The sequence below is a fragment of the Scyliorhinus torazame genome, chromosome 5 (genome assembly GCF_047496885.1).
Source record: "Scyliorhinus torazame isolate Kashiwa2021f chromosome 5, sScyTor2.1, whole genome shotgun sequence".
NCBI lineage: Eukaryota > Metazoa > Chordata > Chondrichthyes > Carcharhiniformes > Scyliorhinidae > Scyliorhinus > Scyliorhinus torazame.
In genome coordinates, this window is record NC_092711.1 from 210575449 (window position 1) to 210719627 (window position 144179).

The 144179-nt window shown below is 48.4% G+C and overlaps 1 protein-coding gene across 1 annotated transcript; it reads right to left on the reverse strand.

Annotated features, from left to right (window-relative positions):
• Nucleotides 1-25061: 25061 nt before the first annotated feature.
• On the reverse strand, nucleotides 25062-107732 carry LOC140418108 (sodium- and chloride-dependent neutral and basic amino acid transporter B(0+)-like). Its single transcript, XM_072501526.1, has 14 exons — nucleotides 107592-107732; nucleotides 101664-101817; nucleotides 100690-100821; nucleotides 78899-79066; nucleotides 66835-66973; nucleotides 65353-65485; nucleotides 61517-61657; nucleotides 52197-52425; nucleotides 48911-49036; nucleotides 38525-38643; nucleotides 35162-35261; nucleotides 32183-32292; nucleotides 30831-31001; nucleotides 25062-26758 (listed from the first exon to the last, which is right to left on the reverse strand). Exons 1-14 carry the CDS (start codon nucleotides 107730-107732, stop codon nucleotides 26666-26668), a joined length of 1956 nt encoding a protein of 651 aa, XP_072357627.1. The 3' UTR covers nucleotides 25062-26665.
• Nucleotides 107733-144179: the final 36447 nt, after the last annotated feature.

Sequence of the window (144179 nt, forward strand, 5' to 3'; positions counted from 1 at the left end):
CCAACACAGTCACTGGGGCAATATCAACACAGCCACTAGGGCAATGTCAACACAGCCACTGGGGCAATGTCAACACAGCCACTGGGGCAATGCCAACACAGCCACTGGGGCAATGTCAACACAGCCACTGGGGCAATGCCAACACAGCCCATGGAACATTGCCAACACAGCCATTGGGGCAATGTCAACACAGCCCATGGGACATTGCTAACACAGCTCATGGAACATTGCCAACACAGCCATTGGGGCAATGCCAACACAGCCCATGGAACATTGCCAACACAGCCATTGGTGCAATGTCAACACAGCTCATGGGACATTGCTAACACAGCTCATGGAACATAGCCAACACAGCCATTGGGGCAATGTCAACACAGCCACTGGGACATTGGCAACACAGCCACTGGGGCAATGTCAACACAGCCACTAGGGCAATGTCAACACTGCTCATGGAACAATGTCATCACAGCTCATGGAACATTGCCAGCACAGCCATTGGGGCAATGTCAACACAGCCCATGGAACATTGTCAACACAGCCACTGGGGCAATGTCAACACAGCCCATGGGACATTGCTAACACAGCTCATGGAACATTGCCAACACAGCCACTGGGGCAATGTCAACACAGCCACTGGGACATTAGCAACACAGACACTAGGGCAATGTCTACACAGCCACTAGGGCAATGTCAACACAGCTCATGGAACATTGCCAACACAGCCACTGGGGCAATGTCAACACAGCCCATGGGATATTGCTAACACAGCTCATGGAACATTGCCAACACAGCCATTGGGGCAATGTCAACACATTCACTGGGGCAATGTCAACACAGTCACTGGGGCAATGCCAACACAGCCCATGGGACATTGGCAACACAGCCACTGGGGCAATGTCAACACAGCCACTGGGGCAATGTCAACACAGCCACTGGGGCAATGTCAACACAGCCACTGGGGCAATGTCAATACAGCCACTGGGGCAATGTCAACACAGTGACTGGGACATTGGCAACACAGCCACTGTGGCAATGTCAACACAGTCACAGGGGCAATGTCAACACAGCCACTAGGGCAATGCCAACACAGTCACTGGGGCAATACCAACACAGCCCATGGGACATTGCCAACACAGCCACTGGGGCAATGTCAACGCAGCCACTGGGGCAATGTCAACACAGTCACTGGGGCAATGCCAACACAGCCCATGGAACATTGCCAACACAGCCACTGGGGCAATGTCAACACAGCCCATGGGCCATTTCTAGCACAGTCACTGGGGCAATGTCAACACAGCCCATGGGCCATTTTTGGCACAGTCACTGTGGCAATGTCAACACAGCCCATGGGCCATTGCTAGCACAGTCACTGGGGCAATGCCAACACAGCCACTGGAGCAATGTCAACACAGTCACTGGGACATAAGCAGCACAGCCACTAGGGCGTGCCAACACAGTCACTGTGGCAATGTCAACACAGCCCATGGGCCATTGCTAGCACAGTCACTGGGGCAATGTCAACACAGCCACTGGGGCAATGCCAACACAGCCCATGGAACATTGCCAACACAGCCATTGGGGCAATGTCAACACAGCCCATGGGACATTGCTAACACAGCTCATGGAACATTGCCAACACAGCCATTGGGGCTATGCCAACACAGCCCATGCAACATTGCCAACACAGCCATTGGTGCAATGTCAACACAGCCCATTGGACATTGCTAACACAGCTCATGGAACATAGCCAACACAGCCATTGGGGCAATGTCAACACAGCCACTGGGACATTGGCAACACAGCCACTGGGGCAATGTCAACACAGCCACTAGGGCAATGTCAACACTGCTCATGGAACAATGTCATCACCAGCTCATGGAACATTGCCAGCACAGCCATTGGGGCAATGTCAACACAGCCCATGGAACATTGTCAACACAGCCACTGGGGCAATGTCAACTCAGCCCATGGGACATTGCTAACACAGCCACTGGAGCAATGTCAACACAGCCCATGGGACATTGCTAACACAGCTCATGGAACATTGCCAACACAGCCACTGGGGCAATGTCAACACAGCCACTGGGACATTAGCAACACAGACACTAGGGCAATGTCAACACAGCCACTAGGGCAATGTCAACACAGCTCATGGAACATTGCCAACACAGACACTAGGGCAATGTCAACACAGCCACTAGGGCAATGTCAACACAGCTCATGGAACATTGCCAACACAGCCACTGGGGCAATGTCAACACAGCCCATGGGACATTGCTAACACAGCTCATGGAACATTGCCAACACAGCCATTGGGGCAATGTCAACACATTCACTGGGGCAGTGTCAACACAGTCACTGGGGCAATGCCAACACAGCCCATGGGACATTGGCAACACAGCCACTGGGGCAATGTCAACACAGCCACTGGGGCAATGTCAACACAGCCACTGGGGCAATGTCAACACAGCCACTGGGGCAATGTCAATACAGCCACTGGGGCAATGTCAACACAGTGACTGGGACATTGGCAACACAGCCACTGTGGCAATGTCAACACAGTCACAGGGGCAATGTCAACACAGCCACTAGGGCAATGCCAACACAGTCACTGGGGCAATACCAACACAGCCCATGGGACATTGCCAACACAGCCACTGGGGCAATGTCAACGCAGCCACTGGGGCAATGTCAACACAGTCACTGGGGCAATGCCAACACAGCCCATGCAACATTGCCAACACAGCCATTGGTGCAATGTCAACACAGCCCATTGGACATTGCTAACACAGCTCATGGAACATAGCCAACACAGCCATTGGGGCAATGTCAACACAGCCACTGGGACATTGGCAACACAGCCACTGGGGCAATGTCAACACAGCCACTAGGGCAATGTCAACACTGCTCATGGAACAATGTCATCACCAGCTCATGGAACATTGCCAGCACAGCCATTGGGGCAATGTCAACACAGCCCATGGAACATTGTCAACACAGCCACTGGGGCAATGTCAACTCAGCCCATGGGACATTGCTAACACAGCCACTGGAGCAATGTCAACACAGCCCATGGGACATTGCTAACACAGCTCATGGAACATTGCCAACACAGCCACTGGGGCAATGTCAACACAGCCACTGGGACATTAGCAACACAGACACTAGGGCAATGTCAACACAGCCACTAGGGCAATGTCAACACAGCTCATGGAACATTGCCAACACAGACACTGGGGCAATGTCAACACAGCCACTAGGGCAATGTCAACACAGCTCATGGAACATTGCCAACACAGCCACTGGGGCAATGTCAACACAGCCCATGGGACATTGCTAACACAGCTCATGGAACATTGCCAACAGAGCCATTGGGGCAATGTCAACACATTCACTGGGGCAGTGTCAACACAGTCACTGGGGCAATGCCAACACAGCCCATGGGACATTGGCAACACAGCCACTGGGGCAATGTCAACACAGCCACTGGGGCAATGTCAACACAGCCACTGGGGCAATGTCAACACAGCCACTGGGGCAATGTCAATACAGCCACTGGGGCAATGTCAACACAGTGACTGGGACATTGGCAACACAGCCACTGTGGCAATGTCAACACAGTCACAGGGGCAATGTCAACACAGCCACTAGGGCAATGCCAACACAGTCACTGGGGCAATACCAACACAGCCCATGGGACATTGCCAACACAGCCACTGGGGCAATGTCAACGCAGCCACTGGGGCAATGTCAACACAGCCACTGGGGCAATGCCAACACAGCCCATGGAACATTGCCAACACAGCCACTGGGGCAATGTCAACACAGCCCATGGGCCATTTCTAGCACAGTCACTGGGGCAATGTCAACACAGCCCATGGGCCATTTCTAGCACAGTCACTGTGGCAATGTCAACACAGCCCATGGGCCATTGCTAGCACAGTCACTGGGGCAATGCCAACACAGCCACTGGAGCAATGTCAACACAGTCACTGGGACATAAGCAACACAGCCACTAGGGCGTGCCAACACAGTCACTGGGGCAATGTCAGCATAGCCACTGGGGTAATGTCAACACAGCCCATGGGACATTGCCAACACAGCCACTGGGGCAATGCCAACACAGTCACTGGGGCAATGCCAACACAGCCACTGGGGCAATGTCAACATAGCCACTGGGGTAATGTCAACACAGCCCATGGGACATTGCCAACATAGTCACTGGGGCAATGTCAACACAGTCACTGGCGCAATGCCATCACAGTGCCTGGGCAATATTAATATAGTCCCTGTGACAATGTTAACACAGCCATTGGGGCAAAGTGCAGTCACTGGGGCAGTGCTATGAGACATTGTCAACACAGTCACTGGGGCAGTGCCAACACAGTCCTTGGGGCAGGGCCAACACAGTCCCTGGGGCAGTGCCAACACAATCACTGGTGCAGTGTCAACACAGTTACCGGGGCAGTACCAGAGCACTCCGTGGAGCATTGTCAACACAGTCCCTGGGGCGGCGTCAACACAAGGCAAACAGTATGTGGGTTAATGGCTGAGTCACAAGGAAACTTGCAGGGTATAAATAAGGTTAGGGAGATGAATGAATGGCACAGGCAGTGTGGGAGAAATGGATTTTAATTCCTGGGGCACTGGCACCAGTACTGGGGAAAACGAGAGATGTGCCGTTGGGATTGCCTGCACCTAACTGTGCTGGGACCAGTGTTCTGGTGAATCGTATAATTGGGGCAGTGATAGGTTATTAATTTATTGATTCATTGGTTTATTGTTGTCTTCAGGTACTGCAGAAGGGACTTTAGTTTGCGGATTAGTTGCGTTAATACCCTGTATTCATTTTTAACCAGCTGCTTGACTATATTTCATGGAAATGGGCACTTGGCAAAGCATGATGGATATTTGGCCTTATATCTGTCAAGAATTTTGTACGTAATAGTCAGAAGGTCATACAATGTAATCAAGCGTTCAGCTGCACATTGTTTTGCTGACAGCATGATTTTTATTTTTCTTCTGCAAGGAACCCAAGGTTTTGTTATCAAAACCGAACTCCGGCCTGCTCGGTTTTCTGTCTGTTGCTAATCTAAAGAAATGCTTTCTGTCCCAGGTATTGCTTTCTGTATCATATAAATAGTCTGCTTTTACCTCTGTAACACAGGGCATTTGGAATGACTGCTGTCTGTCCAGCCCTCCACGAACTTTGTGTTTAATTAAAAGACCATTATCGAAAACTCGAAGTGCTGACTTATAATTCCTTCGACAGGTACTGATTGAGTGCATAGCTAGAGAATGGAATTGTTCAAAAGGCCGTGGGCTGGATTCTCCGTTCCTGCGGCTAAGTGCTGATGCTAACGGAGGATCCATGGAGTTCCATGACAGAAATATCGGTGCCACACCCGCACCGATTCCAGTAGCCGGTGAGCGGCTGGCACCATCACTGTGTGAAATCCCAACGGAACACGCGAGAAATGGTGGGAGAATCACCGGGAATGTATTGGGCATGCGCAGGGCTGACAAGATACTGTAGATACACCTACACCCCCTACACACACACCGATCGCATCGGAAAAGATTGTGCCGGTTGTGCTGCACCGTGTACCTGACCCCCCCAACTTCACAGCTCACCTCCCGGCTTCCCCCCACTGCTCCTCACAGCCCTGGCAGAAGCCCCCCCAGCCAGCAGCATGACTGCTGCCGACGTATGGTGGTGCAGGACACTGCCCATACATCCTCTCTCTCCACGGCCACCACGCCAGGCTCACGACTGTTGAGACCACATGTGACCCGCGCCATTGGGAACTCAGCCCATCGGAGGCGGAGCATCGTGGGTGGGCCCAACAATGAGATACAAACGTAGTCGCATCTGCGCGCGGCATGCTGCGCGGTAACATCAATTTGGAGGTGGCAGAGCATCACGATTCGGCGCCAAACCAGCACCTGCCGCAATTTTGGCATCGGGAGCTATTCTCCGTCCGATCGCCATTCCCGATTTTGACGTCATGCAAAGGTTAATCCCGCCCCAGGACCGTGGACAGATAGCCATTGTTTCAGATAATGTGTGATATGGTACGAATAAAGTAATAGCATGATGGGAAAACTGGTCAATGGGAAGACTGGTCAAAATATTTGATACAATGTAAGAAATGCTGCCCTAACCATTTCAGACACCTGTAAGTCTAATAAGGCCGACTCTGCATAACTTGAAGTATGAATAAGATCAGAGAATGTCAAGCCATTCCAAAATACCGGACTTCGGCAACTCCTGAGAAGACTAACTCGTCATAACCCAGGGCCGTAGGAATAAGACACGATAAGGTCAGGAAGAAATAAGTCTCCTCCGACCTCTCAATGTTCCCTCCAAGGATAAGATAATGGTATGGGTGATGCGACAAAGAGCCCAATAAGGTCAGCAGGCATTGCTTCCGTTTCTACTTCCGATCGAATTCCTGACTAAGCTGACGCAATCTTGATAATGATAATGTATAAATACTGAACTGATTTTCTGTAAAAGCGCGGACTTGAGAAGGAACCAGCAGTTTCACTAGCTGCTCTCTGACCTCAAGTTTCAGCCATTACTGCATGCAGTCTCTTCGTAAATAAAGCCTTGTTATTTTGTCTCACTGAGCGTTGTTGAATCTTTCTACTACAGAAGCAGGAAAATATTGACTACAACAAATGAATATACTATTGAACTTTCGAGTCATAGCTGCAGAAATTCAAATGTTTGTTTCAACAAATGTTTCATATGATGCATAGACCATTGTTTTCTAGTGCATGCAGTGATAAGAATGTATCAATTAAGTAGTTACAGCAAGGTTGATGGCTAGCCGTGGCGTGAGAATCCCTTTCTCGTAAGGCAGCGCATATCGACACTTTATTATTCCTGACTGTATCAGTCAGTCTTAAGTAATGGCCAATGTTTATTTAATAAATTGCCCTCTAACTGACAGACATTTATTTGAACCTGAGGAGGTCTCAGCTGATAATTAGAAACCAATAAGAGTAAATGAGGGACTCGATCATAGATAAGGGCCGGGATGCTATGTCCCCCACGCCCACCACAAAATGGGTACAAATCACTCCGGACTTTTTTCTAAAAGGTCTGGAGTGATTCTCCATTTTTAAGGGGGTTGCTGGGCCCGGGTGTGCGCTGTGCTGCTCCTGCTGCCGATACAGGGCCCATTCACTTCCAGCCTGCGGCGCCAGCCCAACGAAACATGACGGACCCACACAGCGGGCCGGCGCAGAAGAGGATAGGCCTCCCCAGATCGTGCGCAGGCCTGGCAGTCGTGGAAGCCCACCCGGGAGACTGATTCCCCCCGTCCCCCACCAGGACGGCCACCGCAGCGGCAACTCCGAGCTTCTGTCGGGACAAACCATACGAGAACCATGGCGGCGAGAACTGGTCGACCGTGGAGAATCGCCAGGGGGCCTCTTCAACGGCCCACGACTGGTGTCGCGTCGATCACGCCGCACGGCTGGCAGCGATTCTCAGGGCACGATTGTGGCGTGGGGTCTCGGAGAATCCCAGCCAAGGATTCCCTTAAGAGTACGACTTTGCGGTCAAGTTTCGTCCCTGAGTTCACATTTTCCCGAGTTCTTGAATGATTCCATTCATTTATTTATTCGTAAATTCTTTATTTTTTTCATCAATTAACTCTGCCATGTACCTGATAGTTTGTTTCTAAGTTTTGATTTGGTTCTTATGTAAGTGTGTTAAAGTGAATCAATAAACCGGACAATCGACTCTTATTAAAAGATAGAATAAGAGATCCCGCTGGCAGTCACAAGAGCTTTAATCTAAATAGTGGGAGATCATGTGAAAGGAATTATAAAAAATGTAAAGGGAAATAATAAACTAACTGAGCAGGGCAGCAATTTGGGTAATGATTACCAGAGTGTGACAGGAAGGGAAAGTACACACAAGCCTAAGTGTGTACCAGCAGAAAAGGCCAGAGATGGAAAAAAATTATAAAATATAAACAGAGTTTGAAACCCTGGACGAATTCTCCACCGGAATCGGGAAAGCAATTGGGCGGAGAATCAGGCATGAGGCAGAAATCGGGGCCGGCGCCGGGCGCCCGATGGAATGCCATGCTCCGGTGCCTCGCCATTGGCGTCAATGCGTTCTACTCTGCATGTACAGTAAATTACGCCCGCATATCATTATGGGGCCTGGTCAGGTATTCTCCAGTGTCTCCGCGATGCTCCACCTCCGCAAGAGGAATTACCGATGGCAAGTTTCATTTGTGGTTTCAAAAAGCGAGAAACAGGTGCTGTGGCAGATGAAGGAGAGAGAGGAGCTAGGACATGCAGTGGCCTGACCACTGGCAGGGCTGGCCTGCAGGGGGGGGGACTGTGGGGGTTGACCGGGGGATGGGTCGTAGGGTTGGGATCACCCCCCCATGGGACCGAAGCGTCCCGGCACGGAATGCCATTTCCACGGGCTTCAAGGAAGCCATCTTGCTGCGCATCCCACTGACTGCCCACCAGGGCCCGTGGTTAGGCCGAGTGACACCGGCCTTTTGCGTGCACAGACCGTTGCACCCCAGCAGCCCCACAACCCTACACAGCAGCACCTAATCTTAACCCCATCAACCCGGAACACGCCACCCCCCAACCCACCAACCGCACCCCCTCCCGCAACCAGCTGCCACCTGCCGGCAGGACAGCAAGCAACCCACCCAAGGACACCGACGGAGGCCATGGCACTTCCCGCTGGCACGGGTAGCACCAGCCAGCGGTACCCATGGCAACAAGGATGGGCACCAGGGCGAGAGGCCCCCACAGTGCTGGGTGCCAATGGGGCCAAGGGTGCAGAGGGCAGACGCCGGGGGAACAGCTGGGTTTTGGTGTGGGAATGGGATGAGGATGGGGACATGTGGGGGCAGGCCAGGGCCACTGTGTAGCCCGGTGGACCTGGTTGAGCACTGGGATTATGTCTGTCTTTCAATCCCTGCAGATAAAGGCTATTGGAATCCAACCAGAAATAGTGGCTTTCATCCTAGCCGCAGCATCCCTGGGGGATGCAGTGAAGCTGTACAAGCAGAACCTGCTTGAATGGGACCGTGCAGAGGTGGAGCATGCACAAGATGAACAGGAGGCAGCAGTGAGGATGGAGTGCCTGCCACCCAACAGGGTGAGGAGGAGCTGGGACGGAGGCACCACATCAGGCCTCATGTGTACTGGCGCCGCTTGTCATTCGAGGACCTGCTGGACTGGGCATACTGTCAAAGACTCCGGCTGAGCAGGGGAACAGTGCGACATATCTGCCAGATCATGCTGCATCTGGCACCACGGGGGGAATGGGGGAGGACATTCGCTCCCGGTGGCTGTCAAGATGAAGTTCGCCCTGAACGTTAAGCCAGGGGTTACTTCCAGGCGCTGAGTGGGGACCTTTCCTGAATCTCAGACACACACGGTGCACAGATGTATCTGCGCCATCACAGAGAACCTATAAATCCGCTAGGCACAATATATCAACTTCAATGTGGACCGAGCCAACCAGCGGGGTTCGCTGCCATCGCTGAGAAATCCCGGGTGCAGGGGGTGATCGACGGATGCATGTCGCCCTACACGCACTGACCTGTAATGGGCCAGTCTTCACAAACCATAATGGAGTCCACGCGATGGAACGTGCAGCTAGTGTGTGACCATGGAATGCGCATCATGCATGTCTGCACCCGATATCCGGGCAGTGTGCCTTCAATGGGGGGAAGGCAGTGTCGCCCCCTGTTTGGTGCTCTGGGGTGTCTCGGGCTGGGGTTTGAGGGCTCTAGTCATTGTCCGTTTCCTCTTCCTCGCTTCTGTCCGCTTGGGGGCGGGGGACACCAGAAGGGCCCGCCAGAAATGGGTGGTGACATAAGTGTCATGGGGAACCCTAATTCAGTGGGATCTCATTTTCCCGTCCGCCGCCAACCTCTGTCTTGGCAACTGCCCTCTCTCCGGGCTGAGGTGGAGTGCCCGCGGCTCCGCTGCAGTGAGCGGCCACAAGTCTGGCGGTCCCCCTCCAGTCTTTTCCATCTCCTGGCGGTTTTGGGCAGCCTTCTCCTGAAAGCGCACAGTGTTTGGCAGTCGGACACATGTAGCACAGGGGGTGGGTAGCTTGTGGAATTCGTGGTGAGGGCACCTGGCCATGGTGGGGGGGTACGGGCGTTGGAATGTGGTGCAGGGTGGGGAGCGTGCACACTGCCAGTGGGTGGGGTCCGGCCTTCCTCCAGGTGGGCGTGCAGGGTTATGAGTGTGTGGGAAGGGGGTTGGTGCCAGGGGCACAGTGCTGCCTACTCACCCTGTCCACCCTGAGGAGGTAATGCAGTTTTTTACGGCACTGCTGTCCGGTCATGGCGGTGGGCCCACGGCACTCATGACGTCGGCAACCAGCGCCCAGACCCGGTTTATGGCGGCGGATGGCAGCCTCCTTCCCAAACCCGGGAACAGGATGACCCACCTCTCTCCACCATGTCCAGCAATGTCTCCAGCTCCACATTTGCAAACCGGGGTGCCATTATCATGGTGGCTGGGATGAGTGTGTGTGTGGGGACTGCAGGGGCTGTTTAGCACAGGGTTAAATTGCTGGCTTTGAAAGCAGACCAAGGCAGGCCAGCAGCATGGTTCAATTCCCGTAACAGCCTCCCCGAACAGGCGCCGGAATGTGGCGACTAGGGGCTTTTCACAGTAACTTCATTGAAGCCTACTTGTGACAATAAGCGATTTTCATTTCATTTCATTAATATGTTACTGCACCTTATCAGCCTCTCGATTGTCAATCCCAATCTCAGCGAATCCAACACCGTTTTGCATTGGAATCTATCGTATTCCACGTGACGACGGTTCTAGTCCATTAACGGTTGTTGAATTGCTCCGGGAGCAGCGCCATTTTTGCCATTGTAGAAGTCCACCGACACTGTCCCAGCATCAAGAGTAGTCTCAGTAACAGACAATCCTGCCCTTTGTATCTCAATACACCAAGTGTTTGCAACAAAAGAGATGAATTGTTTGGACAGAGAGGTAAATATGTTTGACCTGGTCGGTGTCAGAGAGACATGGTTGAAATGTGACCCAGGCTGGGACCTAAATATTGAAGGGTATTTGACATATTGGAATGACGGAAAGCAAGGAAAAGATGGCAGCTCTGCTAATAAAGGATGGCGTTATTTCAGTACTGAGAGATGACTTTGAGTAAAAGATCAAGATGTTGAATCAAATAAAAGCAAAATTCCGCGCATGCTGGCAATCTGAAATCAGAATGGAAAATGCTGGATAGACTCAGCAGGTCTGGCAGCATCTGTGGAGAGAAACAAAGTTTTTTTAAAATTTAGAGTGGCCAATTCATTTTTTCCAATTAAGGGGAAATTTAACGTGGCCAATCCACCTAGCGTGCCCATCTTTGGGTTGTGAGGGTGAAACCCACGCAAACACGGGGAGAATGTGCAAACTCCATGGTGCATGATCAATTACAATTAAAGACAAGGTAGTAACATAACTGAAGGCTTTAATCGACTAGAACTGTTCCCCAGCAGCTTTGGTACAGAATGAGGGCTGCTGGGACGGCACCGGTTCTTATACCCCACCTGTCAGGGCGGAGCTACATACCAAACAGCCAATGGTAAACTCCTAGGTTTAACCAATGCTCTTCAGCCTCTCGGGTACTGCAATACCTGATAATACCACATTCACCCCCTGTTAAAAAAGAGTCCGGCGGGGGGTAGTGGCCAGTGGTTACAAATGCATCTAACATGGTATGATCAGATATGGAGGTACCATGATACCCCCTTACAGGGTTGTCGAGAATATTTACAAGCGTGGAAGATATATACATTCAGTGTTCATTTACAGTTACAGTTACACTGAAGCAATCAGTCGGTCGGGTGGCCTAGTCGTCCTCCTGGATCGTCCGAGCTTCGGTGGTGATTCTGGTGGGGGTCCGGGCGCCTGCGACTCCGGGAGCGTGGCTTCGGCCTCCATGGCAGCTTCGTCACCCCTAGACGGCGCGGGTGGGGCAAACGGTTGACACGAGAGGGAGGCGCCTGTAGGGGGCGTCGGTGGGTGGGAGGGCCTAGGCAGGAGCGGCGGGAGGACTGACCCTCCTGTGAGGTGCTGTGGAGGGGGGGCGGTGGGGGTAATGGTTCGGGTGCGCGTGGGGTTCCGGTGGGCGCCAGGTCCCGAAGGGAGACTGTATCTTGCCGGCCGTCAGGGAACGCCACGTAGGTGTACTGGGGGTTAGCGTGCAGCAGGTGGACCCTCTCGACCAACGGGTCCGACTTGTGCGCCCGCACGTGTTTCCGGAGCAGGATGGGGCCGGGTGTTGCTAGCCAGGTTGGGAGCGAGGTCCCGGACGAGGACTTCCTGGGGAAGACAAGGAGGCGTTCATGAGGTGTCTGGTTGGTAGATGTACAGAGCAGTGACCGGGTGGCGTGGAGGGCCTCCGGGAGGACTTCTTGCCAGCGGGAGACTGGGAGATTCCTGGATCGTAGGGCCAGTAGAACGGTCTTCCAAGGCATGCCTTCGAAGGCATCGCGGTGCTGGTCGATGTTGGCGTCGAGATGCGCTCTGAAGTCAGCGTCCTGGAAGGCAGGCGTGTCATCTGGAGAGAGAGAGTGAACTCTCTGAATGAGGTTCAACAGCTTGCATGCCTGTGCGCCAAGCAGGGAGTCCTTCGAGGAGCCCACGATCTCGAAAGAAAGTATGGCTTTGCGTGACCTGTGCATCACTTCAAGTTGGCACGAGCTGCTAGCAGGAATGGCGTTGCCATTATAATCCAATAGCTGGCAGGCTGATGGAAGGATGGCTGGTTTGACACAAAGGCTTTGGAAATCAGACCATGCCATGAGATTGGCGGAGGCACCAGTGTCCAGGCGGAATCATATTTGGGACCGGTTCACCGTCATGGTGGAACACCACTCATCGTCTGGATCGATGCTGTATACCGACAGGGCCTGGTGTCTTTCCTTCGGGGACAGCCTATTTTTCGTTATGTCACCGACTAGAAAAGGCGCCTTCGGGTCCTCAGTGTCACTGCTGTGTGGGAGGTCCGCATCGAACTTGGTGACCGTGGGTTGAATTGCCCGAACATTCCTGCGAGGCTGGCTGAAGCAATATGAATTGGAAGGCTGAGCTGCTCGACAGAAGGCAGCATAGTGGCCAAGTCTGCCACATCGTAGGCATTGTAGGGATTTTGCGGGGCATTGCCGCTTTAAATGGGCAGAGCCACAGTTGCCGCACGTCGTGACGTCAGCACATTCGCAGCGCCACCGCGCATGCGCGGTGCGGTCCTGCGTGGTGCGCGCCTGCGCATTACGTTCCTCCATGTCGCCGTCCCCTCGTTTGGTGCGTACAAGCGCGGGAGTCCGCGAAAAGCGTGCAAAATGGCCGCCCTCATCCAGGCTGAGGCCCTGGAGATGCTCAATCACTTGGACCCATTCCGCCTCGTGGGGACCTTGCCGCGCCGTTTCAGCCACTTGGATGTGAGAATACCGACTCGTGGCGTTTTCATGTAGGACACAGGTCTCAATGGCGGTCGCTAGGGTGAGTTGCTTTACTTGAGGAGCTGCTGACGTAGGGGGTCCGACTGAACACCGAAAACGATCTGGTCGCGTATCATGGAGTCGGAGGTGGGCCCGTAGCTGCAAGACTGCGCAAGGATGCGGAGGTGTGTGAGAAAGGATTGGAAAGGTTCATCCTTACCCTGCAAACGCTGCTGGAACACGTAGCGTTCAAAACTTTCATTCACCTCTATGCTGCAGTGAGTGTCAAACTTGAGGAGAACCTTCTTGAACTTTGTTTTATCTTCATCATCCGCAAAGGTGAGAGAGTTGAAAATGTTTATGGTATGGTCCCCGGCCGTGGAGAGCAAAAGAGCAATCTTTCTGGTATCCGAGGTGCCCTCCCTGTCTGTAGCTACGAGGAAGAGCTGGAAGCGCTGTTTGAAAATCTTCCAGTTGGCCCCGAGGTTGCCGGCGATGCGGAGCGGCGGCGGGCTGATGTTGTCCATGTTGCAGGATGACGGAATGCTGGCGGAAGGCAGATCACTTGCAGGTAGATCTATGACGTGCTAACGTCCCACCACCCCTGGTATCATGATGTGTTGGGTGTTCTGGCTCACATACAGGTCACCAACACTTGAAGTAGTGCAAGACTATTTTATTGAATCATTAACTGTTTAAACATACTCAGACTGTGGGTTAATACGATACTAGCTTTAACTAAAGATCTTTGCCTTATCCTAACCAGTCTATGCACTCAGCACATGGTGAATATCTGTGCTACAGGCTGTGAGCTCTGTCCTCCTAGCTAGCTGCAACTCGAATGAGCGAGAACTCTGATGCCCCTGTCTTTATAGTGAGTGTGCTCTCACTGGTGATTGGCTGCGGTGTTGTGTATGATAATTGGTCCCACTGTGTGTCCATCAGTGTGTGTCTGCACCATGATATACTGGTGTATATTATGACAGTGTGTACATCTACAAGATGCACTGCAGGAACTCACCAAAGCAGAACATTTCAAACCTTCAGGGGCAGCAGACACATGGGAACACAACTAGCTGGAATTTCTCCTGCAAACCACACAGCACTCCTGACTTGGAAATATATTATCGCTCCTTCATGGTCACTGGGTCAAAATCCCTCATAGCACTGTTGAAAAATATTATTTCACGGGATGTGGGCATCGCTGGCTGTGACAATCCCTAATTATCTATTGACAATCCCTAATTATCTTTATGGGCCAATGAGTGTCACACGTAGGTCAGACCAGGAAAAGACGGCAGATTTCCTTCCTTAAAGAATATTAGTGAACCAGATGGGTTTTACAAAAATCACCAATGGTTTCGTTGTCACTATGAGACTTTTAATTCCAGATTTTTATTCCGTTCATCTTTGCCATGGTGGGATTGGAACCTGGGTCCCCAGCATCTGTGGATCAGTGGCGCAATGTCACTACCACTATGGCACTGCCTCCCTGCGGGTGCGCCTACATCACCGGGACTGCAGCAGTTCATGAAGGCAGCTCACCACCACCTTCTCAAGGACAATTCAGGATTGGCAATAAATGCCAGCAATAAACACACCCTATCTATGAATAAAATAAGATCTGTGAAGGCAGAAAGGGCTCCTCAAGAGTATTTCCATGAGTGATTATTTAAATGTGGTACATGTTCCTCTAATGGACTTCACTGTCAATATCCTGCCTGAGAACTTAGTGATTATAAATGGGAGGATAATTTCTGTGATAAACATATGGGTTGTGGTAGTCACCACTGTTGTATATATCACATATGAGATGTAATACAGTAAGGCATGGGGGTAGATCCCTGCCTGCTGGTTCCGCCCAGTAGGCGGAGTATAAATGTGTGTGCTTACCGAGCTGCAGCCATTTCAGCAGCAGCTGCAGGAGACTACACATCTCTGCTGAATAAAGCCTCGATTACACTCTGAACGTGTCGTAATTGATAGTGCATCATGGGTTAAATATTTTTCTCTTTAATATGAATTGTTATGCACTGGATCAAACTGCAGGAGAGTCTGATTAGTATCAGGGTTTCTTATTCATTTGGAAATTAAAGGTGGGTAAAAACGAGACTGAAATTATTATCATTTCATTTTTCTTTCCACAGAAAATTTCTGCCACCTGCGCATCAGCTCTGATTGGGGTCTGTACTTGGCACAACATAGAGGGGAAAAATATAGAGAGAGTGCTAATTCTGCAGAAGCCTCTAAACATGTGCAACTTCTGGCCACTCCTGAAACATGAACATTGTCTGTTTGCAGGCTAAGATGACATTAATGCCGCACAAGTGGCAGGCAAAGACCATCTCCAATAAAAGAGAATTTAAACATGGCCAATTGATATTCATTGGCATAATATCTGTTTTTGGCAGGTAGGAATGGCAGCAGGGGGCAGGGGGGAGGAAATCGAAGGCGAGTCCCAAAAAGGCTTTCAAGCAAGTACGATTTCTCCACTTGATTGTCCCACCAATGACGGGATGGGATATGAAAGGTCCAGAACCCAATTACCACCCAAACAACATCCTAGGGGTTACCATTGATCAGAAACTGAACTGGTCTAGTCATATTAATACTGTGGCTACCAGGGCAGGTCAAAGGCTAGGAATCTGACGGCGAGTAACTCACCTCATGACCCCCCAACATGTGCCAACCATCTACAAAGCACAAGTCAGGAATGTAATGGAATACTCTCCACTATCCAGGATGAGTGCAGCTGCAACAACACTCAAGAAGCTCAACAACATCCAGGACAAAGCAGCTCACTTGATTGCTCCTCCTTCCATAAACATTCAAACGCTCCACCACCAATGAACAGTGGCAGCCATGTGCACCACCTACAAGATGCATTTCAGTAACTCACCAAGGCTCCTCAGACAGCACCTTCCAAATCCATGAGCACTACCATCCAGAAGGACAAGAGCAGCAGATACCTGGGAACTTCACCACCTGGAGGTCCCCCTCGAAGTCACTCACCAGCCTGACTTGAAAATGAAATGAAAATTGTTTATTGTCACAAGTAGGCTTCAAATGAAGTTACTGTGAAAAGCCCCTAGTCGCCACATTCCGGCGCCTGTTCAGGGAGGCTGTTACGGGAATTGAACCGTGCTGCTGGCCTGCCTTGGTCTGCTTTCAAAGCCAGTGATTTAGCCCTGTGCTAAACAGTGGGTGGCTGCCCCACACACTCACATAACTAGTTGGCAGTTAAGTGTCAGTCACTTAAATTTCCCTTGATCTAAAAGCAGGTGGGGGAGGGAAGTCAATTCAAGACAGTTTAAAAAAAGCAACTTGTAAACTCACTCCCAGTGAGTTCTCCCAGTGAGACAGAGAAGACACAACCAGAGTGAGACAGAACCAAAAGTGAGTTTGGGAATTTGAATCTAGGTGGGAATTCAAAGCTGGGTGGGGAGGAAGTGATTTGTATCACTGGTAAGTGACTGGTAAGTAGTGTTTCTGTTTTCTTTTTCTTTTCATTGGTATATTGATTTATTTTTTCTTCGTTGTTTATTTATTTATTTAATTTTTTTTTGGTAAATTGTAATTGTTGAAGTTAACCGAAGGTTTAAGACATGGCAGGAGATCTCAGACCCATGTCATGCTCCTCGTGTGCGATGTGGGAGCTCAGGGACACGTCCACTGCCCCTGGCTCCTTCACGTGCAAGAAGTGTGTCCAGTTGCAGCTCCTGTTAGACCGCTTGACGGCTCTGGAGCTGCGGATGGGCTCATTTTGGAGCATCCGCGATGCTGAGGACGTCGTGGATAGCACGTTTAGCGAGTTGGTCACACCGCAGGTGAAAGGTACTGAGGGAGATAGAAGATGGGTGACCAAAAGGCAGATCAAGAGTAGGAAGGCAGTGCAGGTGTCCTCTGCGGTCATCTCCCTGCAAAACAGATATACCATTTTGGATACTGTTGAGGGAGATGGCTCACCAGGGGAAGGCAGCAGCAGCCAGGTTCATGGCACCGTGGCTGGCTCTGCTGCGCAGCTGGGCAGGAAGAAGAATGGCAGGGCTATAGTGATAGGGGACTCAATTGTAAGGGGAATAGACAGGCGGTTCTGCGGACACAATCGAGACTCCAGAATGGTATGTTGCCTCACTGGTGCAAGGGTCAAGGATGTCTCGGAGCGGTTGCAGGACATTCTGGGGGGGGGGGTGAACAGCCAGCTGTCGTGGTGCACATAGGCACCAGCGATATAGGTTAAAAAATGGGACGAGGTCCTACAAGCTGAATTTAGGGAGTTAGGAGTTAAACTAAAAAGTAGGACCTCAAAGGTAGTAATCTCAGGATTGCTACCAGTTCCACGAGCTAGTCAGAGTAGGAATGTCAGGATAGATAGGATGAATGCGTGGCTCGAGAGATGGTGCAAGAGGGAGGGATTCAAATTCCTGGGACATTGGAACCGGTTCTGGGGAGGTGGGACCAGTACAAACCGGACGGTCTGCACATGGGCAGGACTGGAACCGATGTCCTAGGGGGGGTGTTTGCTAGAGCTGTTGGGGAGAGTTTAAACTAATGTGGCAGGGGGATGGGATCCGATGCAGGAAGTTGGAAGGTAGTAAAACAGGGACAGAAACAAAAGGCAGTAAGGGGGAAAGTGTAAGGCAGAGAAGCCATAGTCAAAAATCAAAAAGGGCGACAGTACAAGGTATAGTGACTGAGGGGAGCTCAGTGAATAGGACCGGGAATACTAAAAGGAATAAAACGGGAAGTGAAAACATTAATGGTAAACGACGCGGCAGGTTGTTGCATGAAGATATGGGTTCAACGACAAGGAAAATTAGGAGAAAGGTTAAGAGGAAATATAACTTAGGAGAGGTTACTGATCGAGGTGTTAAGATTAAGAACAGAGGTAAAAAAGCCAACATAAGTGTACTTTACCTGAATGCTCATAGTATTCGGAATAAGGTAAATGAGTTGATGGCGCAAATCATCGTGAATGACTATGATTTAGTGGCCATTACTGAAACATGGTTAAAGGATGGTCACGACTGGGAGTTAAATATCCGAGGGTATCAAACTTTTCGGAAGGACAGAGTGGATGGTAAGGGGGGTGGTGTAGCTCTGTTATTTAAGGATGACATCCGGGCAACAGTAAGGGATGACATCGGTGCTATGGAGGATAAGGTTGAATCCATTTGGGTGGAAATCAGGAATAGTAAGGCGAAAAAGTCACTGATAGGAGTAGTCTATAGGCCACCAAATAGTAACATTATGGTGGGGCAGGCAATAAACAAAGAAATAACTGATGCATGTAGAAATGGTACAGCAGTTATCATGGGGGATTTTAATCGACATGTTGATTGGTTTAACCAGGTCGGTCAAGGCAGCCATGAGGAGGAGTTTATAGAATGTATCCGCGATAGTTTCCTAGAACAGTGTGTAATGGAACCAACGAGGGAACAAGCGGTCCTAGATCTGGTCCTGTGTAATGAGACAGGATTGATTCAGGATCTCATAGTTAGGGATCCTCTCGGAAGGAGCGACCACAATATGATGGAATTTAAAATACAGATGGAGGGTGAGAAGGTAAAATCAAGTACTAGTGTTTTGTGCTTAAACAAAGGAGATTACAATGGGATGAGAGAAGAACTAGCTAAGGTAGACTGGGAGCAAAGACTTTATGGTGAAACAGTTGAGGAACAGTGGAGAACCTTCCAAGTGATTTTTCACAGTGCTCAGCAAAGGTTTATACCAACAAAAAGGAAGGACGGTAAAAAGAGGAAAAATCGACCGTGGATATCGAAGGAAATAAGGGAGAGTATCAAATTAAAGGAAAAAACATACAAAGTAGCAAAGATCAGTGGGAGACTAGAGGAAATATTTAGGGGGCAACAGAAAGCTACTAAAAAAGCTATAAAGAAGAGTAAGATAGATTATGAGAATAAACTTGCTCAGAATAAAAAACAGAGAGTAAATGTTTCTACAAATATATAAAACAAAGAAGAGTGGTTAAGGTAAATATTGGTCCTTTAGAGGATGAGAAGGGAGATTTAATAATGGGAGATGAGGAAATGGTTGAGGATCTGAACAGGTTTTTTGGGTCGGTCTTCACAGTGGAAGACACAAATAACATGCCAGTGACTGATGGAAATGAGGCTATGACAAGTGAGGACCTTGAGAGGATTGTTATGACCAAGGAGGTAGTGATGGGCAAGCTAATGGGGCTAAAGGTAGACAAGTCTCCTGGACCTGATGGAATGCATCCCAGAGTGCTAAAAGAGATGGCTAGGGAAATTGCAAATGCACTAGTGATAATTTACCAAAATTCACTAGACTCTAGGGTGGTTCCGGCGGATTGGAAATCAGCAAACGTGACACCACTGTTTAAAAAAGGAGGTAGGCAGAAAGCGGGTAATTACAGGCCAGTGAGCTTAACTTCGGTAGTAGGGAAGATGCTGGAATCTATCAACAAGGAAGAAATAGCGAGGCATCTGGATGGAAGTTGTCCCATTGGGCAGACGCAGCATGGGTTCAGAAAGGGCAGGTCGTGCCTAACTAATTTAGTGGAATTTTTTGAGGACATTAAGAGTGCGGTAGATAACGGGGAGCCAATGGATGTGGTATATCTGGATTTCCAGAAAGCCTTTGACATGGTGCCATGCAAAAGGTTGCTGCATAAATAAAGATGCATGGCATTAATGGGAAAGTAGTAGCATGGATAGAGGATTGGTTAATTAATAGAAGTCAAAGAGTGGGGATTGATGGGTGTTTCTCTGGTTGGCAATCAGTAGCTAGTGGTGTCCCTCAGGGATCAGTGTTGGGCCCACAACTGTTCACAATTTACATAGATGATTTGGAGTTGGGGACCAAGGGCAATTTGTCCAAGTTTACAGACGACACTAAGATAAGTGGTAAAGCAAAAAGTGCAGAGGATACTGGAAGTCTGCAGAGGGATTTGGATAGGCTAAGTGAATGGGCTAGGGTCTGGCAGATGGAATACAATGTTGACAAATGTGAGGTTATCCATTTTGGTAGGAATAACAGCAAAAGGGATTATTATTTAAATGATAAAATATTAAAACATGCTGCTGTGCAGAGAGACCTGGGTGTGCTAGTTCATGAGTCACAAAAAGTTTGTTTACAGGTGCAACAGGTGATTATGAAGGCAAATGGAATTTTGTCCTTCATTGCTAGAGGGATGGAGTTTAAGACTAGGGATGTTATGCTGCAATTGTATAAGGTGTTAGTGAGGCCACACCTGGAGTCTTGTGTTCAATTTTGGTCTCTCTTACTTGAGAAAGGACGTACTGGCACTGGAGGGTGTGCACTGGAGATTCACTAGGTTAATCCCAGAGCTGAAGTGGGTGGATTACGAGGAGAGGTTGAGTACACTGGGACTGTACTCGTTGGAATTTAGAAGGATGAGGGGGGATCTTATAGAAACATATAAGATTATGAAGGGAATAGATAGGATAGATGCGGGCAGGTTGTTTCCACTGGCGGGTGAAAGCAGAACTAGGGGGCATAGCCTCAAAATAAGGGGAAGTAGATTTAGGACTGAGTTTAGGAGGAACTTCTTCACCCAAAGGGTTGTGAATATATGGAATTCCTTGCCCAGTGAAGCAGTTGAGGCTCCTTCATTAAATGTTTTTAATATAAAGATAGATAGTTTTTGAAGAATAAAGGGATTAAGTGTTATGGTGTTCGGGCCGGAAAGTGGAGCTGAGTCCACAAAAGATCAGCCATGATCTCATTGAATGGCGGAGCAGGCTCGAGGGGCCAGATGGCCTACTCCTGCTCCTAGTTCTTATGTTCTTATATCGGCCGCTCCTTCACTGTCGCTGGGGCAACATTCTGGAACTCCCTTCCGAACAGCACAGTGGGTGTACCTACACCTGCAGGACTGCAGCGGTTCAAGAAGGTAACTCACCACCACCTTCTGAAGGGCAACTAGGGATGGGCAATAAATGCTGGCCTAACCAGCGACGCATACGTCACATAAATGAATTTTTAAAGAACCACACACTTAGGTACCATTAGCGGGCCTCCCTCTGTATTACCCTCCATGTAAGGATTCTCTCTCCTAGCCGGGGTGATGCCATGTAGACAGGATTTACAGCAGGCTTTGACAAGCAAGGACCTGGCAAATGATCCTCATCCGGTGGTGCACAGAAACATACAGGCCCCAGGGGAGAGGAGTCACGCCTGGGCAGTATTCTGGCATTGCTCCCCAGAACTGTCCCCTGGCAGTGCCCCCCTAACACTGTGGGGGCAATGCCACAAGGGAGCTTCCATTGAGGAAGTCAGAGCCCGCCCTGCCAGTGTGAAAGTTGTGGGTCACGCCTCCATGATTTCTTTTGACCATATACAGCTTTTCCCACATGACTGGACACATTTTCAAAGAAATAGAAAATCCTGTCATTGGCTGGGATTTTCTGACCCAGATTACGATGTTTCTCTGCGGAGTAAAGGAGATTTCAGCTTGGTAAGATTATGTAATTACTGGGAGAAACCAAGCTATCAGGCATCTTGCAGAAAAACAGTGTTAGTTGAATGTTAGTTGGTGATCTCAGTAGAAGTCAAGCATATCAATGCAGTTAATAGGTATGCCTGCAGATGGATTAGCAGTTTCCTTCCAAGCAGTTCAGAAGAGTGTGAATAGAAGATGAGCGGAATCAAGCTGAAACAGTTTCTGAACGAATACAGCCAGAGTTTCTGCATGGTTCTGACAGGATTTAGGTCTTTTATTTAAAGCAGCGTTACATCAGGTCTTCCTGAGGGCTAATTGTATTGAACAGTCAATTGAGAGTGGAGATGGTTTTGTGTGAGTGACAGCTTTAACACACAGCTGCCTGCATTGTTTCATTCATGTCCCTCCACACTTGAGTGACTTTCAAGTAGTCAGCTGTGAAACTAACCGCAATTTTTATAAACATCAAGTTATGATTGACAGCTCCTGGACCACATCAAAGAGAGTAAAGTGTTTTCTGTTAGTTTCACTGCTGAGCACTTTAAAATCACTCAAGCATGAAGGGAGAATCCAGAATCAGAAGGCAAATGGAATGTTTCTTCAGAGGGGAGCTTCACTGGTACAGGGTGATTCACCTTTCCAGAAGAGAGACTTCCACCAGGAGGGAAGTCAGGTAGAGTTGAGTTGAGTTAGTCATGAAGGCACATGTTCCAGTGTTCCAGTAGATTGCGGTTTTGATGAGGGTTAAGAGTTACATATATAGATACATAGAAGATAGGAGCAGGAGGAGGCCTTTTGGCCTTTCGAGCCTGCTCCGCCATTCATCACGATCATGGCTGATCATCCAACTCAATAGCCAAATCCTGCTTTCTCCCCATAGCCTTTGATCCCATTCTACCCAAGTGCGATACCCAGCCGCCTCTTGAATATATTCAATGTTTTAGCATCAACTGCTTCCTTTGGTAATGAATTCCACAGGCTCACCACTCTTTGTGTGAAGAAATGTCTCCTTATCTCTGTCCGAAATGATTTACCCTGAATCCTCAGGCTGTGACCCCTGATTCTGGATACACGCATCATTGGTAACATCTTCCCAGCATCTACCCTGTATAGTCCTGTTAGAATTTTATAAGTCTCTATGAGATCCCCACTCATTACTCTGAACTCCAGTGAGAACAATCCCAATCTAGTCAATCTCTCCTCATATAACAGTCCCGCCATCACTGGAATCAGTCTGGTAAACCTTTGCTGCACTCCCTCGAGTGCAAGAACATCCTTCCTCAGAGAAGGAGACCAAAACTGCACACAATATTCTTGGTGTGGCCTCACCAAGGCCCTCTCCAATTGCAGCAACACATCCATATACCATTAGCCTTCTTTACCGCCTGCTGCACCTGCATGCTTACCTTCAGTGACTGGTGCACAAGGACACCCAGGTCCCGCTGCACACTCCCCTCTCCCAATTTACAACCATTCAAGTAGTAATCTGCCTTCCTGTTTTTGCTTCCAAAATCTCACACTTATTCAAATTATATCTGCCATTGGTTTGCCCACTCGCCCAACCTGTCCAGATCTTGCTGTAGGATCCCTGCATCCTCGTCACAATTCACCCTCCCACCTAATTTGGCATCATCTGCAAACTTTGAGATGTTACATTTTGTTCCCTAATCCAAATCATTAATAATCAGTTCTTTCAGCTGCCACCGGTTTGATGCTAAGATGGTCAATACTGCAGGCGGTTGCCTGGAGACACTGTTCTATCCGAGATACTGATTGTAAGATCCAAAAGCTGTATAATTGACGGAGTTCAGACAGCTTAAATCTAGGTCATACAATATCGGCTTCAGGTTGTTAAACAAGGCCCCCTTGATGAAAACAATTGTGATTTGGAACAGGTAATGCTCAGGCCATTAGCACCATATTGGAGACTAAGAATTGCAAACCGCTGCCTTTGTTCATAGCTGACTGGGGCATTGTGCGTGCTTGGCTGAAATGTTTGAATGATGCAAGGAACATTCCATTCCAGGAACTTTTTCTGCCTTTCAGTTGGCTCAGAAATGTCCAGAAGCCAGCATGTAGCCAACATGCCAGCTCAACAATGGTCCATTTTGAAAAACAGAGAAAACAAATTATGAAGTAGCCCGGCTGACGGAGATATAGGGCGGGATTCTCCCTGACCCGGCGGGGTGGGTGGTCCCGGCTCCGAGGAGTGGCGTGAACCACTCCGGCGTCGGGCCGCCGGGAAGGTGCAGAATCCTTAGCACCTTCAGGGGCTAGGCCGGCGGCGACAGGGTTGGCGCCGCACCGACCGGCATGGAAGGGGTTTGGCGCCGCACCAACCGGTGCCGAAGGGCCTCCGCCGGCCGGAGCGTGTTGCTGCATGGGCGGGAGTGCCAGCGTTTCTGGCATCATCCCAGCGCAAGTGCAGGGGGGTTCGTCTCTGCACCGGCCATGGCGGAGGTTCACAGCAGCCGGTGCGGAGGGAAAGAGTGCCCCCACGGCACAGGCCCGCCCGCAGATTGGTGGGCCAGGCCACTGTGGGGGCACCCCCCCCACCCCAGGCCAGATCCCTCCCGAGGACCCCGGAGGCTGCCCGGAGAGCCAGGTCCCGCCGCTAAGTACCAGGTCTAATTTACGCCGGCAGGACTGGCCTAAAATGGGCGGCCGCATGGCCCATCACGGCTGGAGAATCGCCGGGGGGCACTGCCAGCGGCCGCCGACCCATGGGGCGCGATTCCTGCCCCCGCCATAAGCCCCGTGCCGGAGAATTCGGCAGCCGGTGGGGGCGGGATTCATGCCCCCCCCCCCAACGATTATCCGGCCCAGCGGGGGGTCGGAGAATCCCGCCCATATTTCTTCTCAACCCGACTGGGATTCAGTGGCATTCCTGGACATAAAACAGTTCCAATTATCTGTGTCTGATATTGTTGCAATTGTAATTGAACACGTCATTCTATCCAACCCATCGGCTCGGGAACTGAACTGATGTAACTCTTCAATAATGTGCAGGTGCCAGACTGAGACTTGCAGTGATCACAATATGGCACAATGTCTGAGACTGTCTTGTTAATATTTTCCATCCAAGTTTCAGAGGTCAATATTGATGCTCTTCAGACCAGTTTTAACTTTTTCTAGTTTAATTAAAACCCACCACATCCATTGCGTGAGTAGTGTTTCAGATTATAACACAATTTAATACAGATTATTAAAAGATTCTCCAAAATTGTACAAATTTCACCTGTAAATACTCAACATGAATTGATAAAGATGACATTTAATGATCTGACAACCATTCAGTTCCTGGGGAGAGTTAAGGCCAAACAACAAGTCATGATTGATCTGTGTCAGCAGACACACCAACCATCAGCATTACACATGGACAGGCAGTGTTTTTGTTTTACGAATATTGTATTTCCAAAGCAACATTTATTGTTATAATTTCATAAATTTTGTACAAGGTTGAACAAAATACACAGTGTGCTTCTGATGATGGTCATTCTTCTGCAACATATTGCATTCAGCATTAGTTCACCCGATTCTGGTACAAGTCCATGTACGTCAGTAGTGATATCAATGCACTTGACTGCAAGATTTGTCTTTCCCATGGAGAAATGGCATAGGGTTTCATTAATGACCACCATTCTGCAATAGCAAGACAAGCCGTCGCCTCTTTGCTGCTCCAGTCCCAGGGAGGTGACCAACCCCTTACACCGCTTCAACTGTATGGTCGGTGCAAGAGTTGTCCACAGTCAGTGTTTGGAGTCAGTGTGTCAGCATTTGGTGAGTTAACCTCAGTGTGGAACAGGTCCCTCAGTGTCAATCTTACCCACATCCTGGGAGGGGAACCCAGCCATTGTGTACTGCAGGTGAAAATTGCTGTGAGGACAGGAGCTCTTGTCCACAATGTTCAGTGACTGGAATCCTCTGTATTGCCACCAGGACTGAGGTGGGAGAATGACTGAAGGTTCACAATGCAGGAGCTCTGATGATCATTAATTCTAATCTGCACCATCCTGCCTCAAATTAATGCCCATGTTTGCAGTGGTTAGAGGAAACTTCAAAGCAAGTTGTATCTGAATCCTGGCTGAGTTACAGACTATTCTGTAGAACTCGCAATAAAGTTACAGTGGGAGTATCATAGAACAAGTGTTTGAGCCTTTTGGCTCAGATCTGGTATGTCTCCCTTGTGGGGACCATGAATTGGATTCAATTTGAATTTGAATTGGTTTTTGGAGCAGGCAAGGAGCTGGAGTAGGGGTTCACCCCTGACCGCACTCTGAGCCCTGGCTTTGTAACTCAGAAAAAGTAATAAAGTTACAGTGGGAGCATCATAGAACAGCTGTGGATTTTAATTATTTACAAATTGAACAATTAAAATTTCACATTTCAGGAGGGGCCCAAAGTTGCACATGTTTAGGGGCTTCTGTAGAAACAGGGGCAGCACGGTAGCACAAGTGGACAGCATTGTGGCTTCACAGCGCCAGGGCCCCAGGTTCGATTCCCCGCTGGATCACTGTCTGTGCGGAGTCTGCACGTTCTCCCCGTGTCTGCATGGGTTTCCTCTGGGTGCTCCGGTTTCCTCCCACAGTCCAAAGACGTGCAGGGTAGGTGGATTGGCCATGATAAATTGTCCTGAGTGATCAAAAAGGTTAAGAGGGGCTATTGGGTTATGGGGATAGGGTGGAAGTGAGGTCTTAAGTGGGTCGGTGCAGACTCGATGGGCCGAATGATCTCCTTCTGCACTCTATGTTCTAAGTCTGTAACAGTATCTTTTCCCTCTGTGTTGTTTCAAGTATGGACCCCAATCAGGAGCTGATGTGCAGGCGGCAGAAATTTTCTATGAAAGGAAAAATGAAATGATCAATAATTTCAGCTGGATCCTTACTCAGCATGAACTTCCAACGAGAAAAAAACAACCTGATCCCAATCAGGCTACCCTGCAGTTTGTGCCAAAATGTGTCAGTTCATATTATACTGAAAAACATTTAACCTGTATGTTTATCACAGGCCATTGTGTGTTGGGCCAGGTAACGCTGAGGCCATTAGCACCAGATTGGAGACTAAGAGTTGCAAACTGCTGCCTTTTTCCATGGCTGGCTGGGGCAGACATATCACCTGCTAAGCCGTTAAGTATGCTTGGCTGAAATGTTTGTACAATGCCAGGAGCATTACCTTCCAGGGCCTTCCAGACATACTCGCAGAAATGCCTCAGGGTGTAGACTGGCACTGAGGTACACTAAAAATTGTATTTTGCATCCAAATTATCACTGGTGAAAATACTGCTCATTGTATCTTAAATATGTGTGAGATGGGGAGAGAGGTAATTAGGTTTGGGGGTGGAATTCCAGGTCTTAGGGCCAGGCCAACTGAAAACAGTCACCAGTGAAGGAGCGATTAGGACAACAGCTACACAAAGTGTCAGAATTGAAAGAAATGTTGATGATTTATATGGCTGAAGGATATTACAGAGACAGGGAGGAGTGGGTCATTAGAAGGAACTCATACAAGAACGATTTTTTTAAACTGTGATGTTGTTGGCTGGAGAGCCCATGTTTGTCAGAAAGCACAGCAATGGCAGGTGTACAAGACGTGGTGTGGTTGAAGAGATTTAAGAGTATTGGAAGGATTGTTTCTTTGAGGAATATGTTATGGAGCAAACAAAGTAGCCGGCTATTTTTCAATTTAGTATTATGTAACAAAGAAGGGTTGATACATGGTCTTGTCATTAAGGATCCTCGTGGAAGGAGTGATCACAGAATGATGGAATTTCAAATGCAGATTGAACAAGAGAAGGCAGCGTGCCATACTAGAGTTTTAGCGTTGGGCAGAGGTAAGTAGACAGGCCTGAGGAAAGAGTTGGCTCAAGTAGACTGGGTATTGCAGCTGAGGAACAATGGTGGATGTTCAAGGAGATATTAAATAAATCTTAATTAAAGTACATTCCTGCGAGGAAGAAGAATTGTAAAAGGGAGAAAAACGTTCCATTGCTAAACAAGGAAGTCAAAGAGGATATAAAGGCAAAACTAGGGCATACCATATTGCAAAAGCTAGGAGTAAGCTGGAGGATTGGGAGATCTTTAAGGTTCAGCAAAAGGCTACGAAAAATAACATTAAAAGAGCAAAAATGAACTGCGAAAGGAAACAAGCAGAAAAAATAAAGACTGGTACCAAAGTAAATCGCGAACGATTCATCTGGGATTCGTACCCTTAAATTAAATTTGAATCTCTGGAGTATAACTGATGATTGAGGTTGCAATTGACCTCACTAAATCACAAGCTCACCAAATGATTTGAGGTTTGACATGCCTTGGGGCTGCAAGACTTCAAATAAGGTCCTAGGTCTGAGTTCCACAAATATTTGTGAGAATTGATTTGCCTTTCGCCTCCTCACCTATTTAGTTTGTTTGGAAATAATACTCAAGGCACTCGACATATTGTGCCCAGTCCTCCATGAAGGAATCAAATGGGTCTCTATGACCATAGAGAGGCATTCTGGTGAGTATCTTCTCTTAGACTTCAATTAAAACATGATACTCACAGGTATTGGAGCAGAAACAGCGTCGGGATAATTTATCCTCATCACCAGATATAAAACACCCTTTTGCACACTTCATTAGTGAAAATAAAAGGTGTTTATTAATAAGAATTGTACAGCAGCCTCATGGCTGTAGCTAGCTCCCAAAATATCTCTGCCTAGGAACCTGTCTCTCCATGGGGTGATGCCATACTCTGATCCCAAATGGTTACATAAGCCATATGGCACTTACTGTGCTGTGTTGCCCTTAAAAGCGACAATCACCACAGGGGTGGACCATTTGGGACTGAAATGAGGAAAGATTTCTTCACTCGAAACTTGTGGGGTTCCCGACCACAGAAAGCTGTGGAAGCCAAGTCACTAAATGTATTCAAAACGAGGTAGGTCATTCTTTAAGATTTAAGAATTCGATTCCACTGGCATCAAGGACTATGGAGGGAAAGTGAGAATTTGGCATTGAGATTGAGGGTTAACCATGAGCATATTGAATAGCGGAGAAGGCACAAAGGACCAAATGACCTAGTCCCGCTGCTAGTTTGTATACATGTTTCTATGACATGGTGAATGTGCAACAGGTATGTATAAAACTAATACGGATCTACTTTCTGTGTGATCTCAAATGGGATTAGCATGTGTATGAATGGCACTTAAGCGATAAGGAAGACTTCACATGCTATATTTTCTCAAACATCACAACTTACCTCAAATTGACTTATTCATTGTGACAAATAGTTACATCTGACTCATTGCTGAATACGTGTCGGTCCCGAAAGCTGATCTTAGAAAAGAGTATGTGAATATTCTCAACAGCGTTTGGAAAGGAGCATGAAATTAATCCCAGGGAACAGGGACTGAGAGAGTTGTCTGAGACAATTGTACAACTGAATTGTGTTCACTTGCTGATAGGCAGGAAATGCTCTGTCTGAATTTCACTTCTCATTGCCACTAACTGCAGCCACAACCACACAAAAGTGAACCTGCGTTAGAATTTAGGAGAAAAGACACCATTGTGCAAATAAGATATAGAACAAATTGACTACGAGACAGACCAATCCCCAACCTCATAAAATTCATGAATAATATGTAAATGATTAAGAATTTAACAAACGCAGCCTGACAATATACGGTTTATGGACAAAGTGCACAGGCAGCACGGTGGCGCAATGGTTAGAATTGCTAATTCACATCTCCATGGACCCGGGTTCAATTCTGGCCTTCGGTGACTGTGGAGTTTGCACATTCTACCCATGTGTGCATAGGTTTCCTCCAAGTGCTCTGGTTTCGTCCCACAGTCCAATGATGTGCAGGTTCGGTGGATTGCCCATTCTAAATTTCCCTTAATCTCCAAAGGTTAGGTGGGGTTATGGGGATAGGGCAGGGGAGTGGCCCTAAGTAGGGTACTCTTTCAGAGGATCAGTACAGATTTCATGGGCCGAAGGGCCTCCTTCTGCACTGTAGGAATTCAATATAGGAGGACTGCATTCTGCAACATATTGTAATGAGTGAAATATTCAAACTTGTGCAAACCTCCTATTATTTTCTACTTTGCTTTTATTAATTTTATTCTAATTATTATCGATAACTATATTATAAACTATGAATAGTTGATTTATTGATCTCGTCACAATTCAGCGTCTGTCACCATGATATTTTAATAAATCAATCACCTATCTCTGCAACAAGCTATACTCACGTTATCATTTTTCCTACTCTGACCTTAATTGATGCTTGTCCATATTGTCCAAATCACCAGATAGTATGAATTATTCATTCCCGTTAACATTCTAAATGACCTCACATTATAATCTCCCCACCTCCTACTTCTGGTGCATTTGCATCACACCTGCATTAATGCACTTACCAAGATCGCTTTCATAGAATGATAGAATTTACAGTGCAGAAGGAGGACATTTCGCCCATCGACTTTTCATCAGCCCTTGGAAAGAGCATCCTACTTAGAGCCAAGCCTCCACCCTATCCGTGCAACCCAGTAATCCCACCTAGCCTTTTGGACACTCGGGCAATTTAGCATGGCCAATCCACCTAATCTGCACATCTTTGGACTGTGGGAGGAAACCAGAGCACCCGGAGGAAACCCACGCAGACACGGGGAGAGCGTGCAAACTCCATACAGACATAGAATTGAACCTGGGTCCCTGCAGCTGTGAGGCAACAGTGTTAACCACTGTGCCTCCCTGCCACCCCATTAGTTGTGGATCAAACTGAAAATGAGGACCAAGAGCACAATAAGGACATTTTTGGCTTTAAAGTGACAAGCTCTATGCTTAACTGTGTACTTAACTCAGTGCTCCTCCTCGGCCCTAATGTGCCATGAGTTCCTACCCCTTTAAAAGATGTCAAGGTGTTTCCTTACCTGGCACAAGGTGGCACCCTCAGCTTGGACAACTCTCACAATGGCAACAATGGGAATCCACATAATACAGAAGATCGTCATACACCAGCCAAGTACTGTTGCCCAGACTGGGTACTCAACAGGTCCATATGTTGGAGAGGTAAATGTTGCGAAGGACCACATCAAGACTGCCTGAATGAAATAAATGCATCAAATAGAAGGTTCCATTCGATTGGGAAACAACTGATGTAACTTTATTCAAAAAGGGGCAGGCAGAAATCAGAAAATGATAAGCTTAATACCTGTCACAGGGAAAATTTTGAAAGCTATTATTAAAGAAATTTTCACAGTAATCAGGCAGAGTCAACATGGTTTTATGAAAGGGAAATCAAGTTTAACCAATTTATTGGAGTTCTTTGTAAGAGCCCCACGTGCTATGGAGGCAGTGGTGTGGTGGTATTGTCACTGGACTCGTAATCCAGAGGTGCAGGGTAATGCTTTGAAGATATGGCTTCAAATCCCACCAGGGCAGATGGTGGAATTTGAATTCAATCAAAATTAGGAATTAAAAGTCTAATGACGACCATGAAACCATTGACGATTATTTCAAAAACCCATCTAGTTCACTAAATGTTCTTGAGGGAAGGAAATCTTTCGTCCTTACCTGGTCTGACCTACATGTGACTCCAGACCCAAAGCAATCTGGTTGACTCTTAAATGCCTCTCAGAGATGGGAAACGAATGCAGCCCAGCCAGCGATGCCCACATCCCATGAACGAATAAAGAAAAAAATAAAGGGAAGCGGTGGATGGACCATACGTTTTCAGAAGGCATTTGATAAGGTGCCACATCAGGGGCTATTGCAGAAAATAAAGCTCATGATGTAAGGGGTAACAAAATTGGCAGATCTTCACAGGTGAGGCTTTTATCTGCTGGAGTAAGAGGCGACTTGATTGAAACATGTAAGTTCAAAACAGAACAGGGTCGATATGGGAAGGATGTTTCCTCTTGTGGGAGAATCTAGAACTAAGGGTCACTGTTTAAGACAAAGGTGAGGATTTTGTTTTCTCTCCGAGGGATGTGAAAAGGTGGTTGAGGCAGAATCTTTGAATATCTTTAAGGCAGAAGTGGATAGATTCTTGATAAGGGGGTGAAAGATATTCGGAGGTGGGCAGGAATGTGAAAATTAGGTTCAAATTAGATGAACCATGAATGGTGGTGGAACAGACTTGAGGGGACAAGTGGCCTACTCGTGCACCTAGTTTGTAAGTATGATTGGATATATGTAAAACCAGATCAAATGCTGATTGGAAGATTGCCTGCAGTTTGATTATTTTCAGTTCAAGTCACACAAAAAAAATCTAACATCTTACTGCCAGCAAACACGGGGCGATAAAAGTCCAACACGCTCTCCACCACAGCCAGAAGAGCCAAGTTCTTTTCCCAATCATCATCTCAATGTCCTTGATGAATCTGTTTACCCCTGTGAACAACAAGAAAGCAGAGAGACACAATCACTTGGTTTGTCCAGTCTTCAGGACAGTTTGTTTACTGCAGAAGTTCATCTCATACTGGGTGTCTCTAATGAACAGGTTAAATCAGAGAATCATAGAATCCCTACAGTCAGAAGGAGGCCATTCGGCCCATCGAGTCTGCACCGACCCTTGCAAAGAGCACACTGCCTTGGCCCACATCCCCATCCTGTCCCCATAATCCAGCAACCCCGCCTCACCTTTTGGATTCTAAGGGGCAATTGAGCATGGTCAATCCACCTAACCTGCACACCTTTGGACGACGGGAGGAAACCGGAGCACCCGACGAAACCCATGCAGACATGGGGAGAAAGTGAAAACTCCACACATACAGAGGTCGCAATTGAATCTGCGTCCCTGGTGCTGTGAGGCAAAAGTGCTAACCACTGTGCCACCGGGCCAGGATCACTAAGGATTTCCCAGTCAAACTATTGGCTGAGATCTTGGCCTCGAGAATAGAGGATTGTGTGCCAGGGGTGATAGGGGAGAACCAGACGGGGTTCGTGAAGGGGAGGCATCTGGCGGCCAATATCAGGAGGCTACTCAGTGTGATCATGATGCCTCCAGAGGGACGGGAGGTCGAGTGGGTGGTCGCCATGAACACAGAGAAGGCCTTTGATAAGGTGGAGTGGGAATATTTATGGGAGGTCCTGGGGCTGTTTGAGTTCGGGCAGGAATTTGTGGACTGGGTCCGGTTGATATACCACGCACCGATGGAAAGTGTGGGGCTGAATCGGATGGGTTTAGGTTACTTAAGGCTGCACCGGGGGATGAGGCAGGGCTGTGCACTTTCCCCACCACTGTTTGCCCTGGCTAGAGAGCCATTGGCGATGGCACTGAGAGCGTCGGGGGTCTGGCAAGGGACAGTGAGGGGATGGGGGTGGAGCACAGGATCACGTTATACACAAATGATCTACTTCTGTATATTTCAGAGATGCTGAGGGGGATTGGAGGGATCAAGGGGATATTTGAGGAATTTGATCGGCTTTCTGGGTATAAATTGAATATCAGCAAGAGCGAGGTCTTTGCGATTCAGGCGAGGGAGCAGGAGAAGAGATATAGGGAGATATCATTTTAAGGTGGAGGGGGTGTAGCTTTCGGATTTGGGCATCCAGGTGGCACGGGAGTGGGAGCAGCTGCACAAGCTAAATCTGGATCGGGAGGTCGAACAGGTGAAGGAGGCCTTTTGGACGTGCGCTGTGCTCCCGCTGTCATTGGCATGGAGGATGCAGACAGTGCAGATGATGGTGTTTCCGAGGGTCCTGTTTGCCTTTCAGAGCTGACCAATTTTTATCCCCAAGGCGTTCTTTAAAAAAGTGAATGCAGTGATCTTGGGGTTTGTGTGGGCGGGAAAAACCCCACGGGTGAAGAAGGTGCTGCTGGGGCGGGGGGGGGAGGTGACAGCGAAGATTGAGAGATTTGGAGATCTCTTTATCGATGAGGGCTTCCCGAGCTTGGAGGAGTTAGAGGAAGAGTTTGAGCTGCCAGGTGGGAATAGGTCCCCGTTTCTCCAGGTAAGGGAATTTGTGCGAGGCAGGTTTCGACCTTTCCACACCTGCTGCCTCAGGGGATACAGGAGAAGGTAGTGTCGAGAGTAGGAGTAGAGGAGAGGAAGGTTTCAGAGATCTATCAGGGACTGATGGAGTGGGAAGGAGCCCCGATAGGGGAGGTGATGGAAAAATGGGAAGAAGAGCTGGGTGGGGAGTTGGAGGTCGGATTATGGGAGGAGGCCCTGAGGAGAATTACTGCATCCTCTTCGTGTGCCAGGCTCAACCTGATACAATTCAAGGTGGTCCACAGATCCCCGAGCCCAGGGGTTGAGAGAGGCTGATGTTCTGGCCTTTGCCTCCCTGGTGGCCCGGAGACAGATGGTACGAGGATGGAGGGACTCAGAGCGGCCAAAGTCGGGAGTATGGGTTGGCAAAATTGCAGCGTTTCTCAGATTCGGGAAAATCAAGTTTGCTTTGAGGGGATCACTGCAGGGGTTTGCTGGGAGGCAGCCGTTCATCGACTTCTTCGAGAACAATGAGGCTGTCAGCTGGGGGGTGGGGGCAGAAAGAGAGGCATGGGGGGTTAAGTCAGGTTAGATTTTCTGTAGAAGACGAGTGGAAAGGAGGTCTGGGGTAGAAGGTCCTGATTGTGTAAGCCATGTTGGCTGGAGTTTGTATTGGGTGGGTGTACTTTTTATCTTGTTTTCTTCCTTTTGATACCTGGTGGTTAAAATTAGAAATACCTTTACAAAATATTTTCTAAAAAAAAAGCAATTGGTAGGAAAATGGTTGCAACAAAAATAACCAGCTGTAACCCAGCTAGATGAAGGAGATCATGAGTGTAGAATGCTGAAGGCACCGTCTCAATTTGGACTCAAATGGAGAAAGATCTTCAACAGGTAAGCAGAACATTTGAAACCTACTCATCTTCAGATATGAGGAACTATCTGCCCCAGATCACCCAATTCATTCAATTTGATGTTTTAAAGAAACCTGAAGGTCCACGAGAATATCTTCAGGAGTCCTGAGTGGATTAAACAATGAAAGTTCATTTCGGCAAATAAAAGTAACGGCCGCATCTTAGCATACAGCAGATAAGTCCCAGCCGGGGCTGCTGATCATGCCAGCCCCAATCCTGGCCGGCTTTAATCCTGGTTCACGAGCCCCAGATGCCAGGCCTCTGCCCCTCAGTGAAGAGCTCGTATTCCACAAACCCCATGGGGGGATCAATTGTATCGTCCCCATGGGTATGGTGAGGGTTATTACATCCACCAAAGTACTTTAAAAAAATTATTTGATTTTGGTTCAGTGTTTTTCCTGTTTTCCTTACCATAGATCCAGTTGAGACCGATAACTTCCAGCAGAGCTGTTATAATGAGAATCCACCCAGTACAGAAATAATCCACGAGATTTAACCAGTAAATCCCAGCCTAAAATTAGATGGAGAATTAGAAGCAGTTACTGGGGAAAATCATAACACTCCAACATTCAGAATAAGAGATCAAAGGATATGTAAAATGTTGCACTCGCGCTCATTTGCAAAACATTCAATTGTAATTTGTCTTCAATTCTCCCTTATTATTTTAAGCTCTGGAATGAACTGGATGTTCACCAGACCCATTCAATAACTGAACATCCTTTTTAAAATGAGGAAACCCACAATGCATGCCGGAATTCTACAGCCGTTGCAATTCACTTTTCCCGTCAGCAGCGCACCGTCGCTTGCTCGGATTTTCCGGCAATGTGGAGTGGCTTCCATGGGAAATCTCATTGACATGCGGCGGGAAGATTGAATCCCGCTGGCAGCGAATGGCGCGCTGCCGAGAAGAATCAGCTAGGGAACCGACGAATCCAGCACCTGATCTCACTAGAACCAAATATCTCTCTGGATTTAGATGGTTTGACCTTTCTTATATATTATCATGATCCTTGACTTGACACTTTAGTGTTTGGTGAGATTCGATTAGAGATCAATAATGCTTTGTTTAAATAGGCAAAATTTGAGATTAAGACACTTTCTCAATGAATAAGGCTATAAGATTCCATCGGTTTTGAGCAAACAATCAAGTCAGAAAAATGAAGTGAGTTGCAAAATCTACCTTATACTCTTACATTTAAGATTAATATGAGGTACATGTGATTTAACAGGCAAACTGTGGTCAAACATGCCACACTGCACAATGAAGAGCAGACCCAACCTTGACAGAGCTCAGGGCTGCCTCAACAACCCACACAGATGTCAGTAATACTGAGTCAACCAATCTCACTGAAAACCTGCTTCTCTCTTGAGTGGCTCCAGTCTTCACTTTCAAGGATCTTACCCGAGAATTCACTCCAAAGGTCAATCCAACTTGGAAGGCATCAACAATGGGTCACCTCGCAGAGCTTCAATACCATTTCCCAAGATTTTGTTCCCCTAGAATAAACTCACATGCACAACGTCAGCTCGTTGGCTGCGCCAAGCAGAACACTGCTGCTTCAAAGAGATATCTTTGCCCCATTGGCTGGCAACACAGATTTGGTTGCCTTATTGGATCTTCAGGCCTTTCTCAGAGTCCTTGAAGTCTGCGACCCGTAGCCTTTGTTCTGTTCGGAGCCTGTTTTTCTGCTTGTCTCTTTTTAACCAAACTGAAATCTTTTCCTGTTCCTATCCCTTCTCTGAAACTCGGCTTTTGCGACCTCTCCATGCCCCTATCTCCCTTTGGGGCTTGACCCAGTCCATAATCTCAATCCCGTGCCTACAACTCTTCTTCTCAATGGCTTTCCACTCCCGGTCGCCGAACTGAGTGGGAGGGTGAGCTGTGAGGAGGATGCAGAGATAGCACAGCGGTTAGCACAGTTGCTTCACAGCTCCAGGGTCACAGGTTCGATTCCCGGCTTTGTCGCTGTCTGTGTGGAGTCTGCACATTCTCCCAGTGTCTACATGGGATCCACCGGGTGCTCCGGTTTCCGCCCACAGTTGTGCAGGTTAAATGGATTGGCCATGATAAATTTCCCTTTGTGTCCAAAAAGGTGAGGTGGGGTTACTGGGTTATGGGGATAGGGTGGAGGCGTCGGCTTAAGTAGAGTGCTCTTTCCAAGAGCCGGTGTAGACTTGATGGGCCGAATGGCCTACTTTTACATTGTAAATTGCATAAATTCCTTGATTCAGTGTGATTTGGACAAGTTGAGTGAGTACGTAAATAAATGGCAGATGCAGTATAATGTGGATGAAAATGAGGCTATCCACTTTGGTCAGAAAACGGGAAGGCAGATGATTATCTGAATGGCTGTAAATTAGCAGAGGTGAATGTACAACCAGACCTGGGTGTGCTTGTGCACCAGTTGCTGAAGGTAATCATGCAGGTGCAGCAGGCGGTAAAGTATACACAGGGTATGTTGGCCTTCATAGGGAGGGGATTCAAGTAGAGCTGCAGGGATATCATGATGTAATTATACAGGGTCTTGGTGCGGTCATACCAGGGATATTGTGTGCAGTTTTGGTATCCTCATCTGAGGAAGGATGGTCATGCCAGGGAGTGGAGAGAAGATTTACCAGACTGATTCCTGGGATGCCAGGACTGATGTACGAATGATTTAGCTCAGACATTGCTGACACAGTCATTCCTTGCTGTTGGGGTTTCTTATTCATTAATTTCATTTTTTGTCGCACTTGATTTGCCTGATTTTCTCTCACCTCAAACAACAATTAGATATTTTTTCTTTGCGCATTTATTAAGCATCAATGTAGTGGAACATCATATGGAGCCTGTGGATGGGCTGCAGTTGTAAAATGTACAGCACAATTTGAATGACAGCTTCTGTGCAAAGGGGAAATAATCAATTTCTCCAGTTCAGGAAGTACTGAATTTTTGCATTCTTCATTGAAAATTTTAGACCAGCATTTCAATCTGAATTTTTCTTGAGTTGTTGGTAGATGCCTAATTGGTTGACAAATCCTGGGGATAGTATCATTCATGCAAAATGGACAGGTGCCATTAATGATATGTTATAGGTTGGTGCTGGAGAAGTCAGAATGGTAAGGTTGTATTAGCTACAGAGTTGAATTGTTCTGTAAATGTAGTGATTTATTTGTAGTCACTTTGTTCACATAAGTTGATTGCTCCATGATTAATTATTCTTATATTGGGCCTCCAATTTCCCCATTTCTACAGTAACGCTGCCACTCCATGTAGGCATAATGAAAGAAAGATAGGTTTTAGGTGACACATGCAGCACGGCCGGCGCAGGCTTGGAGGGCGAAGGGCCTGTTCCTGTGCTATACTTTTCTTTGTTCTTTGATAAAACATGCATTTATATAACACCTTTCACAATTTCTCAAATTGCTTTTCTACCCTCTATAGATTTGAGATTATCTTAAACTTTGTCTCCTGTGTCCTTACACCAGGTTTCATTCACATTTAATCCCTGTCTTTGTTGACCAACATTGGCTTCTGTGTTTAATATTCTTGTCCTTGTTTCCATTCCCTTTGCATGGCATGTTTGCTCCCGATCACTTTAACCTCCTTCTGGCGGATGATTACTCAATCTCACACTGTCACTGCACATTATTAAACAAATGGAAAAAAAAATGAGTGGTCTCACCACACCATAAGGTCATTCTTTTTTCCTTCAACCGATAAACTTTATCATCTTTTCGAGTTATAACCAGTAATAAATGTGGAAACGCCCAAATTGCTCAAATATATCATACCTCTGTCACGAATAGGAGGCCAAGGAAGTAAAATGCAAAACTAAGACCAGTTGTCAGGTAAAGCCGCCTTGATCGTAGGAACTTTGGAAACTGGTCCAGTAGGGCTGTCATAATTGTTTCTGATTGAAGAAAATAGTGAATGACATCAGTAATGAACGAATAATTTACATAATCCCAGAGAAATCCACCCTTACAGTCAAGGGAGCATAGGACATACAAACATGAAGATATATGAATTAGCAGCAGGAGTAGGCCATTTGGCCCCTCGAGCCTGCTCTGCCATCCAATAAGATCATGGCTGATCCGATTGGGGCCTCAACTCTGCATTCCTGCCATCCTCCAATAACCTTTGACCCCCTTGTTAGTCAAGAATCTATCCGTCTCAATGGTCATTGGCCCTGCCTCTACTGCTATATGGGGAAGAGAGTTCAAAGTTTGGGCAGCACGGTAGCATAGTGGTTAGCACAATTGCTTCACAGCTCCAGGGTCCCAGGTTCGATTCTCGGCTTGAGTCACTGTCTGTGCGGAGTCTGCATGTTCTCCCCGTGTGTGCGTGGGTTTCCTCCTGGGTGCTCCGGTTTCCACCCACAGTCCAAAGATGTGCAGGTTAGGTGGATTGGCCATGCTAAATTGCCCTTAGTGTCCAAAATTGCCCTTAGTGTTGGGTGGGGTTACTGGGTTATGGGGATAGGGTGGGGGTATGGGCTTGGGTAGGGTGCTCTTTCCAAGAGCTGGTGCAGACTCGATGGACCCAATGGCCTCCTTCTGAATTGTAAAGTCTATGAAATGATTCACAATCCTCAGAGAGAGAAAGAATCTTCTCACCGCAGTCTTAAATGGGAGACCCCTTATTTTCAACCTGTGTCCCCTAATTCTAGCTGCTCCCTGAAGGGCAAAGATACTTTCAGCATCCAAACAGCAATTCCCCTTCGGGTATTTTATGTTTCAATAAGATCACCTCTCAATCGTTTAAACTCTAACGGATATAGGCCCAGGTTGAAAATGAAAAGAAAACCAGAAAATCTGTCCAACCATTAGTTTTAGAACATTTTGAATTGGTTATTCCTTCTGGATTCCTTCTGGTAAGACCATCAGATTGAGTAGCAGGTACAGGAGTAGATATTGTCATGTGAGAGTGCCTTTAAGAAATGGATATTTAAGCAATGTACCTTTAAGAAATGCATTGATGGCAGATTGTGGGTGGAGCTGGGTTTTAGCTCAGCCATTTTGAAATTTTTAGTTTTTAGTGCCTGGCTGGTTTGAGGAGAGCAGCTGGAACGTGCCTGGCTGGTTTGAGGAGAGAAGCTGAAACGTGCCTGGCTGGTTTGAGGAGAGAAGCTGAAAAGTGCCTGGCTGGTTTGAGGAGAGAAGCTGAAAGGTGCCTGGCTGGTTTGAGGAGAGCAGCTGAAAAGTGCCTGGCTGGTTTGAGGAGAGCTGCTTGAAAAGGAGAAAGCCAGTTTGAGGAGAAAGCTGAAAAGTGCCTGACTAGTTTGCTGAGAGCGGTTTGAAAAGGAGAAAGCCAGTTTTGAGGAGAAAGCTGGGATGTGTTTTGCAAAAAGCTGCAATAAGAAAACACAGAACTGGTCTGTTGAGCCTATAAGTATATTGAATGTAACCTCATGTCTGTTGTTAAAGGTGAAGTCTTTTGGAAGTTTGAAGGAACATTTTGAGGGATTATTTACTGTTGTATTATTTTCCGAGTTATCTTTGAAGTAAGGGGTGTTAAGTGATCCAATGTTTATTTAAAAGGTTAAGTTGAGCTCATGGAATAAACATTGTTTTGTGTATAAGAATCACGTGTCCATAATTGTAATCCCACTCCTGGAGAACCAGCCGTGTGCTTCAAAAGCTAACAATCCATTAAAGGGGGAGGTTGGTTAAACTGCATGATACATTTTGGGGTTCTGAAAACGCCTCTCCCATAACAATTGGGGGCTCGAGGGGGATAAAAGTCTATCTATGGGATTGGCTTTTGTGAACTTAAAGACAGTGAAGGATTGTTGCTTTTCCGGTGTGGTATTTTGGTTTAAGTGGGGAGTGTGTTGTGGACAATGGCTCTTTCAGAGGCTCAGAATTTTTTGGAGGTGGACACGATAACACGTGATACCTTACTTTCAGAGAGTAAAAACAGACTGTTACATTTGGCAAAAGCATTGCAGTTAACACTGCCTGGAAAAATACGAAAAGTTGAGGTACTTAACGAGGTATCTGCGCATTTACGTTTGCCTGTGATACACTCTGACTTATTAGATATGGCATCAATTCAGTTGTAAATTAAACAAATTGAACATGAAAATGAGTTAAAGCAGCTTGAATACGAGAGAGAAAGAGAGGAAAAAGAGAGAGAAAGAGAGAGAGAGGAAAAAGAAAAGGAGAGAGAAGAAAGGCGAGAATGAAAGAATACCCCGAGCAGAACAAAAAGAAAAAGAAAGGGAGATACTGATCAGGGAAAAAGATAAAGAGAGGGAGTTTGAACTTCAGAAAATGGCCATGAAACATGTCAGCCAATTAAAATTGTCAGGCGTAAATGGAAATGTACAGATGGATGATAGTGATGAGGATAGTGAGAAAGTGGGTAATAGTCGAAGCCTTGGTGGAAATCTATTTAAATTTGTCCAAGCATTGCCAAGGTTTGACGAGAAGGAAATGGAAGCCTTTTTCATTTCATTTGAGAAGGTAGCTAAACAAATGAAATGGCCACAGGACATGTGGATGTTACTGATTCAAACAAAGCTGGTAGGTAGAGCTAGTGAAGTATTTGCATCACTACCGGAGGAGGTATCTGGAACGTATGAGGAGGTGAAGAAATCCATCTTAAGTGCATATGTGCTAGTGCGTGAAGTTTACAGACAAAGGTTTAGAAATTTAAGGAAAGAATTTGGTCAAATATACATGGGGTTTGAAAGGCTCAAACAGAGTAATTTTGGTAGGTGGATAAGGGCTTTGAAAATAGACCAAACGTATGAAGCTCTCAGAGAAATTATACTTTTGGAGGAGTTTAAAAATTCAATTCCTGATGTAGTGAGAACTTATGTGGAAGAACAGAGGGTTTAACTGCGAGATTAGCAGCGGAAATGGCAGATGATTATGAATTAGTTCATAAATCGAAGATTGGTTTCCAACATCAGTTTCAGCCGGTGAGGGACAGAAACTGGGGACATGAGAAATACTCAAGTGGTAAAGGTAAAGGTGACCTGATGGGAGACAATAAAGAGAGTGTACTTCAGATTGAAAAAAAAATCCAGGAGGGTGGAAAAGAGATGAAAAGTTTCAAATGTTTTCACTGTAATAAACGAGGCCATGTAAAGTTGGTGGTTGAAGAAAAGCACTGGGAAGGCTGATGTGGTAAAACAGGATAAGACAGTGGGATTTGTTTGAGTGGTAAAGGAAAGCCCAAGGGAAGCGACGGAGGTGCAAACGATTGTACAACCTGTTCAAGAGGCAATTGTTAAGAAGGTGTCAGATGTCTTTAAAGAATTTACTTGTGTGGGTAAAGTTTACTCGTGTATCAGGAGGAGCAGGTAAAGAAGTCACAATTTTAAGAGATACGGGGCTGGACAATCTTTAATGGTAATAGATGAGGAATTATGTAGTTTGGGAAGAATGTTGCCAGAAAAGTTGGTGAAATGTGGAATTCAGGGTGAGAGGAGTAGCGTTCCATTATATAAGGTAAGGTTGGAAAGTCCAGTGAAGAGTGGTGAAGTTGTAGTAGGAATAATAGAGAAACTATCTTGTCCAGGAATAGTTTATCTTGGGGAATGATATAGCTGGATCACAGGTGGGAGTCATGCCTACTGTGGTTGATAAGCCAGTGGAAAATCAGACAACTGAAGTGTTGAAGGACGAATATCCTGGGATTTTTCCGGATTGTGTAGTAACCCAGTCGCAAAGTCACATGTTAAAAGAGAAGAGAAATCAAAGAATGAAGATAAAGTTGAAGTGCAATTATCAGAAACGATTTTTGATCAGATGGTTGAAAAAGAACAAGAACAGGTGGAGGATGAGGCGGATATTTTTAGTTCATTAAAATGGCGGAATTACAACAGCAAGATGTAGAAATAAAATGGATATATCAGAAAGCATATAAGGAAGAGGAATCTGAGAGTATACCAGAGTATTATTACCGTAAAAGTGATGTCTTGATGAGAAAATGGAGGCCTGTACATATGAAGGCGGATGAAAAGTGGGCAGACGTTCATCAAGTAGTATTGCCGGTAGGGTATAGAAAGGAGGTGTTGCGAGTTGCACATGAGGTACCAGTGGGAGGTCATTTGGGAATAAGGAAAACTCAAGCTAAAATACAAAAACATTTTTATTGGCCTGGACTACATAAAGATGTAGTTACATTTTGTCAATCATGTCAAGTGATAGGGAAACCTCAAGCAGTGATAAAACCAGTGCCCTCCATATCCATTCCAGCATTTGAGGAACCTTTTACAAGGGTCCTAATCGATTGTGTAGGACCGCTTCCTAAAACAAAAAGTGGGAATCAATATCTTTTGAATATAATGGATGCATCTACTAGGTTTCCAGAGGCCATTCAGTACCTAATATTGTGGAGGAGTTACTTAAATTCTTCACTAGATATAGACTACCCACAGAAATTCAATCAATCAAGGATCGAATTTTACTTCAAAGTTATTCAAAGAAGTTATGGATAGCTTAGGAATAAAACAATTTAAATCAACTGCGCACCATCCAGAATCGCAAGGAGCATTAGAAAGGTGGCATCAGTCATTAAAGACAATGTTGAGGGCGTATAGTCAAGATTATCCAGAGGATTGGGATAAAGGAATTCCGTTCGTATTGTTTGCAATTAGGGATGCACCTAATGAGTCTTCCAAATTTAGTCCTTTTGAACTAATTTTTGGTCATGAGGTAAGAGGATCACTTAAATTGATTCAGGAAAAATTGGTGTGTGAGAAATCGGAAATTACACTATTGGATAACGTGTCAAATTTTAGGGGACGATTAAATAGAGCAGGTGAATTGGCTAGACAATATTTGAAAGTTGCACAAAATGTGATGAAACGGGTAGCGGACAAGAAATCCAAAGTTTGTAGTTTTGTCAGTGGAGATAAAGTTTTAGTGTTTTTACCAGTGGTAGGTGAACCTTTAAAAGCTAGATTTTGTGGACCGATTGAAAGGAAATTAAGTGAGGTGAATTATGTGATAAAAACACCAGATAGAAGGAAGACTCACCGAGTGTGTCATGTGAATATGCTTAAAAGGTACTTTGAAAGAGAAGGAGAGAAAAAGGAGGAGGTTTTATTGATTCCAACTCAAAGTGACGAACCAAATCCAGATGACTGTGAATTTGACATACCTCAAATTCAATTGGAAAATGAGGATGTTCTTAAAAATTGGGATGAATTGTTAAGTTACCTTCCAGAGGAAAAACAAACTGACCTGACAGCGTTATTGATATCACATGAGCAAGTTTGCAGAGATAAATTGGGAAGTACTAAAATGGCTATACATGATGTAGATGTGGGAAATGCTGTTCCTATCAAACAACATCCATATGGACTTAATCCTTTAAAATTGGCACAGATTAACAGACAGATTGAGAGTATGCTGAAGAATGGCATAATTGAAGCTGGTTGCAGCCAATGGAGCTCACCCATAGTGATGGTACCTAAACCAGATGGTACCCAACGGTTGCGTGTGGACTATCGAAAGGTGAATGCAGTTACAAGAACGGACTCTTATCCTGTCCCACGTTTGAAGGATTACATTGAGAAAGTGGGACAATCTGCTTTTATTTACAACTTCCAGACATGGAAAGAACATTTAAAACATTGTATGGAGTTCTTCGATCGACTTCAGGAGGCGGGTTTGGTGATGAACCTAGCCGAAAGTCAATTTGGAGAAGCCCAAATCACTTTCTTTGGGGAGTTTCCGATACCCTAAAGACGAAGGGAAATAATGTGATTTTTTAGCATGAGTGGATTTGATCGAACATTTGTGCAAAAGCTTTGTGGCATGATTACTCCACTGATGGACATCCTAAAGAAACGTCAACAATTTCAATGGACAGCGGACTTTCGACAGGCGTTTAACTGCCTGAAAGCAGTGATCATCAATGTTCCTATATTGGAGAATTGCAAGGGGCTCTGTGGTCAGATTGAACTACAGTATCTGATTCTAAAGAGAAATGCCGAGGAGTAGAGGAATGGATGGATCGTGCAGAGACTTACTTGTTCAAAGAGACTGTCAATCGAGAAGGATTTCGGTTGGAGGAAGAAGAACAAAGAAAATGGACCATATTATTATACCTGTTTGCGTGTAAACAAAAAGTTATATTTACAGTGTGCATTTTTAGTGGATTGTGCAAAATTGAAACCATCTTGAAGTTGATGGTTTTTTTTTTTCCTTGGGGGGAGGTGTCATGTGAGAGTGACTAAAAGAAATGGATGTTTAAGCAATGTACCTTTAAGAAATGCAGTAATGTCAGAGTGTGGGTGGAGTTTTAGCTCAGCCATTTTGAAGTTTTTAGTATTTAGTTTGAGAAGAAAGCTGAAATGTGCCTGGCTGGTTTGAGGAGAGCAGCTGAAAAGTGCCTGACTGGCTTGAGGAGAGAAGCTGAAATGTACCTGGCTGGTTTGCTGAGAGCTGCTTGAAAAGGAGAAAGCCAGTTTGAGGAGAAAGCTGAAAAGTGCCTGGCTAATTTGCTGAGAGCGGTTTGAAAAAGAGAAAGCCAGTTTTGAGGAGAAAGCTGGGACGTGTTTTGCAAAAAGCTGCAATAAGAAAACACAGAACTGGTCTGTTGAGCCTATAAGTATATTGAATGTAACCTCATGTCTGTTGTTAAAGGTGAAGTCTTTTGGAAGTTTGAAGGAACATTTTGAGGGATTATTTACTGTTGTATTATTTTCGGAGTTATCTTTGAAGTAAGGGGTGTTAAGTGATCCAATGTTTATTTAAAAGGTTAAGTTGAGTTCATTGAATAAATATCGTTTTGTGTTTAAGAACCATGTGTCCGTAATTGTAATCCCACTCCTGGAGAACAAGCCGTGTGCTTCAAAAGCTAACAACCCATTAAAGGGTTGGTTGAACTCCATGATACATTTTGGGGTTCTGAAAACGCCTCTCCCATAACAATATCAGAGTAAAATTAGGCCATTTGTTCCCACGGCCTGCTCTGCCATTCGATCATGGCTGATATGTTCCTCATCCACATTCTCCTGCCTTCTCCCCAGAACCCCTGATCGCCATATCATTCAAGAAATCTCCTTATTAATCAAGGACACCAAATTTGTGCTTCAGGTGCTGTTGCCTACAGGTTTACAGACTAAGAGCTGGATCATGAAATCAGACAGAATAGTCTTTTCTTAGAACATCAGAACTAAGGGCAACAGTAAGCTATTTAGCTCCACTGTTCAGTCCATTCATAGCCAATCTCATCATGGCCTCAACTTCACCGTAAGATACTCCACACCCTCTCTGTAAAATAAAGTAAATTAGCGCGGGCAAGAAAAATGTAATGTAGAAACACAACAACTGTTTATATATCAGTAAAGCCAATAAAAAGATTTTCAAAAGAAAAAGATACTCTACGCCCATCCCCCCACCACTACATCAAGCGTATCAGCCGAGTGGCCTTTCTCTGAAATGCTCCAAACTAGATTTATATCCTTACTTCAAGAAGGAGACCAAATCTGTACACAATGTGGTCTCACCACTCCATGTACAATTGCAGCAAAACATGGCTATTTTTAATGTTCCATTCCCTTTGCACTAAACAACGGGCGAGATTTAACAAATGAAACAGGGTCCCGTGTCAAGTGCGTTTAGCCGGGTGTTTCCCAGCACTGGCTTCACTGAGAGTGACCCGGCTATTATGTGGAACTCTGGTTCATTTTTGGGCCATGGCGAGGAATGTCCCGCCAAGGCCGTACATGGTCTCGTTTTCTGCACTAATGAGCTTTGCTTGCCAGTGCAGGAAGTGATTGGAGCCCCAATCTCGAGACTCCTCCACCTCGGCCTCCAGACCCCTCAATGTCTCAACTCACCAATGAGGGGGTAACTGAACTCCCCGCATCCCACCTCATAAGAGCAGGGCACCCCAGGCCTAATCCCTGGCATGGGCATGATGCCACCTGGGCACTGCCAGGGTTCCAGACTGCACAGAGCCCAACTGTCCATGAGCCGCAATCATCTGCGATATACCTCCAAGTGCCAGTTCACCTAGTCCACGTTTGAGGAAACAAGTGTTAAATGGCACCCACTCAGGGTCTCCGGGGAGTGGCCATTAGGTCCGATGTAGACATATTCAAGTGAGACTACCTGTTCACTTGAATCAGCAATTCAGGATCCCAGCGTCAATGGGTAGGATCCAGATCACAATGCCTCGCGAGGTCTCGTTGGAGGCCTCTCGCAAGATTTACCAGTCTCTTTGCATCCTGAGTCGGGCGAGGCCAATAGATTGTGCCCAACAACATTCCATTTGCCTTCCTAATTGCTTGCTGCACCCGCAGACCATCGTTTCATGAGTCATGTACCGGGGCACCCAGATCCCTCTGTAGCTCAGAATTCTGCAATCTCTCTCCATTTAAACAACATGCTGTTTTTCTACTTTTCCTGCTGAAGCACTTTGAAAAATGCACTTCACCCAGTTCTGTTCCCATTACTCTGGTTTGTGGGAACGTTTTGGGGAAATTATATCATTATTATCCCTAGTCACCTGCCAGGATGTTTTAAAAAGTGAGTGAGGTTTATGACCAGCCTGCTCTCGGCGAGTCAGTCAGAGGTTTAAAAGTTGCCTCCGTGCTGCAGCAATATCAGCCAGAAAGAAATGCGAGAGAATGGAATTTGGGAGTAAGAATAGGGAAAGGAAATGTAACCTGAACACTTTAATGTTCTTGTCAGATGGCTTGATTAATATTACAAGAACACTTGTCGCTAAAGCTATGAACAATTTGTTCACATCAACTGTGGGTCCACTATATACAAAACAACAGACGAAGAATAGTATGATGATGCACAAGCAACCTCTCCAATAGCCCCCTCGTCCGTCTGCCTCTAATAGTCACTTCTACACTAATGAGACTCCTAGTGGTCAGTCAGTGAATTACAGTGCAACTATGATATCACTATAAACACAAGGGTTGAATTTCCCGGACCAATCAGGGCCCGCCAATGGTGATCCCCACTGTGTTGTAGCTGCCGAACAACGTAAAATGCATCCTCCTCTGTCCGCCCCCCAACCCCGCCACTGGAAACCCCCATCCTAAGATTCAAATCCATGGCAGCGAATAGCTACCGGAATTTGTATTCTGAGGCATTCCAGATACTAAGGTGACATTTCCTTGGAATGTTGGAGGGCGCAATTTAACAGAAATGAAACAGAGTCCTATGTCGAGAATGTTTAGCCGGCTGTTTCCAGGCACTGGCAGCGTCGAGAAAGACCCCGTTATCTAATGGACTCTGCGGGGAACGTTCCGTCGTGGCCACACTTAGTCCCATTTCCTGCACTGAGGAGCTCCCCTCCAGACCTCCCAATGTGACCCCCAATGCCCCAACTCACTTATAAGAGGATTATCGAGCCCCCACACACCACCTAACAAGAGTAGGGCACCTCTGGACCCAATCCCTGGCTCAGGCAAAATGCCACCTGGGCACCATGGCATTGCCAAGGTGCCACTCTGGCAGTGCCAGGGTTCCCAAGTGGCATCAGGGGTGCCACTATCCCACCCTGCCCAGAGCCCAGCCATCCTGAGGCCCCTGATTCCCTGGGAGATCTCTGGACGCCCCCCCCCCCCCCACCTCCTGAAGTGCCGGTACGCCTGGTCACCGTTTGTGGAGACCAGTGCCAACCGACACCCACTCGGGGTCTCCGAGGCCTGGAGATCCCCTTATATCTTGTGAGAGGCCTCTCGGAGGATTTACCCAGCTTGCCACACCTCATGAACTGGGGCGCGTTGCGGCCAGTAAATCTCACGAGAGGCCTCTCGTAGGATTTACCCCGCTAACCACGCCTCTTATGATGTACCAGCCATGTCGCACCCCCATTCGGAGGCGGCCGTTACATTTGGCCAAGAGTTTTAATAAGTCAGGGAATCCAGGGTTACGGGCATAAGGCGGGAAAGTGGAGTTGAGGATTATATAATATCAGCCATGGTCTCATTGAATGGAGCAGACTTGATGGGCTGAGTGGTCTATCTCTGCTACTATGTCTTGCAGATTTATTCTAATGCAGTTGTTAACCCATTTAAGTGAAATAGGTTCGAGCTTCATTAAGACAACAGTTAAAGATCTGTTACAAATACATCCGATCACTCACATCACCAAAGTAATTTCTAACCCGATATGATAAACAGAATAATTTAGAATAGCTTCTTTCAGTAGAAAGAGATTGTTTAAATACAGCAATGTCATTCTTACCGAAACCTCCAAACTGCGTATCGGCTCCCAGAGTGAGCAGCATGAGGAAAAATAAAATGGACCACAAAGGTGCCCAAGGCAAATGGCTAGGAGCCTCTGGATAGGCGATGAAAACCAAGCCGAAACCTAAACATTGGATACAATTGGAATTATTCAATTAATGGAGCTGAGAGGAGACTTACTGTAAACTGATGTCATTTCCTTACAATCCATTCATTTACTCAGAATCCAGATTGTCAATATTTTTCAAAATTTGTTAAATTGATGATCAGATGAAATTTACAGTGATTCAATGATCTGTGTTTCAAATATAAATCACCGGCTCTACATTATGGCTGGAATTCTCAGGCTGTTGTGCTTCACTTTTCCCGGCGACAGCCCACCCCCGCCAGCGGGTTTCACGGGGGTGGCTTCAATGGGAAATCCCATTGACCAGCATTAGGAAGACAGAATCCTGCCGCCAGCGAATGGCTTGCCTCCGAGAAACATGCAGCTGGAGAACCCAGCCCTCTTTCTTTGTAACATAAATCACTCAAAATTAAGTGTTTATAATATTTAGAAGCAGCGACCGATTGTGAGTTCTGTACAATGTTCTTGTGCGAGATAGAATTCTCCAGATCTGTTTGGTGAGACTGGCATTAAAAAGCCAAGCCTCACGGGGGACGAGGGTATGGGGATTGGGAGGGTAATATCTGTGAAGCGAGTTTACTGTTCAGGTCCATGCTGTGGAACCAGCCAGTACCCAGTGTAGACTGTGTATTCATGTGTATAGTGTGATGATCTGCACCCAGGAAATGATGAGTTGATAGAGCAGGCATGGTCACACTCTTGACATGTAAGAGCTGCTAACGAACTTTAAGGAAATCATTTAAGTTATGAGTCTTTTGTTGGGCAGCACGGTGGTTCAGTGGTTAGCACTGCAGTCTCACGGCGCCGAGGCCCCAGGTTCGATCCCAGCGCTGAGTCACTGTCCGTGTAGAGTTTGCACGTTCTTCCCGTGTTTGCGTGGGTTTCGCCCCCACAACACAAAGATGTGCAAGGGAGGTGGATTGAATGCACTAAATTGCCCCTTAATTGGTAAAAATGAATTGGGTACTCTAAAATTTTTTTTAAAATGAGTCTTTTGTCATCGTTTCCATACAACCTAGCAACTTTGCACCCAGGATATTAGAATTGCCAAGCTGAATATGTGTTTGTGACATTACCTGGTCATCATTCTGATTACTTATCACAGCACCATTGACAGATAGAATTGGTATTAAGCAGAATGTTGATGTGGATCTCATTTTTCATATATATACATTATTTTGACAAAATGTTTCACCAGCAAATTACAATTTGAGTACATAATACATTGCCAGAAATTGATATTGTCAATCAATAAAACAACCTCTGATTCACTTGGAAACATCCAGGATGCGCATAATGGTTCACATTTGAAATATGTTAAGTTGAAATGTAGAATTCATTCAACATGTTCCTCACAATACCTGGCCCTACATCGTGTAATATAATGTTAATTGTTTGCTTTGTGGCTGTAGACAGAGTGGTCACCTAATTACATAACGCCGCAATGACAAAAGAGGTTGTGTGCCGGGGGCGCGAGAGTAATATCCAGGAGCGGGGGAAGAATACAAGTGTTGAAGTAGCTGCTGAGTTGGTGAATAAATTATTTTTTGCTGTTGTTTGTGATTTGGCAACCCAATACAGTTACATGGTATCAGGAGTTGGCAGTGTGGCACGAGGACTTCCCTGCATCGACCCACTCGTCTTTGATGAAAATATTGCAGAGAGTTTGGAAATGTTCCAGAAGGAGTTACATATTCACTGTGCTGTTGTACTCCCTGACAAGTCAAAAAAAGTGCAGGCTTACTTTCTATTAAACCTAACAGCACCCAACCAAGGCCGCGTAAATATTCAAGTCACTTGTTTTCCAGATTGAGGGGAATAAAAGAGGAAATAATCCCCAAAAAGTTTGAGAATATCTAGGCGGGATTCTCCAATAATGGGGCTATGTCCCCACGCAAGAAAATGATCCACGTCTTCATCTCATCCTCGACAGCAGCCAGAAACAAGGCCACGGAATCACTGTGCTGGTGCTCACAGTAGAGACATGTGGAGCAAAGTCTCCAGATGTGCACCATGAGACATACTCGAGCCACATCAAGCATACAAACCACTGCAGTTCCCAGACCTCCCCTGGTCATTCACAGGAACTGACATCGTCAGATGGAAAGATAACAACATTTAGTCTTTGTCGGTTCATATTTCGTCTGGTTTGAGCATGACTACATACAATTAAAATGGGGTAAAGGGAGATGTGATGAACTATTCACTAGCTGCAACAGCTTAATCCGTGCCTCACTGGATATGTGAATAGTTATGCATTGCTAACGTGTTTAACCTGTAAGTGACACATTTTCAGCACATAGTTCGCTATTACTCACACTATTCTATCTTATGCCACCGGATGATCCAACTCACTGGGGAAGATGGTCACGTGAGAATGTGATAACACGGCTGCAAAAGAGGTCCCATGTCACAGAAATTATCATAGTACAGTGCAGAAGGAGGCCATTTGGCCCATCGAGTCTGCACCGGCTCTTGGAAAGAGCACCCTACCCAAGGTCCACACCTCCACCCTATCCCGAGAACCCAGTAGCCCCACCCAAAACTAAGGGCAATTTATCATGGCCAATCCACCTAACCACATCTTTGGACTGTGGGAGGAAACCGGAGCCAGGAGGAAACCCACTCACACACGGGGAGGATGTGCAGACTCCGCACAGACAGTGACCCAAGCCGGAATCGAACCTGGGACCCTCGAGCTGTGAAGCAATTGTGCTATCCACAATGCTACCGTGCTGCCCTAAGTCGTGAGTGTGGGACTCAGAGGATGTGATGAAGTAGCTGCTAAGCTAGTGAACAAACTACTCTTCGTCAAAAGTCTTTGTTGTCTGTGATTCTGTATCTCATTTACAGTGGCTTCCAGTTCTGTGCCTATTTAAAAAGCTGCATTTGAGAGGAAAGGTTAAATAAACAAGTCGGCCAATTTCCAGAAATTCCAGCTTATTGATCAGCTCCAATCGCTGTCCAGTATAATCCAAACCCCATTTCATTGTGTAGTTTTTCAGAACCTAACTATCAGTGTCCATCAGAATGACTGTTGTAAATTCAAGTATTGATTATCGTGTCTGTACACTGGAACAATCTCGGAATAAATCATTTGAGAGAGATGGTGAAAGCTTTGTGACCCTGCTTGATATTTTTCCCAGTTCTGGTTTACCTGACTGTGCAATCTCTGAAACAAGCTTGTCTTGTACATGAGCCATGTGTCCCAGGATGGAGAAGATGACAAATCCAGCAAACACACTCGTCGCACAATTAGCAATGCAGACAATGATGGTGTCGGTGCAACAGTTGTTGTGGAATTTGTTGTAGGATGACAGTGCGATTAAACTGCCCCAACCCACCGAGATAGAAAAGAAAATTTGTGTTGCAGCATCTTTCCAGACCTGGTAAACAGAAAGTAGAATTAGTCCATGGTGGGCAGCTGAAACACATTAACCATGAAAACTGTCAGCCGGTTAACCTAATGTGAACAGATTGGATAAAGCACCTCCGGTCAATAGTATCTCCCTTAAACAGCAGCACCTTCATTTTCCCTCTCTGTCTATTTCTTGCTGCTAAATTCTCTCAGGGAGTTTGAAATTCCGTCCCACTTGACATGTTTCTGGTGAGTGACTCAATTTCTTCATTTGCAGAGTACACACTGTGATGCAGTGGCGTCCGTTCATTTATTGAAAGCAACAACAAAATAAAGTCTTTCAGCGTGAAATCAATTTTCATATCTGAATTGCAATAAATACTGGACCAAATTTAAAAATCTCAACGTCAATAAATACCCTGGCATCTAGCTTTTAGTGCCAACTTCAGAGCCACAGTGTAAACTACATACACAGGAATCGATGTGGATCCTGTCAAAGGAGGTTAAATGTTTTAAATTTAAATCAAAATCAAAATCTGTCAGAATAACGCTGTCACATATATTGCTCACCAATCATTTATGTGCAAATGCCGCAACAATTTTTAATTAAACACAAAAGTTGCTCTCTGATGTGCACAGCTCCACTGTCAGCTTTGTGAAAATGGTGCAACTTGCACAGTAGATACAGGCTAAACATAGAAGTTCACTTCAAGTCATTTCAAATTTAAGGAGTCTTTTGACAATGTGCTGACTGTTCTTTTCTGTCCGTCAATATCGCAGGCATCCAAAATTATCATTAGAATTGTGGAGTCAGGTTTTAATTGTGTTGGAAATTTGGATAAAAATTAAAGTTAACTGTTTTATTTATTTTTTCTGTCTGTCTCTTTTTCCACTGTCATTTAATCCAACCATTCTTTTCCTTGCTTTTAATCATAAAAAATCTTTATTGCCACAATTAGGCTTACATTAACACTGCAATGAAGTTACTGTGGAAAAAACCCCAATCGCCACATTCTGGCGCCTGTTCGGGTACACCGAGGGAGAATTCAAAATGTCCAAATTACATAACAGCATATCTTTCTGGACTTGTGGGAGGAAACCGGAGAACCGGGAGGAAACCCACGCAGACACAGGGAGAACGTGCAGGCTCAACATAGACAAGACCCAAGCTAGGAATCGAACCTGGGACCCTGGAGCTGTGAAGTAAGATTGCTAATCACTGTGCTACCGTGTTGCCCCACCTCACTTCATCTCACTTTCCTGATTTAACATTGAATTCACCTGCTCTAACTTGCTCTTCATTCTCTCTGACAGTCGTTGTATAGTTAATTTCACAATACTGCAGCCTGAGTGGATAAGGAGATATGGAGTTTTCTTTTCCATCTGTTAAGATACTGGACCAGACCCCAAACAATTTTTTAAAAATTCGTAAAACTTTGAAGAAAGGATACTTCACCTCACGAGTAATGACCTTGATCAATAACATAGAACATTACATCGCAGTACAGGCCCTTCGGCCCTCGATGCTGCGCCGACCTGTGAAACCAATCTAAAGCCCAACTACACAATTCCATTATCATCCATATGTTTACCCAATGACCATTTAAATGCCTTTAATGTTGGCGAGTCCACTACCATTGCAGGCAGGGCATTCCATGCCCTTACTACTCTCTGACTAAAGAACCTACCTCTGACATCTGTCCTTTATCTATCTCCCCTCAATTTAAAGCTATGACCCCTTGTGCTAGCCATCACCATCCAAGGATAAAGGCTCTCACTGTCCACCCTATCTAATTCTCTGATCATCTTGTGTGCCTCTATTAAGTCACCTCTTAACCTTCTTCTCTCTAACGAAAACAGCCTCAAGCCCCTCAGCCTTTCCTCACAAGCTCTTCCCTCCATATCCTTTGCACCTCTTCTGCACCCTTTCCAATGCTTCCACATCCTTCCTATAATGAACTGCACGCAATACTCCAAATTCGGCCGAACCAGAGTTTTGTACAGCTGCAACATGACCTCATGGCTCCGAAACTCCTCAATTCCTCGACTAATAAAAGCTAACACATCTTACGCCTTCTGAACAACCCTATCAACCTGGGTGACAACTTTCAGGGATCTATGTACATAGACACCGAGATCTCTCTGCTCATCCACACTACCAAGAATCTTACCATTAGCCCAGTACTCTGTATTCCTGTTACTCCTTCCAGAATGAATCACCTCACACATTTCTGCATTAAACTCCATTTGCCACTTCTCAGCCCAGCTCTGCAGCTTATCTATGTCCCTCTGTAACCTGCAACATCTTTCCGCACTGTCCACAACTCCACCGACTTTAGTGTCATCCGCAAATTTACTCACCCATCCTTCTACGCACTCCTCCAGGTCATTTATAAAAATGACAAAACAGATCCTTGTGGTACACCACTAGGTGTAAAAACTGAACTCCAGGCTGAACATTTCCCATCAACCACCACCCTCTGTCTTCTTACAGCTAGCCAATTTCTGATCCAAACTGCTAAATCACCCTCAATCCCATGCCTCCATATTTTCTGCAATAGCCTACCATGGGGAACCTTAACAAACGCTTTACTGAAATTTTACTGAAATAAGTATCTTTTATGTTCAAACAAACTTTAATTTAAACACATAATTAACCACATTAACATCAAAGAACTAGCTTTACAATTATCAGTTAAGCAGTTCTTAAACAAAAGGAAAATCTTGAATTGAAATCTATACCTGCTATTAACTCCAATTAAGCAACACAGTACAGTTCAAACGCCACTTATAAATAAAGTTAACAAACAGGTTACTTGCTAAGCTGTGCAGCGACATTTGGAGAGGGACACGTTTTCAGGACCAGATCCAACACACTTTTGCTCAGCCGAGTAGCATTTGGCAAAACTGCTGTTCGACTTAAAATCTTATATCAGACTGAAGACCTGGCTCCTCCCATTAATTGCATCATCTGTATCCCGCTAATGTTTTGCTTAACTTGGACTAAAAAAGTTATCTACACTCCAGGGAATCTCCAGCAGTTGAAACACGATTCCACTCTCGTCTCTGTAACCAATGAAGTGGTTGGAATGAATGATCACCTCACCTTTTACACCTCTTAATTGCATCTTTAGCAGACACGTAATCTGGACACCTTAACTTAGGTTCTTTAATAATATTGCTGCAACAAATATATACCTTAATCCAGGCTTTCAAAACCTTACTGGAACAGATATAAAGTACTATAAATAGCAATTTCTTACATTCATCACATATGTTTACTCAGATCCGAAATGGAAATGATATTTTGACATTTACATCTCTCTCTTTTAGCGATTTGCAGCAGCAAATATCATAATCAATAAATTCATCTGGACATGTCTAAATCAAAGCAGACAGATTTCTTGGCTCTGCTGAGGCCGGGCTTGGACCAATATTTACCCTGCACCACAACCCAGAACATCCGTTCCATCCAGCTGCATCAACATGATAAAACATACGAACACACAAACAAGAAGCAGGAGTCGGCCATTCGGACCCTCGAGCCTGCTCCGCCATTTAATAAATCATGGCTGACCAGATAGTAACTCCAAATCTGAATCCCACCTACACCCCCCCCCCCCCCCCCGGTAACCTATCACTCATTTGCTTGCCAAGAATCTATTCGTCTCTACCTTAAAAATATTCAAAGGCTCTAATTCCACCGCTTTTTCAGAAAGCGAATCCCAGAGGATCACAACCGTCTGAGAAAAAGAAAGTGCCTCATCCCCGTTTTAAATAGGAAACACATTGTGCGGGATTCTCCAGTCTCCGACGGCGAAATCTGGTTTGGCCGGAGAATCCCGGTTGGTGCAGAAATTGGGGGCGCTGCCGCTTTTGCAATGCCCTTCCCCCTACAAAATGACATACTCGCAGAGTACGCCGCATGCCATCGGGACAGCATCAGGATGTCACCTGAGGCCCTGTCATGTGAGAGTGCCTTTAAGAAATGAATGTTTAAGCAATGTTCCTTTAAGAAATGCAGTGATGTCAGAGTGTGGGTGGAGCTGGGCTTTAGATCAGCTATTTTGCAGTTTTTTTAGTTTCAGCTTGAAAAGAGCTTGGGAGTGTCTGTATTTGTAGTGAGCTGGAACTGTTGTGATCTCTGTCATGAAAGACTGTCTCTGGATCATTTGGGTGATTTAAACACATAATAGTAAAGTCTTTAACCAGATGTGTTTCTGTTTAAAGGTGTTAAGTCTCTCTTGGATGTCGAAAGGAATAACTGAAGGATTATTTAGTGTTGTAATATTTTCGGGGTTATCTTTGAAGTAAGTGGGTGTTAAGCGATCCAATGTTTATTTAAAAGGGTTAAGTTGAGTTCATGGAATAAACATTGTTTTGTTTTTAAAAAACATTTGTCCTTAATTGCTGTATCACACCTGGAGAACATGCCGTGTGCTTGGAAAAGCAACAAATACATTAAAGGGGGAGGTTGGTTGGACTCCATGATACATTTTAGGGTTCTGAAAACGCCTCACCCATAACAATTGGGGCTCGAGGGGGATAAAAGTCTATCTATTGGATTAGCTTTTGTGAACTTTAAGACAGTGAAGGATTGTTGCTTTTCCGGGATGGTATTTTAGTTTAAGTGGGGAGAGTGTTGTGAACAATGGGTCTTTCAGAGGCTCTGAAGTTTTTGGGGTTGGACTCGGTGACATGTGATACCTTGCGGACAGAGACTAAACACAGACTGTTGGGTCAGGCAAAAACATTGCAGGTAACATTACCTGACAAAATGCGAAAAGATGAGGTAATTATGGCGGTGGTAAAGCATTTAAAGATGCCTGAGATAGAGTTTCATTCATTGGGAATGGCAAAAATTCAGTTGCAAATTAAACAAATGGAACATGAGAAAGAAGTAAGGCGGTTGGAATTCGAGAGAGAGAGAGAGAGGAAAAAGAAAAGAAGAGAGAGAAAGGAGAAAAGAAAGAACAGCTCCAGCAGAACAAAAAGAAAATGAAAGGGAGATACAGATCAGGGAAAAAGATAGAGAGGGAGTTTGAACTTCAGAAAATGGCCATGAAACATGACAGTCAATTAAAATTGGCAGGCGTAAAGGGAAATGTACAGTTGGATGATAGTGATGAGGATAGTGAGAAAGAGCGTCATAGTCGAAGGCTTGGTGGGAATCTATTAAAATATGTCCAAGCATGGCCAAGGTTTGACGAGGAGGAAGTGGAAGCCTTTTTCATTTCATTTGAGAAGGTAGCAAAACAAATGAAATGGCCACAGGACATGTGGGTATTACTAATTCAAACAAAGCTGGTAGGTAGAGCTGGTGAAGTGTTTGCATCACTACCGGAGGAGGTATCTGGAACGTATGAGGAGGTGAAGAAATCCATCTTAAGTGTCATGAACCAGTGCCTGAAGCTGAGAGACAAACGTTTGGAAACTTAAGGAAAGAATTTGGTCAAACATACATGGAGTTTGAAAGGCTCAAACAGAGTAATTTTGATAGATGGATAAGGGCTTTGAAAATAGACAAAACGTATGAAGCTCTCAGAGAAATTATACTTTTGGAGGAGTTAAAAATCAATTCCTGATGTAGTGAGAACTCATGTGGAAGAACAGAGGGTTAAAACTGTGAGATTAGCAGCAGAAATGGCAGGTGATTATGAATTAGTTCATAAATCAAAGATTGGTTTCCGACATCAGTTTCAGCCGGTGAGGGATAGAAACTGGGGACATGAGAAATACTCAAGGGGTAAAGTTAAAGGTGATCTGATGGGAGACAATAAAGTGAGTGTACCTCAGATTAAAGAAGAAATCCAGGAGGGTGGAAAAGAGATGAAAAGTTTCAAATGTTTTCACTGTAATAAACTAGGCCATGTAAAGTCACAGTGTTGGTGGTTGAAGAAAAGCACTGGGAAGGCTAATGTGGTAAAACAGGATAAGACAGTGGGATTTTTTAGAGTGGTAAAGGAAAGCCCAAGGGAAGCGAAGGAGGTACAAACGATTGTACAGCCTGTTCAAGAAGTAATTGTTAAGAAGGTGCCAGATATCTTTAAAGAATTTACTTGTGTGGGTAAAGTTTACTCGTGTATCAGGAGGAGCAGGTAAAGAAGTCACAATTTTAAGAAATACAGGGGCTAGTCAATCTTTAATGGTCAGAGATGAGGAATTATGTAGTTTGGGAAGAATGTTGCCAGAAAAGATGGTGATATGTGGAATTCAGGGTAAGAGGAGTAGCGTTCCATTATATAAGGTAAGGTTGGAAAATCCAGTGAAGAGTGGTGAAATGGTAGTAGGAGTAATAGAGAAACTATCTTGTCCAGGAATACAGTTTATCTTGGGTAATTATATAGCTGGATCGCAGGTGGGAGTGATGCCTACTGTGGTTGACAAGCCAGTGAAAAATTAGACAACTAAAGGGTTGAAGGACGAATATCCTGGGATTTTTCCGGATTGTGTAGTAACAAGGTCGCAAAGTCACAGGTTAAGACAAGAGGAGAAATCAAAGAGTGAAGATGAGGTTAATGTGCAATTATCAGGAACGATTTTTGATCAGATGGTTGAAAAAGAACAAGAACAGGTGGAGGATGAGGTGGATATTTTTGGTTCAGGAAAATTGGCGGAGGTACAACAGAAAGATGTAGAAATATAATGGATATATCAGAAAGCATATAAGGAAGAGGAATCTGAGAGTATACCAGAGTATTATTACCGTAAAAGTGATGTCTTGATGAGAAAATGGAGACCTGTACATATGCAGGCGGATGGAAAGTGGGCAGAAGTTCATCAAGTAGTATTGCCGGTAAGGTATAGAAAGGACGTGTTGCGAGTTGCACATGAGATACCAGTGGGAAGTCATTTGGGAATAAGGAAAACTCAAGCTAAAATCCAGAAATGTTTTTATTGGCCTGGACTACATAAAGATGTAATTAAATTATGTCAATCATGTCACACATGCCAAGTGATAGGGAAACCTCAAGCAGGTTTAGGTTTAGGACCCCACTGAACAGAGGATCATTGCAGCTTTTGCGCCATTTTTTCGGGAGTAAAATGCTCCTGTTCCCACGCCGCCGAAGCACTTAGTCTCCCAAACGGAGAATCCAGCCCTTTATTTTTAAACAGTGACCCTATTACAATGCTGGAACAGACCCCGACATCTGTTAGGGTATTGAACAGGAACCCCAATCACTTTTTATTAATTTGTAAAACTGTGAGGAAAGGATACTTCACACCAGGAGTGATTAAGAGTGGCACGGTAGCACAGCGGCTAGCATTGTTGCTTCACAGCGCCAGGGATCCGGCTTGGGTCACTGTCTGTGCAAAGTCTTCAGATTCTACCTGTGTCTGCATGCGTCTCCTCTGGGTGCTCCGGTTTCCTCCCACACGTCAGGGCAGCACGGTAGCATTGTGGATAGAACAATTGCTTCACAGCTCCAGGGTCCCAGGTCGATTCCGGCTTGGGTCACTGTCTGTGCGGAGTCTGCACATCCTCCCCGTGTGTGCGTGGGTTTCCTCCGGGTGTTCCGGTTTCCTCCCACAGTCCAAAGATTTGCAGGTTAGGTGGATTGGCCATGATAAATTGCCCTTCGTGTCCAAAATTGCCCTTAGTGTTGGGTGGGGTTACTGGGTTATGGGGATAGGGTGGAGGTGTGGACCTTGGATAGGGTGCTCTTTCCAAGAGCCGGTGCAGACTCGATGGGCCGAATGGCCTCATTCTGCACTGTAAATTCTATGAAATCTATGATGTCCCAAAGGACGTGCTTGTTAGGTGAATTGGACATTCTGAATTCTCCCTCTGTCCCCGAACAGACTCCGGAGTGTGGCGACGCGGGAATTTCACAGTAACTTCATTGCAGTGTTAATGTAAACTACTTGTGACACTAATAAAGATTATTATTATTCAATGCACCAATAGGGAAATGGCATATTAAAACAAACTTTATTATAGTTTGGTATATTATTAACACAGTATTATTATCATATAATTATTAACTTCACAGGAATATAGCGTACAATTACCAGTTAAACAATCTTTCATTGTTGTTGACTGGGGGGAGTTTAAATGTGCTTTCCGTCTGGGGAGTTAATTTGTTTTCAGCTTAGGTGGAGCAAAGGTATTCAGACATTTTGAGAAAGATTTTGAGCTGAGCTCTAATCTGGTTAACCCTTTAGACCACAAGTAAGGTATTTTGCTCTCACCGTAGGATAAAAAAAGATTACTAGTATTTAAAGCAGTGCAGACTTGTCTGAAGACAAGTGGGAAGCTGAAATTGACTAGTGGGAAGCTGAAATTGACTAGTTGAAACAGCTTTTTGAAGACATCCAGCCAGAGTCTGCAAGGATTCTAACAGGAGCCAAATCTGTTCTGGAAAGCGAGTATTACTCTGTACTATTGGGATGTAGGATTGTTTGAGAGCTGTAAGTTTTTTTCTTTCTTGTTATTTAATTGGGATAGTAAATAGTGATTAAGGGTATTGCATTTACTGTAGTGAGTAGTATTGTTTAAGGAGCATTTGAAAGTGATTTTCGGACGTGATGTTAAAGAGTTTAATACTGTGTGAATCATAAAGTTTTGTTTTAAAATACTAAATCCATGTTACTTCATGCAATCACTCCTGGATGGAACGAAGTATTCTTTCTGCACAGTCTTACAAAGCAAACTAAATTATTGGGGTTTTGACCAGAATCCAGGCCATTGTTGGGGTCTGGCCCGGGATCGTAATAGTTAACCTAATCTGCCAATTCAAAAAGTGCCACCTAACTCATTAAAATCCACCATGAGGTTAAAGTTTGGGGGCAATACCACATTTGCACATAAATTCTAAACCAACACAGGGTGGAATTTCCCAGCCCTGCATGGTCAGCTTGCCATTGTGCCTGGCAGGACCTACCAGTCCCGCCAAAGTCAATGGCAATTTACATTCCTCACCCTTTGGGGAACCTGCGGTGGGGATGGACTCTGGCAGGATTAGAAAATTCCGCAGGTGGGAAGGGCTGGAGAATTCTGCCCTGTGACTTCAAATTGACTACCCAAAGCAAACAAAAAATAAATAAGTTCAAGCATTAAACAATTCAACTAAAATTAAATAAACACCAAATTATATCAATGGTATTGTTATATTTACCTCGGGATCAGCCAGCTTGGAGAAGTCTGACTGGCTTCCAATGTAGAATTCAATTCCTTTATAGGCTCCCTCCAGGGTAAGGCCTCGGATCAGGAGTATGGTCAGGACCACATAAGGGAACGTCGCAGTGAAATAAACCACCTGACCATGGAGAGGAGCTTGTTAGATTTCTCTGTATTGCTGGTACAATAGAAGAATAAAAGAGAGGGGAATAGGGAAAGAGACTGCATAAAATTAAGGCCACTATCTGATGAGCCATAATCTTATTGAACAGTGGAACGGGCCATTTGGCCCCTCAAGCCGGTTCCGCGGTTCAATAAGATTATGGTTGATCAGACTGTGGCCTTTAGTCTATATCCTGTCTGCCTCCAGTCCACAAAAATCTTGACTCCATTGCAGGTCAAAAATCTACCGAAGTCCAGTTTTGAATATCTCCAGTGACACGACCTCCACTGATTTCTTGGGCAGAGAAATCTAAAGATTAAAAATGCTCTGATAGAAAAGGCTCCTTGTCATCTCCGTCGTAAATGGAGGCCCCCTTGTTTCGAAACTGTGCACCCAGCTCTAGGTTCCTGCATGAGGAGAAGAATCTTCTCACCATCTATCTTATCAAGACCCCTTCAACATCCGTTTCAACAGATTATTCCACCTTCTTCTCAGCTCCAAGTATCATTGGGCCAGTCCCGCCCAATGTTTACTGAAACGACAACTCCTTTATCTGAGAAATAAGCCAAGGAAACTTTTCTGCACTACTTTCAATGCAAATATATCCCATAAACGAGGAGACCAAAACTGTATGCAGTGTCTTGTTGCGTTCAACAGGCAAGTTATTACATTATCCTTATTGTCATTTGTTCTCTTGTTCAGTTCACTTGCGTAGTTCCACCGGAGCATTGACATGTTGTCTTTGTCAAGGGGTTGAATATTTGACATAATTTTTGGTAGATAGAAATGTTTGATATACTCATTGGTGTCACCAGTTTCTGTGTTGGGTGTGCAGTGAATTTACAAGCTGGTCTTTTTAGAACATTCTTTTCTCTGGGTGGATCATATGAATATGACTGCATTTTACAAGAAGTTTGTTGTCAGCACATTTGGCTTTCCTTCATGCTGCGCCACCTTTATCCAGCCTCGTCAACACTATTCAAAATTTCTCTTCATTTTTTAAGCCAACCCTCCCCCCCCCCCCCACAAGTGTTCACTCAATTCATCCTATTTTGTAGTTTAAAGGGTTAATGCTAAACACGTAAAAAGACAGCCAACATTATCAATGATGCAAGATCAGAAGACAACAGAATATGATGAGAAATCATTCTATGTAGAGCCTCGTACTAAGCCTGTACTGTATATAATATGATGTTCAATAAATGGCAAAGTTTAACAACACAACAAAAACAGAAAATTCTGGGAAAGCTCAACTGGTCTGGCATAAGATGAGGAGGGAAAAACAGAGTTAATGATTCAAGTCTGTCTGACGCTTCTTCACAACTAAAAAGAGCGAGATTTGAGATGGGCTTTATAATGTATAAGAAGGGTGGAGCAGGTGGAACAATGTAGAAGGTCAGGGATGGCTGAGATCTGAGAAATATTGGACAAAGATGGCATGAGTACAAGACAAAAGAAATGTTAATAGTAATGTTGAACACAAAAGCATGTGGTGATAGTGGCATCAAGGTAAGATAGCAGGATATAAGAGGGGGTGGAGCAGGTGGAACAAGGTAGATGGTCAGGGATGGCTGAGATCTAAAAAATATTCGAGAAATATGACATGGGTACAAGACAACGGAAATGTTAATAGTAATGCTGAAGACAAAAGAATGTGCTGATAGTAGCATCAAAGTAAGATAGCAGGGTACCTCAAAAGGAGAACGAAGATCAGTGTTCTTCAAAATGAGATGATCAATGCTCAGTGAAAATGTTATCAACAGTCTAGACTCTAGCATTGTCTGTCAATACAGATGAACAATAACTTCATCAAATGTACAAAACCGATAATAAAATATATTCTTCATGAAACAAATGTTGGTCTAACCGCCTTCCTGGATCTGATCAATAAATTTTACTTTCTCGGCAATGATGTAAGATTACCTCTTCCATTTTTTTCGTCTATATGCTTTTGCATTGATCATTTTATGCATTTTAATGCAAGTATTTATACAGAGAAAACTGGCACCTTAATTAAACATGTTATTGTCATTTCATTGGCAAGTTCTAAACCATTTACAGACCATTTATACTTCAAACATATACTTAAATTACTCTGAATACTAAACACAGACAGAAATGTTGGTGTTCATGATGGACTGAGTTTCTGCTATACTAGGTTGAATTAGAGTAGGGTCACAATGCACTTAACCCAGAGCTGCACATTGTAAATAAATTTAAATAGCACAAATTTATTCCAAATTATTTTTAGGTCATATGCAGGAAAGCAAAATAATGGCAAGTGCCACAAGAGGGTTAACTAAGAACCCAGAAATCCATCAGAATGTTGAAACAGCAAAGCCCCAGGGAAAACATTGTTTGATTGGCATACTGCAAAATGTATATTTGCAAAACATAACCTAGCTTCAAGTGCTTGCAGCTTCAGCTATTGCCATATTAAAGGGGCTGGATGTTTGACACATATATTGGCCAATAAGAAAAAAATTGAGTTTTTTAAAGAAAATGGAAAGTTAGCTGTGAACGACTGTTAACTTCACACGTTTTTTATTCAATCTATTATTCGCATAGGACTCATTGGTTTGTGCAGTGTAAAGTAGGTGAATGGGCATAGTGGTGCCATAGCTTTTCATGAGGGACCGTAGAGGTTTGGGAGAGAAGTGGTGCATGAATGGCATGGATGTAGCATGGGCTATGTGTGCTAGTAAGAGACCAAAGAGAAAGGTACAGGTGAATGAGAATGTCAAAGAAATGGGCACAGAGGTGGAAGTGACAGGTGATGAACTGGGTGTGACACTGAGCTCATCATTCATTGAGGAAGTGGAGAAAGTTGTGGCCTTTGTTTGACCATTTTTTTTTAAACCTTGTATCCTATCACAGACCTTCCCTTTTGTTCTTCCTGCCCCCCTCCTCCAAGCCCAACCTTCTATTGGATTAAAAACTCTTACATTTCTAGCCTTCTTCAGTTCTTATGTAAGATCATCAACATGAAATGTTGGGCAGCATGGTGGTGCAGTGGTTAGCACTACTGTCTCACGGTGCTGAGGACCCAGGTTCAATCCCAGCCCAGGGTCACGGTCTGTGTGCAGTTTGCACATTCTCCCCATGTCTGTGTGGGTCTCATCCCCACAACCCAAATATGTGTAGGGTAGGTGGATTGCCCAATCAAAATTGCCCCTTAATTGGAAAAAAATTAATTGGGTATTCAAAATTTATTTTTTAGAAAATAAGTTAAATGCCTTTGCAATGTTTTTGCTTTTACCTCATGTTTACTCTGTTTTTTTCATTCTCAATGTCCAGACAAATCTTATTTGACAAAGATTAAACCATGACCCGAATCTGCTAAATCACTGGGCCAGTCTGGCCCAGCCTTCCAGAGCAATTGAATATTCACCGAAAATCCCTGAATCAGGGACTGAAACACGTGGAATGAGGAGCACATTTCAGGGGTTTAGGGAATTGCTGTTGTTCTTTTCCTCAGCAGAAAGGTCTTCAGATCTCACTCAGGCCTGAAGTGCTCATGAATTATGGCTCTCCCACTCCCCAAAGAGTCACTGTTGCCGTGAGATAAACCTTCCCAGTTCACTAATGATTCATACATTCTAGTTTTATTCTTTCTGAAACTTGTACTTTATCACTAGTTTTAACCCAATAATTTTATCAAATAATTTTACCTTTCCTGAAGATTTGATTCCTTTCGATAACGCTGCTCCAACAATCAACCGGGCCAGAAACAGACAGAGGGCCAAATACCAGACTATCTCCCCAGTCTTATCTATTGAGCTGGTACGACGCAAAACAACTTTACTAAATAAATAACATAAACACAGACATTATTAGACACAATACATCTGAGTAGTCAATGAAATGTATGGGGATTTGAACAATACCAAATTTAGATTGTGTTTTTTAGAAGCAAATTGTTACCAAGAATTGAGATAACATTTAATGTCCTTCATGATTTCTCCCTTTCTGTTGATGTTTTAAAAGATAAATCTTTGTTTAAACAGCGAGTGCTGATGAAAACTCTCGAGAGATGATTTGATTGAATTCCAGACTGTCCTTCACTGACTTTCTTACATTGCACTGTTCAAACTACCTGGGTTAGTTGTGTATCCCAATGAATTCAGCCCCTTCATATTGTTTAACATGCTCCCTGCTCCCAGGCACTTTCCCCCAATTCAATTACCAGGTCTAGGGGTTAAACGGGTTAAACACAACACCGGATTCAATTAAACACACAGAGAAAGGGACACCAGTCACTGATAATTGAAACCATTTCATGTTTAAGAATTTGAGTGGTTCATCTATTCTTTGTTCAACAAGAAAATAAAAAAAGTCCAAGAAGGTTTTCACTGCTGTCATGTGAGAGCACCTTTAAGAAATGGATGTTTAAGCAATGTACCTTTAAGAAATGGAGCTGATCATATTACTGAAGTGATGTCAGAGGGTGGGAGGAGCTGAGCTCACTTCTGTTTTTGGTTTCAGTTTGAGGAGAAAGCTGGGAGTGTCTGTGTGTTTTGCTGAGAGCTGCAGGAAGAAAACACAGAGCTGGTCTGTTGATGTCTGCAAATCCAAAGACTATAAATCTATTGAATGTAACCTCATGTCTGTTTTTGAAGGTTGAAGTCTTTTGGATGTTTAAAGGAACAGTTTGAAGGATTATTTAATGTTGTCGTCTTTTGGGTTTATCTTTGAAGTAATGGGTGTTAAGATATTCAATGTTTGTTTTTAAAAAGGTTAAATTGAGTTCATAGAATAAACATTGTTTTGTTTTAAAAGCCATTTGTCCATAATTGCTGTATCACACCTGGAGAGTACGCCGTGTGCTTCCCACACCACAATCTATTAAAAGTTGTGGGTCGGTTGAACTCCATGAAACACTTGGGGGTTCTGTAAACCTGGACCCACAACACTGCATAAATATTGTTAAAGTGAACCTGTAGTGTTAGAAACCAGGGAGCTGTTAACTCACGAAGGTGCCCCTGTTGTGATGTTATTTTGTTACAGGTGTATGATGTAAATGCTACCTCTTTCTAAATCAAGCAGCTTTCCAGTCATTAAACAGGACATTCCCCCAACGAACCTTCCCAAGAGGAAGCTACTGGTCCAGCTGTGCAGGTTCTAGGTGCAGCTATCTTTAGTCATTTACTTACTCCCAGTATTGCTCACTTGGACCCTGGTGAGGAACGTAGATTTCTGATCCATTTGGACAAGTTTCATTGTTTACATGTAGCCATGTTGTATTCACAATTTCAGAATATCCATCATCCAGAGTGAGATTGCAGAGTGGATCTAGAAAATGGGGAATGTGTTTTAGAATTCCATTTCACTGGGAATGATGCTAACATTTCTAGTGATATAATCAGCATCACTTTCATTCTGACTGAATCAGTCCAATCCCTTTTATTACATGGGGGAGGTTACAGGCGGGTCAAGTTCAGTCTATAAACTCCACGCAAGGCACAGTCCTGCTCTGGTGCTCACTGTGTGTGTGTGTTAGGATATTTTATTTGACAGCACCTGCAATGCTGGTAAGCATAAAAACATGTTAATACATTAAAGTATAAGCAGTCCCTTCAATATAATTATTGCAGATGTATTTAGGATATTAAAGACAGTCGGGATTATATGTTTCAAAAGTTGTTTCAGATTTAATTCATTCACTGCATAAAACTTTTACAGAGAATCAGCTGATGAGCCTATGGGGCACATGACTTATGGGTCTCACATGATCCTGTTCTGCCATCCTGGTGGATGACAGGCAAAGAAATGTTAACTGGTCCCCATATCTAGCTTTACATTCCATGGGGGTTAAATTGAATGGACTTGATAGGTTTAGAGTTTAGCCATGTAAAATGGCTAACTCCCGATTAGAATGGCCAAACCCCGATTTAAAATGGCGAACGGAAGAGGCTGATGGGAAAATCAGCCAAAAGGACTCAAACAGACAGCTGCAGGTAAAACAGTGTATTCGCCTCTGGGGAAGCCAGACCGAATCGATACCTGCAGCCATCAACATAACAACACCCCAACCATCTGCATATAAAGTAGCAATCCCGGGAACAATATGCTACAAATTAGCAACACAAAGCCGACCCAGACCTTTCGGCGCCAGCAGGAGCTGACACAAAGAGAGGTAAACGACCACCCCTCGATCAAGGAATCGCTCCAGCATTGGAGAATATCGAACTAAGTGACTGGGACCAAGTCCAATCACTTGGAACCACGTACAAGGTCCGCCCCGAGAGGTGGGAAGCCCCTGGGGACTATAAGAATAGGGGCCAAGTTCAAATCGAGCCGTCTTCCCTTCTCCTCCCGGCTGCACCCTTCTTCACTCTCTCCAGCAACAGCCGAACGAAACGTAAGTCTTACTCCAACGATCGCTACCAGATAGACACTCCTGACTATTGACCTGTACCAGCTTTGAATCCCGCAGGCTCAGAACCCATACGAAAGGCCATTTGTTTCCCTGACTTGGTGGGCCATTTCCAAAGTTAAGTATTGGCCTGTTAGTTGTAGGAAGTAGCTTAGAGGTAGAATTAATGTATAAGTATTAATTGCTGTATATAATAAATGAGCGTTGATTTAACTCTTACTAAGCGGTGTGTTGGATTATTAATCATTACTCAGACTTGAACCACGTGGCAGTATCAGAAGGATACCTGCCGACTCAAGAGCAAAGGTGACAGAATAAGAGCAATTAAACTAAGGCTAAAACGAGCAACAAGAGTCAATGCTGAGGACTCTCAGGGCCATTTCCTCCTAACGGGGAGGCGGAGGCATAGTGGTATTGTCAGTGGACTAGTAATCCAGAGACCAAGGGTAATGCTCTGGGTCCCAGGCTCGAAACCCACCATGGCAGATGGTTAAATATGAATCCAAGAAAATCTGGAATTAAAAGTCTGAGGATGACCATGAAACCATTACCGATTGTCTTAAAAACCCATCTGGTTCACTGACGTACATCAGGGAAGGAAATCTACCACCTTTCCCCGGCCTCCCCAACACGTGACTCCAGATCTACACAGCGATGCAGTTGACTCTGATATAGTCCAACAAGCCACTTAGTTCGAGGGCAATTAGGGATGGGCATCAAATGCTGGCTCAGTCAGTGACGTCCACATTCCAAGAAAGAGGAAAAAAAATCTAGACACCAATGTACCACCACTTAGAATCAGCAAATTCAGAGTTAATATAATAAAATGGCCCAACATGTCACAGCTTTGACAATCTCTTTCGGTAACTGAAGCCTCTCATCCCCAGAACTATTTACATCATTCTTTTTTGTCCCATTTCCAGTTCCTTGACACCCTTCCAAAAGTGTTGTTCCAGGATTGGACACGATACTCGTTAAGGTCAAATGTGTTTTCTAAATGCAAACCATAACATCTTTTCCTTCTTACTCAGAGCTTGTTTATGAAGACGGAGTTCCAAAGAACCATAGAATTCCTACATTGCAGGGGGTGGCCATTCGGCCCATCTACAGTGTGGAAGGAGGCCATTCGGCCCATCTGCAATGCAGAAGGAAGACATTCAGCCCATCTAGTCTGCAATGATTCTCTGTGAGGCACCCTACCTCAGCCCACTTCCCCACCCTATCCTTGTAATGGCATAGCCCCACCTAACCTACACATCTTTGGATTTTAAGAGGCAATTTTTAGCATGGCCAATCCATCTCACCTGCACATCTTTGGACTGTGGGAGGAAACTGGAGAACTGCAGGAAACAGACAGACACGGGGAGAAAGTGCAAATTCTACACAGGCAGTACCCAAGGACGGAATTGAACCTGGGCCCCTGACGTGTGAGGCAGCAATGCTAACCACTGTTCCGCCCTAATCAGCCTTCTTAACTAATTTGTCAACCTAACCCGCTACTTTCAATAACTTACGCATAAATACTCCTAATTTCCTCTCCCAATGCACTCCCAATGGATTTGCTTCCTTTATTTTATATTGCCTCTCCTCATTCTTTCTATCAAAATGGATCTCTATCAAAGTCCCTGCATTATATTTCATAAGTCACTTCTCCACACATTCCGCCTGTCTCTCTGTGTCCTCATGAAGTCCTCTCTTATTTCCCAACAGATGGAATCTTCTGGTGGGAGTAGTGTATATCCCAACATAAGCTGCTGATATATGACAGGATCCTGGGGAAACCCCGATGTGCACACATTCGAGGTACTTAAGTGGCAATTCTGAACTTCCAATTGCCAGTATTACGCTGCCTGGACTGCTCGGTGATCGGGATGAGGAGGTCATACAGACTTAGGCTGCTTGCCTTATACCTGCTGTGAAATGTTTACTGATTTACTCCAAAATCAATGGTGTGACTCTATCCAATCAGCAGATGGCAATCAGTTCCTCATGTGAGTCTCATTTATTGGGCAGAGCACTTCTGCAACCTCCTAAATCAACAGTGCACAGAGTGCAATGGTAAAACTACTGTCACTTCCACAGCACTGCAATGGGGGTCTGGATAGAAGATTGGCTAGTTAACAGGAAACAGAGAGTGCTCATAAATGGTCTTTTTCTGATGGCAGGTTGTGATGAATGGTGAGCCACAGGGATTGTTCATCAGAAAACTGAATGTGTGGCTCAAATATTAGTCTGGGAGAAATGCATTTTGATTCACAGGGCACCGTCCTGGGACTGGGAAAAGAGAGAGCTGTACCTTTGAGAGAGATATCACCAGAGCTGTGCTGAGATGAGTGTTCTGGTGAATCCAGTACCCAGAGGGTTCTAAACAAAGTAATACGGGGGTGGGGATGGGAGCAGAAGAGGAAGATACTCAGGAGGGAAGGCTTGGAAAGTTGAAGACGAAGGACAAGGCACTAGTTTAAGGTAGCGATGTGGTTAATGATAATCGGGGTGTGACAGGAAGGAACTGAGTGCACAAACACAAGAGTGCATCAGCAATTAAGGTCAGCGTCGGGAAAATGATAAAAAAGGCAGAATGAAAGGCTCTTTGTCAGAATGCACGCAGCATTTGTACCAAGATGGATGAATTGTTAGCACAGGTCAAAATAAATTAGTGTGATATGGTGACCACTGCCTGGACCTGGATATTCAAGGGTAATTCGTCTTTTCAAAGAATAGGAAGCAAGGGAAAGAAATTGGGATAACTCTTTAAATAATGGCAGTGAGACATGATTTTGGCTGAGAGAATCAAAATGTACAATCAGTTTAAATGGAGTAAGAAATAGCAAAGGAAATAAATGACTGGTGGGGGTAGTTTAAAGGCCACTCGGCAATAGCTACAATGTAGAACAGAGCAAAACTCGATCACAATGGTAGTTTGTCAGAAAGGTAACACAATAATCATGGGAGACTTTAATCTTCATAAACATTGGACAAATCAAATCGACAAAACGTACTCTGGAGGATCTTTTTGGTAAGAGTGATCAAAACATGATGAAAATTTGCATTTGGTTTGAGAATAAAATAGGTGGGTTGGAATCTAGAGTCTTAAAATTAAATAAAGGCAACTACAAAGATATAAGGGCAGAATTTTCTAAAGTGGATTGGGTCAATAGGTTAAAATAATAAGAATTTATTAGTGTCACAAGTGAGCTTACATTAACACTGCAATGAAGTTACTGTGAAAATCCCCTAGTCGCCGCACTCCAGTGCCTGTTCGGGTACACTGAGGGAGAATTCAGAATGTCAAATTTACCTAACAAGCACGTGTTTCAGTACTTGTGGGAGGAAACCGGAGCACCCGGAGAAAACCCACGCAGACATGGGGAGATGGTGCAGACACCGCACAGACAGTGACCCAAGCCGGGACTTGAACCCGGGTCCCTGGTGCTGTGAAGCAACAATGCTAATCACTGTGCTATTGTGCCACGTTATAAGAGGCAGGATGACAGTTAAGCAGTTTCAGTCATTTAAGGAAATATTTCATAACTCTCAACAAAGATAAATTCCATCGAGAGAGCCTCTACGAGAAGGATGTACTATCCGTGGATAAGTAATGAAATTAACGTTGGAATCGAATTGAAGGAAATTATGTACAACACTGCAAAGATTTGTGATAAGTCAGAAGATTGGGAAGATTGGGAATTCCAACTTAAAACAATCACACTCTTAGAGACATGGAACTATGAAAACTAATGGTACGAAAGGTTAACGAGTCCCCTGGACCTGATGGCAGAGTTAGAGGATGTATTGGTTGCAATCTTCAAAATTTCCAAATTTTTGCAGAAAACCTCAAAAGTAACATCTGTATTTGAACATTGAGTACTAGTAAAGGAGAACTTAGTAAAGGAGAACTACAAAATAAAGAGGGATAAATTTGGAGTTTGAGAGAAAACTATCTGGAAATATAAAAAGCTTCCACACAAATATGAAGAAGGGGAAGGGGAGCTCTATCACTCTTCCGCTGTGCTCTATGTTAGCTTTCTAGTAATGTTTTTTTCTGCCTTTGCGAGCCTGCTGCTGGGAGCTGCCAGTGGTGGGGGGAAAGAGAGATAGAGTGACATGAATAGTGTTGTAGCTATCTGGAAGCTGTGTGTTTGTTTCCTGCCACCTCTTTTGTTTCTGTGGCCTGGAGTAAAGAACCTAAAGCCTATTCTGATGAAGGGGAAGCGTGGCAGCATGATTCAATGGAGCAACTTGCTAGAGGCATGAAGAATTGCTCTTGCAGCTTGCTGGTGACTTTGTTGTTTTGCTGATTGTTCAAGGTTTTAAGTCTGGAAATATGTTTGCTTGCTACCACCTCTTTTACGTCTGTGGTTTGGACCAAGAACAGGGCGGAACACAGGTGATCTTCTGCCAGTACTGCAGGAAGGCAAGGGTGATGGCCTGATTCAACTGAGCAACCTGCTGAAGGTATTGAGGAACTACTCTTGCAGATTATTGGTGACTTTTTTGCATTGCTGACCGTTCAATGTTTAATGTCTGGAAGTCACGTGCTTGCTTGCTACTGTCTCTTTTACTTCTGTGGCCTGGACCAAGGACAGGGTGGAAGTCAGGTGACCTGCTGCAGGTACTGCAGGAGGGGAAGAATAGTGGCCGGAATCCACTGAGCAATTTGAACGTCTTGAAGAAAGGTCTTTGCAGATTGCTGGTTGCTTTATTGTACTATTGACTGTTTACTGTTTAACGTTTGGAAGCCATGCAGATTAGTGGTTACTTTTTGTACTGTTGATTGTTCATCTTTAATGTCCGGAAGCTGTGTGTGTTACTGCTTACTGTTTAAATACCTGGAGGCCATGTGTTTGTCTTCTGCAGCCCCTTTCGCTTTGTGGCCTGTAGTCCGGAATCTACTGCCAGTGTTTCAGCGGGGGAAGGGGAACTCTCTGAATATTCAGCCACACTCTGTGTTGGTGTGACTTATCCGGTGTATTGTGATGCTCACCCCTGAGTCGCTTTCCACTGATGTGGGTTCACTGCTGGGAGCTGCAGGAGGGGGTAAGCAGCAGGTTGATTCAGATGCTGGTAACTTCCTTGTACTGTTGACTGTTTAATGGCTAATGTGTATTTGGATTTATTTGTATATCTACACTGTTGTAACTTTGTATTTCTCCCGATATTTTGTAGCAAAAAGGTGACTGTGCGTATGGCACAGTGCTTTTTCCTTGTCGATTAATGGTTAGTGTGACTGCTCAGTAATTTGTTTTTGTTTTTCGAAAGGTATTGTTGACAGTTAATAAACAAAATATTCTCAAGTGGTTTGCAAGTTGCGTTTGCTGTTTGCAGCTGCAAATGCTTGGAGGCTGCTGCTGTTTATTTCTTTTTCTGTAGCCTGAAATAAGCACACTTTTTTCTAACACACCTGGAACATAGACTACCGGGCTCAGAGAGGTGCAGAGTCCAGAAGACAATCAGATTTGAAAAAGAAGACGCTGCAGGACCTGGTGCGCGACATTGATCTAAATGAGCAACTTGATGAATATGTTGAAGAAATGCTTTGCAGATGGCTGATGATTTTATTGTTGGTGTGGTGAGTGACACATCACCGCGCTGGAAGTCAAGGATGTTCAACTACACATTGAGCGCCAGTGAAATATGTGGATGCATGCGTGGCATGGTGGCACAGTGGTTAGCGCTACTGCCTCACAGCACCTGGGACCCGGGTTCAATTCTGGCCTTGATTAACTGTCTGCGTGGGTTTCCTCCGGGGGTGCTCCGGTTTCCTCCCAGAGTCAAAAGATGTGCAGGTTAGGTGGAGTGGCCATGATAAAATTGCCCCTTAGTGTCCAGGGATGGTACGGGGATAGGTCAGGGGAATGAGCCGAAATAGGGTGCTCTTTGAGGGTCGGTGCAGACTCAATGGGCTGAATGGCCTCCTTCTGCACTGTAGAGATTCCATGATGCCAGGATTTGGTTCCGATGAGATTGGGTTGTGTGGGAGGGTCTGCACAGCTGCCGCTCCTGGAAGGAGAATGGCACTGAGACGCTGAACAATTCACACATTAATGAACAGATCAGTTCTGGACGTGATAACACATTCTCAGGCTTATCGTCCAATTGCGCTGAAAAACATGCAGGGGTGATACCCTGGGCTGGAATCTCCGCAGCCCCGTGCCGAAATCGTGGCTGGCGCCGGGGTGGAGAATCCAGTTTCACGCCATAATCGGGCCCGGCACCGGCCCGGCGATTCTCCCGGCACCGGAAATCGGCGTCGCCATGGAGTACACAGCACGGCCGGGGGCCCATTGACAGAGGCCCGCCCAGCAAACCTCCGCTCCCGACCAGCCGAGTTCCCGACGGCCTGCAACTATCCACCTATTGCCGGTCGGGGTGGTGGCATGGCGGCTGTGGACACAGTCCGCGGCTGCCCTGGTCGGGGACGGGTGAATCGGAGACCAGATGGGTCTGGTGGGCGGCCAGCGATTAAATGTGCGGGTTAGATGCTCGGGTGCGCGGCCGATCGGGGGGTTTATTATTTTGTCTGGCTCCGCGGTCCAGGTTCGCCATAGAGCACGGCCGCTGGAAGTCGCCACCGTGCGCATGCACGGCCTCTGACCCAGAAGTGCGGGGACCCATATCTGCAGCAAAAGCTGCAAGGCTCCGGGTCCCTGCTACCACTCTGCAGGGCTATGAATTCGTCTAACTTTTCCCAAGGAATTTCAGGAGTAAAACTCCACCGTTTGTATGCTGGTGTTTGGACATAGTCTCATTTTGGAAGAATCCAGCCCCATGTGTTTAGGAGGCCGCACACAGCCTGCAGACCCAGACGCCCAGAAAGCTGGCGAGGGGGGTGTTCCAGAGGGGAATGCGGACGACGGCCCAGGATGTCCAGGCGTTGTTGGTAATTTCCGAAGATGACGAACAGCATGTGACACAGGGGGCGTCATTCTCCGACCCCCCGCCGGGTCGGAGAATGGCCGTAGGCCGCCGTGAATCCCGCCCCCGCCGATCCCGGTACCGGAGATTGGGCGGGGGCGGGAATCGGGCCGCGCCGGTTGGCGGGACCCCCCGCTGGATTCTCCGGCCCAGATGGGCCGAAGTCCCATCCAGAAATTGCCTGTCCCGCCGGCGTACATCAAACATGGTATTTACCGGCGGGACCAGGTGGCGTGGGCGGGCTCCGGGGTCCTGGGGGGGGGTGCGGGGCGATCTGACCCCGGGGGGTGCCCCCACGGTGGCCTGGCCCGCGATCGGGACCCACCGATCCGCCGGCGGGCCTGTGCCGTGGGGGCACTCTTTCCCTTCCGCCTCCGCTACGGCCTCCACCATGGCGGAGGCGGAAGAGACTCTCCCCACTGCGCATGCGCGGGAAACTGACAGCGGCTGCTGACGCTCCCGCGCATGCGCCGCATTTCCGCGCCAGCTGGCGGGGCATCAAACGCCATTTCCGCCAGCTGGCGGGGCGGAAATCCCTCCGGCGTCGGCCTAGCCCCTCAATGTTGGGGCTCGGCCACCAAAGATGCGGAGCATTCCGCACCTTTGGGCCAGCGCGATGCCCGTCTGATTGGCGCCGTGTTTGGCGCCAGTCGGCGGACATCGCGCCGTTGGGGGAGAATTTCGCCCAGGATGCTTTGTCTCAACAAGGAAATGGCGCGGCACCTGTGCTATATCCGTGCAGACCTGGCATCCTGTGGAGGAGGAAGAAACCCGCTCCTAGTGACTGTGAAGGTCAATGCAGCTCTGAGCTTTCATGCAATGGGTTCATTCCAGGGCTTGAGTGGGGACTTGTGCGGCTACAGCCCATATGTTACAGGCCATAAGTCACAAGCTACAGCCCATTAGTGCATTTATGAAGTCATGGATGCTCTGTATGCCGGAGCAGCTGTCTGTATAAACTTTGAGCTGGACCATGCCCATCAAGATGCCCGGGCAACTGGATTCTCTGCCATCGCTGTGTTTCCTGAGGTCCAGGGCATAACTGATGGCACACATTGCAACTTACGCACACTGGGACATCAAACAGGAAGAGGTTCCACTCCTCGAATATTCAACTTGTGGACAACCACTGCGGATCATGCACATGTGTCCACATTTCCCAGGGAGCGTGGCAGCTACATCCTGGGACATTCAAATCCTCGGTATCTTTGAGAACCACCCCAGGATGATGGGTTGGTTCTTGGGGGATAAGGGGTACCCACTGAGATATTGGTTGATGACGCCAGTGCAGAAGCTGGAGACCGATGGGGAGACTCAATATAACTAGGCCCATTTTGCTACTTGAGCTGTCATTGAGTGGTGCAAAGACTACTCAAAGTATCTCCCGCTTTCTGATGTGCTCCACAACCTGGTGCAGCAGCATGGTGACATACTGGAGGAGGAGGACCTCATCTGAGGAATCATCTCGCTGGGGGACGAGCCTGGGGAGGACCTGTGGCGGAAGCCAGAGGAAGGAGGACAGGCAATGGCGATGGTCTGGCAAGCCCGGAGGGCAAGGGAGGCTCTCATCCTTTCACGCTTCTCATAGGACGAGTCTTTGTCCATCATCTCACCCCTCCCTCCCTTATTGTCTCTTCTCCCCCCCCCAACTCCCTTCGATCACCTCCCCTCTCCTATTGGCCACCCCCACCCCCAATCCTCCCACCCATTTACCCCTCCCCCTCTTCCCCCAATTCTTGACCCTCCAGCACGACCTTCCCCTCCCCACCTACCCGGTTCCATCTTCCCAGGGTCTGTGTAACATCACCCCAGAGTAATGGGCCTGTGTCGGCACTGACACGGGGTCAATATACAAGTGATGAGAACCTGCTGTGAAACAAGTTCTGGTTCTCTTTATGCCATAGCCTAACTCCTGTCTTTCTGCTGACAGCACAGCCACACCCATCACCTACATGTAGTCTGCATCAGGGGCTCATGCTGTTGGTCCACTGTACCTGGGTGGGTGGGTGGGGGGGGGGGGTAGCAGAGGGAAACGGGGTGGGGATCAATTGAGGCTTTGCATGTATCAGGTATAACAAGTTTTAATTGTGAACATTTGGTATCCTCATTGTCCCTAGGTACAGATGGGTGCCAGCCCCACACACCCCTCCCCCCACCCCCACGCCTTACGATCGCAGTTTCAATCTAGCGTTCAATGTAGCACCGAGAAACACCCTGCTTTTCAACAGCACTTTGCTGTTTATTTGGCCTCAATGTCGCACTTCGAGGAATTTTCTGCTGGTGAACAGGAAAGTCTCCTCGCAGATCAGGGTGCCATTTTGGTAGGGTCCCCTGATCACCCCCTTGCAGGCATTGCTAGGGTACCACCCTGTCCTGTCCACGACCACCCAGGGGTCTCCAATGGCCTGGAAGTCCCCACCATGATTGTGTAGACCAGTATTAAATGACACACTGGCGAAGCGAAGTGTCCCAGGCGCGGCTGTTGAATCCCGAGCACAGGTGATTCCGGCGAACGAACATTTAAATGAGCCTGATGGCTAGATATGCTGATCTGGATCAGCTTCATTGAGGGTAAGATCCAGATCGCGACATCTGCCGGCTGAATCACGCACAATGTTTCCTCTCGTTCAGGAGTTTTAATCTGACCAATCACAATTAAGATTTTTGATCAATTCAAAGAGAATTAATCTTCAATATCTGAAGAAAAAATTTTGAGTCTTCAGTTGAACAGTGCGTCCCTATGGAAGGATGAGAAGAAAGAGAAAGAGACAAGACTGAAATAACATGAACAAAAAGTTTGTGCAAGGCTGACAGAGTAAGAAATGCACGGAAGATGGAAGATATTTGGGGGAAACTCCCATGATGGGAAAAGTTTCCTGTACAAACACAGAGATACACAGACAAGAGAATGAATGTAAGAACAAATAGAGAAAGAGAGGGGGAGTGGGGGGATATAATAGACAGAATGAGAAAGAACACAGTGACTGGGATTCTCCAATCCTGCGGCCACGTTCTGACGCCTGCGTGAAAAGTGGCGCGAGCCACTCCAGCGTCAACGGTCCTCACCTGGCAGCTATACACACCTTCCCAGGGGGCAAGTATGGTGCTGGAGTGGTCTCCACAGCTCTGGTGCCCGAAGGCCTGCCCGCCACGGGCGGCGCGAGTTAACGCATGCACGCCACGGACAGTGTGAGTTTGCGCATGCGCATAAGTTCCTGTCTCCGCGCCGGCCCCCGGGCAACATGGCGCGGAGCGGAGGAACATAGACCCCCACGGAACCAGGCCGCCAAGGAACCAGCCTACCCGCTGATCGGTAGGCCCCGAATGCGGGCCAGGCCACCCTGGAGCCTCCCCCCCCGCCCCGGGGTCGGATTTCCCCCCCTCCCCCCGCAGACAGAACTCTGAGGTACCACCGGGTGGGACCACATGTAACCCACGCCGGCGGGACTTGGCTGAGTGCCCGCCGATTCCAGAGAATTGACGGGGGGGGGGCGCTTCCAACAACCCCTGATCGACGCGGTGGCGATCCCGCGGGTGCCCGAAAATCAGCGCCGGAGAATCGGTGAGCTGGCGTCGGGGCGCTGTGGCGCGATTCTCACGCCTCCCCGGGGATTCTCCGACCCAGCCAAGAATTTTCGAATGGGTGAACAGCTGAGTGATCAAGAAGAGTGACATTAATTCTCTTTCATTTTCCTCATAAACAACACTGGAAGATTTTCTTTTCTTTGTTTCTTCCCAATGTTCAAACTGATTGTCCTGCAATCCCGGTGACTCAGTGACATGATTGCTGCTGCTGATTTCTATTCCAGATGTGTGATCACAGTGAAGATGGTCACTGAAATGATTGTCCATTTTTCACTCCCATTTAGTCTGACAGAATGAACAGTCGGTCTCTATACTTTACCCGATAGACGTTCAGACAGTACCTTTGGGAGTCCTGCTGCATGTTTCATCTGCGCCCCACCAGCTGAAGCAGTCTGCCCACGGCAGGGGGGATTGGAAAGAGGCGAACAGGTAGTACAGGCTGTGGGCGAGGATGACGTTGTACGAAATGTTGGAAATGGTAATCAGAAGGACCATAGTTATACCCAGACCTGAAAATAGAAAAAGGAGCAGGCAGTTAGATTGTATTACCATCCCAGACCAGGTCCTAACAATGAATACGATACTGGACAGAAACCCCAATATTTTCATTTAATTTCCTAAGACTGTGAGGAAAGAATACATCATTCCCGGAGTGATTTCACACAAAATAGGGATCTGGGGCGAAATTCTCCCCCAACGGCGCGATGTCCGCCGACTGGCGCCAAACACGGCGCCAATCAGACGGGCATCGCGCCGGCCCAAAGGTGCGGAATGCTCCTCATCTTTGGGGGCCGAGCCCCAACATTGAGGGGCTAGGCCGGTGCCTGAGGGATTTCTGCCCCGCCAGCTGGCGGAAATGGCGTTTGGTGCCCCGCCAGCTGGCGCGGAAATGCGGCGCATGCGCGGGAGCGTCAGCGACCGCCGACAGTTTCCCACGCATGCGCAGTGGGGAGAGTCTCTTCCGCCTCCGCCATGGTGGAGGCCGTGGCGGAGGCGGAAGGGAAAGAGTCCCCCCACGGCACAGGCCCGCCCGCGGACCGGTGGGCCCCAACCGCGGGCCAGGCCACTGTGGGGGCACCCCCCAGGGTCAGATCGTCCCGCCCACCCCCCCCAGGACCCCGGAACCCGCCCACGCCGCCTGGTCCCGCCAGTAAATACCAGCTTTGATTTACGCCGGCGGGACAGGCAATTTCTGGGCGGGACTTCGGCCCATTCGGGCCGGAGAATTGAGCAGGGGTCCCGCCAACCGGCACGGCCCGATTCCCGCCCCCGCCCAATTTCCGGGATTCACGGCAGCCAACGGCCATTCTCCGACCCGCTGGGGGGTCGTAGAATGACGTCCCTGGAGTGGGATTTTCCGACACCCCCAGCGGGTCGGAGAATCACCGGGGGGCGGCGTAAATCCAGCCCGGCCGTCCCACGATACTCTCCGGCATGCCAAAAATCCCGTTATCGTGAATCGCGCCGCGCCTCGGAGAATGTCGAAGACCGGCGCGATGCAACGGGCCGCCGGGCCGCCCCAGTTCTCCGGGCCGGATGGGCCATAGTCCCGCAGACGTGACCACGGGTCATGCCGGCGTAAAACAAACCACCTATTTAACGGCGTCAACCAGTCGTGATGGTTGACACGGCCAGCGCGGAGGTAGGGGGCGGTGTGGGGCGGCCGCCGGAGAAGTGACGGCAGGGCCACAGGTGGTGGTGGGGGTGTCGCAGGAGCCGTTGGAGTGTGCGTGCCGGGGGGGGGGGGGGGGGGGGGGGGGGGAGGGGGGAGGGGCAGGGGGAGGAGCTAAGGGAGGGGAGAGGAGGGGGTGTTGGAGAGGGTGCGTGGTGGAGATGGTGCGTGCCGGGGAGGAGAGGGGGTGGTTTGAGGAGGGTGCGTACCGGGGAGGGGGAAGCCGGGGAGGGCGAGTGATGGAAAGGGTGCGTGTCGGGCAAGAGAGTGTGGGGGTTTGGGGAGGGTGTGTGCCGGGGGAGGAGAGGGGTGGGGGGTTTGGGGACGGTGCGTGCCGGGGGAGGAAGGGGGCGGGTGTCTGCCTGGCCATGTGCCAGCTGACAACAGTCACGACCATGCAGCCCATGGCACATTGCTGCGGGGTGGGGGTATGGGCAATGGTGACATGTCGTCTATCCCCCACCCTCTCCCCCACTCCCCCACCCCCTGCAGGTCGTTATGTTAGGTCATCACCCAGCGAATTTGTTCGCCGTGGCGGGAACCACACTTCTGCATGTTGCCCTGGGGGAGCTGAAGTAGGAGCGTGCCAGGGAGGTGGCGGAGGCTGACGCAGAGGAGCATGCCGCAGGGAGGCAGGAGACAGCTGCCCAGGCTGGAGGGCCACCCGCACGACAGGACGAGGAGGAGGAGGAGGTGGTGGTGCCACGGCGACGGAGACGCACGATGAGGCCCCGTGTGTACCAGCCCCGCTCATCGTACGAGGACCTCACGGACAGGGCATGCAGGAGCAGACTCTGGATGAGCTGGGAAACCGTGGCACACATCTGCCTCCTGATGGCTCATCTGGCACCGGGTGGCACTGGGGGAGGACACCCTCTCCCTGTGGCCGTCAAGGTTACGGTGGCCCTGAACTTCAATGCCACGGGGTCAATGCCGAGTGGGGACCTGTCCGGCATCTCGCAGGCATCGCTGCACCGGCGCATCTGTGCAGTGATTGGCGCCCTATGTACCATTGCGGACCGCTGCATCCAGTTTCCTGTACACTGGGCCAGCCAGGATGCCCGGGCAGCGGGCTTTGCTGCGGTGGCCAGGATGCCCGGGTCCAGGGGGCGATCGATGGGATGCACGTCGCCGTGCGGTCACCTGCGGATAACAGGGCTGTGTTCACATATAGGCCTATTCCATGAACAATCCAGGTGGTCTGCCTCCACCCCATGATGATCGTGCATGTCTGCACTGGTACCCGGGCAGTGTACATGACTCACTCGTATTGGCGCAATCTTTCATCCCCGGCATGTTCGAGGCCCCCCCCCCCCCACCCCCCCCACCCCCCACCCCCCGCCCCCCACCCACCGGCCGAGGGGCTGGTTGCTGGGCTACAAAGGTTACCCGTTGCGGCCGTGGCTGATGACGCCTATACGGAGGCCACAGACTGACGCGGAGAACCTCTACAACGGTGCCCGTGCAGTGACCAGGGGTGTGATAGAGAGGTTCTTTGGGCTGCTAAAGATGCGCTTTGGGTGCCTGGACTGCTCTGGAAGGGCCCTCCAGTACCCTCCTCCTCCCTCGGGATGCCTGATCCGAGTCTGTCCCTGGCTTGTGACTGCCCTGGAATGTCCTGGGGGCAGCGCCCACCTGATGGGCCGGGTCTGTCCCCCCTTCCCCCATATCCCCACTCCCCCCATATCCCCCTTCCCCATATCCCCATCTCCCCCTACACCCATCTCTCCTTCCCCATAACCCCCTTCCCCAACATCCCCTTCTCCCAAATCCCCCTTCCCCTGCCCCCATATCCCCCTTTCCCCATATCCCCTTCCCCCATATCCCCCATCCTCTATATCCCCCATCCCCCATATCCCCCTTACCCATATTCCCCTTCCCCATATCCCCCTTACCCCATATCCCCCCTTCCCCCATATCCCCATATGCAGGGATATGGGGGAAGGGGATATGGGGAAGGGGGATTATGGGGGAAGGTGGTATGTGGGGGAAGGGGAATATGGGGGAAGGGGGGGTTATGGGGGAAGGGGTAAGGGGGGATATGGGGTAAGGGGGGATATGGGGGAAGCGGGATATGGGGAAGGGGGATATGGGGAAGCGGGATATGGGGAAGCTGGATATGGGAGAAGGGGGGATATGGTGAATGTGGGATATGTGGTAGGGGGATATGGAGGAAGGGGGATATGGGGAAGGGGATTTGGGGGAATGAGGGAATATGGGAGAAGGGGATATGGGATATGGGGAGATATGTGGGAAGGGGGGATATGGGGGAAGGGGGAAAGGGAGAAGGGGGGCAGGCAGTGTGGGGTCTCACTTGGCACTGCGTGGCAGGCAACCATTTTGCCGGGTCTCCGGGGGTGGGGGGGCGTCTTTTGTGCAGGGACGCCATGCGGCGTCACTGACAGCTACTGCGTCCGTGACGGGTGATGCGTCGCGAATGGCGTCACGCCGCTACTAGCCCATTCGGGGCCGGAGAATTCGCGATGTTTCGGGAGGCCCGACGCCAGAGTGATTTACGCCGTTTTTGGCACCGGTTTCGGGCCATCGCGCCGATTCACGGAGAATCGCGCCCATGGTATATTAAAACAAATTTCATTACTGACACAGTATGCAAATATCTTCAACATCACAGAAGAAAGTAGCTTAAAGTTACCGTTTAAACAATGCTCATCAATTCTGTGACACAATAACCCTTAACCTCTATCTTTACTTGACTCAAGCAACAGAACCATCTCAGATCCCAATCCACTTTTAAATACAGTTAGCACACAGGCGTACTTGCTGTCTAGTGGTGTCTTGAAACTCCATTTGGAAAAAGAGAGAACCCTTGAATCTGCTGTAAAGAAAGAGACTTAACCCTGTCAGAATAACGCAGGGCCTCTCGCTGAGGTCTTTAGAAACTGCCTTCATAGCTCTACTTGTAGCTCCCAACTGAAAACTCTGAAATGCTTGGAAAGAAACTGCTCGTCTGTCTCCCGCCGACAGAGCTTTAACTGAACTGTATTGAAAGCAGATACTAGACTTCTGTTCACAAGCCAATCTAAAACTGAAACCTTAACATCGCACAGCTTCAGCCCTTTGTTCCTCTCATTAACCATCTTACCAAGCTGGAAAACAATGCCTCGAACGATGTATTCCCCAGGGACCCCTTTAAGTCCAAACAAAAATCCATTAGCCCAAGCTTTTACGATGCTGTATTCGCACCTTTGGCTCCCAAAAAGCCTTGCTGTCATTCAAACTCGGATTTTTAAAAACACTACTGCAGCAGTCATACGCATACTAACTGAGGCTTTGAACCCTGACTGCACCAAATACATATAATACAATGTATCTGAAATTCCTACGTTCATCACAATTGAGAATGATTGATTTGAAATCAATTCTTCCACCTGGATTCTGCTGGCCAGACAAACCAATTGTGTTTTTCTGCAATCGAGCACCATGCAGACCAGAGAGACTGACTACACCTGGCGTAAATGTCACTGCCTCAACTTACTCCCAATCAGAGTCGCTGAGTTGGAACGTGAGTTACACACATTCTGGGCACAATCCAATGCCCACGCTGTGCTTGAAAAGCAGCTCGCTGTGGAACAGTGCGGCCGATAAAAGCCAGGAGACCCCGCTCCCGGGATCTCCTCGGTTTTCAACGCCTCCCGAGATCCGCCATGATCTTGTGAGACGTTGCGATGTAAATCCTGCCCATTGTGGGCGGGATTACTTTTTGGCAAATCTGCATATTAGAGCAAGACTGCTCGCTCACTCTAACGTGCAGAGTTGCCAGGTACCTGAGACTTTGGGATTCATCCCTTCACCTCGGGCCAGCGCCGTTCAGCATTGGTGTCCAGAAACAGGAACCAGACGGAATTGCATTCATGAGGATCTCCCAGGGGATCAGAGGCCCCCAGCTGCATGCCCTTTGGGCACCCTGGCAGTGCAAGCCTGGCACCCTGGCTGTGCCATCTGGGTGCCAACATGGCATGACCAAGATGCCCAGGTGGCACTGGCAGCCAAGCTGGCATTTTTTCACACACGCGGTCAGGCTGGGGGTGCCCTATTTGGGTGTTGGGGTGGTCAGGAGATTTAAAAATGCCGACCCGATTTCTCACTACACTGGGGCGTTCCGGCGAGTGGAGCTCTTCAGTGTACAAAATGGGACTATGTGTGCCGTCGCGCATTCCCTGCTGAGGCCCCTTTTGCAATGCGATGCGTTTCAAGGCACTGCGAGCACTGGGAAACACACAGCTAAATGTGCTCGCTATTGGACTTTGTTCCCAATTAGTTGAATCATGCCCTCTGCCACATAAGGGGGAGGGGGTGATGATTGTCCCTTTAAGGGCAACACAGCAGAGTAAGTGTCTCCTGGCCTGGCTGACCAATCGTGATTCAGAGTAGGGCATCAGCACAGGGAGAGTAGTTCTCTGAGGCAGAGATATCCTGCTGCTCTTGGAAATCCCTGTAAATAAATCCATTGTTGTTCATTAATGAAGTCGCTGTAAAGTGTCTCATTACAGAGGGCCCAAGATTTATGGGTATAGTTACATTTAATATTAGGATTGAGAGGGAGAAGCAAGAGTCACCACCCAAGTTTCAAAAGAATTAAGAACTATCCATGAATGCAACCAAAATTGAAAACAGTAAACTTACAGGAAAACTGGAACATTTTGAAGTACCAAAAATAAGAATTCCACTTGTCCAGTGAAACAACTATGGTTGCCATCGTCCCAGAGGGCCATAGGCTGTGCTCCCCTTTTGATCAAAAGCTGACTGGTGAGGATTTAACCTGAGGGTCAGCAGACCTTAGACGAGGGGAAAAGTTGCAATGACCTCGGTCTGTGCGGGAATTGAACCTGTGCTGTCGTTGGTGTCGCTCTGCATCACAAACCAAGGGTGGGATTCTCCGACCCCCCGCCGGGTCGGAGAATCGCCGGGGGGGGGGGGAGGGGGAGATGGGGGGGGGGGGGGGGGGGGGCGTGAATCCCGCCCCCGCCAGCTGACAAATTCTCCGGCACCGAAAATTCAGCAGGGGGCGGGAATCGCGCCGCGCCGGTCGGCGGGCCCCCCCCGGGCGATTCTCCGGCCTGCGATGGGCCGAAGTCCCGCTGCTGTCATGCCAGTCCCGCCGGCGTGAATCAAACCACCTGCCTTACCGGCGGGACTGGCGGCGCAGGCGGGCTCCGGGGTCCTGGGGGGGGCGCGGGGTGATCTGGCCCCGGGGGGTGCCCCCACGGTGGCCTGGCCCGCGATCGAGGCCCACCGATCCGCGGGCGGGCCTGTGCCGTGCGGGCACTCTTTTCCTTCCGCCTCGGCCATAGCCTCCGCGATGGGCGATGTGGAAGTGACACCCCCTTCCTGCGAATGCGCGGGGATGACGTCACCAGCCGCTGACGCTTCCACGCATGCGCGGACTTCCGCCGTCCGACGCAGTTCCTTCGGCCCCGGCTGGCGTGGCACCAAAGGCCTTTCCCGTCGGCCGGCGGCGCGCCAACCACTCCGGCGCGGGCCTAGCCCCACAAGGTGAGGGCTTGGCCCCTAAAGGTACGGAGAAATCGCACCTTTGGGGCAGCCCGACGCCGGAGTGGTTCCCGCCACTCCATCCCGCCGGGACCCCCCGCCCCGCCGGGAAGGGGAGAATCCCGGCCCAACTGTCCAGCCAAATGAGTGAAGCAACCGCATTTGTTTGGGAAATGCTGCCACAATAGATCATTGTGCTTATTTGGCTTATTGGATCCAAGTTCAAATACAACCCACAATGATGCATCTGCTGATGTGCGGTTTGAACCTGCATTACAGGAGAAATTAGCAAGCCAAACGAATAGACATCTGCAAATGTTAAGTGGTTATTTGCTCCTACTCACTGTCTGGCTAGAAGACATCCTCACCCACTCCTCCTGTCCACCCTCTGTCCAACCTGCTTTCTCGCCTGTTGAACCACTTCCCTTTTGCTCAGAGGCTGTTCTCCAGCCACCATCAACATCTGCTCGATCCAGAATATACCGCGCCTTTAGCAGATGCAGACTGGCTTTCAGTGGTGCTAGCTTTGCACAAACCCTGTTCAGAGGTGCAGCCACTGAGCAGCTTGCTGAACACTGGGCTGCCTCCTGTAAATATTTCAATTAGCAGGAGGCATGAGTTTACATGCTCTCTGCATCACTGCAGTCAGGTGTGCGTTAACCTCAGATCAGGCTTCAGGGGTGAAATTCTCCGTTATCGGCGCAAAGTCCGCCGATCGGCGCAAAAAACGGCGCAAATCCGACCTGCATCACGCCGCCAAAAACGGTGCGAAGTCTCCGGCCCGAAATGGGCTAGCAGCAACGTGACGGGATCCGCGCTTGCTCACGTTCACGCCGTGCGGCGCCAAACGCGCCGCACGGCGTGACGGCTCATAAGGACGCGCTGCTCCCCCCCACCCGACCGGAACACCCGACCGGAACACCCGACTGGATGGCTGGCCGCCGCTCAGCCCCAAGGTTCCAGTCACGGGATGTGGAGGCGCTCTTGGACGTGGTGGAGCAGAGGAGGGAGGCCCTGTATCCCGGGCACGGCCGCAGAGTTGCCCCACGCCACAGCCGGCGTCTGTGGAGGGAGGTGGCAGAGGCCGTCACCGCTGTGGCCCTGACACCACGGACAGGCACCCAGTGTCACAAGAAGGTGAACGACCTTGTCAGAGCAGCCAGGGTGAGCCTCCCCATATCCCCCATATCCCCCTGCCCCCATATCCCCCCTCCCCCATATCCCCCCTCCCCCATATCCCCCCTCCCCCATATCCCCCCTCCCCCATATCCCCCCTCCCCCATATCTCCCCTCCCCCATATCCCCCCTCCCCCATATCCCCCTCCCCCATATCCCCATATCCCCCTCCCCCATATCCCCCTCCCCATATCCCCCATATCCCCCTCCCCATATCCCCCCTCCCCCATATCCCCCCTCCCCCATATCCCCCATATCCCCTCCCCCATATCCCCCCTCCCCCATATAACCCCTTCCCATATCCCCCATATCCCCCCTCCCCATATCCCCCCTCCCCATATCCCCCATATCCCCCCTCCCCATATCCCCCCTCCCCCATATCCCCCCTCCCCCATATCCCCCCCATATCCCCCATATCCCCCCTCCCCCATATCCCCCCTCCCCATATCCCCCTCCCCATATCCCCCATATCCCGCCCATATCCCCCATATCCCCCCTCCCCACATCCCCCCTCCCCCATATCCCCCCTTCCCCATATCCCCCCTCCCCATATCCCCTCTCCCCCATATCCCCCATATCCCCCTCCCCATATCCCCCATATACCCCGTCCCACATATCCCCCCACCCCCATATCCCCCATATCCCCATATCCCCCCTCCCCATATCCCCCCTCCCCCATATCCCCAAGTGAATCCAGCCCTAACCTTAACCTCTGCAATACACGCGCAACCGATGGCGTGCATTCATATACCTGTCTAACACTGTTGCCCTTTACCCCTGCCACCAACCCCGCACCCCCCCCCCTCCCCGCCACAGGAGAAGCGCGCACACAACACCAGGGAGCATGTGAGGACTGGAGGAGGCCCTGCTGATGAGAGGCCACTGACCGAACACGAGGAAAGGGCCCTGGAACTGGCTGGCGGACCTGAGGACCGGGAGGTTGCTGATGCAGAGGCCGGGGGCGTACTAGCAAGTGAGCCACCGACAGCCCGTCCCCATATCCCCCCTCCCCTATATCCCCCTCCCCCATATCACCTGATCACTGCCTGCGTGTCTAACCATGCATGCTTCATTGTGTATCGCAGGAGCAAACGTCCAGGCACCCATCCCCGCAGATGCAGACCGCCCGCAGGATGCCCCTCGGAGGCCACGGGAGACGGAGAGACCCGGACCCTCCGGCATGCGACGCCCGCAGGATGCCCCTTGCACCCCACGGGAGACGGAGAGACCCGGACCTTCCGGCATGCGACGCCCGCAGGATGCCCCTCGCACACCACGGGAGACGGAGAGACCCGGACCCTCCGGCATGCGACGCCCGCAGGATGTCCCTTGGAGACCACGCGAGACGGAGAGACCTGGAGCAACAGGGAGACGACGCCCCCGTCTCGTGCGGGTGCGACGACGCAGGCGTGTGCCACCCAGAGACGAGAGGGGCAGTCACAGGCCCTCGTCACAGCCGAGCCAGGACACCACTACCCAGGACACCACTACCCAGGACGCCATTACCCAGGACACCCCTACCCGGGACAGCACTACCCAGGAAGACGAAATACCGGAAGAGTGACTCAGAGTGGATGGGTGGAGACGAACCCCCACCCCAAAGTGCCATGGACTCAGAGTGGGACGAAGAGCACGACACAACGCCACTGCTGTCACCAACACCCTCCACCATCGCAGAAACACTCACCTCGGTTGGGCACTTTAGTGATGAGGCATCTGGTACACTCACTGGTGCGCACAACACAGCCGTCCCGGTACAGCAGGCGGAGGTAGGAACAGCAGAGGGGCCGGGCGGTCGGAGGGCAGCCCAGCCCAAGCGAACATCTGCCGCCCAGATGGATCCCGGGAGTTACCACACCCACCCATAGATCCGATGCAACCACCGAACCGGAGACGAGCGAAGAGGGTGACGGCCGGCTTGCGGCGGCTGCAGTCGCAGGTGGAGGAGTCCACCCGCGTTCGGGAGCTCGGAGTGGTGCCGGTCATACGTGCCACCCAGGCCGACACCGCACAGGTGGCGTCCGCGGTGGAGGCAATGGGTGCGACGGTGACAGACATGGGGAACGGTTTGCGAGGCCTGGGGCTTTCCGTGCAGGCGGCGTTTGTGGCCCAGGACATGGCTGCCCTCTCACAGGAGGCCATGAGCCAGTGCCAGCGCCAGATGGCAGAGGCGCTCAACGCCATCGCCCAGTCTCTGCAGGCCATGGCACAGTCTTGGCAGGCCATAGCCCAGTCTCAGCAGGCCATAGTCCAGTCTCTGCAGGCCATCGCTGAGGGCATCGGCGCCATTGGCCATGTGCGAGCCGGCGTCGCACAGTCACAGACAGGGTTTGCCAATCCCCTGAACTCCATGACTGCAAACCTGCAGACCCCTGTCGATACCAGCACGGGCCTCCAGGACTGGCAGCGCCAGATGTCGGGGGGCGTCGGATGGCCAGTCCGTTCGCATCCCCCACCCATGTAGAGGCCTGGGGGCCATCGGGCACCCCGAGGGAGGAGGAGGTGCTGTGGTCCGTCCCGGGTCCCCTTGTAGGGGAGGTCCCGGAACACCAAGACACCCCGGACTCCTTCCCTTCTGTCCCAGGTGCATCGGGTGGGCAACGGGCAGGACAGGCTGGCAGCTCGCCATCCCAGTCGCCCGGGCCGCAGCCTGGCCCATCGAGGCCAGGACGCCCCAGGAAACGGCCGCCAAAGGGATCCCATGTCAGAGGGCAGGAATCACAGAAGTCCACCTCCAGTTCTGCTGTACCGTCTGGGGAACCACGTAGACATAGTCATAGGGTCCGTAAGGCCAAACAATTAGACACTGAATAAGTTGGCACGGGTGCAGGGCACAGATGAGTTTTAGGGGCTAGGGCACGTGCATGAACTCCCTTGGTTATTAAAGTCAATGTTACACCTACAGATGCTGCCTTTGTGCTCTGTCCAAAGCGTGCGGGGGTGTCATGTATGTCGAGCGCAAGTGTGTGTGTGAGGGGTGGTCTTACCTCAGCCCCAGGTGAGTCTGCCCCCTTCCCCCTGGGCCGCCAGCAACATCCCCCGGGCAGAGGACGGGACCGTGCGCTGCAGTGTCACAGCCGCATGCAGGGATGGTCCGGGTGGATGGTGGTACTGTGGCCATGGGTCAGACATAGTCCAACGATGTAGAGCCAGGAGCTCATCGCAGGGCGGGTTGTCATCATCCTCCATGGCCTGCAATAGACACGCGTCCACCGGCAACTGTGTGAGCCCTGCCGTTGTGCCGCAGGTGGATCGGCAATGGTGGGGGTGGTGTGCATGCGGGTGGGGTGGGTGGGGTTGGGGAGGGGGGTGAGGGCGCTGGGTGGGTGGATGGGTGGGAGGTGTGGGTGGTCGGCTGTTGCCATGGTGGCGGTCTGTGGCCGTACTACCCGATTCCCACGCCCATCTAGTCAGTTAAGCGGGCGGCTATCAGCCTGTCCCGTGCCCGCTGGGCCAGCCGGTAACGGTGGACAGCCACCCGCCTGTGTCTACCCCGTCTGCCCTGACCATTGCCCCCATCCCCCTCATCTGGGGAGGACTGCGCCTCTTCCTGCTGCTCCTCCACTCCGCCTCCTCTGCCTGTGGCTCATCGCCCCTCTGCTGGGCTACATTGTGCAGGACACAGCACACTACAATGATGCGGCCGACCCTATCTGACCGATACTGCAGGGCACCCCCAGAGCGGTCCAGGCCCCTGAAACACATCTTCAGCACGCCAAAGCACCTCTCTATCACTCCCCTTGTCACTACATGGGCATCATTGTAGCGGTTCTCCGCCTCATTGCGTGGCCTCCGTACAGGCGTCATCAGCCACGAGCGCAATGGGTAGCCCCTGTCGCCCAGCAACCAGTCCCTCAGCCGGGGATGGCATCCCTCGTACATGCCGATGATGGATGACCGCGGCAACACGTATGAGTCGTGTACACTGCCCGGGTAACGGGCGCAGGCGTGCAGGATCATCATGCGGTGGTCGCAGACCACCTGTATGTTCATCGAATAGGTACCCTTCCTATTGGTGAACACGGCCCTGTTATCTGCAGGTGGCCGCACGGCGACGTGCATCCCATCAATCGCTCCCTGCACCATGGTGAACCCGGCCACGGCAGAGAAGCCCACGGCCCGGGCATCTTGGCTGGCACGGTCCACAGGGAAGCGGATGTAGCGGTGCGCCACGGCATATAGGGCATCTGTCACTGCCCGGATGCACCGGTGCACCGATGTCTGCGATATGCCGGACAGGTCCCCACTCAGTGCCTGGAATGACCCCGTTGCATAAAAGTTCAGGGCCACCGTAACCTTGACGGACATGGGGAGCGGGTGTCTCCCGCCAGTGCCACGCGGTGACAGGTGTGCCAGCAGGTGGCAGATGTGTGCCACGGTTTCCCGCCTCATCCGGAGTCTCCTCCTGCATTCCCGGTCCGTGAGGTCCTGGTATGACTGCCGGGGCCGGTACACACGGGGCGCCCTCGGGTGCCTCCGTTGCCGTGGGGCCGCGACGTCCTCCTCCTCCTCCTCGTCCTGTCGGTCAGGTGACCCTCCAGCCTGGGCGGCTGCCGCCTGCCCCTCTGCGGCAGCCTGCGCCGCCTCTCTGGCACGCTCCTCCTCCTCCTCCTCATCCAGGGCAACATAGACATGAGTGCCTGCCGCCACGGCGGCCAACATCGCTGGCTGATCGGAAAACATGACGGCCTGGTGGAGGGGGGGAACGACGACATGTCATCATTGCCCATGCCCCCTCCTCCCCCCAGCCAGGTGGCATGGACCGCATGTGTCCAACTGTTGGAGGCTGGCACCTGGCCAGGTGGACCAACTCACTTGCCCTCGCACCCCCCGTTCCCATCACGGACCCCCCCATCTCCACGGCACGGACCCCATCCTCCTCCCCGGCACGGACCCCCCCCATCCCCCCTCCCCGGCACGGACCTCCCCCATTCTCCTCCCCGGCACGGACAACATCCTCCTCCCCGGCACGGACACCATCCTCCTCCCCGGCACGGACCCCATCCTCCTCCCCGGCACGGACGCCCACATCCCCCCTCCCCGGCACGGACCCCCCCATCCTCCTCCCCGGCACGGACCCCATCCTCCTCCCCGGCACGGACGCCCCCATCCCCCCTCCCCGGCACGGACCCCCCCATCCTCCTCCCCGGCACGGACCCCATCCTCCTCCATGGCACGGACCCCCAATCCCCTCCCCGGCACGGACCCCCAATCCCCCATCCCCAGCACGGACCCCACCATCCACCTCCCCGGCACGGGCCCCCCCATCCTCCTCCCCGGCACGGACCCGCCATCCTCCTCCCCGGCACGGACCCCCCATCCCCCTCCCCGGCACGGACCCCCCATCCCCCTCCCCAGCACGGACCCCCCACCCTCCTCCCCGGCACGGACCCCCCATCCTCCTCCCCGGCCCTCCCTGACACGGACCCACCCATCCCGCTCCCCGGCACGGACCCCCCATCCTCCTCCCCGGCACGGACCCCCCATCCTCCTCCCCGGCCCTCCCCGGCATGGACCCCCCATCCCCCTCCCGGCACGGTCCCCCCATCCTCCTCCCCGGCACGGCCCCCCCATCCTCCTCCCCAGCACGGACCCCCCCATCCTCCTCCCCGGCACGGACCCCATCCTCCTCCCCGGCACAGACCCCCCCATTCCCCCTCCCCGGCACGGACCCCCCCATCCTCTTCCCCGGCACGGACCCCCCATCCTCCTCCCCGGCCCTCCCCGGCATGGACCCCCCATCCCCCTCCCGGCACGGACCCCCCCATCCTCCTCCCCGGCACGGACCCCCCATCCCCCTCCCCGGCACGGACCCACCATCCCCCTCCCCGGCACGGACCCCCCATCCTCCTCCCCGGCACGGACCCCCCATCCTCCTCCCCGGCACGGACCCCCCATCCCCCTCCCCGGCACGGACCCCCCATCCTCCTCCCCGGCACGGACCCCCCATCCTCTTCCCGGCCCTCCTCGGCACGGACCCCCCATTCCCCCTCCCCGGCACGGATCCCCCATCCTCCTCCCCGGCACGGACCCCCCATCCTCCTTCCCAGCACGGACCCCCCATCATCCTCCCCGGCTCTCCCCGGCACGGACCCCCCATCCCCCTCCCCGGCACGGACCCCCCATCAACTTCCCCGGCACGGAACCCCCCATCCTCCTCCCCGGCCCTCCCCGGCATGGACCCCCCATCCCCCTCCACGGCACGGACCCCCCATCCCCCTCCCCGGCACGGACCCCCCATCCTCCTCCCCGGCACGGACCCCCCATCCTCCTTCCCGGCCCTCCCCGGCACGGACCCCCCATCCTCCTCCCCGGCACGGATCCCCCATCCTCCTCCTTGGCCCTCCCCGGCACTGACCCCCCCCCCCTTTCCGGCACTTCCCCGGAGCCCAGCCCACTCTAACCACCCCCCCCCGCCGCACACACGCACACAACCCTACACACACCTCTCCCCCACACATTCAGACTGCGGCCACGCCATCGCCTGCCCAGCGGCCAACGCCCCAGGCCGTCACTCACCTCCACGCTGGTCGGCGTAAACCTGGAGCACAGGTTGACGCCGATTAAAAGGAGGTTTGATTTACTTCGACGTGACCCATCATCACGTCGACGAGACTTCGGCCCATCCGGACGGGAGACTATCGGCAGGCCCAAAATCGGCTGCCTTGCGCCCACCCGTGCCATTCTCCGACGTCTGCAGCGCCATTAACGCCCCGCCGACTTTTCTCCCTTCGGAGACTTCGGCGGGTGGGTGGTCGGAGAATGACGCCCCAGGTACCCAATTAGCAGCCATCTCCTATTCTCCCCTGTTGGGAAAGTTACTGATAAAAGGATTATAATAAAAGTAAAATGCACAGAATCCGAAGTGACCCTGTGATATTGGTTTGCAATTGGTTCTGAGACGGGAGACAGAGCAGGGAATAAAGGGAGTATACTCTGATTGGTGGGTTGTAATAAGTGGTGTTTGCCAAAGATCTGTACATACACCTCAGCTTTTCACCAAATATACCAAAGACTCTGATGAAGGAATGAGGAATGGTGTAGCCAGCTTCACAGCTGACAATAATTCAAGAGCAACAGGACGCTGTGTAGATGGGAGCAGGATGTTACAAAGAGGTGTACCTAGGCCCAGCAAGGGGGAAAATGGGTGACCAACAGATTTCCGTGTTGGAGGGGATGAAGTCAGCCATTTTGGAACCAAGATAAAATTGTGGGATTTTCATGATAGCAAGAGACTAGGAATTATGGGATCTAATTAGAATGTCCTTAGCTTAAGGGGGCCGCAATATAATGGGAGGAAGTTATGTTTCTGTTGTGCAGGGTCTTGGTGAGACCCAATCTGGACAGGCACATCCAAGTTGGGCACCAATCCTTGGAAATATATATTGGCCTCAGAGGTTTTGTAACACATATTGCCTAGATAAGGGTTAAATTATGATTCCTGATTGTGTAACGTTAACTTGATTTCCTGTGAAGTTAGCGGCTTGAACAGGGGCGTTTAAAATGATAAAGCAATTCAATAATGTCAATGCAGTGAACCCTTTTCCTCTCATACAGAAATAAAATACTTCAGACGCTGGAAATCTGAGGTCAAAACAGAAAACTCTGGAAATATCCAGCAGGTCAGTCAGCAACTGCGGAGAGAGAAAAACAGAGTTAATGGGCAAAATCTAACAGCCGTGTCATGCCTGACTCAGGATGCACAATAGAGGGAACGCAAACCTGCATTTAAACTGGATAGTAAGGCACACTTTGATATGCACTCGCCGGAGTTACTCAAGGGTTGGGATCTAACCCTTGTCCTTTGGAGACTCTGAGCAAGTGCCGGTTAGTGTTGGTCTCCACCAACTTGAACCAGGCATACTGGCACTTTGGTTCGGTCTCCCAGATGTTTGAGGGCCCCTGGGAAGTTGGGCATTGGGCAGTGTGGTACCCTAGGACCCCTGATGACATGTGGGCACTCCAGCACTGCCAGCCTGGCAGGGGCAATGCCAGGGTAACATTTTGTCTGTGCTGGGGATTGTGCCTGGGGGCACCCTGCCCTTATGAGATGGAATGCGAGAGGCACAATACCCCCTTATAGGTGTGTGTGGGGTTTCCGGAGGTCCTAGTTGGGGGAGGGAGGGGGGGGCGCGCACAAGATCTCTTCCTGCACTGGCGAGCGGAGTTTGTTAATGTAGAAAATGGGACTGAATGCGTTCCCCGCTGAGGCGTTAGATCTTGCCCAATATTTCAGGTTGATGACCTTTCTTCAGAAGAAGAGACAATCGAAAATAAAATCAAGATTGCAAGGAAAAAGAAGCAAAATGAAGGCAGAGGTTCCAGTTGAAATTGTTAACGAAGTGTCAATACCCAATGACTGTAAAGTGACTAATCTAAAGGTGAGATGACATTCTTCGAGTTTATGTTGAATTTCATAGAACAGTGCAGGAGACCAGCAACAGAGAACCAAGTGAGAGAATGGGAGGGGTTTAGAAGCTTGAAAGGTTCTCATGAGTTGACTGGATGGAAGTGTTCCACAAAGTGGTCATCCAATCTGCGTTTGATCGCCCTCGTGCAGATGGGCCGGCTTTGAGAGCAGAGAGCACAGCATATTAAATTGAAGGAAGTCGATATAAATTGCTATTTTACCTGAGAGAACGTGTGTCTTTGGATGTCGAGGAGATGGATGGGCAGGGGTTTTTCTTGGAAATTAGCCCTGGAGAAAGGAGGGAGTGTTGGGGCTGACAGAGGAGTGGACCAGGATGTTGCCGAGGGAAGGGCCCTTTCAGAATGCTGAAAGGGGAGGGGACGGAAAGTTGTGTTTGTTGATGATGTCACACTGGAGGTGGCGGAAATGGCGATGGATGATCGTTGAATATAGCAGTTGGGGTGGCAGGCGAGGGGTATGGGCACCTGATGACTTCAGCAGGGAGAGAAAGGGGTGAAAGCAAAAACACACGAAATGGAATGGACACAGTTAAGGGTCCTGTCAACTGTTATCGGTGAATCTTTTTTTAAAAAGTTCTGTGGTGAAAGTTTGCATCTTGAATACAGATGCAATAGAGGCAAGTGCATGAGGAGATTGGACCAGACCCCGACAAAAAACAAGGGCTGGAGCTTTCTGGCTGTTTGCTGTCGGCGGGATTCTCTGGTCTTGCCGGCAGTGCATCCCCATTCGTGGGCTTCCTGGTGACGTGGGATGGCTTCAATGGGAATTCTCATTGAGAGTGGTGCGAGCAGAGAATCCCACTGCCAGCGAACGGACAACCGCCTCGCGCCGCTGAGAAACACGTAACTGGGAGGCCGGAGAATAATATAATAATCGCTTATTGTCACAAGTAAGCTTCAATTCAGTTACTGTGAAAAGCCCGTAGTCGCCACATTCCGGCGCCTGTTTGGGGAGGCCGGTACGGGAATTGAACCCGCGCTGCTGCCTTGTTCTGCATCACAAGCCAGCTGTTGAGTCCACTGTGCTAAACCACCACCCAAGGTGTGAGGAAATGTAGTCAAACCAGCTGTGGGAGTCAGCAGACTTACAGCAAAAATTGGTTTACAGCTTATCCCCAGAAATGAAGATGGAGAAGTCGAGGAAGGAATGGGAAGAGTCAGAGGTCAACAGCATGAAAGTAAGAGAAGAGTAGAAACTGGGAACATTGTTGAATTTCCAGTTCGGGCGAGAGCAGAGCTCAACCTAAAACTGTCATCACTATACCGAACAAAAGAGGTGAGTGTTATATTACATTGTGTAATATCTTGTTACTCATTTGCTTTCTGCCAAGATGGTCATATACTTGATGTTCATTAACACGAGAAGTCTTCAAATAAAGCAAACACTATTTATTGAGTAATGATAAGAATTTAACCTAGTGGTTATCTAGCTGTTATTTCTGTATGTTAACCCTTACAGACATGCAGATCACTACAGTGAGGGAGGGGGGCCTGAGTAGGACTGGGGCATGGAATGTTCCAGATATCCCACAAAAAAGTTTGTATTTATTCTGCTCAGAATTCTGCTATTCCCACTTCCTCTAGATGTTTGATTTGTTTCTTTACTTGCCCCATTGCCACTCACTTTGACCTTCCACCAAAAACTCCTCCGTCATTTAATTTCTTCTTTTCTCCACCCGATATAAGACTTTCCATTTTTTCTCTTTACTTCCCCCCCCCCCCTCCAACCCTTTCGCTTGCATTTCTACTTTTTTGCAGTTCTGAGGGAAGGTTGTTACCTGAACCTTTTGGGGTTGCAGTGTTCCAGTCCCTCCCCTGCTGGAGGTCCCAGATGGGCCCAAATCCATCTTCCTCCTTCGGGATGCACTCTTCATGGGTTGTAGGGGCAGCGAGTAAAATCAACTTCACTTGAAAGCCTTGCAGGTGAAAGATCTGAGGGGGTTTCCATCCAGCTGATGTGATTTTCTCTTTCCAGGAATTTACAGGTGCTGTTTCCTCTGCCTGAGCCAGCAGGTGTGGGGCACAGGTGAGATTTAAAGCACTGATTTTTTTTTTCACTGTCTCTGTCTGGACTGCTCTAGCTCCCAGGTACCCAGGTAAGGGTGTCACTTATGGGGGACTTCTAGCAGGAGTCTCTCTCTTATGGGGGTGTTTCTGGTGGGGTTCTCTGTAATGGGGATTTCTGGAGGGGGTCCCTGTATTGAGGAGCTTCTGGTGAGGTCTCTGTAATGGGGAGGGGTTCTGGTGGGGTTCTCTCTTATGGGGGGATTTCTAGTGGGGGTCTCTGCAATGGAGGGGGAGGGGGTTCTGGTGGGATCACTCTTTTCGGGGGTTACTTCCAGGGGGTCAAAGCAGGTGTCTGGTGGGGTGGAGTGGGGGGGGGCAGTCTTCCATTGTGGTGTGATGAGATTTACCCTCTGATGAACTTTGGGGGCATCTCCCTAAAAGAGTTACCCCCTTGGTCCACCGTGAAGTCCACTGTGCCAGGACCACGCTGGTGAATACCTGCACCAATTCTCGCCCACATGAATCCCGGCCCAGAGGAACGGAGAATCACACAGGCTTGGAGAATATGATGCCCAGCCTGTCAATTTGATTCATGTGCATCCTCCCGTTGACGTGCCGCGTGAACCTTGATGCTGCCGCCAGCAGGGGACCGGAACATCCGAACGGGATCGGCCATTCTTTTGCCCGATGCTGGAGTTAAACAGAGTGCTACCTTAGCAGCAGAATAACACCTTAAATAGTCTCATATCTCTGTCCTTATAAATTGTTGATCGTCTGTCTCGTGTCAGCAGTTTCATGGGGGATGAGCTCGGGAATATTATTAAATGCTTAAATTGTAAAATTCATGTTATCATTTTCAATTCTGGAACTATCTCATTCGATGAGTTTGCTGTCAGCTCCTCCTTGATTTTCCCCAAGATCAAACGCATTTTGAGGTTTTTCCGACTGGTGCTGTCCACATTGTGGCCTCCTGGGCTTCTTAACTCGAGAACCAACTCCGTGAACGTCATTAACCATTAACCAGGGAAGGGTCATTCCAGTTGAGTCCCGTCTTATCCTCACCCAAAGTTCATGTGCTACATGTTTATATTTTCACAGAAATTGATAATCAATGATGGGATACTTGGCTGATGTTTTCCTCCTTAATCTCAGGGATATGGTCAGCTCTATCACCCTCACTGTTGTTGAGGTGATGCATAGGTTTGAGCTACCCGCGTCATTTAATTTTTATTTATTTCTAAACAGCAAACAAGCTTACATTCTTTCTAAGAACTTAGTCTTCATTTGTGTTTATTTTCCATTATGCTTCACATTCCAGAGGCACACTATTTATAGAATCCCTACAGTGCAGAAGGCCATTTGGCCCATTAAGGAACCACCGACCCTTGGAAAGAGCACCCTACCTGACCCATCCCCCTGCTCTATGCCTGTAATCCCAACTAACCTGCACATCTTTGGATACTAAAGGGTAATTTAGCATGGCTAATCCACCTAACCTGCACATCTTTCGACTGTGCCAGGAAACCAAAGCGGTGGGAGGGAGCCCACGCAGACACAAGGAGAACATTCAAACTCCACACATCCAAGCTTGAAATTGAACCCGGCTCCCTGGCTCTCTGAGGCAGCAGTATGAACCACTGTGCCGCCATGCCACCCACTACCACACTGCAAGAGACTGAATTCACTCATCCACTTTATATCATTGGCCAATATTTATCCAAATCCTTTAAGAAATGCGATACGTTGCAGGTTGTACAAAGAAAAAGATACTGTGGTAAAGCTTTTCCCCTTTAAATGGGCATGGTCCGGGCCCCCTGACGCCATAACGCATGTGACATCATACGTAGGAAGCATTTGCACATGCGCAAATCGCTGTTCCTGTACCGGGGGCCGTTTTCGTGATTGTGCATGTGTGGCGTCTCGCTCATATGCAAACGGACCTTCCCGTTCTGTGTGCTTCTCGCGCAACTGTGCATGTGCAGTCCCTTTAGAAAGATGGCCTACTGCTAATCCTACTATAGCTCCCAGACTGACTAACCAGTTGCTGCAATCCACATGGTGGGTGTAATAGTGAATCAACCCTGTGTCTCTACTCACTGACTGTCTCCACTGGAAAGAGGCAGATCATTGTGTGGTGTCCTTTATATATGGGTTGGTGTAATGCCCTCCTGTGGTCGTGTCACCTCTGTGTGTATCGTGAATGTCCATTGGTCGTGTCCTATCTAACTGATCTATTGGTTGAGTGTGTGTGTGTGATGTCTCTGGTGCTCCCTCTAGTGTCTAGCGAGTCTACATGTATTTACATTGATGCACATCACCACACTCAGCTCCCACCATAATCTCGGACAGTGACAAATAATGAAATATAACCAAAGTCAACATTAATAACTGATTGAGAGATAAAGGGCGTCATTCTCCGACCCCCCGCTCCCGCCGAAGTCTCCGGTACCCGAGATTGGGCGGGGGAGGGAATCGGGCCGCACCGGTTGGCGGGACCCCCCGCCCAATTCTCCGGCCCGGATGTGCCGAAGTCCCGCCCAGAAATTGCCTGTCCCGCCGGTGTAAATCAAAGCTGGTATTTACCGGCGGGACCAGGCGGCGTGGACGGGCTCCGGGGTCCTGGGGGGCGTGGAGCGATCTGAACCCGGGGGGTGCCCCCACGGTGGCCTGGCCCGCGATCGGGGCCCACCGATCCGCGGGCGGGCCTGTGCCGTGGGGGCACTCTTTCCCTTCCGCCACGGCCTCCACCATGGCGGAGGCGGAAGAGACTCTCCCCACTGCGCATGTGCGGGAAACTGTCGGTGGCCGCTGACGCTCCCGCGCATGCGCCGCATTTCCGCGCCAGCTGGCGGGGCAACAAACGCCATTTCCGCCAGCTGGCGGGGCAACAAACGCCATTTCCGCCAGCTAGCGGGGCGGAAATCCCTCCGGCGCCGGCCTAGCCCCTCAATGTTGGGGCTCGGCCCCCAAAGATGCGGAGCACTCCGCACCTTTAGGCCGGCGTGATGCCCGTCTGATTGGTGCCGTTTTTGGCGCCAGTCGGCGGACATCGCGCCGTTGGGGGAGAATTTCACCCAAGATTTGGCCAGGTATTGGGTTTAATACCTGATCAAATTTGGGATGAGGAAAGAAAGTATTTCACTCACTGTGTCTGTCTCTTCATTGTCTGTATCTGGTCTTATAAATTATACAGCAGATCAGAATGGCAACATTACTTTACCATTTTCAGCTGGAACCTTTGTCCAATCGGGAAAATTCCAGCTATTTTTTAATATGAAGTTAGCACTATTACTCAGTTAAATTATTGATAGACTGTGTTACAAAATAAATGTTAACCTTGTAACATTGGCACGGCTTTCCACGCGGCAACAGGTCCAAGGCTGGCAAACTGCCCAAAGGAAGATTCCAAGAAAAACATTGGTATCCCAGTGAGTGCCAGCATGAGTGTGTAGGGAATAAGAAATGCACCTGGAAAATATAAGAAAGAACTTCAATGGAGGGTTGAAAACACTGTTAAGCAGAATCTCCTTGTTCACATCAGGCGTGTTGGGTTCCAATTACCTCTGAAACCTTTATGAAAACTCTTCCTTCTCTCCTTATTTCCTTTCTCTCACTCTTTTTCTTTCTTTCCTTCTTTCTTTCTTTCTTTCTTTCTCACTTTCTTTCTCTCTTTCTTTCTTTCTCTCTTTCTTTCTCTCTACCTAGCCATCACTTGTGCAGCAATATCTTTCCTTCTAATTATCCCAATATAGAAAATTAATTTGTCTCCATTCTCTCCTTTTTTTTGGCCATATCATGATCCCTATAAGATTTTTTACGATTTGATTGTACATTAAAATATTGGACGTGTTAATCTCGCAGTTTTAAATGTTCAGTAAATGAAGGAAGTTGTAGAGAAATTCACATTTTGTGAATTTCATTCTCTAACTGAATCAACATATTTTCTGTCCCTTTTTGCAATTGTGTTTTTACATGTTTGTTGGTGGTTTCCATCATTCCAAACAGGTTTGAATCCAACCTCCAAACCTGACCCCATGGTCTGACTGAGGCTAAAAACTGAGGGTTTCAGACATTGTGCAGTAAATGTGACTGAAGTGGACGATTCATGAGTTTTAAACAATATCACTTCAAGGCAAAAATGGATAGTTGTTTTAATAATTTTGAATATCTTTTAAATTGTCATCTATTTGATGCATCTCACTCTTACCTATAATTCTGAACTATCACCCACATCCCTGGTCAAATTGCATAAATAGTTTAATACTGTGAGATTGAATTTATCATTGACATTTAAAAAAATTCCCCTGTACCTCCTCCATTTTTGTAAACCAGGTAAGGGAATCTCCAGACATTGCCGTAACCCACAGCGTAACCAATCAATGAGAGCAAGTAGTCTGTCTTCGAGGACCAGTTGCCGCGCTCCACATTCTCGTCACTTTCACCCACATGGTCATTGGTGACCGCCTGGAGGGAAAGAGAGGAAATGGCTGACTCATAAATTAGACTTTCTCAGATTTGAACTCAAACTGAAAACAGCTTTGACCCACGACAGAAATAGGTGCGATTTAACCACCACGTTGTGATCTGAGCGTGCTGGTTAAAACGCGGGAATGGCCAAAATCGGGATTCATGCTGGGTGCAAATCAGTTTGCCATCTAACTGGCCCACTTCTGATGGTGAGTTCCACATCTCGCCCAAATGTGACGAGCATATTATCAGCCCCAATTTGTATTAATTTCCATCTCATTAGCGAAATTGAAGTCAAATACAATGGCCTCCCGGGAATTAACCGATTCCCCAGCAAGAAATTACGCATGCGTTGCATAGTCCTCCTTTTTAAAAAGGTGAAGCTGGCGCAATGGCTGCTGAAGGAAACTGAGAAGTTGAGGAGCCATTTCCATTTTCCGGCAGGAAGCTCAAGGGTACTGGAGCTGCTGCCCAGTGCTCGGGGGGCTGGAGGTGGGGGTGGGGGAACCGATCGGGAGATTGGGCTCGTTCGGACCCCTCAGGGGGTTGGGATCATTCGGGGGCTGAAGTGTTGCATTGCGGGGGCACCCCTGGCTGGGGGTGGGTGAGGGACTTTGTGTCTGTGAGGTCTTCAAGTCATCTTTAAATATTGTGGATACCCATAAAAGGGGCAACTACAGCTGCAGTCTGTCTGTCCTACCAGTCTCTTCCAGGACAGAGCACTGATCTTGGTTCTATGCTGAAGGTCAATTTGTTATGGACCAGGGTTTAAAGAACCCCAAAGTGTATCATGGAGTTCACCTGACCCACAACTTTTAATATTGTGGTATGGGGCGCACACGGCCCACTCTACAGGTGTGGTACAGCAGAAATGGAAAAGTATTTTTAAAGCAAAACAATGTTTATTCTATGAGCTCAAGTTAACCTTTTTAAAACATACAGTGAACATCTCAGCAACCATCAATTCAAATACAACCCCCAAAGAATACAACACTAAATAATCCTTTAAGCTTTCCTTTTAACATCCATACGACTTAAAACACCTTTTACCAGAAGCACATCAGGTTAAAGTCACTACTGTTATTAGTTTTAAATCACCAGGATTGATTTACAGTCTTTACATTAAAGAGAGAGAGACTCTAATACACCTTCTGGCTGTGACTACAGCGATCCAGTTCTGAAAATGAAACTAAAACACACCCTGCAGCAAACATCCTAAAGAAAAGTAAAAAGCTGACAGACAACCCAGCTCCACCCCCTCTCTGACATCACTGCAGTAATGAACACTCATTTCTTCAAGGTACTCACACATGACACCACCCCCAAGAAAAAAAAACCATCAACTTCAAGATGATTTCATTTTTCACCTTTTCACTGTCTTTTAAGAAATGCACACAGGAAATATACTTTTTCATTTAAAAAAACAACACACGCAAACAGGTACAAAAATATAATCCACTTTTTTTTCATTCTTCTTCCTCCAACTGAAATGCGTCTCAATTGACAGTCTCTTTGGACAAGAAGGTCCAAATTTGTTTATTCAGTTGTCCTGATGATTGATGGTTTAACTACCTTAAACACATGAGTAGGTTCTGAAGTGCAATATTTCTTTATTCAGTTGTTCTGGGGATTGTATAATAGGTGATTTGGTTGCCTTCAATTACACTAATAGGTTCTGAAGCGCAAGAAATTTAACTGTCTTGGGAATATAGGTTTATGGATTTGACAGATATTTGGGATTCTGAAGAGACTAATGTTTTTTCAAGAGTTTATACAAGGGATGTAAATTTATTGTCCCTGTGAGGGGAGTAATCCCCCATTACAGGGGTTCTCATGGGGGGTCCCGCATTACAGGGGTCCCTGAGGAGCATTCCCCTATTACAGGGATCCCTCTGCAGGATCCCCCGATTACAGAGGTTCCTGTTGGGTATCTCCCTAGTACAGGGGTCCATGGGACGGGGGGGTGTCAGGTCACCCCCCGTACTTTGGTGTAGGGTACACCCAGACAATCTGGTGATGGGGAGGCTGCTGTGCAGTCCGGGAGAGCGGTGGTCATGACCAATCTGCAGTCTGGGGGGGGTTGTTGTTGATTTGTGGTGGGGTAGCTGGCCATGGGACTCCGCTATCGGACTGCCGAATTTCGGAATTCCCTGTGAATTCCCCCATATTGATGGGATCTCTTGTATAAACTCTTGAAAAAACATTAGTCTCTTCAGAAACCCAGATATCTGTCAAATCTCTAAACCCATATTCCCATGACAGCTAAATTCTTTTGTACTTCAGAACCCACTCGTGTGATTGAAGGGAACCAAATCATGGCCAGGATTCTCCGATCCCGCGGCCAAGTTCTGACGTCGGCGTCAAAAGCGCTGAGAGCCACTCCGGCATCAATGGGACGCCAGGCCCAAGTATTCACCCCTTCCTAGAGGGCTAGTACGGCGCCGGACTGGTGTCGCTGGTCCGTTGCTTGAAAGCTGGCGCGCCACGGCCGGCCAAGTCCGTGCATGCGCGCCACGGTCAGCGCGAGTCCGCGCATCTATGTAGGTTCCCGTCTCCACTCCGGCCAACGCGCTCTGTGGCCGAGCCCTACAGGGGCCCGGCGCGGAGGAACATAGGCCCCCCACGGAATTAGCCCGCCCGCCAATCGGTAGGCCCCGATCGTGGGCCAGGCCACAGTGGAGGCCCCCTCATGGAGTCGGATCCCCCCGCACACCCCATCAGGATGGCCCCCGCAGCCAGAACTCCGAGGTTTCGCTGGGTGGGACCATGCATAACCCTCGCTGACAGGACTCGGCCAAACTCAGCAGGCACTCAACCCGTCGAGACGCAGAGAATCGCCGGGGGGCCACTTTCAATGGCCCCGACCGGCGTGGTACTGACCCCGCGGGCACCAGAGAATCATCAGCCCGGCATCGGAGCGGCGTGGCACGATTCTCCCCCCCCCCCCCCCCCCATCCGCGCCTTTTCTCCGACCCGGCTCAGGATCGGAGAATCCCGGCTCATATATCTTACATTCCTCAGGACAACTGAAAAATAAATATTGCACTTCAGAACCTACTGGTGTGTTTCGGATAGCCAAACCATCAGTCATCCATTCATCACTGAGTGACTTTAAGACAGAGATCGAGAGGTTCTTGATAAATTAGTGAATCAGGGATTATGGGCAGAAGGCAGGAGAATGGGGATGAGAAAATATCAGCCATGATTGAATGGCGGAGCAGACTCGATGGGCTGAGTGGCCTAATTCTGCTCCTATGTCTGATGGTCTTATGGTCTGATCAGGACAACTGTGGGCTAATTCTGTCGGTGGGCGGGCTAATTCCATGGGGGGCCTGTGTTCATCTGCGCCGGGCCTCTGTAGGGCTCCGCCACAGTGGGCCGCACGGTTGCACAAGTGGATAGCACTGTAGCTTCACAGTGCCAGGGTCCCAAGTTCAATTCCCCGCTGGGTCACTGTCTGTGCGGAGTCTGCACGTTCTCCCCGTGTCTGCGTGGGTTTCCACCGGGTGCTCCGGTTTCCTCCCACAGTCATAAGACGTGCAGGTTATGTGGATTGGCCATGATAAATTGCCCTTAGTGTCCAAAATGGTTAGGAGGGGTTATTGGGGTTCGGGAATAGCGTGGAAGTGAGGGCTTAAGTGGGTCGATGGGACGAATGGCCTCCTTCTGCACTGTATGTTCTATGTACGTTCTATGTCCAAAACAAAATTGGCATTGTAAATCTATTAGTGTCTGTGAAGATAGCCAATGCTGTTAACCTGCTTTACAAGCAAAAGTGGATCGTAAAATGAGTGCAATTCAGCTCCTGCGTGAAAACCCTGGGCGAGGTTCTCCATTTACCGATGCTGATTTTGTAATCGGCGATCGGGCGGAGAATCCATTTTTACGACAGAATCGGGGGAGGCGCCAGTTTTAAGCAGTTTTCGGATGCTCCGCGCCCTCCAAAACGGCGTTTACGACGGCGTGGACACTCTGCCGCGGGATTGGAGAATCCCGCCCCCTGATTTGACACTTTTCCGGATCATTTCAGTCATGAATACTGTGGACGAGATTGGATGAGTTTACTGCATATCGGAACATGTATTTGGTGATGGACGACATAAAACCTATAACTGGCAGTTACCATTATATGGTGCTCACCATGAATTTGTCCTGTTAATACCGTCCACTTTGAGTTGTACAGTTGAAAACTCATGCTTTTGAGCTCAGTTTGAGTTTCTTCTAATTTGATCAAACCACGTTAAATCTATCACGTGCAGTGTTACGGATGATAGAAAAGATTTGTCCACATTGTCCTGGATCTTCCCTGAATTGACATTCACCATCAAGTTACCAGGGGCGGCACTGTGGCGCAATGGTTAGCACTGCTGCCTCACGGCATCAAGGACCCAGGTTCGATCTCGGCCCCAGGTCACTGTCCATGTAGAGTTTTCACATTCTCCCAGTGTCTGTGTGGGTCTCACCCCCACAACCCCAGAAATGTGGAGGTTAGGTGGATTGACCACACTAAATTGCCCCTTACTTGGAGAAAAAAAAAAGGGTTGGGCACTTGAAGCAAAAAAATCATCGAATTGCTGCTCTGCTCAAACTCTATTGCAGCACCGTAGCATTAGGTGGAATATTTGGCACGCTCCTATTTTTACATCATGTGCTGCCATATAGTAAATTTAAAGTTCCAATTTGTATTCGTTTGAAAATCAGTAGTTTGAGTGTAACCCATGCATTAAAGCTCGATTCAAGTTATATTCTTTGCAATTAAAGGCAAAAATGCTCATTTGTGCTAACACTGAGTTAAGAAGCAATTTTGCCGTAATTTTGAAGGCATTTAAAAAAAACGAAATCGGCTACTGCATTATTAGAAAACGGGCAGTTCAGTAAAATAAAGAGCCTTAATTGTGAGAGAATTAAATGCTAAGTAATTATCAATTGATGTATTAGAAAGGCTGGTAATTTTACCTCAACATAAAGTTTATAATATTTGATGTTTTATAATTACACATAATTACACTTGATTTTAGGCACACTAGACATAAATCATGTTAACTGGGAAATGCTGACTTTCCAGGCAGCTTGGAAAGAGAAGATGGAAGATCTTGAAATCTCAAGGACTTCATGGATTACATTAAGGTTTCCCCACCATGCCCACAACTACATCCTGCCCCTGAGGTTTTCCGCACCACCCTGACACGCCAAGGAATTCCTCCCTCCACTGGCCACATTCCCAACTCACCACAACCCAAACCAAACCACCCCCGAATTACGGACTCAACCCCACAACACGCCCCAAACCTACAGACATGAAATGAACGCCCCCCTTACCTGCGAACCCGCCAGCCCATGTACACGACCCCCCCCCCTCACTAAATCCCACCCCTCTGACCTGTGGATGTGAAGGACCCCAATCCCGTTACACCTGACAGTGCCCCCACCGACCCAACACTCCTATGACCCGTGAATCAGACCTGGCACCCCCCCCATATTGATCCGGCGACCCAACCTGACCCCCTTATCCCAACCCACAGACCCATCCCTTAAACCCACTCTGACCTCCGAACTCCCACTCACGACCTCCAAAACCTACCCACCAATCCCTGACCCTCCACAGACCGTCTGAATCCCAACACCCACCCCCAACTTCCCCTGCATACTAACCTGGGCCTCAGATGTCCCCTTCTCCCAACCTTTGACCCCCTCATCCTCCGATTGCCGCTGGTCTCCTGAACACCAACCCCCTCCACCCTCCCTTCCCCGATCATTTTTTATCCACTTACCCTGGGCCCTGTAAACTGAGCTGCTTTACAGAGACAAGTACAGTGAAGACAGGGGACACCCCTTCTTGAATCCACCAGAGCTGCAATGTGCTGGGGCATGTGAGGACTCTTTCCATGCAAGCCTGAAGCAACTCTGGCCATTTTCAATGCGGTTTTCAAGGCCAGCATTAAAATCTCCTAATCCCTGTAGACCATCTATTGCCGATGCTAGCCGGAAGCTGTGGCCCACTGCTACATAAGTGTATGGAACTGATAAAATGATGTGTCTCTGAACTTGTAATCTGCTGGTAGGCCTAGATCTTGTAATGATAACCTTGCCTGGTGGTTTCGTCAATTTCTCACAATGACCTTGGGATTGCCAATCCTGGACATTGTTCCTGGTTGGATTTTGGATCTTAGTTACAAGATTAGGTGGGAGAAGCTGAAGTTGCTCTCCTTAGAGCAGAGAAAATTGGGAAGAGATCTGATAGAGGTGCACAAGAATATGACAGGCTTAAATAAGGTAGCAAGGAAACACTGTACCGATTAGCTGATGGTGCACCGACTCAGAAGCAATAGTTTAAGGGGCTGGATTTTTACAGAATGTAATAATATTCGCTTGTTGGCACAAATCGGCTTCAATGAAGTTACTGTGAAAAGCCCCGAGTCGCCACATTCCGGCGCCTGTTCGGGGAGGCCGGTACGGTAAACCCATGCCTCAAGAATTTCTGTGTCACTGAGCCTGCATGACAAGTGGAGTTTTCTTTCAATGCAATTGCCCTTATTGAGCCAGCAATGAACTCAGTTCCCAATTATTAGTGCCAAGCGAGTTCCCAGTTGCACCCCACCCAATATCCCATTATAAGTCTGACTCTGGAAGTGTTAGTATCCAGGGCTGTCACTCTGAGACAGGATTTTAAAATTGAGCCCACACTGTTCCTCATAGAATCATAGAATTTACAGGGCAGAAGGAAGCCATTCGGCCCATCGAGTCTGCGCCGGCCCTTGGAAAGGCACCCTACCCAAGCCCACACATCCAGCCTAACCCCATAACCCAATAACCTTTTTGGACACTAAGGGCAATTTAGCAAGGCCAATCCACCTAACCTGCACCTAACGGAGATGGGACGCACTCCCTTTGTCGCTGGCCGGGAGGGTACAAACAGTGAAAATGACGGTCCTCCCGAGGTTCCTATTTGTATTTCAATGTCTCCCCATTTTTATTCCGCGGTCCTTTTTTAAGTGGGTCAACAGGCTTCGTCAGGGCAGGCAAGACCCCACGGGTAAGGAAGGTAATGCTCGAGCGGATAGGGGAGAGAGCGGGCTGGCGCTGCCAAATTTTAATAATTATTACTGGGCGGCTAACATAGCCATGATCAGCAAGTGGGTGGTGGGGGAGGGCGTCGGCATGGGTGCATATGGAGGGGGCTTCTTGTAAGGGCACCAGTCTGGGGCATTGGTAACTGCGCCTCTGCCGCTCCCGCCGGCGCGTTACTTCACCAACCCCGTGGTAGGGGCGGCCCTGAGAATTTGGGGTCAGTGGAGGCGGCATGTGGGAGCAGTGGGAGCATCGGTCTGGGCCCCAATATGTGATAACCACCGGTTTGCCCCAGGGAGTATGGATGGGGGTTCCGGGTATGGCGGAGAGTAGGGATTGGGAGGATGGGGGATGTGTTCATAGAGGGGAGCTTTCCGAGTATGAGGGTGCTGGAGGAAATGTTTGGGCTGGCGAGGGGAAACAAATTCAGATACTTGCAGGTGCGGGACTTCTTTCGTAAACAGGTGGCAACCTTCCCGCTCCTACCGCTGAGGGGGATTCAGGACAGGGTAATTTCCAGAGGGTGGTAGGGGAGGGGAGCATTTTGTAGCTATAAGGAGCTTATGGGGTCAGAGGAGACGCAGACCGAGGAGCTGAAGCGTAAGTGGGAGGAGGAGCAGGGAGGTGAGATAGAGGATGGTTTTTGGGCAGACGCGTTGAGTAGAGTCAACACGTCTGCAACATGTGCCAGGCTCATCCTGATACAATTTACGGTTGTGCACCGGGCTCACATGACAGTGGCCCGGATGAGCAGATTCTTTGGGGTGTAGGACAGGTGCACAAAATGCACGGGTGGACCAGCGAACCATGTCCAAAGCTTCGACGAGTTTGGCAGGAGTTTGCGGACGTCATGTCCAAGGTTTTAAAAACAAGGGTGGAGCTGAATCCAGAGTGGGCGATTTTCCACCTGTCAGAAGATCCGGGAATCCAGGAGGAGAAAGAGGCAGATCTTCTGGCCTTTGCTTCCCTGGTAGCCCGGAGACGGATACTATTGGCATGGAGGGACTCAAAGCCCCTGAAGTCGGAGACCTGGCGATTGGACATGGCTAGCTTTCTTTGTATGGAGAAAATTAAGTTTGCCTTGAAAGGTTCACTGTTAGGTTTCACCTGGAGGTGGCAACCATTCGTCGACTTCCTTGCGGAAAATTAATCAAAGAACAAAGAACAAAGAAATGTACAGCACAGGAACAGGCCCTTCGGCCCTCCAAGCCTGTGCCGACCATGCTGCCCGACTAAACTACAATCTTCTACACTTCCTGGGTCCGTATCCCTCTATTCCCATCCTATTCATGTATTTGTCAAGATGCCCCTTAAATGTCACTATTGTCCCTGCTTCCACCACCACCTCCGGAGGCGAGTTCCAGACACCCACTACCCTCTGTGTAGAAAACTTCCCTCGTACATCTACTCTAAACCTTGCCCCTCTCACCTTAAACCTATGCCCCCAAGTAATTGACCCCTCTACCCCGGGGAAAAGACGCTGACTATCCACTCTGTCTCTGCCCCTCATAATTTTGTAGACCTCTATCAGGTCGCCCCTCAACCTCCTTCGTTCCAGTGAGAACAAACCGAGTTTATTCAACCGCTCCTCATAGCTAATGCCCTCCATACCAGGCAACATTCTGGTAAATCTCTTCTGCACCCTCTCTAAAGCCTCCACATCCATCTGGTAGTGTGGCGACCAGAATTGAACACTGTACTCCAAGTGTGGCCTAACTAAGGTTCTATACAGCTGCAACATGACTTGCCAATTCTTATACTCAATGCCCCGGCCAATGAAGGCAAGCATGTCGTATGCCTTCTTGACTACCTTCTCCACCAGTGTTGCCCCTTTCAGTGACCTGTGGACCTGTACTCCCAGATCTCTCTGACTTTCAATACTCTTGAGGGTTCTACCATTCACCGTATATTCCCTACCTGCATTAGACCTTCCAAAATACATTACCTCACATTTGTCCGGATTAAACTCCACCTGCCATCTCTCCGCCCAAGTATCCAAACAATCTAAATCCTGCTGTATCCTCTGACAGTCCTCATCGCTATCCGTAATTCCACCAACCTTTGTGTCGTCTGCAAACTTACTAATCAGACCAGTTACATTGTCCTCCAAATCATTTATATATACTACAAACAGCAAAGGTCCCAGCACTGGGTGCTGAATTTGGTGCATTTTGAGTGCTATAGTAAGAGTTTGGTGACCGAGGGAGTGCTGAATTTGGTGCTTTTTGAGTGCTATAGTAAGAGTTTGGTGACCGAGGGAGTTAGGTGAGGAGGGAGTAAGGTGCTCCTTTCATTTTGTTTCTGACATTTCCGCAAAGAGTGAGAAGAGAGCCAGGAGTTTACAGAAAGTGTAGCTGACTGGGAGCAGAGTCGGAGGGCGAGATCTAGTTAGTCCACAGGGCAGCTATATTCTGTCAGGTAAGAGGGGATGGAGGCTAGGCCAGTTGCATGCTCCTCCTGTAGGATGTGGGTGGTCAGGGATACCACCGGTGTCCCCGCTGACTATACCTGCGTGAAGTGCACCCAACTTCAGCTCCTCAAAGACCGTGTTAGGAACTGGAGCTGAAGATGGTTGAACTTCGGATCATCCGGGAGGCAGAGGGGGTGATTGAGAAGAGTTACAGGGAGGTAACCACACCCAAGGTACAGGACAAGAATAGCTGGGTTACAGTCAGGGGGAAAAAAACAAACAGGCAGACAGTGCAGGGATCCCTCGTGGCCGTTCCCCTTCAAAACAAGTATACCGTTTTGGATGCTGTTGGGGGGGGATGACCTACCGGGGAAGGCCCTAGCGGCCAGGTCTCTGGCACTGAGTCTGGCTCTGGGGCTCAGAAGGGAAGGGGGGAGAATAGAAAAGCAATAGCTGTAGGAGATTCAATGGTTAGGGGAATAGATAGGAGATTCTGTGGTCGCGAGCGAGACTCCCGGAAGGTATGTTGCCTCCCGGGTGCCAGGGTCAGGGATGTCTCGGATCGTGTCTTCAGGATCCTTAAAGGGGAGGGGGAGCAGCCAGAAGTCATGGTGCACATTGGTATCAACGACATAGGTAGGAAAAGGGGTGTGGAGGTAATAAACAAGTTTAGGGAGTTAGGCTGGAAGTTAAAATCCAGGACAGACAGAGTTGTCATCTCTGGTTTGTTGCCGGTGCCACGTGATAGCGAGGCGAGGAATAGGGAGAGAGTGCAGTTGAACACGTGGCTGCAGGAATGGTGTAGGAGGGAGGGCTTCAGGTATTTGGATAATTGGAGTGCATTCTGGGGAAGTTTGGACCTGTACAAGCAGGACGGGTTGCATCTGAACCAGAGGGGCACCAATATCCTGGGAGGGAGGTTTTCTAGTATTCTTCGGGAGGGTTTAAACTAATTTGGCAGGGGAATGGGAACCGGATTTGTAGTCCAGCAACTGAGGTAGCCGATATTCAGGACGCCAAAGCGTGTAATGAGGCAGTGGGGAAGGGAACACTGACAAAGGAGAGTACTTGCAGGCACGGAGATTGGTTGAAGTGTGTATCCTTCAACGCAAGAAGCATCAGGAATAAGGTGGGTGAACTTAAGGCATGGATCAGTACTTGGGACTACGATGTGGTGGCCATCATGGAAACTTGGATAGAAGAGGGGCAGAAATGGTTGTTGGAGGTCCCTGGTTATAGATGTTTCAATAAGATTAGGGAGGGTGGTAAAAGAGGTGGGGGGGGGGGGGGTGGCATTGTTAATTAGAGATAGTATAACAGCTGCAGAAAGGCAGTTCGAAGAGTATCACCCTAATGAGGTAGTATGGGTTGAAGTTAGAAATAGGAAAGGAGCAGTCACCTTGTTAGGAGTTTTCTATAGGCCCCCCAGTAGTAGCAGAGATGTGGAGGAACAGATTGGGAAACAGATTTTGGAAAGGTGCAGAAGTCACAGGGTAGTAGTCATGGGTGACTTTAACTTCCCAAATATTGAGTGGAAACTCTTTAGATCAAATAGTTTGGATGGGGTGGTGTTTGTGCAGTGTGTCCAGGAAGCTTTTCTAACACAGTATGTAGATTGTCCGACCAGAGGAGGGGCAATATTGGATTTAGTACTGGGTAATGAACCAGGGCAAGTGATAGATTTGTTAGTGGGGGATCATTTTGGAGATAGTGACCACAATTCTGTGACTTTCACTTTGGTAATGGAGAGGGATAGGTGCGTGCAACAGGGCAAGGTTTACAATTGGGGGAAGGGTAAATACGATGTTGTCAGACAAGAATTGAAGTGCATAAGTTGGGAACATTGGCTGTCAGGGAAGGACACAAGTGAAATGTGGAACTTGTTCAAGGAACAGGTACTACGTGTCCTTGATATGTATGTCCCTGTCAGGCAGGGAAGAGATGGTCGAGTGAGGGAACCATGGTTGACAAGAGAGGTTGAATGTCTTGTTAAGAGGAAAAAGGAGACTTATGTAAGGCTGAGGAAACAAGGTTCAGACAGGGCATTGGAGGGATACAAGATAGCCAGGAGGGAACTGAAGAAAGGGATTAGGAGAGATAAGAGAGGGCATGAACAATCTTTGGCGGGTAGGATCAAGGAAAACCCCAAGGCCTTTTACACATATGTGAGAAATATGAGAATGACTAGAGCGAGGGTAGGTCCGATCAAGGACAGTAGCGGGAGATTGTGTATTGAGTCTGAAGAGATAGGAGAGGTCTTGAACGAGTACTTTTCTTCTGTATTTACAAATGAGAGGGGCAATATTGTTGGAGGGGACAGTGTGAAACAGACTGGTAAGCTCGAGGAAATACTTGTTAGGAAGGAAGATGTGTTGGGCATTTTGAAAAACTTGAGGATAGACAAGTCCCCCGGGCCTGATGGGATATATCCAAGGATTCTATGGGAAGCAAGAGATGAAATTGCAGAGCAGTTGACAATGATCTTTTCGTCCTCACTGTCATCAGGGGTGGTACCAGGGGATTGGAGAGTGGCGAATGTCGTGCCCCTGTTCAAAAAAGGGACTAGGGATAACCCTGTGAATTACAGGCCAGTTAGTCTTACTTCGGTGGTAGGCAAAGTAATGGAAAGGGTACTGAAGGATAGGATTTCTGAGCATCTGGAAAGACACTGCTTGATTAGGGATAGTCAGCACGGATTTGTGAGGGGTAGGTCTTGCCTTACAAATCTTATTGAATTCTTTGAGGAGGTGACCAAGCATGTGGATGAAGGTAAAGCAGTGGATGTAGTGTACATGGATTTTAGTAAGGCATTTGATAAGGTTCCCCATGGTAGGCTTCTGCAGAAAGTAAAGAGGCATGGGATAGTGGGAAATTTGGCCAGTTGGATAACGAACTGGCTAACCGATAGAAGTCAGAGAGTGGTGGTGGATGGCAAATATTCAGCCTGGATCCCAGTTACCAGTGGCATACCACAGGGATCAGTTCTGGGTCCTCTGCTGTTTGTGATTTTCATTAATGACTTGGATGAGGGAGTTGAAGGGTGGGTCAGTAAATTTGCAGACGATACGAAGATTGGTGGAGTTGTGGATAGTAAGGAGGGCTGTTGTCGGCTGCAAAGAGACATAGATAGGATGCAGAGCTGGGCTGAGAAGTGGCAGATGGAGTTTAACCCTGAAAAGTGTGAGGTTGTCCATTTTGGAAGGACAAATATGAATGCGCAATACAGGGTTAACGGTAGAGTTCTTGGCAATGTGGAGGAGCAGAGAGATCTTGGGGTCTATGTTCATACATCTTTGAAAGTTGCCACTCAAGTGGATAGAGCTGTGAAGAAGGCCTATGGTGTGCTCGCGTTCATTAACAGAGGGATTGAATTTAAGAGCCGTGAGGTGATGATGCAGCTGTACAAAACTTTGGTACGGCCACATTTGCAGTACTGTGTACAGTTCTGGTCACCTCATTTTAGGATGGATATGGAAGCTTTGGAAAAGGTGCAAAGAAGATTTACCAGGATGTTACCTGGAATGGAGAGTAGGTCTTACGAGGAAAGGTTGAGGTTGCTAGGCCTTTTCTCATTAGAACAGAGAAGGATGAGGGGCGACTTGATAGAGGTGTAGCGCACAAAGACTCCGTGAGACGAGTAGAGTGAAGTCGATGAGGTTTTATTAAGCGTGTCTGTTCCCCCGCAGCTCAATGGTAGAGTGGCCTGCGGGGGAGGACTCCGGCTTCTTGTACTCCGCCTTCAGGGCGGAGCTAGAGGTCAACGGCCAACCAGGACCCGGGATCTGTCAGCCAATGACATTAGGGCTTCCAGTCCCACATGACCCCCAATACATACTACCACATTCACCCCTTGTCAAAAATGAACCCGGCGGGGTGATGCTTCGTATGGTGGTAAGGGTTTACAGGGCTGGTCCTGGGAGGAAAAAAAACATTCACATGGCAATACAGTATTGTACAATTTTGTCCTGTTTCAACTATTTACAGAGGGTATAGGGAGAAAAGCAAAATGTTCTTGTGAAAAGTCCATATTTTAATTTAGATCGACGCCATAAGTCGGTCGGGCGGTCTGGTCGTCCATGTCGATCGCCTCGGCCCCGGTGGTGGTGGTGGTGCTTGTATCGGTGTTGTCGTCTCCGGGAGCCTTACGGTTTCAGCTTGGGCTTTATTCTTGGTCGGGCCTGAGGGGAGGGGAACCGATCCTCCTGGGAAGGGGGCTGTCGCGGGGTGCGGCGGTGGCAGGAAGGGGGGGGGGTTGGGTGAATGGTGTCGGGGGGGTGTGTGTGTTGCCGGCGGGCGCCAGATCCCGCAGGGAGACCGTGTCCTGTCGGCCGTCGGTATACTCCACGTAAGCGTACTGCGGGTTCGCGTGGAGGAGGTGAACCCTTTCGACCAACGGGTCCGCCTTATGTGCCCGCACATGCTTTCGGAGCAAGATGGGTCCTGGGGCCGCCAGCCAGGTCGGCAGCGACGTTCCAGAGGAGGACCTCCTAGGGAAGACAAGGAGACGCTCATGAGGCGTTTGATTAGTGCTCGTACATAATAACGACCGGAAGGACTGTAGAGCGTCCGGGAGGATCTCCTGCCACCGTGAAACTGGGAGGTCCCTGGACCGTAGGGCCAGTAGGACGGCCTTCCAGACCGTGCCGTTCTCCCTCTCTACTTGCCCGTTCCCCCGGGGGTTGTAGCTGGTCGTCCTGCTTGAGGCTATGTCCTTGCTGAGCAGGAACTGGCGCAGCTCGTCACTCATGAAAGAGGACCCCCTGTCGCTGTGGACGTATGCGGGGTAACCGAACAGTGTGAAGATGCTGTTCAGGGCTTTAATGACTGTGGCCGCGGTCATGTCAGAGCAGGGAATGGCAAAAGGGAAGCGGGAGTATTCGTCCACCACATTAAGAAAATATGCGTTGCGGTCGGTGGAGGGGAGGGGCCCTTTGAAATCGAGACTGAGGCGTTCAAAGGGGCGGGAAGCCTTAATCAGGTGCGCTCCATCCGGCCTGAAAAAATGCGGTTTGCATTCCGCGCAGATGTGGCAGTCCCTTGTGACTGTACGGACCTCCTCTAAAGAGTATGGGAGATTGCGGGACTTGATGAAGTGGAAAAACCGAGTGACCCCCGGGTGGCAGAGGTCCTCGTGGAGGGTTCGGAGGCGGTTAATTTGTGCGTTGGCACATGTGCCGCGGGATAGGGCATCGGACGGCTCATTCAGCTTTCCGGGACGATACAAAATCTCATAGTTGAAGGTGGAGAGCTCGATCCTCCACCTTAAGATCTTGTCGTTTTTGATTTTGCCCCGCTGTGCATTATCGAACATGAAGGCTACCGACCGTTGGTCCGTGAGGAGAGTGAATCTCCTGCCGGCCAGGTAATGCCTCCAATGTCGCACAGCTTCCACTATGGCTTGGGCTTCCTTTTCCACTGAGGAGTGGCGGATTTCTGAGGCGTGGAGGGTCCGGGAGAAAAAGGCCACGGGTCTGCCCGCTTGGTTAAGGGTGGCCGCGAGAGCTACATCGGAGGCGTCGCTCTCGACCTGGAAGGGGAGGGACTCGTCGATGGCGCGCATCGTGGCCTTTGCGATATCCGCTTTGATGCAGCTGAAGGCCTGGCAAGCCTCTGTCGACAGAGGGAAGGTCGTGGTCTGTATTAGGGGGCGGGCCTTGTCTGCGTACTGGGGGACCCACTGGGCGTAGTATGAAAAGAACCCCAGGCAGCGTTTCAGGGCTTTTGGCCAGTGCGGGAGGGGAAATTCCATGAGGGCGCGCATACGTTCGGGGTCGGGGCCTATTATCCCATTGCGCACCACGTAGCCCAGAATGGCTAGCCGATTGGTGCTAAAAACGCACTTGTCCTCGTTGTACGTGAGGTTCAAGGCTTTGGCGGTCTGGAGGAATTTTTGGAGGTTGGCGTCGTGGTCCTGCTGGTCGTGGCCGCAGATGGTTACATTGTCGAGATACGGGAACGTGGCCCGCAACCCATGTTGATCAACCATTCGGTCCATCTCCCGTTGGAAGACCGAGACCCCGTTTGTGACGCCAAAAGGGACACTTAGGAAATGGTATAATCGCCCGTCTGCCTCGAAGGCTGTGTACTTGCGGTCACTTGGGCGGATGGGGAGCTGATGGTAGGCGGACTTGAGGTCCACGGTGGAGAAGACTTTATATTGGGCAATCCGATTGACCATATCGGATATGCGGGGGAGAGGGTACGCGTCTAGTTGTGTGTACCTGTTGATGGTCTGGCTATAGTCTATGACCATCCTTTGTTTCTCCCCTGTCTTCACTACTACCACCTGCGCTCTCCAGGGACTATTGCTGGCCTGGATTATGCCCTCCTTTCGTAGCCGCTGGACTTCGGACCGAATGAAGGTCCGGTCCTGGGCGCTATACCGTCTGCTCCTAGTGGCGAGGGGTTTGCAATCCGGGGTGAGGTTCGCAAACAAGGACGGGGGTTGCACCTTGAGAGTTGCGGGGCCGCAGATAGTGAGTGGGGGTATTGGGCCGCCGAATTTGAACGTAAGGCTCTGTAGATTGCATTGGAAATCTAATCCCAGCAAGGTGGGGGCACAGAGTTGGGGAAGGACGTTTAGTTTGTAGTTTTTGAACTCCCTCCCCTGCACCGTTAGGGTAACTATGCAGAATCCTTGGATCTGTACGGAGTGGGATCCTGCAGCTAGGGAAATCTTTTGTGCGCTGGGATAGGTGGTCAAGGAACAGCGTCTTACCGTGTCGGGGTGGATAAAGCTCTCCGTGCTCCCGGAGTCGACTAGGCATGGCGTCTCGTGGCCGTTTATTAGCACCGTTGTCGTCGTCGTCTGGAGTGTCCGGGGCAGAGCTTGATCGAGCGTAATTGAAGCGCGACGTGGTTGTAGTAGTCGAGTGGGGTCCGTTGTTGCCGTCCAAGATGGCGTCGGGGATGGACAAAATGGCCCCCCCATACATCGCACGTGGCTGGGGGGTCACAAGATGGCGGCGGGGGTGGACAAAATCGCCGCCCCCACGCGTCGTACAGGTCTGGGGCGGTCCAAGATGGCGGCGCCCTTCCTCCCCTCGTGGTGGTCGGGACCCAAGTTGGTGGCGCCGGCGGGTCAGACGTGGGACGCGGGGTGGGGGTTAGGGGGGCGTTAGGGACGCGCAAAACTCCCTCTTCTCCGTGGAGAGTGGTGGCCGGGACCCAAAGCGGTAGCGCCGGCGGGTCATACATGGGGTGCGGGGAGGGGGGTTGGGGAGCGTAAGCGGCGTGCAGGGCTCCCTGTTCTCCCGGGACCGCGGGGGTTGGGACCCAGAGCGGCTGCGCCTGCGGGTGGTACATTGCGTGCTGGGGGGGTTGGGGCGCGTAAACGGCTTGCAGGGCTCCCTGTTCTCCCGGGACAGCGGCGACCTCGCGGGACCGGCACACAACCGCGTAATGGCCCTTTTTCCCGCAGCTTTTGCAGATAGCTGCGCGGGCCGGGCAGCGCTGTCGGGGGTGTTTCGCCTGGCCGCAGAAATAACAGCGGGCGCCCCCGGTGCGACTCGGCGTTTGGACCGCGCAAGCCTGTGGGGTGTCCGGGGGGGGGGGGTGGGTTTGTCGTGACGGGCACGTACGGAGCCCAATGGGCTGCCGCGCAGTCGGGGCCGTAGGCGCGGGTATTACGCGCGGCCACGTCTAGGGAGGCTGCTAGGGCCCGGGCCTCTGAGAGTCCTAGCGACTCTCTTTCTAGAAGTCTTTGGCGGATTTGGGAGGAATTCATACCTGCCACAAAAGCTTCGCGCATTAACATGTCCGTGTGTTCATTTGCTTTCACCGAAGGGCAGCTGCAGGCTCGTCCCAAAATCAGCAGCGCGGCGTAGAATTCGTCCATCGATTCTCCGGGACCTTGCCATCTCGTCGCGAGCTGGTAGCGAGCGTAGATTTGGTTAACTGGGCGGACATAGAGACTTTTCAGTGCTGCGAACGCCGTCTGGAAATCCTCCGAGTCTTCGATGAGGGAGAAGATCTCCGTGCTCACCCTCGAGTGCAGGACCTGTAGTTTTTTGTCTTCTGTGACCGGCCGGCGGTCGTTCTGAGGTAGGCCTCGAAGCAAGTCTGCCAGTGCTTGAAGGCTGCTGCCGCGTTCACTGCGTGGGGGCTGATCCTCAGGCATTCCGGAATGATCCTGAGCTCCATAGTCCTTTTTAGGCACGCTTAATAAATTGTAGCGCACAAAGACTCCGTGAGACGAATAGAGTGAAGTCGATGAGGCTTTATTAAGCGTGTCTATTCCCCCGCAGCTCAATAGTAGACTGGCCTGCGGGGGAGGACTCCGGCTTCTTATACTCCGCCTTCAGGGCGGAGCTAGAGGTCAACGGCCAACCAGGACCCGGGATCTGTCAGCCAATGGGCTTCCAGTCCCACATGACCCCCAATACATACTACCACAAGAGGTTTATAAGATGATCAGGGGAATAGATAGAGTAGACAGTCAGAGACTTTTTCCCCGGGTGGAACAAACCATTACAAGGGGACATAAATTTAAGGTGAAAGGTGGAAGATATAGGAGGGATATCAGAGGTAGGTTCTTTACCCAGAGAGTAGTGGGGGCATGGAATGCATTGCCTGTGCAAGTAGTTGAGTCGGAAACATTAGGGACCTTCAAGCAGCTATTGGATAGGTACATGGATTACGGTAAAATTATATAGTGTAGATTTATTTGTTCTTACGGGCAGCACGGTAGCATTGTGGATAGCGCAATTGCTTCACAGCTCCAGGGTCCCAGGTTCGATTCCGGCTTGGGTCACTGTCTATGCGGAGTCTGCACGTCCTCCCCGTGTCTGCGTGGGTTTCCTCCGGGTGCTCCGGTTTCCTCCCACAGTCCAAAGATGTGCAGGGTAGGTGGATTGGCCATGATAAATTGCCCTTAGTGTCCAAAAGTGCCCTTGGTGTTGGGTGGAGGTGTTGAGTTTGGGTAGGGAGCTCTTTCCAAGAGCCGGTGCAGACTCAGGGGGCCGAATGGCCTCCTTCTGCACTGTAATGATAATCTATGATTAATCTAGGACAAAGGTTCGGCACAATATCGTGGGCCGAAGGGCCTGTTCTGTGCTGTATTTTCTATGTTCTATGATCCCCGTGGAACACCACTGGTCACAGCCCTCCAATTAGAAAAGCATCCTTCCATTGCTACTCTCTGCCTTCTATGACCTAGCCAGTTCACCCCTGATCCCGTGTGACTTCACCTTTTGTACTAGTCTATCATGAGGGACCTTGTCAAAGGCCTTACTGAAGTCCATATAGACAACATCCACTGCCCTACCTGCATCAATCATCTTTGTAACCTCCTCGAAAAACTCCATCAAGTTAGTGAGACACGACCTCCCCTTCACAAAACCATGCTGCCTCTCACTAATACGTCCATTTGCTTCCAAATGGGAGTAGATCCTGTCTCGAAGAATTCTCTCCAGTAATTTCCCTACCACTGAAGTAAGACTCACCGGCCTGTAGTTCCCTGGATTATCCTTGCGACCCTTCTTAAACAGAGGAACAACATTGGCTATTCTCCAGTCCTCCGGGTCATCACCTGAAAACAGTGATGATCCAAAAATTTCTGTCAAGGCCTCAGCAATTTCCTCTCCAGCCTCCTTCAGTATTCTGGGGTAGATCCCATCAGGCCCTGGGGACTTATCTACCTTAACATATTTTAAGACACCCAACACCTCGTCTTCTTGGATCTCAATGTGACCCAGGCTATCTACACACCCTTCTCCAAACTCAACATCTTCCTTCTCTTTGTTGAATATTCAGCAAAGTAGCAAAGTATTCATTTAGTACCTCGCCCATTTCCTCTGGCTCCACACATAAATTCCCTTGCCTATCCTTCAGTGGGCCAACCTTTTCCCTGGCTACCCTCTTGCTTTTTATGTACGTGGAAAAAGCCTTGGGATTTTCCTTAACCCTATTTGCCAATGACCTTTCGTGACCCCTCCTAGCCCTCCTGACTCCTTGCTTAAGTTCCTTCCTACTTTCCTTATATTCCACGCAGGCTTCGTCTGTTCCCAGCCTTTTAGCCCTGACAAATGCCTCCTTTTTCTTTTTGACGAGGCCTACAATATCTCTGGTTATCCAAGGTTCCTGAAAATTGCCGTACTTATCCTTCTTCCTCACAGGAACATGCCGGTCCTGAATTCCTTTCCGCTGACACTTGAAAGCCTCCCACATGTCAGATGTTGATTTGCCCTCAAACACCCGCCCCCAATCTATGTTCTTCAGTTCCCGCCTAATATTGTTATAATTAGCCTATCCCCAATTTAGCACATTCATCCTAGAACAACTCTTATCCTTGTCCACCAGCACTTTAAAACTTACTGAATTGTGGTCACTGTTCCCGAAATGCTCCCCTACTGAAACTTCTACCACCTGGCTGGGCTCATTCCCCAATACCAGGTCCAGTACCGCCCCTTCCCTAGTTGGACTGTCCACATATTGCTTTAAGAAGCCCTCCTGGATGCTCCTTACAAACTCTGCCCCGTCTAAGCCACTGGCACTAAGTGAGTCCCAGTCAATACTGGGGAAGTTGAAGTCTCCCATCATCACAACCCTGTTGTTTTTACTCTTTTCCAAAATCTATCTACCTATCTGCTCCTCTATCTCCCGCTGGCTTTTGGGAGGCCTGTAGTAAACCCCCAACATAGTGACTGCACCCTTCTTATTCCTGATCTCTCCCCATATAGCCTCATTGCCCTCTGAGGTGTCCTCCCATAGTACAGCTGTGATATTCTCCCGAACCAGTAGCGCAACTCCACCACCCCTTTTACATCCCCCTCTCTCCCGCCTGAAACATCTAAATCCTGGAACGTTTAGCTACCAATCTTGCCCTTCCCTCAACCAGGTCTCTGTAATGGCAACAACATCATAGTTCCAAGTGCTAATCCAAGCTCTTAAGTTCATCTGCCTTACCCGTAATACTTCTTGCATTAAAACATATGCACTTCAGGCCACCAGACCCGCTGTGTTCAGCAACTTCTCCCTGTCTGCTCTGCCTCAGAGTCCCACTGTCCCTATTCCCTAGTTCTCCCTCAATGCTCTGTGGCGGGGGGTGGGGGGGGAGTAGTTTAGGTTAGAGTAGGGGGGTAATAAGGGTGGGACCTGTACGGAAGATAAATGGTTTTTGCACTATGTTTATGGTTTCATGCATCTTGTCTATTTTGTTGTTGTTTCTATACCAAAAATACCTCAATAAAATGTTTATTAAAATAAAAACCGTGTTTGACCAGGAGAAGCATAGGATCCCGCCAAATGGGAATCCATTTTACAACAATTTGTTGGTAGTTTGGAATCACCCTGAACTCCACAGAGAGACTCTGCAAGTCACAACACTTAAACTCCCCAAATCATCAACACCTCCCAGAGTTTGACATGAGTTAACTGTCATGTTTTCATAAAATGACTCACCGTGTCCTCTGCAGGGTGGGTTTGATGGTCATTCTGTGAGATTTCGGATAAAGTCAATTCTCTCTGATTCATATTTAAACGATGATGAATGATTCTTCCACTAAAAATGTTCAAAATTTGTACTGGGACACTGGCTAAAGAGCATTCAGCCCTTCACCGTGTTGGCAGTTCCGCAGTCAGGTGTCAGTCTGTAAAAGCTTTGTAGCTATGTTTTATCAGAGTCTGCTTTCAACCAAGGTCCTTGATTATTTCTCCTGCTGATTCATCTATTTTGAATATTAACTGTTCCTATTCCAGGTAATTTGCATTAATTTCAGAATATCCAATATCAACTTGAAGTTGTTTTGCCAGTTTTGAAGGGAACAGCTCCAAGTGAACCTGTATCACTCAAGATGGTTCTAATGTCTAAGAGTCCTTCCTGCTTATTTCCTTTGCTCCCATTTCTTGTACATTGTTTTTGTCCATGGGTCCATAATCAGAATGTGTCTTTAAGCAGAAGACTCAAGTTTGAAGCAACCAGCTTATCAGGACATGATGGTCCTGGGTTTTGACTTCAGCCAGACTCCTCGGTGCAGAGTGGATCTCAAGAACCAGGGACGAGATTCTCCGACCCCCCGCCGGGTCGGAGAATCGCCGGGGGCTGGCGTGAATCCCGCCCCCGCCGGTTGCGGAAGTCTCCGGCCCCCCCGCTCGATTCTCCGGCCCGAATGGGCTGAAGTCCCGGCGCTAAAATGCCTGTCCCGCCGGCGTAAATTAAACCACCTACCTTACCGGCGGGACAAGGCGGCACGGGCAGGCTCCGGGGCCCTGGGGGGGGGGCGTGGGCCGATCTGGCCCCGGGGGGTGCCCCCACGGTGGCCTGGCCCACGATCGGGGCCCACCGATCCGCGGGCGGGCCTGTGCCGTGGGGCCACTCTTTTCCTTCCACCTCCGCCACGGTCTCCACCATGGCGGAGGCGGAAGAGACTCCCTCCACTGCGCATGCGTGGGAAGCTGTCAGCGGCCGCTAACGCTCCCGCGCATTCGCCACCCGGAGATGTCATTCCCGCGCCAGCTGGCGGGGCACCAAAGGCCTTTTCCGCCAGCTGGAGGGGCGGAAATTCGTCGGCCGCTGGCCTAGCCCCTCAAGGTTGGGGCTCGGCCCCCAAAGATGCGGAGCATTCCGCACCTTTTGGGCAGCGCGATGCCTGTCTGATTTGCGCCGTTTTGGGCGCCAGTCGGCGGACATCGCGCCGTTTCCGGAGAATTTTGCCCCAGATTTGGAGGGAATCAGATCGACTGGTTAACTGGCAACTGGTGGGTTGGCCAGGGACAGTGTTCTGCCTGACAATGGTCAGTGATTCGTTCCTGTGTGATGCTTTCTGAGAAAACTGGGGAGAAGTGTTTAGACCTTGGAAGTGAAAGGTACCTTCTCTCTATCTCTCTCTCATGCTTGCTGAAGTGTAAGTATGACTTTAATGTTCTGAAAGAAGTGGGTGCCTGGCACAACATTTGCTGTGAACTTGAAATGATGCGGAGTCCACAGACAAGATAGACAACCTTGCCAGAGAAAACCATCTGAAGGCTGGAAGGAAGCAGTATCAAAACGATAGCTAAAATTCAGAAAGTCACAAAGTGGAAGTCATCCTTATGCATCAAACCTTTTGTTTTTTTCCCCTTTCCAGCACACTTTTGCCCCTGTGTTGTTTGTCTCGGTATGTATGTATGTGTGTGTGTATATATAGAGAGAGTGGGAGTAGTTAGGAAGGGGGGGTTGGCAAAGGGGTAGTAGATAGTCAGTTATATTTTCTGTCCATTTAATACTGTATATCATAAAAGGCTAGTGTGTTAAAGTTACAAACCTTGTGGCAGCAGTTTATTGGGGGAATCAAGGACATCAGGTATTTTAAATAAAATCTTATTGCACTTGTGTTGTGATGCAGGGTCGAGTGGGGCTGGCTTTGACTGCACTCTCACCCAGGGTGTCGTGACAAATGGCAGAAACACAGAAACGGTTTACTGGTACCTGAGTTCATCGTTTTTAAAATATATTAATTTATGGGATGTGGGCATCATTGGCAAGGTTAGCATTTGTTAACCTTCCCTAATTGCCTTGAACTGAAGGGCTTGCTCGGCTACATCAGAGGGCAGGTACAGCACAGTGGGTCTGAAGTCTAGCCGGGTAATCTTACCAGATTTTCATCCCGAAAGGATTTTTTTTTGAAAATGTGAACAATCATAAATCTCTCTGCGCTCTCGCAAGAAGCCTCATGAACACACTGGATGAAATGCACTATTTTTTAAACACCTTCAAGGCATCTGGCATTGCTGGCTAGGCCTGCATTTACTGAAGAGTTTGTGGTGAGCTGCCTTCTTGAACTGCTGCCGTCCCTGTGGTGTCGGTACAATCACAGTGCTGTTCGGGAGAGACTTTCAGTATTTTGAACAATGACATTGAACTCATCGTCAAAAAGCGTGAGACATATCAGGAGAATATGTTGGCTCAGCTCACAGAATCACTGATTCCACAGAAAGGTCCGATGCATCCTTGGTCCAAAATGGCAGGTGAGTTGTTGCAAAAATCAATGAGAGTTTCTCAGTCACCAACTTCCAATTCCAGATTTATTCATTAGACTTTAATTGCACCAGCTGCTCTTATGGTTAGAACTGTGATTACACTGTGATTTCATCATGTGACTTGCTCATACAGTTGTCATTAACCAGCGAACTCATCTATCCATATAAGACACTGCCTTCCTGCACCAACTGGAAAACAAAGAGACTCATTAACTGATTGGGTGATTGTTGTGTATCATCCAAACTGCCTTCTTCCCCACTACTAATCTGTTTATATCTGCCAATTGAATATTGTAGAGCGGTTGGTGAGAATGTGATGATGTGTCTACAAAGCGATGGAGTGAGGAAAGTGTGGGAGTTATCCCCGGGAGCGTGGACAGAACACAAGTATTGTATACAGCTCTTGAATTTAAGAATAAACAACTTTTGTTGGAAGCCATTGTTGTCATTGATTTAGAGAACCACAACATTCTCACGGTATCAGAAGTTGGCAATACGACAAAAGGAATTTGCCACATCGACCCTCTCAAAGAAACAGAAATTAGGAGCAGGAGGAGGCCATTCAGCCCTCCAAGTCTGCTCCACCATTCAATATGATCATGGTTGATCCTAGATCTCAATGCGATATTCCCGCTTTCTCCCCATACTCGACTTTGATGAAAATATTGCAGACAGTTGGGACAGGTTGCAGAAGGAGTGGCATATTTACTGCAGTGCTGTACTCTAACAAGTCAATCAAGGTGTAGGCTTTTACTCTATTAAACTTCATGGGCCCTGAGGCCATCGAAACACTTGCACCATTTGTTTTCCAGACAGGGGAGAAAAAGAAGACCCCGAGATAATCCTGAAACAGTTCAAGAACTTCTGTCTCCCGATAAAAGAGATAATCCTTGATCGATGTGCTTTCAATTCAACAAACCAAAGAGCAGATGAGTTAATGCAACCTTATATGACCACCCTAAAATATTAACAAAGGAATGTGTGTTCGGAACTCTCACTGAAGAGCTAATCAGAGATCGAATAGTTTGTGAAATATACAGCAATTCTGCCGGCAAGCAGCTGCTGCGAGACAAAAAAGACTTAACGTTGCAAACAGCCATCAACATCTGTATGTTAAATCAGAGATATGAAGCAGAGATTTTGGGCAGGAAACTGAAGTGTTCATAGTCTCGGGGGTGTCCTGCTTGACTGCAACGGCCAGTGCCCACTGCACAGAACAGCTGATTTTGCATGTGATGAAAGTTGTAACAAATGTGGGAAATTAAACCATTAGCTAAATGCTGCAGATTCAAACAGCAGCCCTTCTCTGCCATCAGCACCAAAACAACTGTTAAATCCTCCAGGGGTAGGAGCATCAGTAAGGTGAATGAATTGGAGTTGAACCAAAGCAGTGAAGCTACAGACCCTCCAACGACACTCTAATGTTGACAAAGTCACAGGAAAGGGGGGGATTCCTCCTCCATTGAATAGAATTGGCAGTAACGCCAGACTTAAAGTCAAGATTGACACTGGAGCGACGGATAATGTACTATCCAGCCTAAGGTTATAGAAAATAGACCCACGTGCAGTACCAGATACCAACATCCAGAAGCACCTCGCAGCTTATAGCAGGCAGACAATCCAAACCAAAGGTAGAGCAACTCTCCACTGCACACAAGGAAATTTCAAATTCCATATAGTTGACCAGAACATAAAGCCACCATGAGAGCTTCAGGACAGTATTTCATTGGGGCTCATTCGACTTGATCCAGAAGTGCATGCTCCACAACTGCAAAGCCCCAGAGTTGAGACTATGTACAGACCACTTCAACTAACGTCAGTGGTAAGCTACCAGTCGTATGCCACATGAGACTAAATGATTTGCTACCACCAACAGTCTGTGCTCAGAGAAGAGCACAGTAGCCACGAAGTCATTGATGAGCTGTATTGGATGACAGCACTAAGTGACATAACTCCTGTACACAAGGTCACGGAATAGGTTTCACCAATTTTGGCCGCAGTAAAGAAAATGGCACAGTCAGGATATGTGTTGACCAGTGCACTTGAACAAAGCACTGCTCAGACCACATCACCCTATGAAGACAGTGGAACTTGTAGGAGCAGATATGCCAAATGCCAAGGTATTCAGCATTCTCGATGCAAAATGGGGATTCTGGCAGGTCCCATTTAATTAGGAATCCTCAAAACTAACCACATTTATGTCTCTGGCAGGCAGATGTTGTTTCCTTCTGATGCCCTTTGGGATCTTCACCGGCAATGAGGTTTTCCAGCAATGCATTGAGCAACTCTTTTCATGTCATCATTGCGTGATCGTTGTTGATGACATCCTTGTTTGGGTCATGCTATGCAAGAATATGATGCATGTCTTCGTCTTATCCTCGACAGAATTAGAATCATCCAATTAAAGCTTAACCCTTTGAAATGCAGATTTTGGGTCAATGAGGTTCCCTACATGGCCACTTACTCACAGTCGATGGTGTAAAGCCCGATCATGACAAGACAACGGCTATATGATGGCCATTCCTGTGGACAAGCACGATTTACTACGCTTTCTTGGTATGACAAGCTATCTTTCAAAGTTTATCTTATGTTACAGTCAGGTCACTGGACCTCTTCGGCAACTACTCCATCAGGATGTCAAATGGTGCTGGCAAGGGCACCAGACTGTAGTCTTCAACAGACTCAAACCCACAACCTTACCAGTGCAACAACAGTTTGATGTTCCAGTACCCATACTTATGTCAGGAGACACCTCCCAACATGGATCTTGGTGCAGTCTGCATCCAGAATGGCACACCAGTAACCTTTGCTCAAAGGACCCTCGCTTAAACTGAAACCAGCTATGCTCAGCTCGAAAAGGAATGCCTCGCTCTAGTCTTCACCTGTCAGAAATGTCATTATGGCCGTCCTGCAAGTGTTGGAATGGGTCACCAGCTCATTACTTTCTTAAAGAAGCCGCTGCATGACTACAACGCATGATGCTAAAGTTACAATGCTGCAAGCTCAGCGTTGTCTACAAACATGGCAAGGAGCTGTACTTGGCTGATGCCCTTTCCAGAGCTTTCTTACCCACCACAGATCAGAGAGATCTTGAGGAAGACATAGACGTTATTGCAATGGAAATGCTGCCTTCCCATTGATTTCAGGAACTCAAACAAGCCTCCCTGGTGGACATCACATACAAGTAACTACACAACATCAGCAAGAGGGGATCCTCAAGGGAGCTTCCTCATGAGCTCCGCACATTCCTCGCAATGAGAGGTGGACTCACCATGCAAGATGGACTAATACATTCAGTAATTCATCATTCCTACTTCCCTCCAGAGGTAGGGACAACTGCACCAAAGGTACCTTGGGTTGGAAGCAACTAAGTACAGGGCCAAGGACTCACTGTCCTGGTCCTCCATGTAGGCAGGCAAGGAAAGGGAAATCTCCAGAGGTGCAGAGTGCAATAAACTCAAGCCGGATCAAGCAAAGGAACCGTTGCATTTACATGAGTTCCTGGACATCCCATGGCCGTTCATGGCAGCTGACATTTTTGAACAGAATGGGAAACAGCATTTAAGTTTAGTCAATTTGTATTCCAGGTAGTTTGGACTCGACTGCCTGCCAAACATGATGAATAAAACAGTAATCATCAAGCTTAAGAGACACTTTGCCACACATAGCATTGAACAGAGACTCATGGCAGACAAATCCCGCCAATTCATCTCCACTGAATTTTGCACTTTTGCACGCACATGGGACTTTGAGCATATCGTGAACAGCCCACTATTGTGATGGTCTTTGATTTCTTAATGAGGATGGCTTTGAAGTGCAGTGTTTCACAAAAAACATCAAAGTATGTTTTGAACAAAGCTAATTTATTTACACTACAAAATAGATAGATTTGTCTTGCTGCTAAAATATAAAAGTTTACAGATAGACTAAAACTATGATACAAACTGCAGAGCTCCTGATAACACAACTATTCACTATCTCGCCGAACAACCTACTCCCCGAATCAAGAGTATCAGGTCATCCCATGTTTATCATCCCATGATCGCCATCGAGTGGTTGGATGTAGTTACAGTAAATTGTTAACCCTTCATTATTCTTCCAATGCACATATTGTCACACCTATATCCACAGTCAAACGGTTTGACGAAAGGAGCGATTCGTTCAGTGAAGCATCTTCTGGAGTAATGTGTGTGGGGTCGCACAAAACACTATGCTTCACTCCCCACTAAAGTGACAAATCCAGTCATGCTACAGAACATATACTGAAAGTAAGTCAGGAAAGGGGATGGTGCTCAGGGGTTTATCACAGAATGCACACTTGGGAAACTCACAAAATAATATGATAAAAGATGGCTGGATATCAGGGCAACAAAATGGAGGAACTTGTATTGCTGTTGCTCTTGGTGTATTTAGATTGTTCCTGTTGGTAGGAAGCTTAAAAATGTCCTTCTTTCCTCACACGCATGATGTTTCATTCGGTGTATATTTTGAGAATATTAAAACTTTATTGTGTGAAATTACTTTTCCTTTTAGTTAGAAGAACAATTTTGTTTGAAGAAAGAAGTAACAAGACCTCCTTTCTTAAGGTGTGTGTGTTTATAAGGTTATATGGTTCAAGTTGAGAGTTCTGGCCAGAGAGAATACAAATATGTGTTCCTAAACTTTTAATCTGATACAAATTCACAGAATGTGAGAAGAGGGTTATTTTCATGCTCGGTGTAAATTGAAATTTTGAAACAACTGATCCTAAGTTGGATTGATCTTCGGGTGGAAACTTCTTACAAAGTTTAAAGGTTTAAGGATTGATTCCTGACAAGCTTTTCAATAGAAGAAAAGGAATTGTTATTACATTTTTGGTAATATTTGAGATCAATTTAAAATGCTGCAGGTTTCTGTACTGAGAAAGAGGTAGGGTGGGATTTAGCAGCTGTGTTAGCCATGGATGCATGGCGTGATTTCGGAACGCAATCTTCCCAGGCCATTGCCGATGTTGTGATCAGGTTCAGGAAGATAATATACTTAGTCGCATCCTGAGCCCTCATTGAATCTTCCCACCCACCGAGTGTGACATCATGCTGGCACAAATTACTTCTGCTTTTTAAAAATGGTAACCATGCACTGTGACCTCCGAGAGGGAGGAAGGAGATGAGCACCACTGTATCTATCTAGCACAAGGAGTCCAAGGGGACAGAGCTCGCCGGCAAGCTCTGGAAATGGGGCAGGGATTAGAGGAGTTCGCTCGACGGGGGACGGGGGAGATTTTGGGGGGAGGTGCGCTGTGGGGATTCTAAGATGGAGGTCGTGGCTGGTGTGGGTGGTCCTGATGTCTGCTGTCTGTGTTATTTAAAAGTTCTTAGTGGGTTTTCGAAGATCAAATATTTACTTCAAGAGCTGTATATTGCTTTTGGCATCTTGTTCAAATGCAGATAAATGCATTTTGGTTTCCAGACAATGTTTTCACTGAGGCCCTGTAATCAATCTTAATTACTTTAGTTTACAACTTTTGAGATTGGATGCAAGTATTTTGTAAAGGGATGGGAATTGATATAATTGGATAGAATATCAAGAGATTATGGAATTGGATGAGGTGATATGGGATAGACTGGGAGAGATGGAGATAGTATTGGATGCGATGGGAAGAGAAAGAATCCAATCAAGCAGGAGGAGACAGAAAGGAATTGAATGAAATAAAAGTGGATTGGAAGGGACAGAATAATAATAATCTTTTATTGTCACAAGTAGGCTTACATTAACACTGCAATGAGGTTACTGTGAAAGGTCCCGAGGCACCACACTCCGGCGCCTGTTCGGGTACACAGAGGGATAATTCAGAATGTCTAAATTACCTAATGGCACGAATTTGGAGACTTGTGGGAGGAAACCGGAGCACCGGGAGGAAGCCCAGGCAGACACAGGGAGAATGTGCAGACTCCGCTCAGACAGTGGCCCAAGCCAGGAATCAAAACTATCACGCTGGCGCTGTGAAGCAACAGTGCTAACCACCGTGTGACCTTGCCACCCCTATAGCTTCCACATTCTCCTTAGTGTCAACTGTTTTTAATATCTTCCAGAAAGTGAAATTTTCTCGTGGTTCGCAAAATGCTCCAAATTGGGCAGGGATGGCTGAGATTGTTATGTGTGTGGAGTCAAAGACCCTGTGTGGGAGTTCGTCAGTGATGTAAATCCCAATTATTCACTCATTTTGGCTGATGTCATCATCGGAGAAGCTTATGCCCCTCATAGTGCTGGCAAGTCACATGGTCATAGAAGCCTAATGTGACGTTCTGAGTCTTCGGATGCTTACTTGACAGGGGCACCTCATTTTCATGCTGCCAACCCCTCTCATGGATTTGCAACAAGTGCTGGGCAGTAGAATGGTGGAATGGGTAGATGGGAAAATTAACTGGGTATAATGAGTGAGGTAAGTGGGTAATGTCATAATATGCACTCATGCACATAATGCGATACAGACAGGCAGTGATAGACACCCAGTACAGCCAATCAACACATAGGACAGAACACACCAGACAGAACACTAGAGGGGGGTTTTCCACGATAAAACACACGAGGCATCAGCACTCTGCCTCTTTCCACTGGTGATCACTGTAGTGACAGTCAGGGTGTATATATCAGTTAGCACCTTCTACAAGTGGCTCATGGCTAGTCTGGTCTAGTTAGTTATAGTTAGCACACTTAGATTAGTAGAGTGTCAACCCACAGCCAGCTGTGTGCACTGCTCCAGAAGTTCAATAAAACGTATTGAACTAACATCTAAGTTTGGTGTCCACTACTTTCCTGTCCAACTGCATCCAGTTGCAGTCCGTGTTACCCCAGGTGAATAACACAACAGGTGAAGGGTATATTGGCAGATGAGTGAGGTGTTGGTGAGTGATGTGGTAGTTTTGTAGGGTGTTAGGTGGGCAGTATGGTCGGTGATTGGGGTAGCCTGGCGGTGGGGGGGGGGGAGGTGGAGACAGCATGGGGAGGTTGAGAACTAATCAATAAGACATGATTGACCTGTGACAGCAGACACACCAACCGTCAGCATTACACACGGACAGTCAGTGTTTAGAGTCAGTGTGTCAGGAGTTGGTGATAAACCTCAGTGTTGATCTCTGTGCTAATCTGAGACACATCCCGTGGCTAATGAAAGGGGAACACAGCCACTGCGGACTGTGTGTGAGAATTATTGTGAGAGTAGGAGTTCTTGTCCACAATGTTCAGTGACTGGAATCCTCTGTATTAACACCAGGACTGAGATGGGAGATGACTGAAGGTTCACGATGCAAGAACTCTGATTTTCAGTAATTCTACCCTGCACCTCCCTGCCCCAAATTTATGCCCATGTTTTCAGTGGGTAGAGGAAACTTTAGACAAAATTCCATCTGGGTCCTGGCCGAGTTACTGACAGCTCCAGAGAATTCACACTGCAGTTAGTATGGCGTAACAGAACGGTGATGGCTTTTCAGGGACATTGTTTACAAATCGAACAGGTCATATTGGTTATCGCTCAGACATTCACATCTCAGGAGTGTCCAGAGGTTGCACTCGCTTAGGAGCTTCTGTAGAATCAGGCCATTTTTATATCTTCCCCATCTGTGTTGGTCCAAGTACGGTCCCCAATCCAGAGCTGATGTGCAGGCGGCAGTAAGTTTCTATGAAAGGAAAAGTTTTTACCCATCGCTAACTTCCAACTAGAAAAACAAAACCCTGATCCTATTATCCTGCAGTTCGATCCAAAACAGGTTCATTTGTATTTTACCAAAAAATATTTAAACTATTTGTTTATCAGGAATTGTATTCCCAAGTTAAAACTCTAGGCAGGGGGTGGTGGGGATCCTCTGGTTCCCCAGATGCATGTTTCTCTGCGCCCCGTTGGCTGGTGTCGGGATTCTTTATTCCTGTTTTTTGTCAATGGGATTTTCCATTGTAATGGGGAAACCCACAGGTGAGGATGCACTGCCGACGGGAAAAGTGAGTCCCGACAATGGAGAATGCAGGCCTCTAATTTCTCACAGCAGGAAGTCTTACAACACCAGTGAAGTGTTGGGTGGTCTGCCACACAGACGAACCAACACGGTTGTGAATGGTACAACGCAGTTTTATTTCAGACAACTATTTACATTGGTGAACTGTTCACTGAGGTTCGATCATGACCTTTGATTCTGTGGACCTATTCCTAATTCTGTCTTGTGGTGGCACTCAGCATATGGTGGATGTCTGAGTGGCTGGCAATGAGCTCTGTGCCCTGAGCCATCTCCTGCTCGAGTGCCCAGGAAGTGTTGTGTTCCCTGTTTTGTAATGTGTATGCTCTTGCCTGTGATTGGCTGTCGTGCTGTGTATGTTGATTGGTCCGTTGACCTGTCCATCAGTATGTATGTATGTATGTGCTATGATGTGTGTCTGAATATCATGACAATCAGGTTAAAGTCCAACAGGTTTGTTTCAAACACTAGCTTTCGGAGCACTGCTCCTTCCTCAGGTGAAGGAAGAGATATGTTCCAGAAACATATATACAGACAGATTCAAAGATGCCAAACAATGCTTAGAAAGCGAGCATTTGCAGATAATTAAGTATTCACAGATCCAGAGATCGGGGAAACCCCAGGTTAAAGAGGTGCGAATTGTGTCAAGCCAGGACAGTTAGGATTTCACAGGCCAGATGGTGGGGGATGAATGTAATGCGACATGAATCCCAGGTCCCGGTTGAGGCTGCACTCGTGTGTGCGGAACTTGGCTATAAGTTTCTGCTCGACAATTCTGCGTTGTCGCGCGTCCTGAAGGCCGCCTTGGAGAACGCTTACCCGGAGATCAGAGGCTGAATGCCCTTGACTGCTGAAGTGTTCCCCGACTGGAAGGGAGTATTCCTGCCTGGTGATTGTCATGCGATGTCCGTTCATTCATTGTCGCAGCGTCTGCATGGTCTCGCCAATGTACCATGCTTCGGGATAACCTTTCCTGCAGCGTATGAGGTAGATAACGTTGGCCGAGTCGCACGACTATGTACCGCGTACCTGGTGGGTGGTGTTCTCACGTGTAATGGTGGTATCCATGTCGATGATCTGGCACATCTTGCAGAGATTGCCATGGCAGGGTTGTGTGGTGTCGTGGTCGCTGTTCTGAAGGCTGGGTAGTTTGCTGCAAACAATGGTTTGTTTGAGGTTGCGCGGTTGTTTGAAGGCAAGTAATGGGGGTGTGGGGATGACCTTGGAAAGATGTTCATCTTCATCGATGACGTGTTGAAGGTTGCGAAGAAGATGTCGGAGTTTCTCCGCTCCGGGAAAGTACTGGACGACACCACACACATGATCTGCCTCTTTCCAGTAGAGACAGTCAGTGAGTAGAGATACATGGTTGATTCAATATTACACCCACCACGTGGATTGCAGCAACTGGTTAGTCAGTCTGAGTAGCTATAGTAGGATTAGCAGTAGTGTCGAACCCGAGTAATAGAAGTGTAAATAGTTTAACAAACGTGTTGAAGTTATCTCCACATCTGAACCTTCCTTTGTCAAGTGCACCACAAGGAAGCCGCTTATGTTACACCTACAGCATAACAAATCATGGTACCAGGACTACTGCTTCAATCCATATAGCCATACCTATTCGCGTACAGTGACAACCAGCAACGATATCCAGGAAAGATATTTGAGGTCCGGGTTCCGCAGCAGTTCCAGTGCCACGGCGATCTCCGTGAAAACTGGCGGGTATTCCGGCAAATGTTTGAAATCTTCCTGTTAGCAGCCAAACTAGAAGACTTGGCTGATGCTTCTCCTCACCATCATCGGTGCCAGAGCAGAGGAAATCTTCATAAATTTCAAGTTCTCCAAAGGGCAAAACAGGAGCGACTTCCAGGCAGTCCTGGACAAATTCGGCAAATACTGTGAGGAAAACACACTCCAACCAGCAAGAAAAGGTAAGAGAAGCACCAGTACTCACCACGAGGCTGAGATTCCGGAGCAGAGAACAATTTTAATCGGCGGCCATCTTTCTAAAGGGACTTCACTTGCGCAGTTGCGAGACGCCGCGCATGCACAATCACGAAAACGGCCCCCGGTACAGGAACAGTGATTTGCGCATGCGCAAACGATTCTTACGTATGATGTCACATGCGTCATGACGTCAGAGGTCCCGGACCACGCCCATTGAAAGGGGAAACGTCCCAAATCAAAGAAAAAATCTTTTAAAGCTGAAAAACAACCTTCCTTCACCTGAAATGACAGCACAATGTCTCAAATTGAACCAGGAAATGAAATTAACCTCCGAAGAACCCTGCACAAGCAGTTACCTACGCCCAAACCAATGATTCCGACCTTGAATACTTCAAAACCGACCTTTACATTTTCTCTGGACCTCGCGAGCCCAATGCCAGCTCCGACGCAAATAGTGATGATATGGTCCTAGAAGACAATGACTCAGACAAACCTTTCACCTTGGGAGGCTACCCCAGTACCAAATCCAAACTGCAACTAGACGTGATGCACCTTGACGTCCCCGACGACGAGTTCTTCGGATTTGAGGATCTTCAGCCCAGCAGATATGACATTCTGACTCGTGAGTGCAGGATTATGTGGCGGCCTGAAACTAAGAGACAGCGAGCGGTACAAGCCCAAAGAGAGCGGCCTGCTGTCACACAGAGCGTGGTCCACGCACCGCTCAGAGTTCCCGAATCTACGAAAGAAGACACGCAAGACTCCACACCCCAGTCCATGCATGAACAAGAAGTGACTCCAGTGTCACAAGCCTCCACAGCGATTTCGTGGACAGACTCCACAATTGCAGAAACGCAAGACTCCAGAGCGCAGTCCTTGCATGAACAAGAAGTGACTCCAGTGTCACAATCCTCCACAGAGAGCTCGTGGACAGACTCAACGATAAAGAAACGCAAGACTCCAGAGCACAGTCCTTGCACACACAAGACGTGACTCTAGTGTCACAAGCCTCCGCAGCGAGCTCGTGGACAGCCTCCACGATAGAAGCAATGCAAGATTCCGACGTGCAGTCCTTGCAGTAACAAGACCATGTGGGTCTAGCAATCTTCTCTGACCAACTAGCGGCAGACGATGCAAGTCTGCCATGCTCAAGTAAACAGCAAGAAGACTATGAAAGTCTACCATGCTCCAGTGCACAGCAGGACGACCATTACGGTCTATCATGCTACAGTGAAGAACAAAGCAACAATGACAGTCCAAGCTCAAATGAAGGACAACAGCAAGACAATGACAGTCCACCCACACTGGTTGCGCCATCAGATGAAGCCTCTGACAATTTACCCAACCCAAGTGAACAACAAGCAGCTACTGAGGCTCTACCCACGGTATGTGAGATGAGTGACGACAGCATCCCACTTCCCATGCAAGATGTACAAAGTGACAGACCTCAGCTAGTGTGTACAGAGGCACTTGACGATCACTGTGAGACCACTGGTGACTCCGGTGACACCACGATACTTCCACCCTCATTCGTTCGAACCTCTCCACAAGTCAATGCATTCCTGCATGTTCTGACTCCAGACGTGCAGCTTCAAGAAATCTCAGCTGACTCCAGTGAACCTGCTGAGACTCCGGATGGGGAGCATCAACAAATCAACACTGACTCAGTTAAAACAGACCAGACTCCAGATGGGGAGCAACCAAACGCCGACTCTGATTCACATAAGCTGGACTTTACTCCAGACAGGAAGTGCCGCAACCTCAGTGATGGCATGCTCAGGGTGACAGCAGATGCCACAACAACAGGAGATGGATCACTTAACAATTACACTGGGTCAGTAATAACAAGCAGCGGCTACAGTCCAAGAGGAATAAACCAATGTTCACCACAGCTCTGTCCACACATTTTTTCCACACCAGCAGTGCAGCCAATGACAGCTCATGCTGGACAAACCCAGTATTCAGGCATGCAGCAGCCAGCAGTCTATGCAGCATATTCTCAAACAGGCCAGCACTACGGATTGCCCACTAATGGAATCAAGACCGAAGGAGGACTACCGCGAGCACAATCTGCACTACAGACTGGATGCCTTAGTTACAGCCCAGGATTTGCTGCACCACAGCCTGGCCAGACAGCATATTCCTATCAGATGCAAGGTTCTAGTTTCACACCATCACCAGACATTGATGCGAGCAGCAATTCGGTTTCCAATTCGACAAGCTTCAACGGTTCTCAGCAGGATCACCCTTCCAGCACAGCATGTGGCCAGAACCAGTATGTACAGCCTTATCCAACTTCAACATATGGCACATCCATGACCTCGAATGATATTGTTGATGATACCTCTCAGCTACAAGCTGTCATCCAACAGCACCATCACAAACATCAAAAAAGTAAGGGACTCCAAATCAGACAGCGAAGTGATTTGACTACTTCTTGGTTCCTGTGGCACAGGGACGTTGATGACTTTCGTAACCAAGAGAGACATTTGACCATGATGATTGATGGTTTTTGGACTCACACAAATGATTTGGACTTATTGTTTAATCACCGTTCCCATGACTTGTATATACCTTACCTTATCTACCTGTTCTTTGTTCAATTTTCTCAAAGTGTGCAGAAAATATGTAACATATAAAAAAAGGGGGATGTGGTGATGTGCATCAATGTAAATACATGTAGGCTAGCTAGACACTAGAGGGAGAACAAGAGCCATCACACACACTCAACCAATAGATCAGTTAGATAGGACATGACCAATGGACATTCACGATACACATAGAGATGACACAACCACATTACACCAACCCATATATAAAGGACACCACACACATGATGTGCCTCTTTCCAGTGGAAACAGTCAGTGAGTAGAGACACAGGGTTGATTCAATATTACACCCACTACTTGGATTGCAGCAACTGGTTAGTCAGTCTGGGTAGCTACAGTAGGATTAGCAGTAGTGTCGAAACCGAGTAATAAAAGTGTAAATAGTTTAATAAACATGTTGAAGTTATCTCCATGTCTGAACCTTCCATTGTCAAGTGCACCACAAAGAAATCGCTTATGTTACACCTACAACATAACAAATCACCGACAACGCTGAATCGCCAAGCAAAAACTTATAGCCAAGTTCCGCACACATGAGTGCGGCCTCAACCGGAACCTGGGATTCATGTCGCATTACATTCATCCCTCACCATCTGGCCTGGGCTTGCGAAATCCTACCAACTGTCCTGGCTTGAGACAATTCACACCTCTTTAAGCTGGGGTTACCCCTATCTCTGGATCTGGAAAGAGTTAATTAGCTACAAATGCTCGCATTCTAAGCATTGTCTTGCATCTTTGAATCTGTCTATATATATTTTTTTGGAACCAACTCTTCATTCACCTGAGAAAGGAGCCATGCTCCGAAAGCTAGTGTTTGAAACAAACCTGTTGGACTTTAACCTGGTGTTGTGAGACTTCTTACTGTGCTCACCACAGTCCAACGCCGGCTTCTCCACGTCTAATTTCTCAGGCAGTGTACTGGCAATGAGATGCTCTGAAGGACCATGGAACAATAAGGTAGGGGAACTGGCAGCATGGGTTGGTACCTGGGACTTCGATGTTGTGGCCATTTCGGAGACGTGGATAGAGCAGGGACAGGAATGGATGTTGCAGGTTCCGGGGTTTAGGTGTTTTAGTAAGCTCAGGGAAGGAGGCAAAAGAGGGGGAGGTGTGGCGCTGCTAGTCAAGAGCAGTATTACGGTGGCGGAGAGGATGCTAGATGGGGACTCATCTTCCGAGGTAGTATGGGCTGAGGTTAGAAACAGGAAAGGAGAGGTCACCCTGTTGGGAGTTTTCTATAGGCCTCCAAATAGTTCTAGGGATGTAGAGGAAAGGATGGCGAAGATGATCCTGGATATGAGCGAAAGTAACAGGGTAGTTATTATGGGAGACTTTAACTTTCCAAATATTGACTGGAAAAGATATAGTTCGAGTACATTAGATGGGTCGTTTTTTGTTCAGTGTGTGCAGGAGGGTTTCCTGACACAGTTTGTTGACAGGCCAACAAGAGGTGAGGCCACATTGGATTTGGTTTTGGGTAATGAACCAGGCCAGGTGTTGGATTTGGAGGTAGGTGAGCACTTTGGGGACAGTGACCACAATTCGGTGACGTTTACGTTAAGGATGGAAAGGGATAAGTATACACCGCAGGGCAAGAGTTATAGCTGGGGGAAGGGAAATTTTGATGCCATTAGACGTGACTTGGGGGGGATAAGGTGGAGAAGTAGGCTGCAAGTTTTGGACACACTGGATAAGTGGAGCTTGTTCAAGGATCAGCTATTGCGTGTTCTTGATAAGTATGTACCGGTCAGGCAGGGAGGAAGGTGCCAAGCGAGGGAACCGTGGTTTACCAAAGAAGTGGAATCTCTTGTTAAGAGGAAGAAGGAGGCCTATGTGAAGATGAGGTGTGAAGTTTCAGTTGGGGCGATGGATAGTTACAAGGTAGCGAGGAAGGATCTAAAGAGAGAGCTAAGACGAGCAAGGAGGGGACATGAGAAGTATTTGGCAGGAAGGATCAAGGAAAACCCAAAAGCTTTCTATAGGTATGTCAGGAATAAGCGAATGACTAGGGACAGAGTAGGACCAGTCAAGGACAGGGATGGGAAGTTGTGTGTAGAGTCTGAAGAGATAGGCGAGATACTAAATGAATATTTTTCGTCAGTATTCACTCAGGAAAAAGATAATGTTGTGGAGGAGAATGCTGAGCTCCAGGTAAATAGATTAGATGGCATTGAGGTAAGTAGGGAAGAGGTGTTGGCAATTCTGGACAGGCTGAAAATAGATAAGTCCCCGGGGCCTGATGGGATTTATCCTAGGATTCTCTGGGAGGCCAGGGAAGAGATTGCTGGACCATTGGCTTTGATTTTTATGTCATCATTGGATACAGGAATAGTGCCAGAGGACTGGAGGATAGCAAATGTGGTCCCTTTGTTCAAAAAGGGGAGCAGAGACAACCCCGGCAACTATAGACCGGTGAGCCTCACGTCTGTAGTGGGTAAAGTCTTGGAGGACATTATAAGAGACAAGATTTATAATCATCTAGATAGGAATAATATGATCAGGGATAGTCAGCATGGCTTTGTGAAGGGTAGGTCATGCCTCACAAACCTTATCGAGTTCTTTGAAAAGGTGACTGAACAGGTAGACGAGGGTAGAGCAGTTGATGTGGTGTATATGGATTTCAGCAAAGCGTTTGATAAGGTTCCCCACGGTAGGCTATTGCAGAAAATACGGAGGCTGGGGATTGAGGGTGATTTAGAGATGTGGATCAGAAATTGGCTAGCTGAAAGAAGACAGAGGGTGGTGGTTGATGGGAAATGTTCAGAATGGAGTTCTGTCACAAGTGGAGTACCACAAGGATCTGTTCTGGGGCCGTTGCTGTTTGTCATTTTTATCAATGACCTAGAGGAAGGCGCAGAAGGGTGGGTGAGTAAATTTGCAGACGATACTAAAGTCGGTGGTGTTGTCGATAGTGAGGAAGGAAGTAGCAGGTTACAGAGGGATATAGATAAGCTGCAGTGCTGGGCTGAGAGGTGGCAAATGGAGTTTAATGTAGAGAAGTGTGAGGTGATTCACTTTGGAAGGAAAAACAGGAATGTGGAATATGTGGCTAATGGAAAAGTTCTTGAAAGTGTGGATGAGCAGAGGGATCTAGGTGTCCATGTACATAGATCCCTGAAAGTTGCCACCCAGGTTGATAGGGTGGTGAAGAAGGCCTATGGAGTGTTGGCCTTTATTGGTAGAGGGATTGAGTTCCGGAGTCAGGAGGTCATGTTGCAGCTGTACAGAACTCTGGTACGGCCGCATTTGGAGTATTGCGTACAGTTCTGGTCACCGCATTATAGGAAGGACGTGGAGGCTTTGGAACGGGTGCAGAGGAGATTTACCAGGATGTTGCCTGGAATGGAGGGAAAATCTTATGAGGAAAGGCTGATGGACTTGAGGTTGTTTTCGTTAGAGAGAAGAAGGTTAAGAGGAGACTTGATAGAGGCATACAAAATGATCAGAGGGTTAGATAGGGTGGACAGTGAGAGCCTTCTCCCGCGGATGGAAATGGCTAGCACGAGGGGACATAGCCTTAAACTGAGGGGTAATAGATATAGGACAGAGGTCAGGGGTAGGTTCTTTACGCAAAGAGTAGTGAGGCCGTGGAATGCCCTACCTGCTACAGTAGTGAACTCGCCAACATTAAGGGCATTTAAAAGTTTATTGGATAAACATATGGATGATAATGGTATAGTGTAGGTTAGATGGCTTTTGTTTCGGTGCAACATCGTGGGCCGAAGGGCCTGTACTGCGCTGTATTGTTCTATGTTCTATGTTCTATGTCCAATTAATCAGTATTGGAAATATTTTACGGCACTATTACCATCTGAAAAGAGTGAGAAAGGTGGGGCGAGATCCTCCGCCAGAGGGGTGCTCCGTTTTACCGGCGCCCGAGGGTTTCTCAACGGCGTGGGGCTGCCCCACAATGGGAAACCCCATTGACCGGCTGGCATAACGGAGAATCCCCACCGGTGGATCGAGGCAGAAATGAGGCACGGCAGGGCAGAGAATCCAGCCCAGGGGGAGAGAGAGAGACAAAGAGACTGAAGGAGTTATACCAGTGAACAAACAAAGAACAAAGAAAAGTACAGCATAGGAACAGGCCCTTCAGCCCTCCAAGTCTGTGCCGACCATGCTGCCCATCTAAACTAAAATCTTCTACACTTCCTGGGTCCGTATCCCTCTATTCCCATCCTATTCATGTATTTGTCAAGATGCCCCTTAAATGTCACTGTCGTCCCTGCTTCCACCACCTCCTCTGGCAGCGCGTTCCACGTACCCACTACCCTCTGTGTAAAAATCTTGCCATGTACATCTCCTCTAGACCTTGCCCCTCGCACCTTAAACCTATGCCCCCAAGTAATTGACCCCTCTACCCTGGGACAAAGCCTCTGACTATCCACTCTGTCTATGCCCCTCATAATTTTGTAGACCTCTATCAGGTCACCCCTCAACCTTCGTCGTTCCAGTGAGAACAAACCGAGTTTATTCAACCGCTCCACACAGCTAATTTCCTCCATACCAGGCAACATCTTGGTAAATCTCTTCTGCACCCTCTCTAAAGCCTACACATCCTTCTGGTAGTGTGGCGACCAGAATTGAACACTATACTCCAAGTGTGGCCGAATTAAGGTTCTATACAGCTGCAACATGACTTGCCAATTCTTATTCCCAATGCCCCGGCCAATGAAGGCAAGCATGCCGTATGCCTTCTTGACTACCTTCTCCACCTGTGTTGCCCCTTTCACTGACCTGTGGACCTGTACACCTAGATCTCTCTGACTTTCAATACTCTTGAGGGTTCTACCATTCACTGTATATTCCCCACCTGCATTAGACCTTCCAAAATGCATTACCTCACATTTTTCCGGATTAAACTCCATCTGCCATCTCTCCGCCCAAGTCTCCAAACGATCTAAATCCTGCTGTATCCTCTAACCGCCTCATCGCTATCCGCCATTCCATCAACCTTTGTGTCGTCCACAAATTTACGAATCAGACCGGTTACATTTTCCTCCAAATCATTTATATCTATTACGAACAGCAAAGGTCCCAGCACTGATCCCTGCAGAACACCACTAGTCACAGCCCTCCAATTAGGAAAGCTCTCTTCCATTGCTACTCTCTGCCTTCTATGACCGAGCCAGTTCTGTATCCATCTTGCCAGCTCACCCCTGATCACGTGTGACTTGACCTTTTGTACCAGTCTACCAGGTGGAACCTTGTCAAAGGCCTTGCTGAAGTCAATATAGACAACATCCACTGCCCTTGCCTGCATCAATCATCTTTGTGACCTTGTCGAAAAACTCTATCAACTTAGTGAGACACGACCTCCCCTTCACAAAACCATGCTGCCTCTCGCTAATACGTCCATTTGCTTCCAAATGGGAGTAGATCCTGTCTCGAAGAATTCTCTCCAGTAATTTCCCGACCACTGACGTAAGGCTCACCGGCCTGTAGTTCCCTGGATTATCCTTGCTACCCTTCTTAAACAAAGGAACAACATTGGCTATTCTCCAGTCCTCCGGGACATCACCTGAAGACAGTGAGGATCCAAAGATTTCTGTCAAGGCCTCAGCAATTTCCTCTTGCCTCCTTCAGTATTCTGGGGTAGATCCCATCAGACCCTGGGGACTTATCCACCTTAATATTTTTCAAGACGCCCAACACTTCGTCTTTTTGGATCTCAATGTGACCCAGGCTATCTGCACGTCCTTCTCCAGACTCAATTCCTTCTCTTTGGTGAATACTGATGCAAAGTATTCATTTAGAACCTTGCCCATTTCCTCTGGCTCCACACATAGATTCCCTTGCCTATCCTTCAGTGGGCCAACCCTTTCCCTGGCTACCCTCTTGCTTTTTATGTACGTGTAGAAAGCCTTGGAATTTTTCTTAACCCTATTTGCCAATGACTTTTTGTGACCCCCTTTTAGCCCTCCTGACTCCTTGCTTGAGTTCCTTCCGACTTTCCTTCCTATATTCCACACAGGCTTCATCTGTTCCCAGCCTTCTAGCCCTGACAAATGCATCCTTTTTCTTTTTGACGAGGCCTACAATATCTTTTGTTATCCAATGTTCCCGAAATTTGCCGTATTTATCCTTCTTCCACATAGGAACATGCCGGTCCTGAATTTCTTTCAACTGACATTTGAAAGCCTCCCACATGTCAGATGTTGATTTACCCTCAAACATCTGCCCCCAATCTAGGTTCTTCAGTTCCCGCCTAAGATTGTTATAATTAGCCTACCCCCAATTTAGCACATTCACCCTAGGACCTGTCTTATCCTTGTCCACCAGAACTTTAAAACTTACTGAATTGTGGTCACTGTTGCCGAAATGCTCCCCGACTGAAACTTCTACCACCTGGCCGGCTCATTCCCCAATACCAGGTTCAGTACA

Excerpts from the sequence above, each read along its gene's own strand:
- LOC140418108 (XM_072501526.1), bottom strand. The coding sequence starts at position 107,732 with ATGGCCAGAGTTGCTTCAGGCTTGCATGGAAAGAGTCCTCACATGCCC. Across the intron at positions 31,002-32,182 it reads TCGCCCCGTGTTTGCTGGCA|GCAGTCTTGATGTGGTCCTT; the intron begins GTAAGATGTTAG and ends TATTTCATTCAG. Across the intron at positions 26,759-30,830 it reads AGGGTGCCACCTTGTGCCAG|AAAATTTCTGCCGCCTGCAC; the intron begins GTAAGGAAACAC and ends TTCCTTTCATAG.